At 39.2% G+C, this 118,127-nt stretch overlaps 2 protein-coding genes and 1 long non-coding RNA gene across 7 annotated transcripts; 2 read left to right on the forward strand and 1 right to left on the reverse strand.

Moving 5' to 3' along the window:
- Positions 1-2,958: 2,958 nt before the first annotated feature.
- Positions 2,959-37,562, forward strand: Cr1l (complement C3b/C4b receptor 1 like). 3 transcript variants are annotated; one of them, XR_015737817.1, is made up of 13 exons: positions 2,959-3,294; positions 12,423-12,602; positions 13,235-13,334; positions 16,595-16,680; positions 19,020-19,415; positions 21,067-21,169; positions 22,425-22,510; positions 27,392-27,574; positions 29,990-30,013; positions 31,218-31,293; positions 33,875-33,946; positions 34,705-34,809; positions 37,437-37,562. XR_015737817.1 is itself a non-coding variant. In XM_087906007.1 (12 exons), exons 1-12 carry the CDS (start codon positions 3,180-3,182, stop codon positions 37,459-37,461), a joined length of 1,479 nt encoding a protein of 492 aa, XP_087762133.1. In that variant the 5' UTR covers positions 2,961-3,179; the 3' UTR covers positions 37,462-37,562. The 3 variants fall into 3 exon arrangements, 2 of the variants coding, with proteins under 2 accessions (XP_087762134.1, XP_087762133.1); XM_087906007.1 differs by lacking the exon at positions 33,875-33,946 and having other exon boundaries at positions 2,961-3,294; XM_087906008.1 differs by lacking the exons at positions 33,875-33,946; positions 34,705-34,809; positions 37,437-37,562 and adding an exon at positions 33,328-33,382.
- A 6,202-nt stretch (positions 37,563-43,764) lies between these two features.
- Cd46 (CD46 molecule) lies at positions 43,765-79,074 on the forward strand. 3 transcript variants are annotated; one of them, XM_048439330.3, is made up of 12 exons: positions 43,769-43,979; positions 50,451-50,639; positions 51,319-51,421; positions 53,788-53,876; positions 54,667-54,864; positions 56,970-57,152; positions 60,637-60,684; positions 66,716-66,757; positions 68,757-68,792; positions 69,211-69,271; positions 77,021-77,143; positions 78,894-79,074. In XM_048439330.3, exons 1-12 carry the CDS (start codon positions 43,853-43,855, stop codon positions 78,913-78,915), a joined length of 1,221 nt encoding a protein of 406 aa, XP_048295287.1. In that variant the 5' UTR covers positions 43,769-43,852; the 3' UTR covers positions 78,916-79,074. The 3 variants fall into 3 exon arrangements, with proteins under 3 accessions (XP_085543620.1, XP_048295287.1, XP_085543619.1); XM_085687493.2 differs by lacking the exon at positions 43,769-43,979 and adding an exon at positions 44,510-44,654; XM_085687494.2 differs by lacking the exon at positions 54,667-54,864 and having other exon boundaries at positions 43,765-43,979.
- Positions 79,075-83,238: 4,164 nt separating this feature from the next.
- LOC148121964 (uncharacterized) lies at positions 83,239-95,324 on the reverse strand. The gene is made up of 2 exons (XR_015737819.1): positions 95,157-95,324; positions 83,239-94,586 (listed from the first exon to the last, which is right to left on the reverse strand). It is a non-coding gene; the product is annotated as an uncharacterized LOC148121964 (long non-coding RNA).
- Positions 95,325-118,127: the final 22,803 nt, after the last annotated feature.

Below are 118,127 nucleotides of genomic sequence, written 5' to 3' on the forward strand. Positions count from 1 at the left end.
CCAAGTGGAGTGTCTTTGGTGCTCAACATTCTCTCGGGAATAGATTGGTACTGTCAGGAGCAATCATGTCTCATGTTCTGTTGCATGGAGGCTACTTGTTGGTCCCAGCCACCCAAAACCAAAATAACCACACAGAAACTGTATTAATCACTGCTTGGCTCATTAGCTCCAGTTTCTTATTGGCCAACTCTTGCATCTTAATTTAACCCATTTCTATTAATCTGTTTATCACCATGAGGTTGTGGCCTACCCGCAAAGCTTCAGCAAATCTATCTTCAGCAGCAGATCCATGATGTCTCTTTTATTCTGCCCTTCTTTCTTCCAGCATTCCATCCAGTCCTCCCCACCTACCTAAGTTCTGCCCTATCAACAGGCCAAGGCAGTTTCTTTATTTATTAATGGTAATCACAGCACACAGAGGGGACTACCACATCAGTTATTTTTTTCTGTGTTTTTTAGAAGTCAGTGACTCACAAAGCAATATAACTATATTCTGCAAAAGACTACAGTATGGGGTGGAAATTTTGGAAAGAAAAGGCATGATATCTCATTAAAGTGATAATTATTCCACCTAACTCTTGCTTATGTTTCTAGAGGTAGTCTTCTGGCCAGGTGGTTGATTTTGCCCAGTTGGGCTATTAGGTATCCACTCAGGCCAGGTATTATATTTTCTTGACATTAAAGAGTTATCCTTTAATGGACTTTTGCTGTTACCCTAACACAAAGATTTAAATGAAATGAGTTGTCATTATAGTAAGACTAGTCACCATCAATTCCTTATTTTCCTCTAGTAACATTCAGTTTTATAGTAATGGAGGCAAAATAATAGAGAATTGAATTTTATGTTGTTTTGTCCAAAAAAATACTGTAAGTGAAAGTGGTATGGAAAATGGTGACTATTACAATGAAGCACAAATCTAACCTAGAGACTAGTTGTGGCAGGTCTATGAACTTGTAGAAACTGTGAGACAGAGATTGTGAGAGGCCAGATGCTGGAGGTGAACTAGAAAGGTGTGATTTGTGGTTAAAGGGGATATAGTTGAGCTTATGAAGAGGACACAGTTATAGTGACAGTTCCAGAATATTCTATGGGCATTGGTGGCATAGCAGAGTGGAGGACAAGATCACAGACAAAGAAAAGAAACTATGAGGCCATGTATGAAAACAAACAAACAACAACAAAAAAAAACTATGACCTTTTAAGTCCGTGAGTGCTAAGATAAGAGGAACATTGGTGGAAGTGAATATCAGCCAGGAGCTAAACCCATCAAGGACTGGAGGAAGAGAGTGGGTGCTAAGAGGTAAGCCCATAACAATGTGGGAATGATATACTCTGATAGCATTTGGTGTAAGAAAGTTGAGGGACTGAATCCACTTTACTGCAATATAGCTTCTTCCATACTCTTTTGAGAATAACTCAAATTTTAAATGACTCCTACAGTACTAAATTCAAAGAGCTGCCAGAACTGGTTCCATCTGAAAGCTCCAGAGGAGAATCTGTTTATTTCTTCTACCTTATAAAGGCTGCTGGCATTTACTCTCTGGAGGCAGCAATGGTTTCTGTTCTTACTTTCTCCCTCTCTGATCTAGTGCCATTTTCTTATAAGGATCCTTGGGATTATAAAGTCTATCTTGATAGTCAGAGTTACCTCCCCATTTCAACATTCTTGATTTAGTTTAATCAGTAAAGTCTTTCCTACCAAATAAAGTATCACAGGTTCTGAAAATAGAATGTGGATGTTTTTGTTCACATGGTCTATTTCTCTCTTGGAATCTTTGAATTTTTAATTCTGGTCCCTAAACTTGGTCCTCTATATTTGTTATTTCAATAAGCACTACCATCCATCTCTAAGTAAGGGGCTATTTCTTGATTCTTTCTTTCTTTACTTCCTTTCTCCCTCCCTCTCTCCCTCCCTCTCTCTCTCTCCCTTTCCCTCCCTACCTCCCTTCCTCCCTCCCTTTCTTCCTTCCTTTCCTTCCTTCTTTTCTTTCTTCCTTTTCTTTCTTTTTTCTTTTTTCTTTCTTTCTTTCGTTCTAATTTTCCTCTTCATCATCAATAAGAAAGGAACAAAAATCCAGTGCAAATCCTGTTTATTCCATCTCTGGGATCTTATTAATTGTTCACTTGTCATCAAATCTCACTTGGATGATGGCAAAACCTCCTAGCTGGTCTTCCCCATTCATTACTGCAGTGACCTAATCTAGGCTGAATAACATTAATGTTATATTTGTGAACAAAAACTTCTGAAAAGAAACTGCATCTGCCTGTGAAAGCAAACTCCTGAAAGGTATCTGTGTCTGCAGAGACGGGCTGATTAAAATTTCAGAACTATGGAGAGATTCCAATATTATAGGGCCACAGACTAATTTACCTTATCTTATTCTGGGCCTCTGAAACAGTCATTCCTTGTCTCCAGGGTCAGAACTAACATCTTGAAACAACAGATTAAACAAAACAAACAAACAAAAATTCCAAAGAAAGCAAGAAAACAACAAACAATCTTTTAGAATCTATTAATTTAGCAGAAAATTAGCTTCTACCAATGCAAAAGCTAAGAGTGCCATAGCAGCTTGATGCTCATAGAAAAAGTTACCCCACATTAATGTTCCAGGGCTATGGTCACTCAAAATGACTCCAGAATAAACTCTTATTCCTTTTAAGATGAGAGCTGTTGAGTTGACATTTATAAAATTTATGTCTGACTGCCTCATTGCTTTAATTTTTGTTTCCGTGGCACGTTACCTCTGAATTCACCACAAGGAGATAGGTTCTTAACTACACAGGACCTGCAACTGAAGGCTTTCCATTTAAAAGACACTGGCTGGTTGGCGTTAGGCTCCACCCTTGCGAATTTCGGCGGGGTGGGGGGAGTAAGGCGGGTTATATGCAAACCGAGTTCCCATAATGCCTTGCTTTCTTTGTAACTGAAAGAACTTAAAATTAGAAAACATCCTGGAACTGTCTTGCTAGGTTTTGATCATGTGTCTGCGTCCCTGAAGCGATCTCCCAGGAGATATTTCATAGAAGTCCCACGAATAAGTAATAAACAAGACCCCGCCCAACAACGGGAAGCGGTGTTGAATAGCTTTATTCCGGAACTCAGCGCCATTTCCTGTACCCTGGGCGTGGTTGCCTTCTCTTTGCCGCTAGATTGGGCTTGATACCAGTGTTGAAGAAAATGAAGGCTTCTCGGAGCTCAGAGCGTCCGGGCCCTGTGGGGCGCCTTGGAGCTTTCTGCTACGGCGGAGCCCAGCTGGCCATCCTGCTGCTGTTCCTTCCGCCATCAATTTTGGGTGAGCCGCAGGGAGGTGCGGGGAGGCACCGACGCGAGGTCACCGGGACCCGCGGTAAATGGGCGCAGCAGAGACTGCAGCACTGGTCTAGGTCCCTACGGTGCCCAGCGCCCCTTTTCCATGGGTGAGTGTGGCGCTCTCAACCCAGATTGTACTCAGTCGGTAGGTCTCCCACCGGCTTGTCTGTACTAAGTGTAGAGCCAATTGTAGTGAAAGGAAGCGGTGTGGTGGTTGGGGAAGTCATGAAAGTCTACGAGACTCAATTTCTAATCTTAGAATTTAGTTGTGAGGAAAGTTAATATGCCTGTGTGTTTCCTCATCTGTGAATCTGAGATATTGAGGTATTTCGTGACGTTGTTATTTAATTGGTGTTGACAAGTTGTCTGACCCGTGTTCTGCTGCTTAATTTACCTCTATCCTGGAGCCGTTATTTATGCATTGTTCTGAAGGCCTAGACAAACAGGTCTAAGGATTGTTTACTTTATCTCTTGCCCCAAATCCTCTTCAACTCAGTTGAGTCCCTACTTTAAGGGAGATCCTGCCACTCCCACCCTAGGTTAGGATTTGGAGAACAAGGAAGACCCAAGTTGCAGTGAAATATTTGCAAGTAAAAAGGACTGTAGAATTTGCATATTACACTTTAGTGATAGTTAAGCGCAAAATAGAGTGCCCTTTTTACCAACTATGGAAATTCTAAGTACCCTTTCTATGTCTTCAATAAGAATTTTCTCAGAGGAAGACTTCCTTGAAGACTTTTTGCATTGTTTAGACTCATTAACAGTTGAAATAAGTGTTTTTCTTCAACTCGGGGTTTAAACTTTTCCTCTAGACCGATTACATATATTAATTGAACCTTCTTTTCTGAGAGCAGAAAAAATGAAAACAAAATTTGTGCAAAATATTGTGTTTAAATATTTATCTCCCTAGGTACACATAGTAACTGGTCAGGTGACAATATATGATAAAATTTAAGTTTTTAGAAACGAAGGTTACCAAGAATGTTGGCAATCTTCTATCAGTGCTTAGGGATCTTTGTGGCTTTGTCATCATCTGGCTGAAATGGTGCTACAGTTTTGCCATAGTTATTAAGATACTGTTATGACCCCAGGCATTATCATGTACAAAGGAAATTTACCAAGGTGTGACTCAGGCTATGGAGTACTTTAGAGAGTTGAAATGAAGAGAATACTACTAGAATGTTTCCATTGGCCACAACACTTTGTGATTTAAACAACCTGTGGTGGAGAGCTTCACCTCAAAGGCACACTCATAGAGAAACTGGTTCTGGGGTTCCAGTCTCTACTACTTAACAGCTGAGGACCTTGAATCCAGCAAGTCACTTAACAAATGTCCACATGTGTGCCTCTGACAGCATTATCAAAATGTATGAAGGAAAAATGGGCAGACCTGTAAACAGCAATAAATGAATCTACTCTTAGAGTTGGAAGCTTCCATAACCCTCTACCAGAACTAGACAGATGGGGCAGGCAGAAAAACAGTAAGGACATAGCAGAACTCAGCAAGGCACAACAGTAGAATATACCTTCTTCCCAGGCTCATAGACCATTCACTAAAATAAACCACAATCAGGGCCATAAAATGGTACAGTAGTTAAGTGTTACTAGAATACTGTTGGAGTTGGTGGACTCTGGCATGCCCTAAGATGCTCTTGTAGGACCGTTTCTGTTAACTGCTGCGTGAAGACAAAGAAGGGGAGTTAGAGTTTGTTTCCTGTGCTTCATAATGCATCTCCGTTTCCATGTTCTCAGATGTGTGATTTGTAGTTTATATTATCTAATGATAGACAAAATAACCTTCTTATATGTCCTGCACTGAGAAATACTCACTAAAGATGATTATAGTAAGAGTAATTCCAGAAAACAAGGTGGCTGCACTGACTACCCCTTTATTTGCCTAAGGATACACACATATGTAAGTTGTATGTGAAAGACACTCAGAGGAGGAAGTGCTGATCATATAAGAACAAATAGCAACAACAAAAATCTAGAAAGTATCAAGAATAGTAGTTGAAATACAGCCTTATATACAATCATATTAACAAAATCTGTGATAATATTTTGTCACTTAAGTGTTAACTAATGATATTAGATCATTGTGTCTAGTAAAGTATTTAAAATGCTTATTCCAAGCCAGGCAACAGTGACACACATCTTTATTCCCAGCATTCAAAGGCAGAGGTAAGTGGATATATCTCTTGCGTTTGAGGCCAGCCTGGACCACAGAGTGTGTTTCAGGACAGCCAGGACTACACAGAGAAACCTCCTGAAAATAATAATAAAATAAAAATAATAACAAGAAAAAAATAGTAAAAATAATAAGATTTTATTTCATTTGTATAGCATTCCTTTAAATATTTATGCAGACCATAATTATAAATTTATTTTTTAAATTTTGTGTTCTCTATTTTAACTAATAAAATTACTTAAGCAATGTTTCTGAATCTCTCCACTAAAGGGTAAAGTATGTAGAATAGGAGCCGAGTATAGAGTGTAGCTCAGGTTGAGAGCTCCTATTTCAGCAGTCATGGAAGTGGTCATGAGTTCACAATTGTGATGGCTCAGGATGAATCAGTGTCTTAAATGGAACATTTGAATGTAGGTTACATCTTCCAGGACAAAAAAAAAAAAAAAAAACCAAAAAACAAACATAGTAAGATAACAGTGTACATGCATGGGTACAGGTACAGACTCAATGTACTGTATATTGTTAGCAAGAAGTAGTGAAAGTTGTCATGTGCTGTTCACTGGCAGATAAGGGACTGCTGTTGGAAAATGACTCGGCAGTGTCTCAAAAAAATCTTATCATTTACCTGGGCATTTTACTCCCAGGTTTTTACTTAAATAAAAATCTGTGTTCAACAGAGACATCTATGTTAGTTTGTGTAGCTGGGTGGTATTTTGTTTTGTTGTTTTTAGATTTTATTTATTTTTATTTTATCTTTATTAGTGTGTATTAGTGTTTGCTTGCATGTATGTCTGTGCACAATATGCATGTAGTGCCCACAGAGGCCAGAAGAGGGCAACAGGTTTCCTTAGACTGGAGTCGCATAAGTTTATGAGCTCTCATGTGGGTGCTGGAAATTAAACCTGGATCTTCCGGAAAATGAGAAAGAGCTCTTATCTGCTGAACCTTCTCTCCACCTCCATCATCCCTGCACTGTTGGTAATCACCAGTAAATAGAAAGAACCAAAATTTCCTTCAGTTAAATTATGGCATATTTATTTATATAACTGAATATTTCTCAGCAATGAAATACATATACCTTGGGTAAATCTCAAAGTAATTACTTTGAAAAACTAGACCAAAGAGAAAACAAAGACTAATACTTGTATGAAAATTTCTTTTAACTGGATGCTGCACTTGGGATTGATTCCCTTGTTGGGACTAATGGGGGAGACAATTATCAGCATCGTATTCATCCCACTTTTCAGCTAGAGAAAAGGTGAAGACAGGATATTTGAAATCACAGAAACTTTCACTCAGTGGTTTTGTTGATGTTCTTTCTCTTTTCTCCGTGTTTATCAGAGTGGTTTTCACAAGAATTGTTTCTTTTTTTCCCTTAATAGGTTTTGTTTTGTTTTGGTTTTGCTGTTATACAGTATTTTCAAAGTGGTAATAACTTTGAAACTTAGAAATATATGAACTCTAATCAAGACTGCAAATGAGGGCTTCTTGGGATGTAGTCTGTCTGGACTCTTGATGGTACTTATTTTATAGTATATTATTTATTTGCTTATGGCAACAAAATACACCTGTTGCTTATAATTGGGTGCTAAGCTCTGAACTTGGTATTTATATATCGGAACAAAGGTTATTTGGTCTATTACCTTCACATTATCTATCTCTGATAGCTATTGAAAGAAATTCTATCAAATGTATGCATATTTAAAATAAAAAATTATAATAATAAAATATTATTGATATAATAGGGGGAAAGACAATGGGTAAAGTAAGAACAGGTAGTTTAAGTTTGATATTTCTCAGGTCTGGAAAGTGGTATGTTAGCTGAGACCTGGAAGAAGAGTGGAAGCTAGAGAGAAATGAAAGGTTCCACATAAAATGTTTCAGAGATAGAGAATGAATGCATGTTTGGAGGAAACAGATGTGGAAAGAGCTGTAGTCTGATAGTACTAGTAGGTAGTCAGGTTGTAGTCAGGTTGTAGTCTAGTAGGAAGTCAGGTTGTAGTCTAGTAGGTAGTCAGGTTGTAGTCTAGCAGGAAGTCAGGTTGAACGTGATGAAATATGCAAGTGAAAACAGAGAACAGGACACCCATAATTCAGTGGAGTGTGTGGGGACAGCCACAGCCAGTCTAATATTCGAGGAAAATTAGGAATGTGAGCTTTTTTGAAGTGAATCCTCTACTTTAATAGTCAATGCAAAATTGGTCCCCAATTCTAACTCTAACCATTGTCAAGAGGAAAAAATATATAAGCTCTAGGAATTCTATGTCTATTGATTTGTGGTTAGGAACCATGATAAGAATTTATGAGGTATAAACCATAAGTCCTAGCTGAATGTGAAATGTATTGTTTAGGAGATCTCAGTAATCATCAGTTGCAAGGTCTTCCACGACTTTCCTGACAAAATAGGCTCATTTCCTACAAGTTTTGGCAAAAAAAATAAATAAACTCTTGGAAAAAATTCCATATGCCCACTTTAACTGCGTACTGTACACTGATAATAACAATTACAAATTACCAGCACCGCTCTGTGTGTGTGGTACTAGTAAATGTTTTATATAAGCTTCCTTTGATAATCCTAAGGAGCCTACTAAGTAAATAATGTCATCATCTTCAAGAAGATGAAACAGAGACTCTGACATATTAAGTAATTTGCACATGACATCAAAGCTCTAGGAATGAAGGACATTCAAAAGTTCAAAAGACCAAGTCTCTCTGAATCTATTGTTTTTAATACTATGTCTTTTCAATTTCATCTTGAAACAAATTTCCCCAAACTTTATGACCTTAGACAAAAGAAATGTATTCTCTAATAGTTAATTCTGGATTCCCAAGTCTGGAAAACTGTGTTGCTCTGTAGGCCACAGAAGAAAATGAGTTTCCTTATTCTTTCCTGCTTCCAGATGCCCACATCTCTTGACTCATGGCTGTTTCCTATTCTTCAAGGCCAGCAGCTTTGCATCTTTAAATGTCCTTCCACCTCCTGCAAACCTCTTACCTAAGAACTATTGTGAATACATTTAGTGTTTATGCAGGAAATCCAGGGTAACCTGTAGATCTTAAAATGTTTACTAATACCTATACAGCCACTTTACCCCAAAATGTCATCTTACATGCTCTAGGGATGAGAACATGGATATCTTTGGGAAGTACTTAGTGCATTACTTTTCTAGTCACTATGACAAAATAGCTAACATAAACAACGTAAAGGAGAATCAGCTTTTTTGAGAATTTTGGCTCATGTTTTCAAAGGGTTCAGTCCATGCTGGTTGAAAAGGCATGGCAAACGGAGCAGCTCTCTCTGCAGCAGTGGAAGACTGTCTGGCTTCTTGCTTGGTAACAGAACAAGAAATAGAGAACACTGGCTTGACCCCTAAGTGGATATGTCATTGAAAGTCATGCCCTTACTGTCCCACACTGTCAGACTGGCCCTGTGTCCCAACCTACCACCTCCAAAAACAGCTCCCACAACTGGAAAGCAAGAGTGACAGTAATGGATATTTATAGACAAACGATAGCATTTAGCCTATTATGCCTTTCTAGGTAGACTTTGTTGAGTTTAACTACACGAGGGAGTCCATTGCCATTAGCATCCAGTCTAGTAGCAAGTAACTGGCATTCAACAAACAGCATACAGTGTCTGTACTGAATATGATTAGCAGTGATTTAAAGTACATGTTGTATTTAAATGTTTGATAGTAATAGAACAAAGGTTGGAAATTAGCATTTTCTATAATTCTTGTTGGGGAAATTATATTGTTGTTAGTAGATGTTTATATGTTGAGATCATGTTATTTTTGAAACAAAAACAAAAGTACAATAAAAGTAAGTAATAGTAATAAATATAATCACTAATCAAAACAAAATGAAAGCACAAAGTTACAAAAGACAAAAACAGTAAGATAAGATTTCGTCTTAATCTTATTAACTATTAATAGTCAATTCCTATTTAAAGACTGAAATTGTCACATGACCAAATGTCTGAAGCTATGGGATAAGGGAGCATGAGAGCCATGGCAGACTCACAGGAGTTCTTTGAAAGTATTAAGTTTGCTTTCTGTTGCTATGATAAACAGTGACCAAAAGCATCATGGGGGGATGGAGGGAGGAGATAGGTTTATTTGGCTCACAGGTTATAGTTCATCACCTAGGGAAGGACGCCAAGGCAGAAACTCAAGAGCCTGGAAGCAGAAACCACAAAGAAGTGTTACTTACTAGCTTATTCCCCTACAGCTCAAGCCCACCTGCCCAGGAATGGCATCAAACACAGTGGGCAAGGCCCTCCTAAGTCAGCCATTAATCAGGAAAATGCCCCCACAGACATATACACAGGCAAGTCTTATAAAAGCAGTTTCTCAGTTGAGGTTCCCTTTTCCCAAATAACTCTAGTTTTGTCAAGTTGACAAAGACTTAACCAGCACAGGAAGATTTTTAAAATTTCAGTGAAAACAACAGCTATTCATATCTTTCAGGTACTATGCAGTACAAGCTACCAGTTCAGAGTAGCATCTGGCTCCAGAGATAGATTATATTAGACCAGAGCTTTGTAAATTTAGATTTCCGCAGTTGCTAGGGAAAGAGTATCACATGAAAATGAATGTGGAACAGGAAATGAAATGGGTGTTTTCAGTCCAAAGTTTGAGAAGTTGTATAAGGCCTCAAATCTCTTTGCATAATTATGATATAGACCAGAGACCTATACTTTTTGAACATACTTATTTAATAAATAGAACTATTATATATTCTTTTATACAAAGAATGCCGTTAAAAATTGGTGACTCTAAAGACATTGTAACCTAAGTTTGAAACATCTGTTATAATGACACAAAAGTAATAGAGTAACACATTCAAAATTAATAACGGCCGGTGAATATGAAAGGATGGAAAACACCATGTCAAAACAAACCAATGTAAAGCTAGCTTGAAAATGGCATTATGATAGTATGTGTTTAAATAAGTATTATGTGTTTATATTTAAAAGTATTGATACAGGGTAGGGGAGATAGTTCAGCAGATAAAGTTCTTGTTGTACAAGGATGAGAACTGATATTCAAATCCCCAGAAACTTATGTTGATTCTGGGTGAATGTGTCAGCCCACCTGTAATTCCAGCCTCTGAAGTACAGACAAGGGATCCCAGGGTAATTGGCCAGCAAGATTGGCCATATCAGCAAGGTCTGGGTTTCACTGAAAGACCCTGCTTCATTGAGAAAATTGCAAGAGTTGTTAGAGGATGATTTTCAACATCACCTCAGGCTTCCATGTGCACACACACATGCATATGCAACTGCAACCACACAATGCATATTTGCATACAAACCAGACACAGATATAACACACACACACACACACACACACAAACACACAAATCAAATAAAACAATTGAAATACTGGATATTAAATATGGTATCCTATTTAGTTTTATTTCACAAATAAAAATAGAACATGAAGCAAGATTTGTTGTGAAAATTAGAGATATTTTATTATGATAAAAGTTAATCTTTCATGAAATATAGCAATTTAAATTTGCATGTTCTAATAATACAGGATATAAAATGGTGGGTATAATGAAAAGAAATAGAAAAGTTTATTATAAAATAGAATATTTGAATATGACTCTTTAGTATCTAGTAGAACAAGCAGACCCATCAAAATCAGGAAGTATATAAAATGATTTTAAACTAGCATACATTTTGGAGTTACCAAAGCTGACCATATGCAAAACAAGGTGCAGTCAGTTTAAAAATTAACTAGAAATACATTGTTCAAAACTTTTTGTATGCCTTAATCTACCCCCTTAAAATTTGAATTAATTAATTGAGAGTTTTAGAAGGAAATGAAGTCATAGCAAAAATGTAATATTTTCAAAGTTAAAATGATTTTTTTCTAACAGATAATTCTTGATTACTTGTTATTTGACCCTAACTGTCAGTTAATTTAATTCTGCTAAGCCTTAAGGGAAGATAACTGAGGCTAGAAGTTAAATAAAAACATGTATTGAAAAATACATTCACAAAATGAAACACAGTTACAATTTTTGAATTTTATTATTCCCCCCACCCCCATCCCTTGGCCAAAGTGCCGATCCACTCCTGAATGCCTGAGAGGAAGATCGTGGGCCAGGAGAGCTGGTTGGTTGACTGAGACTGAGAGGAAGGATGCAATGCATGAGTCTGTTTTGGTACAGGAGAGAATCAAAAGTGAGGATGGGATGGATGAAATCTAAACGCAGGTACTCTCTGACTGGTTGAACTTTGAAACTATGTTGGAGTTTCCTTTCAGCGAAAGACTATTTGTCCTACCTACATTATACTAATATGTTATATGTGAATTAAGCTACATACACATTGCTTTAAAAAAAAAAAAGAGCAGAGGTAACCATAACTCCAGTTCCAGGGGATCCAACATTGTCTTCTGATCTCCAAAGGCACTACATGCATGGGGTGCACATATATTTATTTAAGCATAAGAGTCACAGAATAAAATGAATAAATCTTTTAAAAATTATTAAAGCAGGGGCATTTTTAAAGCAGAGACTTTCTTATAGATGCTAACTAAAATTATTTTAAAAGCTTACTGTAAAAATACCCATTTTAAAGGTACTGGAGAGATAGCTTAGAGGTTAAGGGCACTGCCTATTCTTCCAAAGGTCCTGAGGTCAATTCCCAGTCATCACACAGTGGTGCACAACCATTTGAATGAGATCTGGTGCCCTCTTCTGGCCTGCAGGTGTACATGTAGACAGAACACTGTACATAATAAATACATAAATCTTTAAAAAGAATATTAAAAGAATCATTCCTTTTACTACTATTAGAGTATTCTTTTTCTTCTTTGATCACATCTATGAAGTATATTGGAGAGAAAGAAAAGGTGGAATAAAAGTTTCTCCATTAAGTGTAATGTTGCTGTGGTCTCGTTCTCCAGGCCAGTGCAAAGCCCCATCATGGTTTCCATTTGCCAACCGTATAACTCAAACTGATGAATCCGAGTTTCCCATTGGAACATCTTTGATGTATGAATGTCGCCCAGGATATATCAAGAGGCAGTTCTCCATCGTATGTGAACAAAACTCAGACTGGACAAGTGCTGAAAATAAGTGTATACGTGAGTAACTGCAGAGGAAGATGACAGAGAGTAGATACTTTGTGGCAAATAGTAGAGTCTGTTTCAAGTTTGTCTCCATTTTAAAATTATGACACATGTCATTAATAATATTATCTAAGGCATATATAGTACATTGACTCATTCTTGTAAGTCATACCTTTACTCTCTGCTTCTGGCTTCTCAATTGTTGATAAATTTAGTAATAATGACCATCACAGAGCATGATTGATGAAAAATACCCTCAGGATATTTCACTTAGTGTATCCAACTTTGCACAAGTGTCACTAAGTAACTAGTGATTCCAAAGCAAAGAAATGTGTATTTAATAACTAAGAGATGGAAAAAATCCCAGACTTTGAGGCCTGTGAATTGGAGCACTTAAAAGAATGCCTTGGTTATAAATGAAGTATTCATGTTTTTGGAAGTCACCATGTGAAAATAAGAAAGAACTTGGATGGGAGTTCTTTTGGAAAGAAGTGTCTGGTGAGTTTCCTCAAAGTAGCAAAAATCTATGAAATGTTACAATTTTGTATGCTCTATATACAGTAAGTTACAGTCAGGTTAGAACTTCATAAACTAAGAAAAGTTCAGTTTACTTTACTTGGTTCAAAAATCCTATTTCTTTCTCACAGGTAAATCATGTGCAAATCCTAAAGATCCTCAGAATGGCATAGTGCATGTACTCACAGACATTAAATTTGGATCCAGTATTAATTATACTTGTAATACAGGGTGAGTTGGCAACAATAGCTCTTCATCAAGACTTCTGGAACAACAGTACCACCTTATATCCAGGACTCAGGAAAGACATCTAGTTTGTTACTTCCTGATTTGAGTTTTGGTTGTGTTTTGATTTGTTTGTGCTAGAGGTTGAACTCAAGGCTTTAAGCATGCTACACAAGGGCTCTACAGCAAGTCCACACCTTCAGAATGTTGCCTAGCCTTAAAAGGCTTGAATATAAGTGTTTAATTCTTGATTGAAATATACAAAAATATAACATGACTAGGTGAAAAAGATATGTTATCCCTGCTGAATAATCAAGACAGCACACATTAGTCAACTTTCCATTACTATAACAAAATATTTGAGATAGTTAAAAGGAAGAAAGGTATCTTTTGATTCAGTTATAGAAATCTCAGTTCAGTTCATGTTCACTTAACTCTCGTGGTTCGATCTAAGGTGGCATGGTCCATTACAGCAGGGACAAGGTAAACCATTCACCTCATGGTTGCCATGAAGAAAAGAAAGACTTTGAGGCTAAGATCTCAGTATCTTCTCCAAAGGCATATAGCTGGTGACCTAACTTTGTCCCTTAAGGCCCACCTCTTAAAGATTCTACAGCAGTCCAATAAATTCATAGCCTGGGAGACTAAGCCTTTAAACTATGAGCCTATGAGGATGTTCCTAACTATGGCAACATACATAGGAAGTAAAACACTCACTGGGTGGTATGGTACAGACTAAGCACACACTCTTTGCATTGATAAATCATGAACCAAACTGTGAGAAAGAAGTTGAAGAAACTGTGATGGCTGTGAGTTAGCATTACAGGTACATGTTCGAGAGCAAAGCCATATCGTTGAATGTTGCTGAAGAGGCAAAAGATAAATTCTTAGATAAGTTCCATTTACTTACTACAACCTTTCAACAAAGGAAGCATTAGGACCTAATGACTTCACCACTGAATTCTAATTTATTTTATGAAGCCAGTACTATGTTAATACCAAAGCCAGACATGACAACAGAAGAAAATTGCTGAACAATATCCTTAATAAACATCTTATAAACATTCTCTAAATTACTATCAGACAGACAGAATTTATAAGTGGTTACATGGGAGCTAATGAGATAAAGCTTCAACATCCATGTAAAAAGCCAGCCATGGCTCCATGTGCCTGTAATCCCAGCACTGGGAGAATGAGAGAGAGGCACATCCTAAGAGTTTGGTGGCCAGGAAGCCGAGCCAAAAGAGTGAGTTTTCAGACCAGTGAGATTTTTTTTCTCAAGGCAGTGGACTAAGAGTCATAGAGGAAGATGCCTGGCATCTTACTCTGAGTTCTTTGTGCACACATACGAGCACGCTATGTAGCACAATTAATAAAAACCCAGAGACAGAAATGGGAGTTCAACTTAAAAGTCAGAAAAGCAAAACAATCAGTCACTGGCTCTTACCTCTACCTCAGTCCAAAATGGCGATTCTACCTCCAGGAATCTCAGAATGAGACTGTAAGTGAGGCATGCACCACTATCACCCGGTTTCTATGGCAAACTAGTGTGACTGTTGGGATTAAAGGTGTGTGTCATGACTGTTTGATTTGTCAGGCTGATCATTGTGGCTGTTTTACTTTCTGAACTTCGACAGGCGTTGTTTATTAAAATACAAATAAATATTACCTCAGCACTATCACACAGACCCCATGTACACTCATACAACATACCCACTGTCATACATCATGATTAAGTGGGATTTATCCCTGAAATGAAAACTTAACAATGTACAAATAAAATGTGATATATCACACTAACAATGAGGTGTAAAAACATAGCCATTACCAGAAGAAAAGACATTTGAAAAAAATTCAAATTTTTCATTGTTAGAAAAGCTCTTTAAAAGTTAGTCATAAAAGGATTAGAGATTCTGCATATATTTTCCACATATAACAAGCCTACAACTAACATTGTTCTCAGTGGTGAAAGGCAGTCTTTTCTGTAAGATTAGGAGCACAAAAGCATTTTTTTCATTCTCAAAGGAAAGCTTCCCCTGTCCTATCTCTGTAAAACTACCCACTTCTCTCTATGGATCTCCCTGATTTTGGACTTACTTGAATATCCATCAGTAGGTAAGTGGTTAAGTGAATGGTGGTACATTCATGCCACGAGCTCTATAACAGAAAGAATTGCTTGATAAACCTCCAGTAATCATGCTGAGTAGAAAGCTAATCATATATGGTTACATTCTATATGATTCTTTATATAACTTTTTAAAAATTATATAATTATAGAAGTAGTCACCAGCAATAAGAATATGCTAGGAAAATCGGGACTGGGAAGATGAAAAGTGAGTGTCACAGTAACTAGACAGAACAAGAGATCTTGTGTCTATTTTAGTTCTTTCTGTGGTAGAAAATACACAAGCTTACATGTAAAATTGTATCCTCTTTCCCACTGGTTGCTGATGGCACATGACTTTTCCCCAGCATTCGGATCTCTGAGTTCAAGGCCAGCCTGGTCTACAGAATGAGTTCCAGAACAGTCAAAAAGAAACACAGAGAAATCCTGTCTCAAACAAACAAAAAGGAAAAAAAAAAGGAAAGAGGAAAAAAAATTTTAAAAAGTTTCTTTCATCGAGGAAAAGGAGCAAGTGAAATTTAAAAAACAATTCTTTACAGTTGCACTTCCCAAAATGACATGTTTTTTTAAAAATCTAACATAATAGTTATGAGTTAAGTTGCTGTGAAATAAGTGTCATGATTTGTTTTAATTTTATGACAGACAACTTACAGCATGTTAATTGAGTATTTCTGACTTTAATCAAGTATTGCTGTTTTTGTTCAACTTCGGTCAGATTTGAGTTCCTAGGTTCTACATCAATGAATCTTGCTGATAAGGCATACCCTTATCTAGGCTTTCACATTACTGTTTTCAAGGTATACATTAATTCATTCATGTTAGTATAATATATACATACACATGACATTTCTTTTGCCCTCAAGAAGCTTGTAATCTCTTTAAAATTAAGATTTATAGGAAACAACTATAATTTATTGCAGATTACATGATAACATAATAAAAAGAAAAATCTTATTTAGTTAGGGAGGCATTAAGAAGAAAATCAAAAAGTTCAAAGAAGGAGGTAAGATTTCAGAAGTCATGGTGTTTGACAAGAAAAGAAAAAATGTATTGAAGCTTTCAAGATAGTAATCTCTGGGAAGCAACAATTTAAGCAGGCAATTACTTATGAATTAATTAACATTCTTTATTCTGTGTATAGATACCGCCTCATTGGTTCCTCCACTGCTGTGTGTATAATCTCAGATAACGGTCTCATTTGGGATAATGAGGCACCTATTTGTGAGAGTAAGTTGAAATTTTTATTTCTATCACCTTTACTTATGTACTTTAAATTTTCTCTGGAATTATACAACTTTTGCAGATCTAAGATTGAACCCAGGACCTTATGCCTGTTAGGAAGTACTCTATCACAGATGTAAACCTAAAGCCTATAACGGATTTTAAAAATTGTTATTAAAATTCCTCTTATTTAATCTGTTCTTCAAGAAAATGAAGATGTTCTGGCTAGTTTTGTCTCAACTTGACATAAGCTAGAGTCATATTGAGAATAGGAATTCTTGGTTGAGAAAATGCCTCCATAAGCCTGTAAGGCATTTTCTTAATTAGTGATCTATGTGGGAGAGCCTAGTCCATGGTGGGTAGTGTCCGTCCTGGGCTAGTGGTCCTAGGTTCTATAAAAAAGCTGGCTGAGCAAGCCATGAGGAACGTAAGCTTCCATGGCCTCTGCATCAGCTTGTGCCTTCAGGTTTCTTCTTAATTAGAGTTCCTGCCTTTGTTTCTCTGAGTAGAATGTGTTTTAAAATGTAAGCCAAATAAGCTCTTTCCTCCTGAAGTTGCTTTTGGTCATGTTTTTTCATCACAGCAATAGTAACCGTAAGACAGAAGACAACTACAACATTCTTGAACTACAACATTCTTTAAGTTCTCCTTGGTCCTGGGATGTTCCTTTTCTAACTGTAGAATGTATAAATGTAAAAAGTCTTCCAATCTTACTTTTAACTCAGTTTACTTTAAGTTATGTTTGTTTTTCAATCTCTAATATAACTATCATCCTGCTTGGCCAATTAATAAAATTTTTGTCCATATTTTTCAAGGTTAGTGAAGCTGTGGGCTAACCTACACTTTCACATATTGTAAAGTTTCTGTCCTGCCCAGACCTACAGCCATTCAGTCCCAAAGAAACACACAGAGGCTTATAACAATTAAAGTCTGTTTGGCCTTTAGCCCAGGCTTATTATTAACTAGCTCTTACAACTTAAATTAACCCATAATTCTTGTCTGTGTTTAGCCACGTGGTGTGGTACTTTTTATCAGTGCAACATTCTCATTTGTTTCCTCTGCATCTGGGTGGTGACTGCATCTGGCCTTTCCTTTTCCCAGAATTCTCCTAGTCTGGTTGCCCCACCTATACTTTCTGCCTGGCTATTGGCCAATCAGTGTTTTATTGAACCAATACCATTAACAAATTTTTACAGTATACGAAAGCATTATCCCACAGCAACATATGGAACATTTAAACATATACATTTTATGTAAAAAAGAATCAAATTTCAAACTGCATGTATTCTCAGATTAAAACACAGTATAACTAGTTATAGCTGTGTCTATACTTTTATCTGTTTAATTATCTAAAATTCCTATAACTTAAGTCCACTAAATAGCTCTAAGTCTCTGGGGGAAAGCTAGAGGAAATTTTGGTATATTTGATAGTAGGCTATGTCCTGCAGAAGATCATTTCCTGTTATGTGAGTTTTTCTAGACCTATAAACCAATTCAATCTCTTTTACAATAATTCGCTGTAGATTTTTGTCCACCAGACCGAGATCTCATCTCACAAATAAGTCATATAACATTGTCCATAGTTACATGATGATGATCTTGATAGTCAGATCATTCTGTTGTTTCCATAGCATAATACTAATGATCAAAATGTCTAAAATTATTTTAATTTTTATTGATACTAACTCTCCATGTTTGTGGAGTGACTGTTCAAACCTTGTGTACATTATTTACTAGTTTATTTACTTGTTTTATAGAAATTCTTGTACATAGTTTCATATTTTCCAATAAATAAAACAAGTATGTTTTCTTTTAGTCTATGCCCAGTCTTTTTTTTCTTTTTGAAAATAGAAGTTCTTCATTTTAATATTGTTAACTTTCTAATATTCTCCTTCTAGTTACTGATTTTTCTGTTCAAGAAATCTTTGTGTATTATGATGACATTTTTTCCATCTTATGCTCTAAAAACTTTGTTGTTAATATAATTTTTAAAGTTTTCCTTTCAATTGACAACAGATTTGCAAATTAATAGACAAGTAGAAAAATCTGAAAGCTGATATAAACTCTGTAATATGATCAAAGAGCTTTTTCAAATGGAGAGATCAATTGTATTTGTAATTTCATGTGTTTATAAGAAAAAAGTAAAAAAAGTTTATAGGAAAAAGTAGGTGAACACGTTATATGCACCTAAATAACAACATTTTAAACCTCATCTACAAGTCAATAAATATTAAATGCTTTCAATGAACATTTATACTCATTTATAATGAGTGTAAATATCTTCAATTCAGTGATTCATTGGATTTCCCCAATTTATATAAACTTTAATCTGTTTTTTTGGCCAGGAATTCCTTGTGAAGCACCCCCAGCCATTACCAATGGAGAGTTCCGTGCTCCTGCAGAAGATTTTTATTATGGAATGGTGGTCACCTATCACTGCCAAACTGGTGATAGAGGGAAAAAGCTCTTTAATCTGGTGGGTGAGCCATCCTTACACTGTACCAGCAATGATGGTGAAGTTGGAGTCTGGAGTGGCCCTCCTCCTCAGTGCGTTGAACTTGGCAAATGTACACCTCCCCATGTTGAAAATGCAGTCATGGTGTCTGAAAGCAAAAGCTTGTTTTCCTTAAGAGATACTGTGGAGTTTAGATGTCAGCCTGGCTTTATCATGGAAGGAATCAGCAGTATACAGTGTCAAGACCTAAACAAATGGGAGCCAAAATTACCAAGCTGCTTCAAGGGTGAGTCTAATCAGTGCTTGGGAAGCCTGCATTCCATGGGGTGTGGAGGACCAGATAAGGGTTGGTTCTGGAAGAGGGTGTATGGTGAACAGGTTGGATGAATAAATTTTCTTGGGAGGGAATGTGAAATCAAGAAGGGTCATGTGTTGTGAGTGTTTGTGCCCCTTCACAACACATCCATTCAAATTGAGAATGAGATAAATAGGAACAAGTAATGTGATCCATTCTGGGAATTCTCATGCACAGAAGTTCTTTTCATGTATTGCCATCTCCAGCCCTCAAAAGTTATTCATATGCATAATATTTACCAATATAAATGAGTGATCCGTGGCTAGTCATATTAAATGCATGCATATTTAATTCCTAAAATGAAGCAATGGGGTAGTTATTATTTCTTTCATATTGAGGCTTAGGGGTTAGATAATTTTCCAAGATGATATAGATACTAACTTGCAGAGCAAAAATTAAAATCCAAGTCTTTCCATCTGGCAGATACTCCCAAGGAATGAAGACTTTCCTGTAGGTGATAATGGGTTATAAAGATATTAGACAAACAGGAAGAATAAAAGGAAAACAATGTTGCCAAAGATCAGGGAACTACTGTTACTACAGGAATAGAGCTGACACAGCTGGCCCTACCCTGGTTGACACTGTCAACCTCTGTCAAGGCTGACACAGCCAGACCCTGCTACTACTTCCAGGATAGAGCCAATCCTTGCTGTCATTAGTGTTGCTGACTGCTGGTCACTTGAAAGATCATCAAGTCTGCCTCAACTGATGCTGTCCCTGGATGCATAAAGGTGTCTACACATCTCTTGTCCTTTAGTTTGATATATATGTCCTCCAAGTGGCAGAACTTAATTAGAGCCACTAGAGCAGTGATTTTCTTTTTTTTTTTTAATTTATTTAGAGTAGTGGTTTTCTATCTATGTGTTGGGACCCATTTGGCAAACCTTATCTCCAAAAATATTTACATTATAATTCAGTAAAAGTAACAAAATTACAGTTATGAAGTAGCAACGAAAAAAATTTTCTGGGTGGAGGTCACCAGAACATGAGGAACTGCTATTCAAGGATCACAGCTTGGGGAAGGTTGAGAACCACTGTCCTAGAGAAAAGAAATTATAGTGTTCATGTTTTTACCCATAAGAATCAAAAGGCAATATATAGTATGAAACTGAGAATCAATAGAAATTTAACCAGCCTATTCTTTAACTATCACAGCTCATGTATTAGTCAAGGGAAACTCTTGAAAGACGAGCCCTCAAAGCAATTATTATAACATAAAAAATATTTGGAAATCCTTAAGAAAGTCATTTTTCTAGACCAATATTCTAAAGTTCAAGGCTAGCCTGGCCAACAGAGCTAGTTCAACAGCCAAAGCTACACAAAGAAACCCTGTCTTGAAAAACAAAACAGAAAAGAAATTGGGAATGTTTTAACCTTAGTGTACATCTTAGAGAAAAAACAATAAACACGCTTTATCAGATATAGTCACAGTGTCTGCTATAGCACTATGAACAGGCTATACGTTAGAGTCCTGTGGCTCCACATGTGCAGGTCTCTGGACTGTCATCTGCTTTGATATTCATGGCTTGTGTTTTTATTTTTCACACACTGCTATTATTTCTGTTTGACTCTTTTTCTCCAGTGAAATCCTGTGGTCCTTTCCTGGACCAGCTTCCTAATGGGAATGTACTATTTCCACTAAACCTTCAAATTGGGGCTAAAGTGTCCTTCGTTTGTAATAAAGGGTAAGTGTAAGCAGGCCCAGTCTGTCTGAGGTTTCTGAAGTATGGGAAGGTTGGTGTGGGGAAGACAGCTTCTGATATTGTTTATAGGAAAAACTGGTGACTTGTGGAATTCATAAAAGGAGATATGAAGGAAAAACTGGGGCGTTTATTAAATGACAGATTCAAAAACAAGTGTATCTACTGGTTTTAAATATATAGGTAATGCACTAAGTGAAAAAACTCATTTCCTACATAGAAAATAATGCTAGTAATTTTGAGGGAAATTATATGTTACAAAAGCATATACACATAACAATGTATTTAGCAATGTTTTAGGAAAAAATAATGCTTTATTAATAGAATTTATAAGAGAAACAAAAAATAAGGTGCAGTGTTTTAAAGCCCAGTCATGTGTCATTAGACCAGCAACAGGCTGTGGACTCTGATATGGGAGCATAGCATCCAATGTTATTATTTTAGGTTAGGTCATAAACATTCTTCACAGCAGACATGCCTCTGTCAAACTGCCAATCCTCAACAACAGAGAACTTGCTCTCCAGCGCTTCACAGAATCCTTGGCAACACCAAGTACCAGGACCAAATAAGACTTAGAAGGACATAAGAGTTTAAACATCCTTTGAGAATTTTGGATGGCTTTATACAAAAGTTGGCTCCTTTCCTCTTTCCATTTTTCTCTCCAGTCCCAGTGCTTTAAAAGGAAAGACCAAGAAACAGAAACAAAAACAAACAAAAGAAGACCTGTACTTAAAAGACGCCTGCTTCTCTGAATTACTGAGAAAAATAAGTGTAACTTATTCTTCAGTGGGCCAACATGCTGTAGTGAGCTTCCTAGACAATAATAGCAGAAACAGACATAAGAACAGTCTCTATTTCCTACCAGTTAACTCAGCTTTCCCAGTGCCCGAGTTGGCAAGGAGTTGCGTTAGCAGTCTGTGTTTGCAGCTGTGACAGTGAACAGTACTGGATTCCTTTGAGCATGATCAGTGCTGAGTAAGGGTCCAGGATCTGGCTGTGCCCTGACTGCTTTCTTTAGTTTACGCTAGGACTTCTTTATAAGACAAGTCTCTTTGCCTTGCAGTTCTGTTTTACACACCTGTTGGAAGCTGTGGTAGTTAAGTGACTTAGCATCTACACACCCTTTCCACCTCCTGGTTCCATTTCCTTAAAATCCTCAGATGCTTTTTTGACTAGACCTGGAAAATGAGTATTACTCTGGCCAAATCATTTTACAATACACTACCATTTTCTTCCTTAGGTTTAAATTAAAAGGCAATTCTGCTAGTTACTGTATTCTGGCCGGAAGGGACAGTATTTGGAATAGCAGTGTTCCTGTGTGTGAACGTGAGTATATACAGCAATACTTTAATGTAGTTGCTCTCCCTAACTTCTTGTATTTTAACCCATAATCCTCCTTTTCAGTATTTCTTCTATATGCTAGTCCGACTTACTGACAGAAGTTGATTACTTTAATAAAATTTTGTTTTTGTTTTCTCCTTGCTTTGGAAACTCTTTGATTAGCTTCCATCATTCTGAATTTTGTGTTGATGTGTGATATTTCCTGTGTAATTTGCTACTAGGACAAGAAAGACTTTGACAAGTTTCTCTTCTCTTTCCTCCCCTTCTTGCTTCCTTGTGTTTTTCTTTTATGTTCTGCCATCAATATGCAATCACTTATTCATATTTATTTGGTAATATGCATATATAAAACAAATGTCCACTTAATCAATTATTGAGCAAAAATTATGTGCTTTATTTTCACCTGCACTGGAATTATAATGCTGATCAAGATGAGCTAATTTTCTGACTCCATATTATATGTATTTAAGTAGGAAGATGAACAAGAAACAAATTAAATACTATGGAGTTAATACATGAGATAATAGGTAATAGATCAGAGGAAATGAGAATGAGGAAAATTAGGTAAACCACATCAGACTGAATAGGCAAGGTAACATTCATAAAGTCTACATGTCAGCATATAAAATATGCTGAAATATTAAGAAATAATATTAAAAAGAAAAGCTCTTGTACAAAATCACTGCTTATTTCTCCTACTTGTTACTTGTTCTATAAAAATTTTCCAAAGTTTTGCCAACACTTTTAAAATATTTATTTTATGTGTATGGGTGTTTTGCCCGCATGTATGTCTGTGCATTGTGTGTATGCCTGTTGCCATAGAGGCCAGAAAAGGGTATCAGATTCACTAAGGTTGGAATCACAGATGGTTTTAAGCCACTGCGTGAGTGTTGGGAATATAACCCAGGTCCCGTGGAAGAGTAGTCAGAGCTCATAACCACGGATCTGTTTTTCCAGTCCCAGTGGGTTTTGTTTTTAACAGTAAATTTTAAGTCTCTTATAGGCCATAGACGTACACTTCATAAGTTGTCTGCTTCTCTGAAATACTTGAAAAAGCATGACTTTTCTTCTTTTTCTTTCTATTGCTTTCCTAATTTTTTGTACTCATTTTGTGTGTAATTTCCCTCCTCGCCGTGAGACTGGAGTCTGTCTTGTGGCCGATTTTCATGCTTGCTTAACTCAGACAGCCTAAGGTGTTTTCTTTTTCATTCATTCTCCCCCCTTTGCATCTCCATCTTCTTCCATGCAGCTGCTGACATTTACAGCTTGCATGTTCTGGATTTTTTTTTTAAATCTAAAAAAATTGTCCTCGAGTTTTAAAAAAATGAATAAATCAACCAGTCTTTAGTAGCTAGAAATCTACTTGAGCATCTTATGATGCTTTCCACAACATACCATATTTGTACATATATATGTATATGAGTGTGTGTGTATGTGTGTGTGTGTGAGATCTTTGCTACCCAGGAAGCTGTCCATGGAAGCAGTATGACGAATGGCTCTTTTACCACCATGCACTAAAACTCTGACATATTTCCTGTTTTTTTCTACTCACTGTGAAACTACTGTAATAATGAGACTGATGGTTGACAGCAGTGAGTCATTAAGGAAAGATCTCATTCCTTTAAGATGTTTAGTATACATGGAATGCATTTTAGAAATATGCCCTAAGAATGTTAGCTCCTCTGAGGATAAAGATCTGCCAGCACTCTTCTCTACTGTTTCCCCCAGTTGCTGGTAAAGACTGAAACAAGGATGACTCCTAGCAATAGTGGATACTTAGCGTACTGGCCATCTCCTATGATCAGATTGTTGACTACCCCAGTTGTCACCAGAGAGCCTTCATCCAGTAACTGATGGGAACAGATGCAGAGATCCACAGACAAACATTAGGTTGAGCTTGGGGAATCCTGCTGAAGAGACAGAAGAACGATTGTAGGGTGCAGAGGGGTCAAGGGCATCACAAGAAATCCCACAGAAACAAGTGACCTGACTCAGGAATTCACAGAGTCTGAGCCAACAACCAGGGAGCCTGTATGAGTTAGACCAACCTAGGTTCTCTACAAATATGTGTCAGTTGTTTAGCTGGGTTTACTGCAACTCCTAATAATAAGAGCAGGGCTGTCTCTAATGCTTTGGCTGCCTCTTAGGAACCTATTCCTCATACTGGATTGCCTTGCCCAGCCAGATTACAAGGAGAGGTGCTTAGTAAGTCTTACCGCAATTTGATATGCCATGCTTTGTTGATACTCATGTGAGGCTTGCTCCTTTCTGAACAGAAATGGAGGAGAAGTTAGGGGCCAGGCAGGAGGGGAGACACATAGGAAGACTACAAAGGCAGCTTTACTGGTCACTGTGTCTTAGATCTAATGAACAGCAGTGTTCCTGTGTGTGGATGTGAGTAGAAAGAATACCTTAACCATGCAGCCTGGATTGCACTCCTGATTTTCTTTCCCAGTGTGTGTTTCTCTCATAGAATTCCCTGTTGCCCACAGATCTTTACTAAACTATTTATTTGTTGGAAGATTTTCAAGAAAAGCCTTATAAGTAGGTGTTTGTGGTTTATCAGCGTGTGGTATGTTGATGTTGAATTTTGTGGGGAATATGTAGGAAGAAACTAGGTGATATAAAAGTCCATGAAATTATACCTATTTGTTGTATTTATTAGTTTCGTCATTGGGAGTTGATCTCTCTTAAATTGTCATGCTCTTTTATCCCCTCATTAATGTATTTATTAGACCTATTGTCTACTCTGTGGCATTTGCTGACAAAGGCTTCTGTGTCAGGACTTTGTATGTATGGAAAGAGCAACAAATAGGTTAGAGTCATCCATATTTTCATGAAGTAAGTTTTCCAGTTGGGAAACAAATAAAGAACAGGAAAATAAATATTTTTTTAAAAAAATCATAGTATATAACTAGCATGATAGTGAAGTGTGATAAAATAAAAGTTTGTATAAGAATTTATTATGGTAAATGAAGTGGGAGTAGTAAGTCAATCTTTAACATGACGGAGTACCCTTTATTTCCAAACCATATGCTTACAAAAAACACCAAGGATTCGGAAATTTGTAAATAGATTAAAGTACATGTTTTCTGTCTAAAACATTACTTGTCTATCTTACTTATATGTCCTAAAGCAAAGCAAGCCAGTTTTTAAATTTTTAATTTTCCTTTTGATTAGAAAATGTCCATTTCAAGTAAGATTTATTAAAACACATTGCTAGCTACCTATTTGTATGTTTTATGGCAATAATTTATAGGAATATTCAATCCATAAGAAATTGTGGTATTGAACCAGTGCACTGACACATAAGACTGGCAGTAAATATGTCAGCTGTGAATTACTACAGTGAGATAAAATGTGTTTGTTTTTGGTTTTTAAACCAAATCTCATGCTCTAGAATAATCTGATCTGGCACAAAAACATCTTTGTAGTTATCTGATGACACCATAGTATATTTGTTTGGTATTGATATTGGCCTTGAATCACCAAGAAACATTTGCTTTGCTACAGTCCATATTTCAGACAGGTTTCCCTAGAATTTAGTGCTTGTGTGACCAAAGCTTCACCTATCCTCAAACTTGTAAATGGGACTCTTACTATCCCTGGTGTAAGGTAGGCAACTGAATAGTTGCTTTCAAAAAAAAAAAAGAAAAGAAACCTATTTCCAAATCTGTTTAAAAAAAAAATTAGCTTCCTAGGTGATCTATGACTACTGTTTTCTGGTCTTTTAGAACAAACTCTAGATTTGGTTAGCTCAGTTCCATCTTAGAAAAAACCTTACAGATCCAAAAGTACTAATGTCCCACTCACGGGTACTATCATCATATTAGTTGTTTTGGTTGAAATTAATAGAACCTAAAGTTTTTATCTCTTTCTAGGAAATTTTTGTCCATATTCTCCAGCTGTCATCAATGGGAAGCATACAGTTACTGTTCTGGGAGCTGTCTTTCTTTTCTTTGCTTGTCTTCTCTCTCTCTCTCTCTCTCTCTCTCTCTCTCTCTCTCTCTCTCTCTCTCTCCCTCTCTCTCTCCTTTGATACTATTAGTAAAATTCATTTTGTCTTAACCAGTAAAGCACACTTTCCACCAGTGTGTTTCCATCTGTCATAGTAGCAAAATCACCTGGATTGTTGCAAAGAAGATATTCCTGAGCTCCATTCCAGGACTCAGATTCTGTTTTGAGAAGGGTCAGAAAGCTACTTTTAACAAATTAATCAAAATATTCTAATATAGGAAAACCATACCTACTAGATGCCACTTTACCTTGTTGACACCTATGGAGAGAAACATATTTTGGGCAAATCTTAGTTACAACAGAAAAGGAAACTTTACTTGAAGTTTGAAGAAGGTATTGATGGCTGGACAGAAAAAGAAAGCAATTTCAAGGATGAGTTAAATGCAATGAAGGAAATTAAATAGAAAGATGATATTTAAAATTAGAATTGCAAGTTACTAACTTCTTGGTTCTTTATACAAAAACAGACCAGAAGTATTCACTTACTCCAGAGAAAAAATGTCAGCATATATTCTCCACTTAGAAGAATTTCATGTTAAGTCTCTAAGATGAGAACATATACTGGTTCCATGGAGCCAGGGCTAAAACATAGTTGTCCTAACTTTTGATCTTTCTAAATATTACCAACTACAGAGCTGATAATCAGAAGTGCCCCCATCTTACTGTATACAAGAAATGGAAGTCAGAAAAAAATTAAATCTTAAGTTTGGAGGGGTGGTAATAATTTTGTTATTGAAAATATGCCCCATTTTGTAGATGACAAAGTTTGGGGTTGCAGATGTTTTTATAATAGTAGTTTCATTTCAATTAACAACAAAATACATTTTTTTGTGATTTTTCTTATTGCAGGAGTGACATGTATCATCCCAGAGTATATGAGTGGAATCTGTGAGGAGCTGAAAATGAAAAAATATTACTATGAAGATAATGTAACCTTGGAATGTAAGGATGGGTATACTCTAGATGGCAGTTCTCAGAGCCAGTGCCAGTTAGATGCCACCTGGGATCCTCCTCTGGCCAACTGTGTATATCGTAAGTACAAGATACAGGGGTTGGAACCCCTACCCAGCATGGTCACTCGCTGACTGACCAGTCACCTGTCTATTCTGGTGCCCACTATGATGAGATGTTACATTGTGTAGAGGTTAGGGAGCTAAGAATGTGCTGTCTTAAAATACAAGATAGAATATTAGTAAAAATTGCTTGAAGTATGAATCTACAATAGAAAAAGCACAAAAAGCACGTACACACAGAGAGACACATACCCACACAGAAAACCCATAAAACCACAACATCAGAAACCATAATATATAAGCAAAAGTCCAGTAACGTTAAAACAAACAAACAAAAAAACCCTTCAATACCACTGAGTTCATTTTGAGTTGGCCACGTGCTATCCAGCACAGAGGTGGAGACAAAAGGGGCCAAATATCTACCAACTAGAAGGTCCTTGAAGTCAGATTCCAGGGTAAACTCCTCGTGAATTACGCTGCACCACTTGTGTACTTCTCTGGATTGAGATCTAGACTAAAGCAGCCTTGTTTGGGCTCTCATTCCTCTCGATACATCTCGTCTCAAACCTTGAAATCTTACTTCTTTGAGGGGAGAAGAGACAAATTAGAGCATAGAAGGGAAAAAAACAGTATTTGTCCCTATGTCTTAGGATAAATTGCACAAGATACCAGCCATTAGTCTTCCTAAAAAGGAAATTAGAAAGTACATTGTAGAGATGCTACAGCCTTAGAACAGCTCACTGTAGGAAATTTTGAGAGTAATTAAAATAGAATAGTTACCTTTGAGTACCAATACCAGAGCATGAATGTCCTGGTGGTCTTAGGTCTACCATATCACCAACTCAGTGGCCTGTTAGTAAGATCACAGCTACATCCTCCTTAGGCAAGAGCGAATCTTGTTACAACCCATGCAAGCTTGTCTTGATTTCAAGACAAGTAAGTTCACCTTCAGAGAAGGTGTGAAAACTCAGAGAAGATTTCATTGGAATTCTCAGTGAGGCTCAAAGTGTGGCAGGTAAAGCGTGTCCCGAAGTCCATTCTCATTAGGCCCCAGAATCCCTTTCTTTTGTGCAACTGCTTTTCTAGAATCCATTTTTTCTTTGTTTTTTAGAGTTTTTTTTTGTTTGTTTTGTTTTGCCCACCTATCTCTCAAAAGCACAAGTATCCTGCTGTCTTCTCACTTTATAGGTCTTCCTAGTTCACAAGTCCTGTGTCATTTCTGAGGTAAAAGACATTTATCCAGTTCAATATAACATGACCCTGCGACTGAAGCAAGTAGTGCAGAAAATATCTTAGAATACAGGATTTTGAGAATAGGTATAAATATTATTTTTACTCTGGTATATAAATATGTAGAAACTTTCACATCATTAGACAGGAAGAAAAATAGCCAAAAAAAACCCAACAAGGTAAATTTCTCCCATTATATTAACAGTGAAAAGGGTTTTTGGCAAATGGTGTTTAACAAACAAGAATGTAATGATATTGTTGTATATTGAAAGTGCTATTGAGTACTTGAAAAAACTTTTACAAAAACAAAAAACAGGAAAGAGACCTGTATAAGTTAATGAAGTAATGTATGAAAATACAAATTTTCTTAACAGTTTAAAAGCAAAAACTTGTAACAACTTAAATACATAAGTTACTGAGCACAGTAATATGTCTATAGGATAGATTGTATTTGCTGCCTCTATATTAATTTGCACTTCAGCTCACTGTGTAAAGACTTTAGATGTGTGGGAAATGTATGCAATGAAAATGTGCCAAAACATTTTTGAGTGATATTTTTCTTTTATATTGCTTTATAAATTTTCTTCTGTAGTAATATTATTTTTATAATAAAAAGATTAAAGAAATTTTCAGTGAGTGAAAATAATAAAATGAGATTGTAGGAGTGATACCAAAGGTGTTTTATATTAGAAAAGTAATAACTGACTCCTGTAACATGAGGGGGCCGGCTTGTTGGGGTTTCTGTCCCGCCCGGTACCCCACAGCCGGCAAATCCCAAAGAGAAATCACACACAGGACTCCATAAGGTTATAAACTGATTGGCCCATTAGGTCAGGCTACTTATTAGCTCTTATAACTTATGCTACCCCATTATTCTGATCTATGTTAGCCACGTGGCTTGGTACCTTTTTCAGCTGTCAGCTTACATGTTGCCTCTTCAGTGGTCTGCGCAGGAATGCCAGAGAAACCTCCCTGCTTCCCAGAATTCTCCTGTTCTCATTGCATCACCTCTACTTCCTGTCTGGTTTTCCCGCCTATACTGCCTGCCTGGCCAATCAGCGTTTTATTAAAATATGATTGACAGAATACAGACAATTCTCCCGCATCAGACTCCTAGATTAAAATCAGAATGAACCATACTAGCAAAAGCAGCTGTGTAGCCATATGTGCCAGTAACATTTCTGTGGCTTTGTTTCTCTTTCAGACTCAAACAGTGCTCTCATAGTTGGTAAGTCCTGTGATAGGTTTGCTTGAATAGTAAGTATCTACTTATAATAAGTGATATGTAAAAAGAAGTCAAAATACCTTTTAAGTTCAATGAAAATGTGAATTTATGGCAGCAGTTCTCAACCTGTGGGTCATGATCCCATTTCACAGGGTCACTTAAGAGCATCGAAAACATAGACGTTTACATCATGATTCATAACAGTAGCAAAATTACAGTTACATGAAATAGCAATGAAAATAATTTTATGGTTATTTAATACATGAGAAACTGTATTAAGGGGTCACAGCATTAGGAAGGGTGAGAAACACTGGTTTAGGGTGTCATGACATTGACATCCTCATGCACCTTGAGGGACCTTATCTTTGAATCATTTGAGTGAGTAAACATTCTTCACTGTCAACGATTCTTTATTTTAATGTTGCAGGAGAGACAACTCCCTCTTTGCTCTGTACAAGAAATTTGTTTCTGGGTAGTCATCCTGATAATTTGTATTGTTAAAATCATAAAACCATGATCTGAGTGAATCTTGTGTCTGGAGATAGAAGGATATTGTCTTCACCTTTATTTCTGTTGCTATGATAAGATACTATGACAAAAACAACTTAGAGGAGAAAGGAGCTTTCATTTTTAGCTAACAATTCCAGCATATTGTCCATTATTACGGGGAAGTCTGGGTGGCAGGAACTTTAAGCAGCTGCTCACATCCACGGTCAAGAACTTTTCTCCATCTTTGTAGAGCTCCTGTTCCCTTGCCTGAGAATGATGCCTTAATACATTTAACTTTCGGCCTGCCCGTAGGCCAACCCGAGCTGGATAATTGCTCACTGAGACAATCTTCTCAAGTGAATCTAAACTGTATCAAGTTGACCATTTACCCAGCACAAATGGATTCATACAAAGTTTGATACCAAGGGGATTTCTATCGCATAGACTGTCTCATGCCTTCCATTAAAGACCTGAGTAAGCTGTGTATGCTGAGCCAAGTAGCACAATTGGGAAGAAGCTTATAGGATGCTCTGGTCACCCATAACTATAGTACTGTGGTTATTGGTCTGATGTTCTAGATTAAAACCAGGGTAGAGTAGAACCTGGAGTAAAGACACATGTAATAAGTCATTAGTAACCAACAGTGGGATTAGCTATTAAGACAATTTAAAATTTCTGTATTGTGTTTTTCATTTAATTATTTTGTTTCCTTGTTCAGGCATTTTCATTGGGATAGTCTTCTTTATTTCACTCATCATTGGTTCCTATTGCCTGATTCAAAAATATAAAAAGGGGTGAGTATAGTCACATTCTCCAAAAAACTTTCAGAGGATGCTGTGGTCTGCACCTGTGCCCTAACATTCTGGTGACTTAGATAAAATAGTCACGAGTTTGAGGCCTGAGTCACAGAATAAAACCTTGGCTCAAACAAAGCAAAACAAAGATAGTGTGGGAAGGTGGCTTAGCCGTAAAAGCACTTGCATTGCAAGTGTGACAACTTAAGTTAGGATCCCCAGCACCCATGTAAATGCCAGCTGGACATGGTGGCCCTCCCATAATTCCAGTGCTCAGAAGGTAGAGACAATAAATCTTCTGGGACAAGTTGACTAGACAGACTTGCCATGTAAGTTTGCTCTGGGTTTTACTGGCCTTGTCTTGATGGAATAATGCAGAAAGCAATAGAGGAAGACTCCTGACACTTATGTCATATACATATATCCTCACACATGCAAATATGTATTTACAGAGAGAAAGAATATGAAGGAAAAAACTGAATCTGTAAATTCGATGTTCTTTGTCTTAGAAAACAAAGCAAATTAAAAGAACACAATAGAATATACCTTCATAAAGACAGATGTAGTAATTATTAGGAAAGTGGCCTTGGTTACACAAAATGTTATATTTACACCAAAAAAAATATATATGTTAACAGTCTCTGTATGTTTGTGTGTGTATGTATGTGTGTGTGTGCATGCATGTACTCACACCACAACAGCAACATGGTAGTCAGAGGATAACTTGTGGAAGTCAAGACCCAAGACCCAAACTCAGATCATCATGCTTGGCAACAAGCACCTTTACTCACTGAGCCATAATGCCAGCCCACCAGTACTTTAAAAAAAAAAAGGTAAAAAGAAACAACCTTTTAAGAAGAAGTTGAAGAAAGAAAACAGCCAGAAGGTGTTTCTTAAAGGTCTGAAGCTGCTGGCATCTTACTGTGACTGAGGTGCAGCACATGCTGATCTGTCAGCATAGAGTAACCGCAGCACCAGAAGCTGAATAGGGTGTTCTATGGCACACACATCATAGGCTACCAATTTTACCAATGTAAAAGCATTGAAAGCTGCCTCTGACATACAGGTGTACTTGAAATATTTACCAAGCGAATAAACATGTCAGCCATTATTAAGAGTGTTGCAAAAGAAAGCATGTTGGCTGTAATGCCTTACCAAATCAGAATACATTTTTACCTAGTCCTAAACCAAATTCACAGTTCATGTTTATTGTTCTAATGAATGAACCATCTTTAAATGTGGGTAACTATAGCAAAATACAAAATTGGGAAGCTTAGACAATAAGCATTGATTTTTCACAGTTCTGGGGACTGGAGAGCCTACTTGCTACCTAGTGAGAGTCAACTTTCCAATTAATAAATGCAGTCAGTCCTCTTACCTGTCTCCTAATAGTAGGAAAAATGTAGGAAAACTGGGCGCTCACAAAGGCACCAATCTTCAGCACAGTATTCTCTCTTCCTTCTCTTGTATTTTGTTGGTGATGCTTGTGTCTGTAGATCCTGTTTACTTATCCATATTTCTCATTTCCAGAATTCTTCCAGTCTGTGTCGTCTTAATTGTTTCTGTTTCCATTTTCAGGTCTTGAACAGTTTTATTCATTTCTTTCAACTGATTTTTCTTGGCTTTCTTTAGTGGATTTATTCATTTTCAATTTTTGTTTATGCTTTCCTAGATTTCTTTAAGGGATATTTTCATTTCTTCCTTAGTACTGTTTCGACTTCTCCATTCAGAGCTGTTGGCCTTGTTCTCTTGTTGTTTCTAAACATGCCTGGTCTATACAAAGCGGCCTTCCTGTCTAATCAGAGAAAATATTGACACCTTCCTTGGTGTAATATTTGAAGTAAGAAAACTCTTAGAGCCATTATCTAAAAAAGCACTTTCCTGTGTTTGTGTTACTACTAATAACCAACCAGAAAAGCATTCTTCCAGCAGGTCCTAGCTCCCCCACATATGCCCACTCTTCACATATGCATACTTTCCCACATGACTTGTCTCACTACTATATCACCACTCTCCACTCTTCTTTATCTTCAGTCTCACTGGCCTTCCATGTGCTAGAGAAAGTGGCCTGTGACTCATGGTCCCTCTGTGTCTTACGTGCTTCTCTCAGTCTAAGAGGGTAAAGAGGAGTTGAGTGGTGAGGAGTAGTGGTAAGTGAGCTAACTGCATTTTTCATTCTTAATTCTAATACTAATTCACAAATAATCTGTTATTCATGTTATATAAAGTACTTGCTAAGTAACCCCAGAAGACATGATGTCAAATTTCTGGTGAAAGCATGTGGCTTATAGTCAGACCTTAGTTCATTGTCAGTCACCAGCTATGAATCCCTGAGCAAAACACTGACCATCAGACTTCATCTTCCTTGCCTGTGAGATAGTAGCCCCTATCTTACTGAACACAGCACTATGCTTATAATGAATGCCAGAAAATGTTAGCTGTTATTTATATAGTTACTAATCTTTTTTGGACTTTTTTTTAACAATTCTATATCTCTTTTTATTTATTTATTTATTAAAAATTTCCACCTTCTCCCCACCTCCCTTTTCTCTCCGTTTCCCCCCCCCCCCTCCCTCTCCAGTCCTAAGAGCAGTCAGGATTCCCTGCCCTGTGGGAAGTCCAAGGTCCTCCCCCTTCATCCAGGTCTATAAAGGTGAGCATTCAAACAAACCAGGCTCCCACAAAGCCAGTTCATGCAGTAGAATCAAAACCCAGTGCCATTGTCCTTGGCTTTTCAGTCAGCCCCCATTGACAGAGAGCACATTCAGAGAGTCCGGTTTGATCACATGCTCCATCAGTCCCAGTCCAGCTGGCCTTTGTGAGCTCCCATTGGGGTGAGTGCGCACCCGCCCGGCCAGAGGGGAGTGCACAGCACCTCCAGCTCCTGCTATAGTTACTAATCTTAAAAGTAATTAAATAGTTTCTTTTTCCATACATTACTCCATCTAGTCATTCCTCACAATCTGAAGGCCCTTGGTTCTAGAATTCTCACAGATACCAAAATCTTTGGATGTTCAAACGCCTTACATAAAAAGAGGATGGTACTTTCCTATAACCTTCTATTATGTCTTGTCTCTAGATTACTTTTGATAATATAATATAATGAACTTCCCAACATCACTAATGATCACAGAGCACAAGGATGCTATATCAGGTTGCAATGAAAAGCTATTAGTATGTGAAGTTGTCAAAATTTGTGGTAAACCTATTTACTAACCAAAATTATTTCAGAAATATTAAGATATGTTGTTTAAGATGTGGATACACATATATAGACAAGCTAAAGTCTTCTGACATAATGAATTTAGTATTTCCTAATCCAAGTAACTTAAATCTCAAAGTGAAAGTTATTAATTACTTTCAAAACTGTAATGTGGTTCATACAGTTTTCCTTTTATTCCTACCAATTAGCAAAACCACAGAAGGAAAGTGTAAAGGAGTGAGTATCCACTTAAATTCTAAAGAAGACAGCTGTATTCACCCTGAAGCTCTGCTCGCAAGTCAAGAGAACAACAGGTACTTTTGCACATCCTAAGTTCAAAATGTTTGCAGCAACTAAAATTCAAAAATAGAATTAGTTCAAACAGGATATTACACACAGAAGTTAGAAACTACTGCTTAAGCTGGATTGTTGCCATTTTTATGATTTTGTTCGGTAACTGTCAAGGTGGTTAGAATAGTAGACTTTGCTTTTTCCTGTGGAAGTCAAGTGCTTGATCTCTAGGGGTACACACACTAATGTGGATCTCTTAAGGGTCCTTGGTGGTTCTCTTTACCTCTCCTGATTTCTAATTTTCACTGATTTCTGTACATCACTTAGCTTCCTGTGACTCCTCCCCTATAACATGAGGGCCTGCTTGTTGGGGTTTCTGTCCTGCCCGGTTCCCACAGTCCATGTGTCCCAAAGAAAATCACACAGAGGTCTCCATAAGTTATAAACTGATTGGCCCATTAGTTCAGGCTTCTTATTAACTCTTATAACTTATATAGCCCATTATTCTTATTTATGTTAGCCACATGGCTCAGTACCTTTGTCAGCAGGGCAGGTCACATCCCGCTTCTTCGGTGTCTGGACAGGACTGCAGAGGAATGGGCTTCTTCCTTCCCAGAATTCTCCTGTTCTCATTGGTCTGCCTCTACTGCCTGTCTGGTTGTCCTGCCTATACTTTCTGCTTGGCTACTGGCCAATCAACATTTATTTAAAACATAATTGACAGAATACAGAATTGTCCCACACCACTCCCCCTCCTCCCATTTTTTGTTTTGTTTTGTTTTGTTTTGTTTTTGTTTTTGTTTTTTTTAAGGCAGAGATTCTCTGTGTAGCTAGCCCTGGCTATTCTGGAACTCACTCTGTAGACCAGGCTGGCCTCAGATTCAGAGATCTGCCCATCTCTGCCTCTCAAGTAGTGGACTTAAAGGCTTGTTCCACCCCTGCCTAGCTTCGCTCTCTCTTCTTTCTGTCTTCCACTGCAGCTGTTTCCATCCCTAACTCACCAGTCACCTCTTCCGTGTGTCCTCACCACAAACCCTGATAGGGAAAATATTGGCCAAATGTTTAGGATTAAAAGGGAACTGATACCACAGCTTAATGCAACATGATGACGTTACTGAATATTGTGAATCACTGAACCAAATAATGATTTCAGGGATCCAATCACAATCTGGGCCAAATGCAGCTGGCCACTTGGGTTGCTTAAGCCATTCTCATTGCACATCTTCACCCAGTCATGTTCTCAGTGGCTGTTTTCCAACCCTAGTAGCAGGTGAGCCATGAATCAGGCCTACTAAGCCCCAGATACTTCCAAACTTGCCCCATTTTTAAAAACAATTTTGATTGGTAATTTCACGTACCAAAACTTTGCACTGTGACCTGACATAGCATTTTTGTGCCCTATGGTCACTTGTATATCAAAGATCTAACAGTGACGACAAATGTTTTACTGATGAGGCCCCTTAAGCCCTGAATTTCAACCCTCTACCCTTGCCTTATTCAGTAGATGTCCTACGGATTGCTCAGATCTTTACTGCTTGCTCAGATACCTCATTTAAGCCCTTTGGCCTCTCACAAATTCACAGCTCCATATTTCTGTATCACACAGAGCTATTCATTTGCTCACTGACTTCCCAGGAACCTAGAACATCCTGTCCATAGGTCCTTAGGACATTCTCAGAAATAATAGCACAATCTGTGCAGGTCTCCAGTCCTTATACTTGAAAGGTAGAAGCAAAAGGATCAAGAGTTCAAAGTCATTTTCAGTTATATATGGAGTTTGATTGATGTCTTTTGGGCTACCTGACATGCTATCTCAACAAACACACCACCAATACACACACACCAAAAATAATAGCAGCTTATGCTCTGGAAATGAATTGGGCTGCTCCTGCTCTCCTAATAAGCAAGCAGAAACATCACATCGTTTAATAAAATTCTTATTTGTCCTTCTTCTGACAGTAGTGTGTATTAATTGAAATTTGGCATTTTCTCCAATGCATATGTCTGAAATCCTTTATTCACTAAGGGACAGTAGAAGAGGACCTCAGGGGGAAAATAGACAGAGGAAAAGCATTTTATAGTCAATAGAATTGTAAATACAGGCAACTCAATTTTTTTAAACAAAAAAACTACAGTTCATATTTTCTTCTATAATAGAAGTGAATTTACAAAGCCCTCTGTTTATTATCTGGTTTCCTAGTCACTTCTTTCTTTTTGTCTTGAAGATTGTTTTTCCATATTATGTATAAAAGAAAATGAAATACTCATTTTTTAAAAAAAAAACTCAGAATTTATGTTACCCCCTAAGTTTAATGATGATCCAGTCCAGTTCTCCTCAAATGACTATTATCATCATGGCTAATTCACCAGGGAATTGGAAAGTGAGGTGACAGCAGTATGCATCCAAGATTCTTAGGCGTAGTTTTCCTTTACTGTTGGAATCTATGATGGAGTAGTTGTACAGCATCAGTTCCAGGCTAAACAATGTAATGATACTGTAAGAAGAAAATAACAGACTGGAAGCTGGGGTTGTTTTTATAGGAAATTGTTTTTAAAACATTCCATAAAATGCTCAAAATATCATTTATTTAGATTTGTATATTCATGATTACCCATATGAAACTCTTTCCCATTTTTCTTTTTGCCCAAGTTCCACTAGCCCAGCTCGGATTTGACTCGCCCAAGAAGCCTCCTAAATAGTCACATTACAAAATGATGTCACTTGTATCACTTTTAAAATAAACTAAAATAAATAAATAAACTCTTTGTTTTAAGAGCCAGATGTGTGGTTCATACATGTAATTTCAGCACTTGAGAGACTGATACAGAAGAATTGCCACAAGTTTAAGGCCACTCAGGACATTTTACCTGTCTCAGAAATAAAAATAAAAATCAAAATAAATAAATAAAAAAGTGGTATGAACTCATTTTTTAAAATGATAAATATACAGAATATTTTATATATATATATTGAGCCAGATGTGATGCCTGTCTCCTGTAATCACTCTGAATAACCCTGAGGCAAGAGGATCACCTTGAATCTGAAAAGAAAAACCAAAAATCATATCATAAACAGATCAAGGTCAGTCTTGACTACAGTCTTCCAAAGCATCAAGGTAAATTATTTTTTGCAACACTTTGTAGACAAGGAGTGAGAATCTATACTAAGGACAAGACCTGTGTGCCCGGGCCAAATGTGAAAGTGAGGGAGTGACAAGGTGGAGGCATATGTCAAAGGTGCAGCTGTGTGGTGAGGGAGTGTGGGTAGTGGGTGAGGCTGACCAGTCTTGAGAGACAAAGAGAATAGCGAGCAGTCAGATGGGCTGGTGGATCCCTCGGGTTTGTTCACTGGTTAAAGGACAACATTCAGGACAGAAAGAAAAGCCTTGTCAGGGAAAAACTCAGGTGCCCTGTACTGAATATGCCACCCTTGCTTATTCTTCATGGTGGAAACAGGAAATGACACACTTTCCAAAGCTAACTTTCTTCACAGAGGACTAGCCACCATTTACACCTCTGCTACGAGCATACTTCTAAAGAGACTCAAGAAAATGCTTTGTGCACTGAAGGTGACCTGTGTATTTTCCAAAACAAGTCTCTGTTTATTAACTGACAAAAGGAGAAGTGTGAAATGTACTCATTAATTTCTTCTTTCCACTTCACTTCCTCCTTTGCATCACACTTTCCTGTGCCCTGCATAAAAAAACACAAAAGTAGGTAATAAACACTTTTGATGAATCTAGATTTATATGTCATACCAGCATCCTGACTGTTAGCATATGAATTCTTGATAGTTCAGTTATCCATCTTGCTGTCATCTAAATGAAAATATCCTATAATTTTTAATGTCCCTTGTTGATAAAATGAACAAAACGACAACAAAAATCAGCAAAAAAAACCTGCAAAGTTAGAGGATATTCCATGTTAAGAAGCCAGTTCATTTCAGCGAAGTAAGATCTAAGATTCAAGCTTTTGACATTACTTCATAGAAATGCAGGAAATTTTATTAAGGGATAATGAAGCTTCAACAGCATCCAGCAAAGTTCTGCATTTAGTCTGCCTGTTTGGTGGTCACTCCCTTACCTTATGTTAAATCACAAACCATATAGTAAGAGGACAAGACTGAGTGGACAGAAAACTGAAGATGTAGTCTAAGAGTTCTGCTTTTTAAGTCCATAGTATTCCTTTCTTCTTTTAAAATGTTCATAATATGGAATGGGCTCATTAAAGAACATTAGGAAAAATACAAAAATATATGAAAACATTAATTATTTTGTGCAACAATGGCCGTTAATAATACATTTTTAAAATAGAACACACTCTGAACAGATTGGAGAAAACCATATGTAATACCAGTTATCACCTGCTCTGTGGAATAGAAGAAACTTGCTTATTTAGAAATATTTTAAATGGTGATGGAAAGTACTCAAGATGACTTGAGAGGACATCTAGAAAAGACTAAACACTGGGTTTCTTCTACTTTAAACGTTCTTTGTACCATGCAAATAAAAGAACAACTGTCATAAAGTAACTTACCTTTAAATAAATTCAGAATACATTAACTAAAAAAGTACAGCTCTTAAGAAGCATCAGTCAGCACATGCTAAGCTGGAGCCAGGTAGGAGAGGTAATGCTGAGGTGGACTGCTAAGCAGGGCTGCTATGGGAAACCTATGCCAACACTTTAAAAACAAAAACTAGAAGAATTGATTTACAAACTTTTCCCTGTAAAGAAGTTATAAATAATTGAGACTAATATGTTTAAATTTATTTGAATATTATGGTACAGAGTTGAGAACTAACGACTCAATCCAGATTATAAATAAAACTTTTCCTGAAGCTGCTTGCAGGTCAGCCTCCTTAAAGCTAAACAGAACATGTGCTGTCCAGAAGGGGCTAAGGAAAGGGTTTTTAAAGGTGGAGACCACAATTATCTTGTTCCTGTGGAATTTGTAGCTTTATGAGACTGTTTCACTCTCCTCAGCTACATGAGGATCTGTTTCTTCCCCCAGGCACATAGCAATAAAGGAGCTGTCTCATTCCCCTGTACACAGCAGTCAGTGCATTCACAGAAGTCAGAGCAAGCAGTTAATGATCTCACAGCAGTTACACCACTCTGGAGAGGGTGCAGGATGCTAGGAGCTCATCTTTCAGGAATTTAGGGCAGAGGATAACAGGTACTAGAAGGGCGCCTGGTATAGAATGGAGTTTCCTTAACCATCACGAGTATACAATGAGTATGAATTGTATGTTTTATAAACGTCAATGGTTTATAACCTATTACGTATTTATAGATTATATGTTAAGAACTTACCTAGTTAATAATCACATGTTCACACTTTTAAATAAATGACCCTGGATAAGGAGAGAGCTTAGCAGTTAAAGCCCTTACATACGAGCAAGAGGGCCAGCATTCAGGTTCCCAGTCTCAGAAGGTTGAGAAAACTGACTATCTGTACTCTCTGTAACAGTGAGCTCTGAATTTGCCTCAGAAGACAACGTGGGAGAGCAACTGAACAAGATTCCTGGGGCTGAATAGGTGGTTAAGAGCACTTGTTACTCTTTCATAGAACCTAGGGTTCAGTTCTTGGCATCCATGTGGTGCCTCCGCTCACAACCATCTGTCACTCCAGATGAAATTCCAGGGGATCCACCTTCATTCGGCCTCCAAGAACACTACATGCACTTGGCACACAGACGTATATTCAGACAAAATATTCATAGAATAAAAATAAATGCATTTTTTTAAAAAGATTCCCAATATCAACCTCAGGCCTCAAAGGTATGTTTGTGCATGTGTGCATATACATACACATACACAAAGATGTGTGCACACGTGCTCATAAGCACATACACATATGCATGCATGCTATATCTATACACATGAAGAAAAAAATAGAAACAAGTGACCACATATCTTTAGTGTGTGTATGTGTGTGTGTGAGAGATATTTTGAGCTATGCTCATGATCTCAAGAAAATGTCAGATTCCTAGATATTGAACAAAAAGTTTGCACATAATTTTTGCTAGTTTTTGGTTTTAATAGCTGGTTTAAGGGTGTGTTATACAATTGGTTTGACACTGTGCTGGCTAGTTTTATGTCAGTTTGACACAAGATAGTCTCACTGGAGAAGAGGGAGCCTCAATTAAGAAAATACCTCAATAAGATTGGACTGTAGGCAGACCTATAGATCATTTTCTTAATTAGTGATTGATGTGGGAGTGCAGCCCATTGTCTTTGGGGTCTCCTCTGGGTGTATAAAAAAGCAGGCTGAGCAAGCCATGAGAGCAAGTCAATAAGCAATGTTCCTCTGTGGCCTCTTCATCAACCACTGCCTCCTGGATCCTGACTGCTTGAGTTCCTGTCCTCATGTCCTTTGACGGTGAACTGTGATGTGAAAGTGTAAGCCAAATAAACCTTCCTTCCCCAACTTTTTGGTCATGGTATATTTTGTCTAAAACAAACACCTTAAGGAATAGCTAGACAAGAAAGATAGGGGAAGGAAAGACCTATGTAAAGACTATGTAAAGTGACTCCACATCCCCCACACCACCACCACAAAAATGCATCTTGTAGCACAAAGGGATATTATATATTAATTCTTGGAAGTTTGTAATTTAATATATTTACCTTTAAGTCCCACTGCATAAGCATGAGGACTTGAATTTAGATCCCTGGAATCTACATAAAAAGCCCCAAAGTGCCTATAAGACCAAGACGGGGAGAGACAAGAAACAGAAAGATTCCTAGAATTTACTGGCTCAATGAGTTTTAGATTCAGGAACTCTGTCTCACAAAATAAGTTGGAGAATGTGGTGGTATGAATACAAATGACCACTATAGATCAATAGGGAGGGACGACACTGATAGAGTAGTGATAGCTTTGTTGGAGGAAGTGAGTCATTGGGTGTAACATGAAGGGGGCTGCCTGCTTGATCTGTAACATGAGGGTGGCTTGTTGGGGTTTCTGTCCCACCGGATACCACACAGCTGGCAAGTCCCAAAGAAAATCTCACGGAGTCTACATTAGGTTATAAACTGATTGGCCCATTAGGTCAGGCTACTTATTAGCTCTTATAACTTTTGTTACTCCATTATCCTTATCTATGTTAGCCATATGGCTTGGTACCTTTTTCAGATGTCAGCTCACATATTGCTTCTTCAGTGATCTGGGCAGGAATGTTGGAGTGAGCTTCCTGCTTCCCAGAATTCTCCTGTTCTCATTGCATCACCTCTACTTCCTGTCTGGTTTTCCCGCCTATACTTCTTGCCTGGCCAATCAGCATTTATTTAAAATATGATTGACAGATTACAGACAATTCTCTCACACCAATTGGGGGCTGGGCTTTGAGGTCTCAGAAGCTCAAGCCAGGCCTAATGGTTCACAGTCTCTTCCTGCTGCCTGGGGATCCAGATATTAGAACTCTCAGCTCTTTCTCCAGCACCATGTCTGCCTGAGTGTCACAATGTTGCCCCATGACAATAATGGATTACACCTCTGAATTGTAAACCAGTCCCAATTGAATATTTTTCTTTATAAGAGTTGTCATAGTGATAAAATCTCTTCACAGCAATAAGATCCTAGCTAAGACAGGGTGACTGAGGAAGGTACCAGATGTTGACCACTGGTGTCCACAACCACATGCACAACATACTTACATGCACAGGTACATGTCCCCATACTAGTACATACACAACACCCTGCACTACACACACCCGAGGCACAGAAAAAGATACAAAGCCAAAAATGAACAAAATAAGTGTCCTTCTAAGAACAGTTCTTGTTTCTGTATTTGTTTTGTTTTGTTTGTTTGTTTTCTGAACTTTTAAGGGAGGAAGTTAGATCCTGCTCCACTGTGCAGGAAGGTTAGCTGGCCATACCCCACTCTGAAAAACATAATGTAAACATGACAACTCCTGAGGCACACACAAAAAGCACCTAACAACTGATTTCTATGTCAGTAAATGCCATTCCACTCCACTGTTTTACCACCCTACAAAAAGGTGTGGTAATTCACAAGAAATTGAGTCCTATTCTGATCTACAAGCCTTGTGTCCCCTTCTCTTTGACAGCTAAACGAAATATTTCCCGTTAATGGGAGAAACCAGTTTTATTTTGAATCTTCTCCTTCATCCAAAGGTTTAACTGTAGACTTCAGGCAGCTGTCAGGATCCTGGAACGTTCACTGTCAACACTGTCCCTAAAAACAGGGCTGAGATAGAGAATAGCTTCACTTCAAGAGTGGGCTTGCAATGCTCGCTACCCCCAGGACAGTACAATAATTTACAGCAGTGGGGTGGGTGGTGACCTTAGGGGCTGGGAAATCATTGGGCAAACCTTTGAGATTTGAGGATGCAACAACGAACAGGGAGACCAGTCTGAGGCAGCCTGGATAAGATGAGCACCAGGGGTGCTGGCTGTTTGATGGCCCACAGCTGTGCTCCAGGTCTCTGTCGGTCCCTGTGCTTTATTCTTCGAGCTCGAGTTCCGAGCAATGATCACAGGGTCAACTAGTCTTTCCACCCTTTCTGAGTAGAGTGTTGCCCTTGTTTATTTGAGCCAGGGTCAGCTCCTGCTGGTAAGCAGATTCTAGAGCAACTGTAAAGCAGTTGGGGGAGGAACAATGAGCAACATCTGTTTGGGGACAACCCATAGAGGAGCACAACCTTGACTGGGGAGGAGCTCCGCAGCCTGTGGAAGAGTACCACCCAAGCTGAGGAGTGCAGCAAAGCGTAAGAGGACTTGGGAGCAGTGCAACTTCCTACGGGTTGAGTTAAAGGTGTTATAGGATGGATGAGCACAGTAGATAAAGGTTAGCAGTTGACGATATTCCTGGGCAAGACTGCAACCCCAATGTTCCAACCCCTTGAACTGAGGCCCCGCCTCACTGCCAACCGATTGGCCTAGCAGCATCACCTTGAGTCACTGGCCTCCCGGGAGTGGCTTGGCCACGCCCACTTGTGTCGCCTGGCTCACTTTAGTTTCAGGATTGTTGCGTCTGTTCACTTAGCTCAAAAGCAGCTCCCTGGCGGCCTGGCGCTCAGTTTTCCCTTCATTCTGGTAACATGACGGCGGCGCCTCTCGCGCCGGACGCAAAGCCTCCCCGCCGCAGGAGGAAGACCTCCACTTTCTGGTGGTGCTTCCTGGGCCTCTGCGCAGAGGCCCTTTTGTTCCTGCTGTCTACTTTATCTGGTAGGATCCAGGAGTCTGTGTCTCGGGAGTGCTGGTACCTTGTCTGTAGAAGGAGCTCATAGCGAGGAGCTCATCCGAGGCTGGGTTGAGCAAGGTTGGGGTGGAGGACCTGGTAGAGTTCTCCTAGGGTTATGCAAATGTGTGATGTGGAGACCATGCAGTCCCCATCCCCAAAGTGCAGACTTGCTTAGTGGGAAGCACTTAAAGGATGGACAGCCTGAGTGGAGAGAGGAATAGATGTTCATTCAGAGTCTGACTGTGGCAGTAGCAGTTTGCACTGTTTTCAGTGTTTAGGATAGGCCCAGTCTTTGACTTTGGGAAAGGCAGGTCGCACAGCTTGTGCAGAGGGTGAGCAACTCTCTAGGTTTAGACGGGAGGGAAAGTCACACCTAGCTTGTTTTATCTTAAGTCATTTCCTTGTTGTCTGAGGCAGGGTGGGCTTGGTTTACAAGTGGCTTTTTTTGACTTTACATTTTTTATTTTTTTATGAGATTTTTTTCCTCGTAGAACATATTTGATCATATTCCTCAAACCCCTCCTCCAGACTTCAAGTTATCCTAGCCAATATAGACAGTGTATGATGGTTACCAAATGGCTTTGAGTCATTGTTCATCTTCCTTTGAAGACAAAGTCTTAGTAGAAAAAAATAGAAACATCAGTCCAAAGCCAAGAAGTGTAAGTAACACTCTGGTTTTCACCTCAGCTCATGAACTGAAACTTAAGGTTTCTCCCATCACATTTTGGTGGTGTTTCATTACATGGGATAAATATACTTACTGTATAAAATTTACACAAAGAAAAATGTTTCCTTCTGTTTTTCAACCCTCTGTGAATGTGTCCCTGATATATAGTCGTGCAAAATATTATTTTAAATATGTAAAGACATGTTACATTTGTTTATGCTGAGGAATATTACTTTAACTGTGTAAAGATGTGTTACATTTGTTTATGCTGCATTTGTTTAACAATGTAAGGATGTGTGTTTAAATATGTGAAGATGTGTTGCTTTTGGTTCACTTTGCCTGCTAAGACACCTGATTGGCCAAATAAAGAGCTGAATGGCCAATAGCTAGGCAGAGAAAGGATAGGTGGGTCTGGCAGGGAGAGAGAATAAATAGAAGAACCAGGAGACTAAGAGGAGCAAAGGAGGGATACACCCAGGGAAAAAAGCCAGGCAGCTGCCAGACAGAAGGCACAAGCAATGAAAGTAAGATATACAGAAAGAAAGTAAAAAGCCCTGAGGCAAAAGGTAGATGAAAAGAAACAGGTTAAGCAAAGCAAACAAACAAAAAAAAGATAGCCGGAGACGGACCCTAAGCTTGGCCGAACATTCAAAACTAATAAGTTTCCATGTCCTGATTTAGAAGCTGGTTGGTGGCCCAAAAGAAAAAGCCTCGTACACATACATAATCCTGCATATGTAGTCTATATGTATTTCTGTATCTCTCATTAGAGGCATCAATTCAGCAATATTTCCCTTCAATATGCCAGGCTCTGCTAGTCTAAGGATGGATATGCTGGGAGGCAGTCACAAACCAGTCTTGTTTTGTTTTTGTGATCCTCTTGCACTGGTTGTTCACACACGTATGTGTACAAATATATGCAGACATTTTATTATGCTAATAGATCCCTAGTGACAGATACATAGTAGATGGTCTATAGATATTTGCTCATATTTATTAGGAGTGGCAAATATTAACCAAAGCTTAATGTTAATTAACATACCACGCTCTGGAGTAAGGAGCATGCTTCTCTGACTGGATTAAAAATTGACTGTTGGCAGGACATACAGCAATCCAAACTCTGATATTTTAAACCGTTGGCTTGTTACTGTTTCCCCATACATGGAACCTTTCCCTGATACGATATATTTGACCATCTTCTCTTCAGACTTCACCAGTGAACTCAGTAGACACAACCCAGATTACCCCTCTCTCAACTTGGCAATCACATTTCTAAAACTGTCTTTTCTGTTTTCTACTTCTCCCATTGGAAAGCAGAGATCTTATCTTTTTTTCACACTTGATACTCCAAATGTCTGTTTTGGATTTATTTTGTTTTGTTTTTAAGAATACTGTTTGAAACAGACTTCAAGCTAAATGTTTAAGGATACTCTGAAGCTATTTGTAATAGATGAAAACAGATTAAATGTTGACAGAGGTTTCTGTCCTGCCTGGTCCCGCAGCCATTCAGTCCCAAAGAAACACACAGAGGTTTACATTAATCATAAACTGATTGGCCTATTAGCTCAGGCTTCTTATTAACTCTTTCTTACATCTTAAATTAGCCCAAATTCTTGTTTGTGTTAGTCGTGTGGCTTGGTACCTTTCATCAGCAAGGCATTTTCTTCTTGCTTCCTCTGCAGCTGGGTTACGACTGTAGACTCACCATTTCTTCTTCCTAGAATTCTCCTGTTATTGTCACACTGCCTCTACTTCCTGCCTGGTCACCCCACCTATACTTCCTGCCTGGCTACTGGCCAATCAGCATTTTATTAATACAAGATCATTGTCCCACAGTACTCCCCCCCTTTTTTCCAAACAAGAATTCTGAATATAATCTCCTTTGTTTAGCTTTTTACCTGACTATTGTCCTTAACAATTTATAACCAACACTTTAAACAAAGATAAATATCCATAATCCATTTTGGAGGACTGCTTGCATAGGTTTCCAGGCTGCTTCCTGCTGGTTGGGGACACTGATAATCTTATGGGGACCTAAAGAAGATTTAGCAATATGATCAAGTCCCGACTGGAGTATTCAGTGAGGCTTGATCATCTCAGCTAGCAGTCTTGAAGCTGTTCTGGATATAGAACTCAGAGGAAACTCCAACAGAGATCCTCTGAAATGTTGAGTCTTTTGGACCACCTGCTCCTATCAGAGATTCTTCAGGAGGTCTCCTTGATCAAATCTGATTTTTCTTAACCCAGAATGAATCCATAGCCTCTCATTTCCTGTGGAAACAAAAAACGAAACCTCTTCTCCAAAGTAACTTATCTTTTGACTTAAATTTTGATGTCAAAGCATTTTCAAAATATATATGTTGTATTAATTCAGCAGCATTTGTAATCAAATGTCTTTTAGCAGTTTTTGCTCCTTCCTCAGCCATCAAGCAATTCAAAGACAACACAATAACATACAGTGTTCAGACTCTCTGTGTATTTTCCATCTTTACATGGCTTTATTTTAAACTCTATTTCTTTTTTATTTTTAATTTTTGTTTTTTTGAGACTAGATTTCTCTGTGTATCTTTGGCTTTCCTGGCACTCACTCTATGGACCAGGTTGTCCTTGAACTCACAGAGATTTGCTTGCCTCTGCCTCCCAAATGTTGGGATTAAAGGTGTATGCCACCACACCCAACTACTGTCTTTCTTTCTTTTTTGAGGACTTTATTCTTTTTCTTTTTCTTCAAAGCCTATATATTTTTAAACACATGGTAAACCATTTACAGGTTTCCTTCATCTGGATTTATCTTTACTATATATCTCTCTTTTTCTGACCACATGAGTCTTTGATTTGCTAAGCAGTGTAACTAGGATTAAAATCGTGACCTTGATGTCTGGATCCATCCCATTCCTTGGTTTTCTGAGAGTCTAGCCTCATGGCAGAGGTACTGGCCAGAGCCATGTTTATTGTACTGGGTTTCAAGGCTCCTGCTACCACCAAGAAGCATGCTGTCAGCTATTCATAAACATCATTTAATTGTTTGTTGGCAGGTCCTCTTAAAACAGCTACAAGGCTTTTGCAGCTAAAGCTGAGTCAGGAAGCCTCTCTTAAATGAAACACACCTCTAGCAAACACAGCCCACCTGAGAAAATGCTGCTACAAAGAAGCCATGCTTAACTCTGTTCTTTTGTGTCTAGAATTACTTCCCAAACTCAGGTTTTAAGTGGATTTAGTTGTCCACATTGGTGCCATTTGTTGACAGAGGTTTCTGTCCTACTGTTCCCGAAGCTGTTCAGTCCCAAAGAAACACACAGAGGTCTACATTAATCATAAACTGGTTGGCCTATTAGCTCAGGCACTTATAATTTCTTTCTTACATATTAAATTAGCCCATAATTCTCATCTGTGTTAACCATGTGGCTTGGTTTCTCTTTCAGTGAGGTATTCTCATCTTGCTTCTTCTGCAGCTGGATGGCTACTGGCCAATCGGTGTTTTATTAATACAAGACCAGATAAATAAAATAAATAGAATATAACATAAATGGAGGGGAAAATGAAGAGGGAAAACAAGATAAAATCTGAAAACTAAAAGATAGATTAAAAAACCTGGAAAACATAAAAGAAAGCTTATTGTGCTAGTCAAGAAGGATAGAATAGGGTCTCATTTTTGGAACAATTCAACTTGTGAGGAAAGGGATTTACAAGTGTCTAGCATAGGAAGCCTGTCATCAGGATCTGTTAGATTTTGAGGTTGGTCTCCTTCCTTCAGAAGAACGACTGCTTCTTTAATCGAAGCTACAGTCTCCTGTTGTGTCTGTTCTTATATACCTATTTTAGGTCTTCCTAAGATCAGTAAATGCTTACACTCTAGTGTCTCAGTCCTTACTCTGTGTGTTACAGTGTAACAGAGTTGTCTTTATGTGGTCAGCTGCTGAGTTATACAATACTAGCAGACTGGAGACATGGCTCAGCCATTAAGAGCACTGTCTGCTCTTCCAAAGGTCCTGAGTTCAATTCTCAGCAACCACATGGTGGCTCACAACCATCTATAATGACCTCTGGTTTCCTCTTGAGGAAGAGACCTGGTCAGTTGTCCTCATCGACTTAGACCTTGAAACCCAATATGGACCAGTTCAACAGAACCCCCATATACAGGCTGCCCGTGCATGCTTCAGCATTGCCAGGGCATAAATTTCATTTCAAATTCATTTTTCAACACACTGAGCAAAAAACAACAACAAAAAAATAGATGGCTCTCCTTTCTTAGAAATCTCTCCTTTCTCCAATGAATAAATCTTTCAAATGACTGTTGTCATTATTATAATTATGACAATGTAATTCTTGCAAGTGCTTTATTGTACTCTAATGCCACTGTGACAAGCCAATGCTGAATAATATAGCCATATTGATGACTACATTTCATCTTAGCTATTGAACACAGCCATCATGTGACCTATCTGAGATACTCTAATAGGGGACAGTCCAAAGGAAGGGAACAAAGTACTGTTTCCAGAGTCGAGGCATTAGATGTTCCCTCCAGGTGTCTACAAAAAGGGGAGAGCTACCAGTGTACATAGCTAGGAACTGGAATGTGGAGCAATGAAAGCAAATATATCCAAGATGGGACACAGCTGACCAGCATCTACTACTTAGTTTGACACAAAAGAGATAAGAGAAAAGTAGAGTACTAAATAATTATGAGAAGTGAGGGGGCTAGTTTGGAATAGTACAGGCTCTGATGGTTTACCTGACGTGTGGAACACCTTTTATTCCTTACTTTACTTAGTACAACTTGAGTCTAAACTACAGCTACTATGATGTCCCCAAGCAATATAAAAGGCAATCTTTTTTGAGGACTAAAACAGGATAAGGTGGCATCTGCCTTGGGGAGTTCCAGATGAGGAATGCCAAGGGTCATAGCATTGGCAGTGGTGCCCAGTGTAACCTGGACACAGTCTGCCTTGCTTGACACCTAGCTTGACACATACTTGGAATGCATTCCTGAACAGGTTTATCCACCTTGTGATACTTCAGTTTTCTCATTTTACAGAAGGAGAACTGTTTTAAATAATTAGTATGAAGATATGTTAAAGAACACTATATGCTTCGCACAATGTGTTGAGTCTTTGCTATTTGTAGTTTTTTAAAATCCTCATCACTATTGTTATAAGTTCTGATATCTGATATTACTGTACTTCCAGGAAAATACAACCCACAGTATTTGGAATTTGTTTTCTAATTTTAGCAGTAATGCAGAAGGAGTCCATAATTAACCTGTAAAGTGTAAATATTTTGACATGAAAGAAGAATTAACATAGAGAAATATTTATAGCTAAAATAATAAAAATTTGTTAAGACTGTCTGAAAAACAGCAAAGAAACAAATTCTCTAAGTAGTAAAAAATTTGAATTTTGATTTATAGAGGATAAAGATTCAATCACAGCACTCACTCAACTTTGGTACTGGGTACTAGAGGAGTAATAGTGAATGAGACATAATCCTTAAGAACAGGATAGTCTCATATCTTTCTTTTTTAAAAAACCAAAACCATTTATCATGTCTCCTTGTTTTGATTTTGAATAAAGGTTAATTCATTCTTAAATAACCCAAAAGTTAATGTTATTTTAAACCAGTCAGGAATATTCTTGTATTACTGCCACTAATTGAGTAAAGAAAGGCATGTTTAGAATCTTGCTTTTAAAAAAATTCTTTTTTCTGTCCTTCCTGCCACAAAATAGCCTTTCTTAGTTTATAAAAGTGGTATTCACACTTCATCTTCATGTTCTTGCCTCCTTATCCCTAGATGCTTGTGAACTACCACCACCATTTGAAGCTATGGAAGTCAAGGGTGTGCCTAAACCCTATTATGAGGTTGGAGAGACAATAGAATACAAGTGTAAAAAGGGGTACCTGTATATGCTTCCATACATCATGTTTTCTACCTGTGAACCAAATCACACATGGGTCCCTATTACAGATCACGGTTGTCTTAGTAAGTAAACTCAACTTTATTTTTTCTTGATCTTCAGACATTTTAGGATTGGGGTGCTTATATCCCTATTGCAGTGATGCTTTTCCTATGAAGAAAAGTTTTGATTGAAATGTGAGGGGTTTTTTATTCAGGCTTTGGGAAAATTATAGGGAATCTTATTTTTCTTGGAAAATTAGTTGATTTCATAATTGTTAATCTTGTGCTTGTCCTTTGCATTAGTTACTTTTCTGATGTGGTGAAACACCATGACCAGGACAACTTATAAAAGAAAGGGTTTAATTGGGCTTGTGGTCTCAGAGGGTTAGAGTCCATGATGGTAGATCAAAGGTATTGTGGCAGGAACAGCTGAGATTCACATCTCAGAATGGCAAATAGGTTCAGAGAGTGTACTGGAAATGGCACAAATCTTTTGAAACCTCGAAGCACACCTCCACCCTAGTGATATCCTTTCTCCAGCAAGGCTATACTTCCTAATCTTCCTCAAACAGCCACCAACTAGACACCCAATTTTCAAATGCCCTTATGGAGAACATCTTATTCAAATCACCACACCCTTATAATGTAACCATTAAAGAAAATAATCTACAAACTCGAAAGAACCATGTATGATTTTTTTACTTTGATTCAAGTGTAACTGGCTTTGGAGTTGAATTAAATTTTTATTGTTATTTTCTTCTAGAAGTAGAATGTGCAGCATTAAAGAACCCTTCATTTGGCAGTGTACACTACATGGATGGCAGACCTTCATGGGGCAATCGAGCTCAATTCTCTTGTATGGAGGGGTAAGTTGCTCCTTATGGGAAATAAGGTAAATGTTCCTGATTCAATTGTTCTACATCTCTTTTTTAAGCATTCAAGTAAATTTGCTTATGATATGAGGGTCGTGCTCCTAGCCACACAACATTTGCGTGCTTTATGGAGATAGGAGAGGTGCTTAATCAATAAAAAAGTTGAAGGAAAACTAATCTGTATCATTCTTGTATCTAAAATAAGTCTATGATAAATATTAAGAATGGAGTAATCTGCCAAGGATGGTGGTTCAATTTGTAATTCCAGCACTCAGGAGGATGAGGCAGGTGAATCTCCCTGAGTTTGAGGGCACTCTGACTACACAGTGAGTTCCAGGCCAGTCTGGGCTACATATCTAAAGGGTGAGCATGGTGACCTTACTATTCACAGTCAAGTGTACCTCCTACCAGCTCAAGGATAAAGTGGGGCTCTCATGAAATTAAGGCAGAACTGCTAACCAAAGAAGAATTCTTTTTTGCAATTTTTAAATTTAATTATTTATTTATTAAAAAATTCCACCTCCTTCCCACCTCACATTTCCCTCCCACTCCCCACTTCCCCCTCCTTCTCTAGTACTAAGAGCAGTCAGGGTTCCCTGCCCCGTGGGAAGTCCAAGGTCCTCCCCCCTCCATCCAGGTATATAAAGGTGAGCACCCAAACAAACCAGGCTCCCACAAAGTCAGTCCATGCAGTAGAATCAAAACCCAGTGCCATTGTCCTTGGCTTCTCAGTCAGCCTTCATTGCCAGCCACATTAAGAGTGTCCATTTTGATCACATACTCCATCACTCCCAGTCCAGCTGGCCTTGGTGAGCTCCCATTAGATCAGTCCCACCATCTCAGTGGGTAGACACACCCCTCGTGGTCCTGACTTCCAAAGGAGAATTCTTGAAGGCATTAACAAGTTAAAATGTAACCTAACTCATCTTTACCACGTGATAGGATATTTGGTTGGAAAACCTTATTTTTCAGACTTCTACATAACCTGAATTGTCTCCAAAAGAAGTGTTAGTCACTGAGTAAGTCTTTATTCTCTAGAGCTCTTAGAAGTAATTGTGACTCTTGGGCAAAATTGGCTGGCTGTCATCAGAGAGTTTCATTGATTTTTTTGTTTTGTTTTGGTTTTTCGAGACAAGATTTTCTATGTAACAGCCCTGACTGTCCTGGAACATGTGTTGTAGACCAGGCTGGCCTCAAACTCACAGAGATCTGCCTGCTGGAATTAAAGGAATGCACCACCATGCATGGCAATAAATTTTTAACTTAATCAAGTAAAAGTACATTTAGGTAAAGGAAATTTAAGTTGAAGAAATTTCCTAGATACTTTGAGGGAACCAAAAGTTTAGGCTATAAATATTTTTCAAAGACTAATCTTGTTGAGAAACCCAGTAGATACAGAAGCTATCAGAGCAAAATTATAAAAAAAAAATACCAGATAAGAATTTTTGTGGTGATGGAATGAGTCCAGAATAATAATCTGTGAATTAGCATAATTGGGAGACTTGACAGGATTAATCATGAGCTGTTCCTAGAAAGACATTATAAATCATTATATTGGTAAGAAATAACATATTCTTTCTACTGGCTGTGTGCCAGACTCTTGTTGATCTAATTTTCTTGAACAATCTTATAAGATATCTAATTTACTATTGTTTGTTTTTTGGTGTGTGTGTGTGTGTGTGTGTGTGTGTGTCTGTGTCTGTGTCTGTGTAGGTGAGAGAGAGAGAGAGAGAGAGAGAGAGAGAGAGAGAGAGAGAGAGAGAGAGAGAGAGAGAGAGAGAGGAGAGACTGACTCACTATATAACCCTGGTTGGCCTGGAGCTTGCTGTGTAGACAAAACTGGCCTTTAATTCACAGAAATATACATTTTACCTCCTGGGTTCTGGGGTTAAAGTTATGTGCCAGCACACCTAGCTATTTGCATGTTTTTAATTCAGGAACAAGAGAAACTTAAAATGGTTTGTCCAAGCTTGAGTAGCCTGTCAGTCATGGAAGTAGAACTAGAACCCAGGCAGTCCTTTCCTAAGGAAACTTCTCTCCTCTGTCCATTCTCCCAGAGCAGAATGGATGGGCAAAGACAAGCAGAGTAGTATGATTGATTGTAGGAGATGGCAAAGATGCCAGGTCACATCAGATATGCCTAGATATCACAGCTCTTGGATGGTGTGCTCACAGACAGAAACTCTTTATCTAATTAAAGTTTAGTTAGATTTGTTTAGTACTTTCATTATGCCTTGCTTAAGAAACCTATCCTTCAAACTACTATAGCATAGGAAAAAACTATCTGAAAATGTATTTCATTATTATGTGTATTTTATCAGCTGCCAAAGAAAACAGTAACTTTTTCTTTGCTCATTCAGTTATTACTTAATTGGTATGTCAGTTCTACACTGTGTGCTTAAAGGTGATGCTGATGCACACTGGGATGGTCTTCCCCCACGTTGTGAAAGTAAGTAAATTCTCTTTTTAAAATTTACACTATCACTTCTCAAACATTTTGGCCTCAGGACCCTATTATGATTTTAGATTAATAAGTATCCAAAAACATTTTCTCCATGGTTATATCTATTGATATTAATCATGTTGGGATTAGAATGAAAATATTTTTGAATAATTATTTTAAGGACAATAAACTCTACATATTAATATATCTCACATATTTTTATTGAAATTTTAAAAGTAAGAATAGGGACACTGCTTTGTGTTTTCAAATCTCTTCAATATTTGACTTGGAGGAAGACATTGGGAATTAGCCTGTTCAATTATCAAAGTTTGTTACTTCTGCAAAAACATTGTACTGTAAGGATGAAAATGATACATGATAGTATGTTAGTACGATTTTAAGCCACCATTCTATTGAATGAATGTACCTGCACCTTCAAACACATTTCTCAATCAGCATTCAACTTGATGTTTTTCATCACAAAGGTTTTCACCAAATGATCAGCATCTTTTCTGTTGACTAGAACAAAACTTGACATGACCTCACAAATAAGGTCATTCTTTCCCTTAGGAAAATGAGTGTTGTCCTCAAAGTTCATTTCTGTGTTAGTGGTTTAGATTTAAGGTGATGGATTTTTCTCATGGAAACCCTCTTCTAGATGAAAATTGGGTTCATAAATAACTTATAGAAACCTTGTACTGATGAATTTGTTAATAATTTATAGAGTTTCCTAATAGTGTCTTGAATAGGTACACTGCCTTTATTATAACTTTATTTCCCTTTTTTTTTTATAAAGAAATCTCTTGTTTGCCACCTCCAAAAATAAAAAACGGGACACACACCTTTATTGATATCAATGTATTCAGATACCGTGAAGCAGTGATTTACAGTTGTGATCCTATCCCAGGGCCAGATAAGTTTTCCCTTATTGGAATGAGCATGCTGATCTGTACTGGCCATAACACCTGGAGTAGCCAGGCTCCAGAGTGTAAAGGTAATCATCTTTCCTTCATTTGCAAATAGTTTTACCTAAAAGTAAACACAGTGAGCATATGGCCTTTATGCTCTTTTAAAACTGTTTTTTAATTTAAGTTCATAGCTTGTTAAATTAAATCCAAAAATAATTCTAGTTATGGAGTTCCATTCTCATTTCCTAGAATGTGAGCCATGAGGTGGGGTATTTTTGTTTTAAAGAACCAAAACATTTAACATACACTGGCTGAAAAATACGGAAGTTATCTTGTGTTACAAGAAGACAGAGCAGTCTAGCTACAAGTAATGGCAAAGCAGATTATGATTAGCAGCCCCCTCATCGAAAGAATAGTAAAAATCTAGACAAAAAAAGTTTGCTTTTTGTATTTTTTTTATCCCAAATTGTTTCCGCCGTGGAAGCATTTCCAAAAACATGGAGCCACTGGAAGGTTTTACCCTTGAAAGAGAACTACCACTGACTCCCAGCAAATGCTTATCTTTCCAAGTGTACATGGAACGGCTGCAAGGTAGAAAACAATCCAGGTGCTTAGATGTTTTTGTTTTGTTTTGCTTGTTTTTGCTGTTTGTTATTTTGACATAAGGTCTCACAATGTAAACCTGGCTAGCCTAGAACTTACAGAAATCCCCCAGGTTCTGCCTCTTGAGTGTTAGAATTAAAAGTGTATGTCACCAGGACTGGTGACTAATACATTTTTAACAAATATCAAAAAACAGTAATTTAAAGTGCATCACCTAATCTTAAGAAATGAAAGTAGAAATCCACAAAATTTGAAAATTATGCAAGATACTTCTAAGTAATCTATAAGTAAAGAAGTTAGCAGGAAAATTGGGAAGTGTGTGAAATGTGTAAAATGAAAACCTCATCTCAGAATGTCAGGACTTGCCAGAGTTCACCTGAAGTACACTTTCTATCACAAAATATTTGCGTTAGAAAAATAAAAATTGTAAATTAGAGACCAAAGGACCTAGTCCTAGCCTTCCACTGTAATAATCTAAAGAGCAAATTAAACTAGCAAGAAAGTATAGCAAGAAAGTGTAGCAGACATCAGTGAAACAGAAAAAAGAGAAGAGAACAAGAGAAATAACTGAAACCAACAGCTGTGCTTTGGGAGAAGATGGATAAAACTCTAGCCAGAAGTGTGTGTGTGGGTGGGGGACCAACATTAAGAATGAGAAGGAGCAGATGGTAGTGATGCACACCTTTAATCCCAGCACTCAGGAGGCAGGGGCAGGCAGATTTCGGTGAGTTCAAGGCCAGCCTGTTCTACAAGAGCTAGTTCCAGGAGAAGCTCCAAAGCTACCGAGAAACCCTGTCTCAAAAAAATAAAAATAAATAAGTAAATAGAAAGAAAAGACAATGATATAATTAACCAACCTACAGGTTTTTAATCAAGAAAAAAATCTTCAAGACAGAAGCATTAAAAGTAACCAGACCACTTCTATATAAACCAAAGCTGAGACCTTCAGCAGCCAGCCTATGAGAATTGTCCACGTGGGGCTGGAGTGATGACTCAGCAGTTAAAAGCACTGGACGCTCTTGCAAAGGACACAGGTTCAATTCCCAGCACCCACACGGCGAGTCCCAGCTGTCTCTAACTTTGAATCCAGGGGATTTGGCATCTTCCTGCAGACAAAAGCCCAATGTACATTAAAAAAAAAATACAGAAAGCTTAAAATTGCTAAAGAAAGCTCTGGACTGAAAAACAAAAACAAAAACAAAAACATGGTACCAGACAGGAGCTCAGGTCTCCAGGAATGGGAAGAGCACTTGAGTTTAACAAGCTGAACGTGATCTGGTCTCAGCTGCTGTTCAGTTTATACCTCACAGTATAGGATAACATCCATAGTGCCTAAACTAGCAATTTTTGTCCCTCTCCCCCAATTCTTCTAGTAGACTATGAGTCAGTCTAATAGATTATGACTAATTTTACTTAAAGAATGGGGAAGGTGAGTATTACTGTGATTTTTAAGGGATCTATATGCTCATATTTGGGACACAAAATATGTTTCTTTAACTCTGAGTTGTAATCTTAAAAGTTTCAGAAAATTGATATGAAAAAATAAATCAGATTTTTATTAAATTCTGGTCGTTTCTCCTCTTTTCAGTGGTAAAATGTCCATTTCCACTACTACAAAATGGAAGACAGATAGCAGGATTTGAAAAGAAATTTTCCTATGAAGCAACAGTGACATTTGAATGTGAGGAGGGTTTCTACATGAAGGGCAGGGACACGGTGGTCTGCAGTGCTAACAGCACGTGGGAGCCTCCAATCCCAATATGCGTGAAAGGTACAAACGATGTCTCATTTTCCTTCTTTAATTTTCTGGTAGTTTTTGTCTGCTTGCTTGTTTTGAAATTTATTTCATTGTTGTTAAATATTATGAAACCTGAAAAGCAATAATTTCGGTACATAGCTCAGGCTTATAATCATTCCTGTGCCATATATATGACATAAAATTCTGCTGTTGTGATTTTTGTTGTTTTGGGGGGGATTTTAGTTTGTTAGAGCATGGCAATATTCTTTTAAGAGTATTTCTATATAAAAAGTGGATTGTAACATTTTTCAGAGTAAATTGAAGCCTGATTATTGCTATATAATTAAGCCAAGAATCAAAGGTATGACTCGTGATAGTGAAAAGTTGGTCTAAATTACATTATTTTGTTTTCCAGTGTTATCTATCCTAGTAAATCTCTAACTTTTGAGTTATTCAGGTTTATTAACGTTCTGCATAAATTTTTCTGACAATCTTTTAAATTCCTAGTGGAAGTGCCAGCAATAACTCTTGTTTGACACAATTGACATTGTTCTTTTATTTTCTGGTGTCAACTCCCAGTTCAAAATCCCCAGTTTTTATTCTCATATTTAATAATTTCCTTCTTATACTTTGTAAAAAAAATACTAAGTTCCTGGTGAATTTTTCAGATATTCTTTAAATTTCTGCATGTCTATTTACTCATCATTTTTAGTACATTTAATAGTGCAGAAAGAATGAATATATTTGCAGCCATTTCATTTGTCAGATGTAGTAACTCTTATTTTATTTGCTATAGTCCCACACATGAATAAGAATGTGAATTTAGAAAAGTTATGTCCATTTTAAACGTGTATTTCCATGTGTCAAATGATCTAGTACCTTTCTTATTGTGTTCAGGATGTAAGCTTAAAGGACTTACCATAATACCTGGTATATGGGATGCCCTTAAAGGACTTACCACAATACCTAGTATATGGGATGCTCTTAAAGTTAGCTCCATATCTTCTCTACTTGCATAAATCTTAATAAAAAGGAAGGCCCTTGGCTTCTGTTTGTTGCTGTTTTCTGTATTCAATTTTGCTATTTAATTCTTTTTTTTAACCAAAATGATTTGCTTACACTTTTGCTGCTTTTTATGTTAGACACAGTTCATTTCCTGAACTGTGGTCAGTTTGGGGTGAACGTCTCATTAGTCATTTTGTTTAGGATCTTGTATATACCCAAACTGGCCTCAGTCACAATACTCCTGCTTCAGTTTCTTTAGTGCTGGAATTACAAGCATGCGCTATACCCAGCTTTTCAGGTTTTTTTTTAAGTAGTGCATATAAATAGAAATTTGTGCTGCCTCAAGAATGAAACCTGTGTTTTCCATTTCCTCCCCCATTCTCCTCACCTATTTAAAACATTTGTTTGTTATTTTTGTCTTTACCAGGCAACACTGACAACAGAAACTAGATTTCTTAACAACTGAGAGCTAGTAAGCCTCTCCAACTGAAGTGACATTGGTTTTTTAGAGACTCCCAATCAGCTGCTGTTAAGCATAGAAAGTTTCTTTGATGGAGGAACCACCATTCCCACTTCAGAGCTCCTTGCTGTGGTTCCAGCTGATGCTCTGGAAGCCACCCAGGGTGGTGGAAGGAGTATCAGACAGGACTGACTGTGCGCAGTCCTCTCCTGACTCTGCCTGACCAAACTGACTTCATTTCTATGAACTTTGGATTCCATGTTGTTGCTTTAACAAGGATATTGAACTCAAGTAAATCTCAATTACTGGTTACAACTTGTTTAAAAAATATTTCCTGTCTTCTTAATATTTTAAAGGTTTGAGAGACATGAGAATTGTACATGCTTACTTGCTCACCCAGTGATTAGAGTGCCTTTTTTCTTTTTCTCATTTTTTCTTTTGAGACAAGATTTTCACTATATACTAGAACAATCTGTGTAGACGAGGTTGGCCTAGAACTCACAGAGATCTTCCTGCCTCCCAGGTGCTGGGATTAGAGGCCTGTACCACCATGCCCAATTTCTGGAGAACATTTTGATGTTTTCTACAAGAACCTCACATCTCCAGTAGCTTTCTTTTATATCTTAGATGAGTTTCTGTTGAAAGGAATTTTTGAAAGAATTGACAGATTTTATATGTTGAACCAGCTCTGTCTGCATCTCTGGGATGAAGACTACTTGATCATAATGGATAATTTTTTTGATGTGTTCTTGGATTCTGTTTGCCAGAATTTTATTGAGAATTTTTGCATCGATGTTCATGATTGAGATTGGTCTGTAATTCTCTTTCTTGGTTGGGTCTTTGTGTGGTTTTGGAATCAGGGTGACTGTAGCTTCATAAAAAGAGTTTGAAAATGACTCATCTGTTTCTATTATGTGAAACACATTAAGGAGTATAGGTATCAGCTCTTCTTGGAAGTCCTGATAAAATTCTGCATTAAAGCCATCTGGTCTTGTGCTTTTTTTGGTTGGGAAGTTTTTTATGACAGCTTCTATTTCCTCACAACTTACATTTCTTCACTTGTTCACCTGGTCTTAATTTAATTTTGGTAAATGGTATTTATCTAAAAACAAGTCCATTTATTTTACATTTTCCAAATCCAGCTGGACCGGGTCTGAATGAGCATGTGATCAAACCGGACTCTCTGATTGTGGCTGACAATGGGGGCCGACTGTGATGCCATTGATAAAGGCACTGGGACTTGTTTTTATGGCATGTTCTGGCTTTTTGGGACCCTAGTCTATATGGATGCACAGCTCCCTAGGCCTGGATGTAGTGGGGAGGGCCTTGGACTTCCCACAGGGCAGGGTTCCCTGCCCTCTCTCAAGCAGGGTGGGAGAGGAAGGAGGGGGTGTGGGGGAGCAAGAGGGAATTGGGAGGAGGGAAGGAAGTATAAATAATTGAATGGAAAAACAAAAATATAAAAAAAGAATTGACAGTAAGTACTTGATAAAATATTTATGAAACACTAATTCAGTTTGCTATTTGAAAGACAAGATATATGAGAAAAGGCACATAAAGAAGTAAAACTAAGAGGAATCTGTCTGTTAAAAAAAAAATCTTGGTAGAATTGTCAGTCATTTTTTATTGCCCATAGGGAAGAACTTGCATTGAAAGCGGGAGCAGCAGTAGCCTGTACTAGTGGTATGGTAGGTCTGATGGTGTGTGAAAAGTGGAGAGATTACGATGCCCATTGTATAGTATCTTATTTTTTAGGGTGCATATGTTTACCTTGAACACATTCTCTTTATGATTTATTTTTAGTTACCTTCTAGGATTTGTATTTGTAAAATGCAAAGCTGTAGTGAACATTCTTGTACACAGGTCTGTGCAATTATATATGTAGATTAAACATATCCATAGGCTAGGTCCCTAGTAGAACTATAAAGTACAGAAAGTATGTGTACTTTTTACTTTCATAGGTAATCTTTTTAAAAAATTAATATTATAATTAAATTTATAATTTTATATTATAAGCTTAATGAATTGATAGACTCTATTTCTTTTTTTTAGGTCCTAAGCCTACTTATCCCACCAAGCCTCCAGTTTACAATTACCCAGGTTTGATAGTTCTTTATCCTACTGACAGAGTTAAGAGTTCCATGAGATATAGATGAGAAATGGTGCCTTGTTTTGTCATTTTTTCATTTTTTAATAAGGTTGAACTTTTTAAAATTACATTTTTAAAGCATCCTTTTAGGTGGGGGTGTCACTATTGATGCTCAGGCTTCAATTCTCATCTCAAATCATATTTGCCTTTAAGTTCTTGCCACTGGACCCAATGGTCATTTATTCATATCCTCTTCCCTTTTTTTCCTAAACTATTTTAATTTATATACATCTAGATATAGATTTACTTTTATAGATTAAAATTATATAAATGATGTTGTGAAAGTTAATTGCTACTAATGTTTTAGGGTTGTTTTTTATTTATTTTTGTACATCAACATTCTCTTATTTTTCCTTTTTCCTCATTATTTTATGTGTGTGTGTGTGTGTGTGTGTGTGTGTGTGTGTGTGTTTGCATATACGTGGATTCACGTTTGTGGTATATGCATGTGTTTGTGGAAATCTGAGGTTAATGTTAGGAATCATTCTCAATCTCTGTTCCTTATTCCCTGTGGCAGAATGTCTTCATCAAATCCAGAGCTCACAGAGATAGCGAGTCTCTCCAATATCTAGGAATACTAGCTCCACCTTCCAAGGCAGGTAGACTGTCTAAGTAGGTGTCTGGGGATCCAAACTCAGATCATTACTTTTATGTGGCAAGTGCTTGATTTCTGAGCTATTTTCCCCACCAATATTTTCTTTTTTTTCAGCAAAAATCATATCAAACTTCACATGTTTTTCATTGATTTGTTCTTTCACTTAATGTCTTAGATTGGAATTTAGTTAGATTTATTTCCATAATAGTTTCTTTTGGAGGCCTTAAAAGTTTTTGTCTTTAAGACTCCTTTTCAGGGTTCAATTAAAGACATTATGAATAGCTAAAGGTAAAGAAGTTTACTCACAACAGGAATCGTCTGACCATGTTTCTTTATTCTCTCTTCGATCCATCATCTCTCATTGTTCCACCCATTACTTGTTCTCCTTGTTCTACATTGTTCTTCCTTGTCCCTAGTTCTATCGATTACCTGGGTTCCCAGTCATATATATCCTTAAAACCAGCAATTCCCCAGCCCTAGGAGGTTGGGGAGCCAGCATTTTTTTCCCCATAGAAAATTAGATAAGCGTTTTCACATACACACACAGATCCATGGGAGTGGCTAGTACACATTCAGTGAACTCCTTAATGGAAAAAGTTAGTTAAGAAAGGAATTAAATCATCAGGGATTCTTAGGGAGGAGGTTAGTACACTACATTATTAGATGATAGATAAAAGGTTAAAAGGTTTATTTTCAGTAGAATTATGAATATGGCACAGAATGTATTTTAAATCGGTGTGCCACTTCTTCTGGTATGCATAGAGGCTGTGACGTAACTAAGCAACCCAGGGTAAGCTGATGGCTCTTGATCCGATAGCACAGACACAAGACACCACAATTTCTACGGGCCTAGGTCTGGAGTTAAACTTACTACTATAACCAAAGAAGAGACCCAGGCCTCTAAATTATCAGTTCTGGGCTATGCTGTTACCAACCGTTCTGTTCGTGGGGTAAAACCAGAGCAGCATCTTGAGCAGGTAGTAACTCTAAATCCTTGGAGATCCATGAATATCTTAGATGGGATGCTCTTTGCCTGGACCCTAAACTCTGACCAAATACCTGCTGATAAAGATAATTGGAGGAAGGCAGATCTTTGTGCTTACCTAGGAGAGAGGAACAAGGCCTGGCCAGTGGGAGACTGGTTTCACTAAACTGTTCTGAACTGTGAGAATTCCCAAATATGTAACAGAAAAAGAGTTAACTACAGCAAAAAATTTACCATAAAGGACAGCCACTGTATTCATGAAGCAATAATGCCAAAAAGCCTTGCCTTTTGGTTTAGCCTTTACCAGATCCCTTGGTTCTGATAAGTTGCTCACGAAAAGATGTCTGAGCAATTACTGTATAATGTTGTGACTTGTAGTAAGTTGCATACTATATATCTCACTTTACCAATCTCCTAGTGGTCATGTGTGTCCAGAAGTTTTACATAAATGGGTGATGAGATATTTCAATTATTCCATCAATTGCTGTGAGTTGTATGTCATATAAAAAGCTTTAGGTAAGAATGGGAGTGGAGAGATAATTCAGTAGCTAAGAGCAAGTCCTGCTCTTGTTCAGTACCGCCATTTGATTCTCAGCATCCATGTGGAGTGGCTCACAGCCTACTGTAAGTCCAACTTCAGAGGATCTGACACTTTTCTGGCCTCCTCAAGTACCTGCATATACATGGCGCGAGCGCGCGCGCGCACACACACACACACACACACACACACACACACGAATTTAAAAAAAATAAAAATAAATCTTTAAATAAAAACAGGCTTTTAGTGTTCTCCTGGTGAGAATTACATTATTTTATTCATATATTTGAAGTCTTTATTTCAAATTGTTGGTACACTTGAAACAATGGTGATATTTGTGGGGAGGGGTAACAGGCTCCTCCTTCCCTCATCTCCACTTAGAGGCTAAAAAGGGCTAGTGGACAAGTGGAACTATAAGCAGAGCTTTGTCATCTGGGAAGAAGACAGCTTACCCAACTTTTCATTGTACATAAAATCACAGGTATTCCAGCCTTCTTTCTCATTTGCACCCTACCCATTCCTGCACCAGAGTTGTCTTTTTTTTTAAACTACAGTAATCTTTTTTTTAAATATTTGACTTTTTTTAAAATTTCTAGACCATTCATGTTAATCTTGCAATTCAATCAGACAATTCTTTGGCATTACACACACAGACATTCTAGTGCAACCAATTCTCTTTCATCATCCCTAACTGAAACCTCCACTGTTAAATGATGACTTCCTGTTCCTCCCTCTCCCAGCACCTGCTGCACACTGTTTTCCTTGCTTCCCCATATAACTTTGTCTGTTCTAAGTATTTCCTATACCTAGATCATACAGAATTTATTCTTTTGTGCCTTGATAACTTCATATAACTCTTGATCTATGTAACTTTCATCTTGTTCTAGGATGCTTATGTCTGAATAATACTCCATTACTTGTATTGCCTCATTTTGCTTATTTGTTCATTTTGGTTGCTTTATGTACACCTCCTAGCTATTCTGTACAGTGCTGTATTGAGTATGGAGTTAGACACCTGTTCAAAGTTTCCACTTTCAATTTTTCTGGTTACAACGAGGAATAGAACTTCTTGGTCATAAGGTGATTCAATTTCTTTTCTTTCTTTTTTCTTTCTTCCCCCCTCTCTCTTCCTCTTTTTTTGAGGAAATTATTGATTTCCACAACAGCTACATGATTTTATAGTCTTCACCACATTTCTTGCATCTCCATTCTCAGTAGTTCTGGTCTTTGTTTCATATCGTTTGTCTGTTTTGTGTTGCTGTAACAGAATACCACAGATGACATGATTTATAAAGGACAGAACTTATATCTCTCATGGTTCTGGATTTAGGGAGGTATGTAATGTCAAAGTGCTACTGTTAGGCAAATGCCTTCTTGCTGCATCATAACAAGCCAGAAGGAAGAGAGAGAGAGGAGAGAAAGTATATGCCGCATGGGCAGACTCAGTCCTGCAATAATGAACCCAGTCCCTAGATAATGGCATGCCAGACACACTTGTGCCCTCATCATCTCAAAACCCTTATGTCAGCAAGAATTTCTACATAAATTTTGGAGAATGCAATTATTCAAGCCATAGTACTAAGTTAGTATATGATTATATATGATTGGTTTTATTTCCATTTTCCTAATATTAGTGAAGTGTTGAGCATCTTTTTATGAGTTTGTTGATTATCTATACATCTTATTTGGAAAAATATCTATTCAAGTCCTTGGACTTTTTAAATTGAGTATATTGCTACTGGGTTTTAAGAGTAATTTGGATATTCTATAATAGCTAATCAAATATAAAATTCACAAATATTTCCTCACATTCTGTTTATTGCTTTTTCACTCTACTAGTGTCCTTTAGTGCAAAACTTTTCATTTTGATGAAATTCTATTAATCTTCTTCACTGTTATTGTGGCGTATACTTTGTGTCACATTCAAGAAATCCCTTGTAATCATGAAGTGTTTCCCCATGTTTTCTTCTATAAGTTTTATAGTTTTAGACATTATCTTCAATAATTTTATCCATCTAAGTTTTATACACACACACACACACACACACACACACACACACACACACACACACACACACATATATATATATATATATATATATATATATATATAAAGGCTCTAACCTCATTCTTTTTGGTAAAAATATCAAAATTTCCAGCACTAGTTGGTTGAAGAGGCTACTCTTTCCCAATGACTGTTTCTATTCATCATTGTTTAAAAACTCACCTTAAAATGTGTATGTGTATTTATTTCTGAGTTCTATTCCATTCCATAGGTCTGTATGCCTATCTTTTTTATCAATAATACTCTGTTTTAATATATATATCTTAGAGATTTTAGAGTCAAGAAGTATGAGTTCTCTCAACTTTGTGTTCTTCAGATTTCAGGACCATAGGATAGATTTTTCTACCTCTGCAGACAGGGGTTGCATTAAGTCTGTAAAGTTCTTTGAGTATTAATAAACAACTTGAAATAATCTTTTGTCTAACAAACACAGGAGTTTATAGTTTGTTTGTATTTGAGTTTGTTGTTATGACAAAACACTATGAGAAATAATTTAAAATGAAAAAAGATATATTTTCATTAACTTTTTCAGACATTTTGTTCTTTATTCTGCTGACAACACTGCTGATGACCTAGGGTGAGACAGAACAGCATGTAGGTGGGAGTGTGAGGGAGAAGAATCTTCTCGTCTTCTAATAGCTAGAGACCAGAGAGAAACAGACCGTGTATAACCTTCAGAGGCATGCCCACATCCTCCATCAGGGTCCACTTCCTAGTTGATACCACTTACTAATACTGCCGTCAAGTTTCATGTCTATCAATGGATTATATTAATTTAATCAGAGTCCTTAAAATTCCACCATTTTTCAGTGACTGGGTCTATCAGTTGAGTATCACACCTTCAACACATGAGCTTTTGGGGGATGCTTTGTATGCATACCACAACCATGTGTTTCCATGTATTTATCTCTTGAATCATTTACAGGAAAGTTTTGTAGACTTCTCTGTGTAAGTCTTTTAAGGCCTTGGGGTTATTCTTTGTTTTACCTTTTCTATGCTATTACAACTAGAGTTATCATAATTTTCTTTATAAAGTATTCATTGTTCTTTGCGTGTGGATTTTGTATCCTGCAACTCTGCTGAACTCATTAGACTGTCTACATAAAAAGCACATGTCATCTTGTGAGGCTGTAGCAAAGTGGTGGTGGTAGGGTGACAACTGAGCATGTTTAGATTTGGGTTCAACCCCCAACAGCACAAGAAAACAAAGGTCACTCCATTTTCAAACATATATTTTTCTAACTTTTATTCATTTTCTGCTTTTCTTACCTAATTGCTTTGGTTAGATTCTAATACCATATTGAATATAAGTGGCAAACCTGGGTACCCAATCTTGTTCCTGATTTTGGAGGGAAATTTTCTAATCTTTCATTATTGATAATACTAACTGTGGGTTATTTTTATATGGGATTTATTTTGTTGAGAAAGTTTCCTTCCATTTCAGATTGATAATTGAATTATTTATTGATCCAATTCAATATCATTAATTTTAACTAGAATCTCATAAAACTGACAGACTAATTTTGAGAATAAGGAAATTTGTATGCTACTATATATTATTACTATAGGGAATATTAGTAGACAGGAAAAAGCTAATAATAAAAACATAAAACTGTAGAATTTTATAACAATACTCAAAAAAAGAAATATTAATGGGACTTATAAGAAAAATGAAAGCTTAGAAGTTTTTATACATTGGTGAAGAATAAACCTGAGAATTTACAAGGATTTTTATTTTTATTCTTTTATTTCTCTGTTTTATTTTACTTAACCCATTTTTCTTTCTTTTTTCTCCCTAGGATATCCTAATCCCCGTGAAGGAATATTTGGCCAAGAATTAGGTTATTATTTCAGTTATTTATACCTGTGAAGTATGAAACATTAATCGTTTATATGGAAATATCATGCATTTAAGTTACTGCCAGTTAAAAAAAAGCATATCTTGTCAGTAGTAATAGTTGACATTTAGGATTGCTTACTTGGGGCTGACACCATGACAAATGTAACTAGATAGAGTGATATGTCAGTAAGTGCAGTTTCATAGAAGGGCCTCAAAATAGGAAAATCAGTTGGTTGAGGTTAAAGTATATAAATCACAACTTGCCTTCCATGTGATTCTCTTCCTATCTGTGCCTGATCTACATAGACCTTAAAGTACTATAAGTTGGATTAATATTTTTTGTGTGAAAGATTTATTTAGCATAATTTATGTAGGCCTCAATTTATACAATGTACATTAAACTAAGCCAAGTATAGTTACAACAGGTAAAATTCAGTGAAATGTAAAGACATGATGAGCAAGACAAAAATCTGCTATGTTTTATTTATTAGACTAGATTAGTAATGATTTTTTTCCTTAAATCACGTTTGGCTTATTTTTTATACATTTGTGTCTCTATATGCATGGGAGATTGGGTCTGATAAACCCACGGTAAACTGAAAGTGTGCTTAGCGTATTTACCTAAAGATTATCAGAGATGGTCACTTGGTCAAAGTTTGGGTTTTACTCATGTGATCCTGGTTCTGTAGGAGCTGTGACTTTCCACCGCTGCCCAAGATCTAAGATAAAGTTCCGTGTCATATTGCTAACCCAGGCAAAGGTCAAAATTTAATTTCAACATTGGTTTCTGCTGAATATGCATCAGTGTCTTCCCAATGTAAAGTGAAAATGATTCAGTCAAACCATCAGTTTGTGAACTGTCTTAAGTATGGAACTTTAGAAGAAAATACATTAGACATAAATACCCCCAAAATATAAGATTTTTGTAGAATTTAATGTTCTCTGGTGACCTAGTTAACATTAACTGTTAATTTGATACATCCTGGAGTCAGTCACCTGAGAAGGCAGTGTCAATTTAGGGATTGCCCAGATCAGATTGGCCTGTAGGCATGGGGGGAAGGGGGATTGTCTTGATTGTTGACTTATGTAGGAGAGTTCAGCCTACTGGAAAGCACCATTGCCTGGGCAGGTAGTTCTGCACTGTGTTAAGAAAATTAGCTAAGCATGAACCTTACTATCAATCTAGCAATAGCTTTCCTTCATGGTTTCTTCTGTACTCGCCGAGTGGTGAGTGATTTCCCTGCTTAAAGATAATGTTGCATGTATACCTGGCAGGCCTGCCATCAAGTTCTGCCTTGAGTTCCTGTCCTGACTTTCCCTCAGTGAAGTATAAACTGGATAAATTATTTCCTCCACTATGTGCTTTTGGCTGGAGTATTTTATCTCATCAATAGAAAGAAAACCAGAACACCCAGTTAGTCACTATGCTTGTTATACTGAACTATATCTCCACCTCTTAGGTTACACTTCCAGAAGGGAAGGTCTTTGGTACTTAAGATTATATCTTAGTTATGGAGGTGACTGTGAGGGTGTAAGGAAGACAGGAAGGGCCTGATAAGATAAAGTATTTGTATGAACTGAAAATAGTATTTATTTAATTAATTTATTAAAACTTATGACATTCTACAGATCTATTTTTCAGGGGAATGGGTTTCTTTTAAACATTGCAACAAATTGTAGGAAGCATACTGGACAAAATCAAATAGAAGATAGTATATTGTGTAATGATTTTCCTCTATTTGGTGAATTCTAATCATTCTGTAATAACCTTTACTAAATAACATGATGGGGTAAGAAAAAATAAACCACACACTAAAAAGTGAAGTTCACAAGTTGGACCCCAAACCTGGAAATGGGCTTACAAGTGTTCTGTGATCAAAATGACTTGAGTATTGATGATTGTGTTCAAAGTAGATAAATAAACATTTATTATTCTCTTAAGTGTAGATTATCTGAGCTAATCTAGAGACTTCTAAATGCTTGACTTCTTTTTTTCTTAGATGCATGGATTATTGCTCTGATTGTTATTACTTCAAGTAAGTAGCCCATATTTTTCACTGCTTAAATCCAATTGTTACAGTAAAGCAGTGTATTTTTAAAAGTTTTTAAACTTGAGATAAACAAACTTAGGAAACATGGTCTTTTATGTATTACCCTTTGCTAATTGATATTATTTCATATTCTATGTCTACTTAGAAGTAGCCTGTAAGCAATGATTGTGAATGTTCATCCTAAATATGCTTTGAATAATTTTTAAAATTCAGATAGAACTCTACTCTGACTTTCTGTGGACTATGATTCCAGGGAGTTGGATTTAAAGAGTAAAGAGTGCAGATGAAATCTAAACGCCTAACTGGTCATCACTGAAAAGTAACTGATTTATTTCTTCTGCTTAGGTTTTGAATCTTGGCAATCATTCTCAGTGTTACATGCTATTTATTTCCTTTTCTTTAGTTGTTGGACTTGTTGTAATTTGTCTCATCATACTCAGATATCTTGAGTACAGGAATAAAGTGTAAGTATTCTAACTTAATCATCGTCTTCCTCATGCCTCTGTGCCACTGGTTTGTCCTCTGTCCTGAGCACCATCCTTTTTAAAGTATGCTTGCAGTAATGGGCCCTACAAATTCCGTTTCTTTGCTAAAACATGGTCAGCTACTTTTAACATCATTGCAGCAAAGGATCTATCCAAGGTTGCTTTTTTTTTTAGCAGCTGTTGTGACTACAAAAATGTTTCCTATGGAACCTGAAGTTTAAGTTACTTAGTGAAGCAAGGTCATCAAGTTTTCCCTACCCTAGGTAAATCCTATTTCCTAAGTTCGAAAGTGACCAAAATTAAATTTTAAATATTTCAGTGTGATATTCACTTTAAAGTCACTGAAATTTTTATGATAAAAGTTTACATTTGTCTAACTTGGCTAGTGGTAAAAAGCAATATAAGGGTCTGATTTCTTTAGAGAGTTGTTTATTGTTAGCCACCGTGATTGAGACCATCACCATTTGATTTCTCTCTTTTGTTCTCCTGAATTTTTTTCACTATAGACTAATGAATGAGCTAGAAGTAGCTGAAGGGCTAAAATTCACAGGGCACTGTATTATCTTTTATCTGTGTTCTGCCTCTATAACAATTTAAACAAAGGTGGATTAAAACAGGAAAAAATACAAATACATAAATTTAAAAGGAATAAGGATTTAGAAGAGACGGGGTATTCAGGGTATGTACATAGGTGAAAATAGGGATTCAAAGTATCAAAATTAAATGTAGAAAATTTACATATAATGTAAGATTTGGAATAAAACTTATGACATAGATCAGATTAGTGCTTTGAAGTTTCTGATAGAATTTAGATAATTTCATTTTTTTCTTCTCATTTTAAAAAAGCTCTGAGGCATATCTGAGTATGTGAATGTGGTCAGGAGCAGGATGATGTGGGTGGTTTCATTGTCACCCAGGGCCTGGGCTGCTGCACATAAAGATATATGGATAAAAGGGTTTGCTACGTGATTCACTCTCAAACTACAGCATCCATGATGAGATTTTTCTTTTTCTCTCTCTTAAATTTATTTTATTTTATTTTGGGGGAAGATTGCAAGGACAGAGGGTGGCTACAAAGGAAATGAATGGGATTGATATGCATGATGTGAAAGCCGCAAAAAAAAGTTTAGTAATAAAAATTAAAGAGCTCTAAAATCAACCCTAATAAATATAAGGTCTTTGTTTCTTGTTTCCTTTTAAATTAATCATCAGGTTTGAGCTATTAAATAGAAGTATATTCTTGTAAAAACTCAATCTTTTTATTTATATTTTAAAAATAAAGTCATTTTAAATAACTCAAATAAAAACATCATAGGGCTAGACTGAGAAAGTAACACTTGCCCAGTCCCAAGCCCTATACATTTTAAATGATCTTATATCCATTAGTATAGTCATTTTGAAGTAAGAGATTTCCTTAGGGTTTTGCATTTTCTTTGTATGTCACGTTTTTATTCATTTACCTACCAGCAAAAAAAAAGGAGGGGGCAGAGGACTAAAACAGTTAAAACTAGAAAAGCAAAACAAATAAATTTTAAACTTTTAAATATTACTCAATTATCTGTTTTATATGCCTGCAATTCCTTTATCTGAATATCAAATATCATATTTATAGGATATCTAATAATAACATTTGACTTATCTATTGGTTACATGTCTTTAAACTAGATTTATAGACAGTGTTCATGGGGAATGGTATCAGTGGTTTTATTAATATGCAAGGTTCATGTAGAAATAACTTCCAAAGAAAGTAAACAAAGTAACTTTTCATTGCCTTTTTTTGTTATTGTTTATAACATCACTCCATAATCATGATGGAACCTTAGAAATATTAATATACTATACAGACTGTATAGCTACTCTTTAAAGTATCTTTTAAAGCTAAACAATTGCCTGGTCTTTGTCCTCAGAAATAATAGTGACTTGAAAATCTAAAAATAATTTGTTTTGTCATTCTTCTTGTTCATATGTAACACTACAGTGGTCTAATAGAAAATTCAATTTAAAAAATATTTTGGTAAAATTATTTGCTTTTAAACAGTGCAATGCCCAGAGTAGGGCCATTTCCAAGAATAGTATAGGAGGAATAACTCTTAATTACTTTTGGGCTAAAATATAAAATGTATTGATAGTCTTTCAGGATATACTTTGCCTTTTTTAATTACAAAAACCCAATATAATATATGATGGTTAAGTTAAAAATTAGGTTCTTCCCATGCTTTTCACGCACAAGGCATTGGATCAATCTCCAGCAAACAAAAAAGTAATTTATTTTCAGAATGCCTGGCTTCAGAACTCTGAAGCCCGTATATGGATGTGTGTGTGGTTTTCTGTTTTTCATTTCAGGGAATTTATCTCACTATGTATCTCTGGTTAGCCTCAAGCTCGTGATGATCCTACTGCCTTGCCTCCCTAGTGATACTATTTTATCCCTAAATTTACTCTCCCAAGAGGTGAGATACATTTCTTCTTTACCACAGCAAACGATACTTCTTTGTAAGCCCATGAATTACTTGAAGATCTGGGGTAGGTCTGAGACCTACTGTCTAATGCACTTCCAAGAGTGCTGTATGGTCTACTGCAATTATCCTTAGTCAATGCTGAAATTTTTAAAAACATTGTCAAGTTCATTGTCTTTTTATTTTCTTTTCTGGTATTTAAGGTCATTAAATGCACCCCTCCCCCATAGTGAGAAACACACTATGCAGAATAGGCTGGCCTCCAACTCAGAGTTGCCTGCCTCTGTCTCCCAAATGCTGGAATTAAAGACATGCACTACTATGCCCAGTTGTTATATTTTTTAAAGATTTTTTTATTTTATGTGTAGAAGTGTTTTGTCAACATGCATGTAAATGTATGTTCTTTTATTTAAATTATTGTGCTATCTTCTTAATAGTGTTTAATCCATAACCTTTCTACCTCAAAGTGGCTTTCATTGTTTCTGAATTAACAAGAATAAATGCACTTCTTTTACCCTTACTTGACAATCAACACAGAAGACTTTTGTGAAAAAATGTTGATTTTCCACACACAGAAATCTGTCAGATCTGCAGCAGAGACACCAGTTGGTGTCTTCTATTTAGTTCAATTCAGATCTCCTATGTAGATCCCCACAACTCTCTGTTTTCAATGTCAGTACCAAGCTCAGTCATTTTACCTGTGCTTTTGACTCACCAACTATAAACCATGGTCCCCACACCTCTTACTCGATTAATTTGCTAGAGTGACTCACAGAACTCAACCAGTGGGAGCTGCAGAGGAGAAGGTATGTGTCAGAGAAGGAAGGCTCTGCAACTCCTGGGGGAACTGCTCCCAGAAACGTTTTGTCCCATCTGGAATCTCCAAACCTAATTCTTTCTGCCTTTTAAAAAAAAATCACGATTAATTAGATCATTAAGCCTCCCTCTCTTCTCCACGTTGGGAGGCTGGACAGCAGGGCTGAGTTTCAGTTCTTTCGTACTGAGTAGATCTTTTCTGAAGCTTCTGAGAAGTTCCAGCCATGAGGTTATTAGCACACAAAATTCTAAGGATATTAAGTTGTTAGCTACAGAACGGCAGTAAAGACCAAAAATATGTATTTCACAATATCACATTGCCACTGTAACTTCTTATATAAGACTATGAAATGTGTAGCTGCTTTTCTATTTTTAGGGGAAAACTGAAAGAAGTCATAGATGTCCCCAAAATTCTGTTTTTTGTAAACAAATATCTGTGATGACTTGAGAGCACAATGAACCTTCTCTAGCCCTCATCACAGTACAAACAAAATAATACTTTTAAGAGCATTAGTATCTTTTAAGTTTGTGAAAAATAGCCAAAAAGTTAAAAGTATTCTATAGTTTTGTTTATTGACTCTCAGGTATAAGAAAAGATAAAATTTTGGGCTGGGATGGTAGCTTACAAGTCATACAAGCATGAAGACCTGAGTTTAATCCCCAGGACCTACATAAAAAGCATGGTGGCACATGCTTGCAATCCCAGCACTGGGGATGCAGACATAGATAAATTCCAGGGGCTTGCTATTCAGTCAGCCTAGCCTGTCACATACACAAAAGAATAGGTCAGGATCGACATAGGTCTCAAATAAGTCCATTTCCCTCACCAGTCTCCTTTCTTAACTAATTCTCTCCTCTTGGAAGTAAGCAAACTGCTTGACTCTCGTCTTACAAGTACTTCTAAACCACAGTTGTTTTTTGTTTAAATGTTTTCACTTGTGACTTCCTCTCCCCCATATATGCATGATTTTCTTAACTTTCATCCCTGGAGAGGTGAGAGTTATCCCATTAATAAAAATTATTTGAATAACCATATTTTATTATCCATGACAATAATTGTCATTGTTTTTCATTAGTGATATTTATTACCTGGCATAACTTAAATATTGACTGAATCTGTCTGTTAAGTTGTTTGGGCTTAAATAAGACAGCTTAAAAAACTGTGATCAGTACAGACAGCTGAGGAGTACAACATGGTTCAGAAAAGTCAAGGATTCAATTAATTTCTACATTTTTTCTACTTGACTCTCAAACATCTGAGTATTCAAAATTTTCTACAATGTTTTGTTTGGTTTTTGAAGTTTTTTTTTTTTTTTGAGACAAGGTTTCTCTGTGTAGCCCTGGCTATCCTGGAACTCACTATGTAGACCAGACTGGCCTCAAACGCAAGAGATCTACCTATCTCTGTCTCCCAACTGCTGGTACTATTAAAGGCCAGTCTGGTCTAGAGCTAGTTCCAGGGTAGGCTCCAAAGCTACACAGAGAAACCCTAGCTTGCCCCCTCCTCCCCCAAAAAGTATGTACCACCACTGCCTGGACTCTACAATTTTTATACCAAAGAATACATAGGAAAATATTGTATAATTATTTAGAATGCATATAACAAAATTACAATCACTAAATTTAAGAGGCCATGTTGTAAATTATTTAGGATTAATCATCCTGCACATGCCTTTAATCCCAGCACTCAAGAGGCAGAGGCAAATCACACCTGAGCTTGAGGCCATCCTAAATGAGTTCTAGTCAAGGCTATATAGTGAGGCTCCCCCCTTCCCCCCCAAAAGGAAGGAAATAAAGAGAAAATTGCATGGAAAAAATTCATACCATAGAAAGAAATTATACCCAATGTAAAGTCAAGATGCATCAGAAAACACTTGTCATGAAATTGATTTCATAAGCGATTTAATATATATTGTGTTCCTCCAATATTAAAATTATATAAACCCAAACTTGAGTTTTTACAGTATTTGTTCTGAACAGAGTGATTCAAAGGTGAACACGAGCAGCACTGTCCAATATGCTCATCTGCTAGGTGGTTCTGTGACTTCAGAGTTAGTGTTACACTTGAGTGGGAATCCTGAAATCTTAGTTGGTAAACCTGGAGATCACCTTCATTTGTAACCCCATACTATTCAACTCTTCCTTTGAAGTGACTTTATTTAGCCCCCTTCCCTTCCTTTGTTTAACATATACCTAACTAATGAAAGTACAGGGAAGAAAAATTTACAACTAAGAATAGAGGTTTCGTTTTCTCTTTAATGTAAAATGTTGTTTTGAAAAGCAGCTAGTGGATATTAAGATACCAGTCCTATCAGTTCATATATATTGGCCAGAAAAATAAAATAGGAAGTTTAGATTCCTGTTCTCTTCACCAAATTATGGATGTTTTTATATTATTTTTCCAAGTTTAAACAATGTGCACAGATGGGACTCTGTTGTGAAGTAGTCTTAAGCAGTTATGACACAGGTCCCTCCTAGCAGTCCAATTGCCTCTCCTTCTGAAACAGCTGGAACCCTAAACATAAAGGTGTTCTTGAGCCTGAAGGGAAGTAGTCGACAGAAACAGCTCATTTCAAGTGCAAGCAGGGGAAGGAAATTCCCCTTTCTAGAAACCAAAGTATAGTTTACATTTTACAAATGTACTCAACTCCAACTTAAAACTAATTCCATAAAGGTATTTACCTGTTTCTTTGAACCAAAATATATTCGGCATATTATGGAAAAATAATATAGGCTCGGCTTTGAAAACATTATAGTTGTATTGGGCGACGGTGGTGCACACCTTTAATCCTAGCACTGGGGAGGCAGAGGCAAGGCCAAACTGTTCTACAGAGAAAGTTCCAGAACAACCAGGGATACACAGAGAAACCATCTCAAAATGTGTTGAAAAACATAGTTGTTTTACTTTAAGCTTTTTGACTCCATTGACCAGTCTATCTTTGGAGTAAAATGAATTAGGTGTTCTTTTAAATGCCAGGTATGGTGGTACACACCTGTAATACTAGTACACAGGAAGCTGAGGCAGGAGTATCCTGAAATAGAGCTCAGGCAGTTAGCTCCTAAGTAGTTTTAGCCTCAGCTGCCCCAGGAGGCTAGAAGGTGTTACTGTCATAACTGGACAAACCAGCAACCTCTCTTAGTTGGCATGTTTTGTCTTTCCTCTATTCTGTGATCAGAGATACAAGCTTTGTTCAAGAAAATATCCTTCCCATGAGCCAAGATTTCATGGACTAGCAAAAGGTCTCATAGAACCTACCCCGACTCCTAACCATGTAGATATACATTGTGGCACAAACAGAATTTTTTTGTTTTTGTTTTTAGGCATCCTTACTAGGTGGCCCCGGCTGAGCCACATCTCAGTTCCATTTTTTTCTCATTAAAATAGCTTTTAAAAATTAAATAAAATGCAATTCCAAACTTACAATTGCTTTGAAAGAAAGATTTGTTTTATCTTTATGGGTCTGTGTCTGAGGAACAAGCTCTGTGCATGTGAATACAGGTGCCTGTGGAATCTACATGTGGAATTCCATGGAGCTGAAGTTGCAGGTGGCTATGAGCTACTTCATATGGGGGCTAGGATCCAAACTCTGCCTATGCAAGATCATTGGGTTTTTGTTTTGTTTAGTTTTTTACCTTTTTTGAATGTTGGATTTCTTTTTTAATTTTGAGTTAAGGAAAAACATTCCACTATATAAAATTGACTACAAAAATACAGCATTCTTCAGATAATTCAGTGATAAACTAAGTCACCGACCACAGCGACCTTAAGAAATTGCTGTTATGAGTATAGTGACAGGACCATAATGATGGCCTACCTCACAGAGATGAACGGGTAGTCGTTGCTGGCTTTTGCACTGGGTGGTCATCCCTAAATAATGCACACACACAGGTAAATAACTGGTTGCTCTAAGTTTTGTGTTAAATTGTTGCAGTCAGTTTCCTAAGGCAGGACGTGGGGTGCAGCCATCTCACTCAGAAGTGAATGGCCACAACATGGACTTTTAGAGTCACGATTTCTCTCATACTTCACCAGGTGCAAAGCTCTGAGACTAGAGAAGCCTGTATACTTCCCTGAAATATTTACCAAGCACTGTGTACATACCAGCTTTACTTCTTGTTTTAGAAGCAATCAAAAACATAAGAATTTTTCTTCCTTCCTTCCTTTCTTTCTTTCTTGAACATTTGAACATTTTTTTCTTTAACATTTGAATATTTGAACATTTGAAATATCTTCTAGTTCACAGACAATACAATAAAAACTATTTTTTTTGTGTGTGTGTGTATCTTAGGGCTGGGAAAATATAGCTCAGTGGTAGAGTACTTAACTAGTACGTATAAGGAACTGTATTCTATTCCCACAAGGGAAAAATGTCTATTTTCAAAGTAAGTTTATGGAACTTAATTTCTGCATGTAGTTAAATTTATTTTGATGCTGTCCTTATACCTGGTCTTGCAGGAAAGCAGAGGTGAAAGCTCAGCATGCCACTCACCATAAAAAGTCAGCTTCAACCATACAATCGGAGAAAACTTCATCAATGCCACAAACCCCAAGGAGCAATTTGTCTGTTGCCTCTAATATGTAAGTCGCTGCTTTCACTGTCATGCACAGTGATTGGGTCACAGTGCTCACATTTTAACGTGGCCTGGATGTGGCTGCCTGCCACTGACACACCTTTAAAATGTGTATGAATTTTGTATAGAAAAAGTGTCTGGTTTCCTTTAACTGTCATTTATATTTCAAAGCATGTCAATACCATATCCTAACTGACTTGAGGTTGGTAAATTAATTTCATAATAATGTGTAACTCAGAGAAATATAATTTATAATGAGATTACATTTCAGCCTAACATGGTGGCACACACCTATAGTCCAACTATAGGAGAATGGTGAGTTTGAATCAGCCTGGCTATGTAACAAGACCTTGTTTTTAAAAACATTACATTTTGTTTGAAAAAGTGGGTGATTTTGAAGTCTTTTAAATGTTAATTCTTAAGATTTCTCTTTTTGATAATTCTAAAATGTATTTTCTATATGGTTTATTATAAAAAGCCTTCACAAATGCACGTACCCCCTTCAGCTCTGATCCATTAAAAGGACACTAAAAATTCAGATTATAAACCATTTAGAAATCCTTAACTAAGACTATTAATAGCAAAACTATATAAATGTTAGTAGGGTAAAATTCTACTTTTCCCTGACAACTTCAGTGATTTAAATAAATTACAACTCTGATGTGTGGCAATTGTTAACTTTTTTGAACATCAATAAACCAGCCAAAGAAACACTACTAAGATTTCACAGCTATTTGTATGCTTCTGTAAAAGGCCATATGACTGTGACATCCATAACAAGAATCTACAATGTGAACACTGTAGCCTTTTAAAGTAACGCTCCACTCTGGAAGTTCTGGCTAATCATGACTTTCATTAAATATGTAAGTCTTTAACCAAGCCACCTACGTTGTTTGTAAGGAATAAATTCATCAAATAACTTCAAGCATGTGGAAAACAGACCCTGCATATTGCCTTCATCAGAGGAAGCCCTTTCCTTAGCCCCTCTCCTGAAGGCATTCCTGCTGTCAGTACTGAATGAGCTCCGGAGCAAGTCATACTCAAGTAGAGCAGATCTTGGCCCCAAGCCAGTGGCTCTGGGGAACTGAGAGAAGAAACTGCCATGCCCAATTAGCTGTCCTTCCTAAGGTGTGTTTTACATTTAGTAGCACAGAGTGACCAAAGAAGCTCTGCCCTGGGAAGACTGTGAATACAAACTGAAACTGGGTGAAGGTGAATCCTGTTTTGAGTATAAATACCTGCAGTCACTCTGAGTAACCCCCACCTCTTATGCCCTCCTTATACTTTGGGAAGATAATATTTGAACACACAAACACATAAAAACAAACAAACAAACAAACAAAATCACCCAGAAACTCTGGATTAAGAAAAGCTGAAGTCTGTAATCATTTTCACACATTTTAAAAATGCAGGCCTGTACCTAGGCCTGGTGGTATACTTATAATCTCAGCATTAAAAATAGACAAAAAGATAGGTTAAAAACAAATTTACTAATTGTTTAAAAACAAGAAATGGCTTTATTATTTTTAAACTTAAACTATTTTTAATCAAGTATTTTATTTTTTAATAAACTTACTTTTATAGCATGCTCTGCTTCAGATTTAACCTTCAAATTTGTATTTATATGAGATGTATAAATCTATATTTTTATCAAATAATTTGTTATATAAATATATGAGGAAAAGTGTATTTTGTTTTTAAGATTGCCTAAATGATAAAGAGGCATAATTGAACTTAAAATGTTCCTTTAATTTCAGGACTGCAGCTGCAGGAAAATGAGAAGCCCCATGTGTGGAAGTCACTACTGTTCCATCTTTAAAAATTGGCTCTTCAAGTCTGGCAAAAGTAAAATGATATATTTGCAGGAACTTCATTTATGGTAATGTGTGTGTGTATGTGTGTGTTTCTAGTGTAAATAAAATCGGGTCCTAACTGCCATCTGTGTGTAACCTCTCTATCATTTCCTCACATCCCAGCCCCTCCAGCTTACCAAGGGTTCAACACAGCCTTGAGTGCCCATGTCCAGAGCAAAATGTTCAGTGACATGTTTCCTGTTGGAAGAAGGCCATATTTCCAAGCATGACACCAGACCTTCTATGATTCCAACTCTTTTCTCTATATTTCACACTTTCATTGCACATAATGGCTGTGCATTAAGCACACATCTGTGCCTTCTACACTCTCGTTACCTGAAATGCTTAACATCCTCTCCAGATCCATGTATCTCCAAGGCCAATGCATGTCCTACTTGTCCTGTGAAGCTCTGACTCCTCAGGCTCTTAATCTTTTATTGCCTGGCCTTGTTTTGCCACATTTCAAACTCTATATACACATATCTAATAGATGTAACTTTCATATCACTTTATGCATTCAGAGGGCTCAAAAATCAAAGTCTAGCAATTAAAAACCTGACCTGTGTAACTAATAGGATTTGGTTTTTCTTTATGCAAAAATAGTTCTTGCTGCCTTTGCAAATATGAAGTAAGCCAGACTAAGGACAGGCCAGGTTTCTCATCTGGGGCTGTCCACTGGCTTCCCCCAAATTTTACTGACACTTGAGCATTACCCCAGTGTGCTCTCTTATTACTGATTTGAGATGAGGCCTGAACACAGGAAGTCTTAATTTCTCTGATTTTAATTTGCCAGGTGAGGATGAGAACCTGTATTAGCAATTTTCCGGTCTGACAGTCAACTCTCCATATAAACTTATAAAGAGGGTAAAACCTTAAAGAAAATCACAGTTTAATTTTGCCTATTAAAAATTTTCAGTCTTGAATTTAATGTTCATGGGTTGGGGATGTAGCTCAGCAGGAAGGTCGCTCAGCATACACAAGACCCTGGATTCACTCCTCAGCACTGGAAAAAAAAAGTCATTACCAGATTATTAACATAATCTTGTTTGCTTAGAAGTCCTGATGTCTGTCAAAATAAGCAATGATAAACTGCAATTTTAAAATGATAGTAGTATTTATGAATAATATCAACACAGAATGAACACTGGATTGACTAAAGCATTTTAAACCATTAACGTGAGACTCTAGCATATTTTAATTAGTATAAAATATAGAGAGAACTTTTACAGTAACCAACAACAAATTTTCTGAATTATGCTAGAAAGACCTGGGGGCAAAAGGAATTTGGAACTGCCCTTTAAAGTAATTTTAAGGTTTTAGGAACATGAGCAATTCTAGTGTTCCAAAGCTTGTGAAACCAGACAGCTAACATTTTAACCAAGACTAGATTTTTACATATTTTAATAATTTGCCTTAAGAGAATTTAACAGCCCATTAACTTTTAAAAGTGATTCAGAACTGATTGAATCTGATACACGAGTAGGTGTCTCTATGTTCTGGCTCTCTAGACTCATCCAGAGGTTACACTAGATAAACTGTCAACCTTTGAGAACCATAGTACCGCTGCCCTCCTATGGACTGTAGAGTATCTGACAGTTCTCTGCCTTTCTCTGTGAAGTTGTCATTGCTGGAACTCCAGAGTCATTAATTTTATTTTAGAACAGGTAGAACACTAGCTCTCTTCTGCTTTTGGGAAAGTAACAATTTCTTTCTTCTTAATATAGGAAAAATATACTGGGAGAACTGATGTGAACACACAATTTCCCTTCTAGCTTACATACAGCAGGTAAACACACTGCCACACAGATTAATGCTGGAAAACTACCAACCTTGATTCCTGACATGACTGGACAAACGCAGTAAAACTTGAGACAGGTAGTAAGACTGATATGAGGAATAAGACATGATTTTAGCTCTGAATATTGTTATACACTGCAATGCTAAGCCCTGTGTTGAACTACTAGAAACAGGAGCTCTGATGTCCTGATACCCGATGGTATTTGGAGCTTGTGGCTTCACTGGGAATTCAGGGACTATCTAATGCTTAGACAAACACATTAAGTATGGTGATTGGAAAAATTAAGCCTCTGATTACCTATCTCCACCTGCTACATCTCAAAAAATATTAGATTTGTACCTGAGGTGAGCTTCAACCGTGAGAATTCCTTCTGTAGGTTCCCAAAGCAATATGCTTCTCAAAATCTGATGTACAGGTTAATCACATCGTGATCTTGTTAAAAGGTGAACACTAATCAGCGAAGACAGTGCAACCAACGAAGCAAAATGTGACCCTGCTGACCTCTGAAGCTTGAAGAGAATAAGCCAAACAATGCAGCATATTTATAGACAAAGGAAGGCAAGAAACCTATTTTTCCTTCATATTTCTTGATTTCAGTACAATAAAAACATCAGATTTCTGCTATATAGAACTGTTAAGATGTGCATGTTAAGACATCACTTTTGTGCTAATTTGTTAAGAGCAGTTACAGGAAATTTATGCACCAACCATAATAACCGGAAGCAAAGAACTAGAACCAAAATAGTATGGCCTTTTCAGAAATAGGGAAATGGCTCTCACCCCTGGCTGTACAGCAGAATCATCTGAGCCCCATTCTGAGACCAACTAAAATAGTACTTCCTTACAGGGATAGGATCCAAGGATCACGCTTTCAGTGACCAAAGCTATAGCAACATGCTACTGGGTTAGAATGTGCCCCAGATATAATATATTAAAGGGACTATCTTAGGCTTCCCTAAAAACTATGTACATATTAGTGTGCTAGCTATTCCTGAAACTATATGCCAGTTTCCAATAGAAGACCTGGGCCAACTTCTTTTAAGACGCTCGGGTTCAGACTTAATTCATTTGCTCTACTAAACTGGTTGCAAATATTTCTTCCTCTGGTTAACAAAAGTATATTATATTCACTTCTAAAAAGTCTGGTAAAGAAAGACTTTCTACCTGGGTTGACAGCATTGACAGCATGGTTTTATAAGCCTGGTTGAGGAGGGTATTGCCAAAAGAAAAACAAAAAACAAAAAACAAAAAAAAAAACCCAAAAGTATTCTGCATTACCAGTCAATTATGAAAAACTACCCCAGAGTGACAATTTTATGTAAGCATTCAGATAACAAAATAAGTTTTGAGAGGTGTTCTGGTTTCATTTTGCTCCTCAGAACTTCAGGATATGAACCTGCTCATAAGCATTTGTCTTTACACTTTGATATCAAACTCACTTAAGAACTAGAATCATGACCCGGGTGTATTTTAATTTTCCAATATGAATTAATTAGGAACTCTGGACAGGGCAGCTAAGTTTTTTTTGTTTGTTTTGTTTTTTTAAAGGGCTTAATGTTTAGTTAATACCATGACACAAATTGTCATATTTACAGGAGCTACGGTCTCCTAGTTTCATGGAGCAAATTAAACAATACAGCTGAGGGACTTAGCCATTCCCACCACCACATCCTGAGACTTAGAACATGGATTCTTCAATCAAAAGCTTGAAATAGCTCTGCAGCTGCAGGATGTATCGTAGTCACTGGGAAGTCTTTCCAACAAATGCTCCTCCATTCACCTTCCAATTCCAGCACAATAGGCAAGCAGCCATCTGGGGTAAGACTACTGGGATGTGGCCTCAGAAAAAGCTTCCCGGGCAGCTGATTTGCCACCAGTTATTGAAACCCACTGGCTTGAAATGATTATACTGCAGATAGCTTCATAGTTAGCTCTGCAACTTCTATGGAAGGGGCCACCTGCTTTCTTCCTCAAGGTTCTCCAAACATAGACCCTGCCCCTCTCCCCATGCTGTCAAATCTCTGAACAGTTTTACAAAATTGTCTCACCGCCTATTCAAGGGTTGAAATAAACTATCAGCCGAAAGTAGAACTCCATCTGCTACAAGTGCAACTGAAATCAGCCTGCTCCCCTTTAAGGGCCACATGACAGTTTAGTTAACTACGTTCCCTGCAGCAACACTGACAGGAGGAGGGTCAGAGTCCACAGTTCCCTTGGAACCAAGAATAGTCTTCCCATTTAGTAACATCCCCCAGTCAGGAGCTCCCTCTGTCTCTGATCATCTTTCACCTTTAGAATTTCATGCCTTAATGGCCTTCATTTTTAATGTTTGTCTACAGCAACCTACTTCTAATTCTTTATGACTGGCACAGCAAATTAACTTTCCAGGGCCCACTTCTCATTGCCACAGAATTATGAATGGAAAATAATAGATTAAAAACACAGACATGGTAAATTGAATATAGCAAATAATTTATTAAAGCCAGGATGCATGAACATACTCTTAACACAAACACGGTTCAGCAGCAACCAGTTTATACAATTCATAACAGTACTACATGTCAGAAATTACAACTGTGGATATCAGATAAATTACACAAATTTAATTTTAAAACCCTGTTAAGTTATCGCTAACTCCTGCTACCACATACATATGCATTAAAGAAGTTAGAAAACTGTGATCTTCCTTTTCTGCTCTGCCTGTGTAGGAAACGACAGGCTGCTGCTGACCAGACACCACGAGGCTCTGAGGCTGGTGCTTTTCCCCCTACATCATAACCGATTTCAAATGGTGCTAGACAAAAACAGACTCTGAACACCAGGAGAAATCGGTCAGCCTGTGTAAGAGATGGGCCAGTGGTGGTCTTCAGGTCTGAACCTCACGGCAGACAAGTGACAAGTCTGAAGTCAGCTGTGCTGCAACCATGACTGAGTACTCCAGGCGTCTTCCAGGTACAGGCAGGAACTGATGTGGGTGAAGCAGTCCTCCAGGTATGGAGCACTCTCCCCTTCCCTGATACAATCAACACCCGAAACATCACTGGATGATGAGCAGTGCAGGTCAGGTCCAAGCCACCCTCCCCCTCCCATGAAATGATGGATAAATTAGATCACTCCCTGCCCCTGATCCATGCCCTTGCATTTATTTTAAACAACTTTCCCACTATCACTGCCTCTAAACCAAACAAGCTCAAGAGCAAATTTCACTATTCCAAATCTTCCCTTGACTTCTTGAAGGAAAGAGCCAGTCCTGTGTGCAGCTGCGCCCCTGTAGTCCAACTTCTGCTGTGCTGCAATTCTTACTCCTAAAACACTGATTTCAAATGGTGCTAGATACAAAGATGGAAAAATCTAAGCCACCATGTGAAACCAGCTTCCAGAAGAAGAGGATCTCGCTGAAGAAGGCGGGGAAGTGAAGTCAGAAGATCCAGTCTCAGCTCTGAGAATCATCTTGCCTGTCAGAGGCAGAGGACAGCCATACAATGCTGCTTGTAGCAGCGTCAGAGTCACAGACAACATTTTGAGAAGACAAGACCAATGTAAAGCTTATTCCCTGTATTAATTCACATTAGTTGTTAAAAATTATTATACACAATGAGCTAAAAGAACCAAGTCCATTACACACATGTACATCTACAAGACATTACTGTCTTGAATTTATGGAGTATTTCCCCAGATGCATAGTGGCATACATTGTATCACTCCCCTAGGACAGTTACCTATGAGATGTCAACTACTGAACACAAGTTTAGCCCCTAAGTCAGGACAACTATTCCATGAGTATTATTCAAAAAGAGCACATGTTCCTCCTTTCCATCTCATGACCCCATAGGCTGACAAATTGAATTAACCCAGAGTAACTTTAAAAGCTGGTATCTTATTGTATTATAGATAATCCTCTAACACAAAAATAAGGTAAGCTTTTAAAATTTATCTGAAAATAAGATTCACAAACTATGTTCCAAATTGGACTGCCTCTTTGCGATGTGTTTCCTCTGATGTCACAACACAGAGAAGAAAGACAATGAACCATATGTTTCAGTCTCTCCAGCAACTCTTTTTGTCCTCCAGATATAAGCTTATCTCTTTCTACAGCTTCCGACTGCTATAGGGTAATTTTTGAGCAAATATAATGTGAACATCCAGTGTCACAATACTTAGTCGTTCTAAGAGTCCAATGAAGCAGGTATTGTTCTGATGTTTGCACAAGAAACTGTAGACAGAACCAGATGGACTAATGTCTGTATTCCTGTTCCATTGCTGTTGCTCGGTCTGTACTGTGTGACTGTGATCTCCTTTCCCTTGAACTGAACTCTTACCTAGGCTGGGGAGGGGAATTTACTTCAGGCAATCCAGATAAAGTGGAAGAAACTCACTGTAACGCATACTATGTCTGGGTAAAGATGAGGGCACATGATGTTGTTACTGCAAGGGGTCAGGTAGTCTAGGAGAACCTACTTTTGCTCTGTTGTACCACGGTGCCTCTGTCCTGTCTAGCAATAGGGAAATTGATGGGAATGAAGCCTAACAATAACATTGATAGGCTTAGCTTCTAAGAAACTGAGCCAGCCAGAGGAGAAACAGAAGGCTCAGGAGCCTCCCTAGGATTCTCCAGGGTCTCAGCTACAGAAGAGTGCAGGCAAATCTATATGAGTTCCAGAGTGACAGTGATACTGGTTGCCAAAATTAGGGCCTTGTGAACAAGATGATAGGTTGCATATATATTACATGGCAGTTATTGACAAGGATCAAAACCCTGTAAATGAAGGGGACAGATGAGATTTACCTGTGATAATACTCAGCTTTTCTGATTTTCATTTCAGTCAAATTTTCTTAGCAACCTCTTATTGCTACAATTCTCAGTCTTCCTTCCTCTATGTAAAGGAAAGATATCCTGCAGGGATCCTGGGCACACCCTTCCTCCCAGAAGTCTCTGCCTCTGCTGTTACCTCCTTGGCAACTCTCCACCTACTCCTTCAGCTGCCACCCCACTTGTCCTGTCTCAGCTCTAGAAAGCTTTCTCCTAGGTTAGCCCAGTTTACCATCATTTAGAAAACAAAAATTTGTTTTGGTCCTCAGCATGGCATGAAGCTAATGTCTTTCTTCCTACCCAGTAAGTGAAATGCTGCCCAGGCCCAGGGGAGATGCTATGCTTGGCAAGGGGAAAGTACCAGTGAAGGAAAAGGTAAGGTCTAGGGTTCCACCCTTGGACTGCAAACCCTGTTTTCTGGTAGATAAGAACCACTGACAGTATGGTGACTTAAACACTAAGCTAAAGAAGAGGGAAAGAAAAGTAGTCCTAGCATTCAGACCCTTTCTCCATCCAACTCCACTCAGGCCTCAGCACCCCATAAAAGCAGGATCCATAGTCGGCTGGGCAATGTCTCTTTTCTGAAACAAGGTGATGATTCTTCACTAGTTTGGAATAGCTAGATGATTTGATGAAGGCTCTAGTTTTCTGGCACCAGGCCTGAGAGTCACCTGGATGTCCATGGCAGTGAGAGCAATGGGATCTCCCTCCTCAAATAGCTTCAAGTAAACTTCAAGCTACAGGGTTTGATGGGGCTGTCTAGAAAAGAAACCACCCTTCCTCATTTAGCAGTAATGAAAAGGTCACTGAGTAGGAAAAAAGTCTGGGACACCACTCTCCAGCCTCCATCTGTTCCTGTACCTATTTCTCTCTGGAGGTCATTCTACCCATCCATGACAGGACACTTCTTGGGCAAGGCAGGGGCCAGAGGGGCAAAGGCAAAGTCACTCCTTGTTAAATTAGAACACCAACTTGCCTACATGCTGAGAACAGGCCACTGCCGTCATCCTGAATGACTTTAGTGTATTCATCTGGAAAGAATAAGTTGGAAACTGGTCCTCTCTCTCTCTCTCTCTCTCTCTCTTTCTCTCTCTCTCTCTCTCTCTCTCTCTCACACACACACACACACACGCCAAGAGTTTTTAGGAAGGAAATAGCCAGAGGCAGCAACAGCATGCAAGAGAGGTACTGTAATCTGGAAAATTCATATTCTGTCCAGAGATATACAAAATTCACACAGAGAAAAAACAACCCCATACAGGTCAACAGTACAACTAAATGTTATAAACACTCTTCATGGGCCACTGGTTAAAAACAAAGATTTAAAAGTGACTAAAAACAAAGATTAAAAAGTGGTCTATGACCAGTTATGATCTTTAGAATCCTAGGCCCAGAACAGAACCCAAAAGAATGTGGGAAGAAAATTGGTGGGAGGGGGAAGATACTTGCCCCAGGAACCTCACCCTGTTGGCCCAGCCTGTGCTGTCTGATGTGCTCACATGCAGAACGTGGGAAGGTTCCAGCCAGGCAATAGCTTCTCCTTCCTGACCCAGCACTGGGTGCTGAGTCACAGTTATATGCATGAGAATTCCAGCCAGCGTGGGGGAGGGTGCCAGAAGCCAGCCATCCATTTCTTGCCTGCCTCTGAAGACTGATTCAGGGCTTCCCACCAGTGAGAAGAACTCATCTTTGGGAGGGGAGGCTAGGGGAGGTCTGAAGGTCTTTTTGAAAGAAAAGGGAACATCTTACCTCCAAGAGAGACTGCATATGTGAAATGAACAGGCTGCCTGGCTTCCTGTCACTCTCAGCAGTAGCCTAGGCCCAGCATCCAGGACATTTTGTCTTTGGCTGTCAGGGTAGGTAGGGAATGCTGCCAACAAGCTGTGGTTAATGAATCAGAGGAAAGGGTGATAAAATGAGGAATATATGTTGAAGATACATGGATAAAGAGGAATTTGGAGCTTGTTGGCCTAACATCCCTGACTACTGATTCCCAAAGTGGGCATAATATTCTTGAGACCCAGTGTGTTCCACACATGCCTGCTTGGGTAACCAAGGGAGAAGCAAGAACTTCAGAAGCCAACTAAGTTAGAGATATGGAGACCAACCACACTCTAAGACAGGGCATGGTACTACGGCTGCCTTTTAGGATGAAATACATATGGTAGGGAAGGGGAAAAGCAGGTACAAAGTGATGGCTAAAGCGCAATGTGCCCTCCTAGTGGCAGAGGGCTTTGCTCTCATAGGGAGGAGAAACACAGCCCAGAAGCATTGTTTACGGAAGCTGAAATGTGCACAAGAGGAAAGGTAAGCCTGCCTGTGATCTCCCAATGCCCACCATAAAGTTCATAGCCCCAGTCCTACATAGTCCACTCCCTTAACACTGAGAAATGGCCTGTATGGCTTCGTGGAGAAGGATTCGATAAGGACAGGTCAGGGAAGAGACAGCCAAGTCTAACTTCCCTATCTCATCCAGTCAGGACTGGTCAACTCCTCCTCCTCCTGCCAAGAAACAAGAGAAGGATAGACATAACATCCTATTTGGTGCCATCCTCACTGGATCATGTGTCTACTCTGGGTTCCCACGAATTCTCTGCAACAAGCCTCACTCTTCCTGTGGAGAGCAAAACACTCACAGAAGAAAGCATTTGTTAGCCATTCTTAGCACAGCCTTAGGCAGGCACCAGAAAGCCAGGGAGGATCCACTGATTTCCTAGTGGTAGTTCTGCCCAGTACCTGGGCACACACTTGGCAGTACATAGGCTGGAGCACACTACTGTGATGTATATATGGGTGCACTGCCCCAGGTCAGGGAGGGAGGCTGGGTTTAGAGAGATATGTTTAAGCCTGTAGGCAATACAAGCCCCAAACCCTATTTCACCTTTGGCAGTCCCAGCTAGTAGCAGCACCTATACTGCTATTTTAACCCTTTTCTGTTACAGCCTCTGTCTGCTAGTCTCAAGAACAATGAGAAGGAGGGAGGTGGGAGGAAAAGGGAAGGGGTGAGAGTTAGAAGAGGCAGAGAAGGAAGTTTCACAGTCTAGTGCATTCCCATCAGATCAGAGGGGAACATACACAACTTCCCCTTTACAAGCCCTTTTCTGTCCCCTTTCTGGACTGGGGGGATAGCTTAGCACTGGGCAGGGCAGGCACTCAGGTACCCAGCCAACTGGGCTCTCACAGGCTAAACCTCGAGCCTGGCATGTTCCCTGGGGTTATTACCCAGCATGCCCTTTTCCTCATTGGGGAGGCCGCACCCTCTTGTTTTCAAAGTTTTATAACTGTATTGTTTGTTGTCCAGCAGATTAAATTCTTTGGTGGCTGAGGAGGCAACAAGGGTGGGGGTGAAGAGAAAGGAGGAGAAAAAGGGAGAGAAAATACAAGTAACTTCTATTAAAACCAAAAGATTAAATGCATTCCTTTCGAACACAAAGTTCACCTGTTTTGGATAGCAGCCAGTGGCCAGAGGCAGTGTCCCCTCCCTCTCTGTGCCTATCCATTCTGGCCTTTTTCATCGAGTAGACTGGTATGTGGTCTCAGACATCCAAGACTGTCAAGATTAGAGCTAAAAAGAAGTAACAGCTAATCAGGTTCAGGATGCATACCTAAGCAACCACCCCACCTTAGGTACCTACTATAGGGTAAATGGATCTCTCCCAGGGTCTATAGGCAGCTAAATTCTGAAGACAGAAAGGTCCCTACAGTGAGCAGCCTGTTTATTTATACTACAAATCAAAGTCACTTATTCACTGATACCAGAAGACATGTATGTACTTCAAGAAAGCAGCAATGTAACCACACAGACTATTGCTGTGGGAAATGGTCTTATATCCTGTAAAGAGTTGTATTTGTACTGATTTCATAAAATGCTGATTGGCCAGTAGCCAGGCAGGAAGTATAGGTAGGGCAACAAGAACAGGAGAATTCTGGGAAGAGGAAAGGCTCAGTCTGTAGTCATCACCCAGACAGAGAGGAAGTTAGATGAGAATGCCTTGCTGACAAAAGGTACCAAGCCATGCAGCTAACACAGACAAGAAAAATGGGTTAATGTACAATTTAAGAGTTAGTTAATAAGAAAGTCTGAGCTATTAGGCCAACCAGTTTATAATTAATGTAGGCCTCTGTGTGTTTCTTTGGGACTGAATGACTGTGGGACCAGAAGGGAGAGAAACCACTGTCAACAGACTATAGTCAGCCTTCCACATCCCCAGGTTCTGTCTCCCTGCACTCCAGTTATTATGCATAAATATATATATATACATATATATATGAACTACATATTTATATGCACAGATTTTTTTGCTACTATCTTCTAAAGAATTCTTAAAACAATTATTTGACAGCATTTGCTTTGAGTTAGGTATTATAGAAATCTGGGCATGGTTTAAAGTTCATGAGAGGATATGTATAAAATTAAGTTAAAAAAACTCATTTCACAGAAGGACTTCAGCATCTGTGGATCCAATCCTCCACAGATAGGAAATGACTATATTCAGAAATGGCTAAGGAATGTAAAAGAGTAGGAAACAAAAGAAAGGAGGAAGAAAGTCAATACAGGCCTGTCTTATTGAGTCTCCTGATACAAAGTCTACAGCTAGCAATAACTCAAATGGACATAGGATTTTCCATACTTAATATAACTTTCATTGAGCCATTAACTAATTATTTCACACTCTGGGTTTCCTCTAAGTAGTATGTCCACTTGAACATACACCTAAGCCTTTAGCACCAAAAACAATGCCTATGACTTTTAGAGCTGAGTCTACGCTGAAACTCTACTCTTACCTTCTTTCTAGAATACATCACCTGATCTTACTTTCTCTATTACCTTTCCCCGCAACCACAATGATTGTCAAGAGTCCCCTTCATTGGGAGTAATAGCCCAGGGTAAGAGCAGTAATGATACAAATACAGAAATAGAACAGATCTTCCTTAGGAGATATAAGAGACAGCATATACTTTCTCTACTTTTTATATAAGAATTAAGAATAGTTCCTATAAGCTCAGTGGCAGAAATTCTCTCTGCAAAGGAAAACAGATTATTGCTCCAGATCTGTGCCGACATTGTCTCTGCTACTCTCCCAGCTTGAGGATGCCACAAAGGCAGCCAGGGTTGATTAAAGGTAGAACCAAGGAACCACTTTATATCCTGATATCTAACTATGTAACACATTAGCCAATGCTTCCAGTGGGTGATTTATGTTAGTCAGCAAACAGATAACACAGACACAACACACATGCTGGGAAAGCTCCAGGCATCCCTCACAAATAGAATGGGAAAACCTGAGTTGCCACAGTGAGACTTCCTTTACTAGTGAGCAACACACAGCAGAAACATGCCCAGATTCAGAGAAAATATTCTGAAGATGTCAAAAAGGCTCAACAAGAACTCTTTTCAGGATCATGGGCAACGCCTGGCATTTTAGCCAAATGCAAGTCAGCTCTCACAAGAGCTCTAAGCAATCAGAGAAACAGAAGGAGAGTAAAGATATTCTTGGTTCTCCTCTCTAATGTGTAAAGAAAGAAGTGAAGGCCTCAGAGATCCAGAATACTGCCAAGGACCTCAGTGCTCCACTCCCTAGTCTAGCTGGAGTAGAAGACCTGGGTTGGAAATCCAAAGCTGGGAACAAGCCATTAGGCCCTGAGAGGGCTCTTTATGGCTCAGTTAAGTCATGACAAGGCCAATATTATCCCTCTGCTCAGTGCTGTGAAACCCAGTGAACCAGCTAATGTGAAGAGATCTAAGTGTGTAACACTCCTGAGAATCCTTAAGACTTCTCCACATGTTCCTAAGCCCAGGGGCTCCTACCCAGGCAGCTTTGGAGATTTGTAGACAGACTAGAGTTCCAACCACAAAAGAAAAGAAGGCTAAATAAATGCAAAGTAAGTCCTCTTGGCACAGGGGCAGGCCTTAAACAGAATACCTTCCTTGAACATACAGGGTCTTTCAATCTAAGTCCTGCACCACAGCCAGCTCCCATGTGTGTGCACATCTCCCACATCACTAAGAGGAAACAGTGTCCTATCCTGTCACCTGGTAGGTCCTCACCAAGTTCTTTCATTCACTTAATTCCTTCTCTTCACAGTCACCCACCCAAAAATCCATTCCTACTACCTACGCAAAATCCATCACCAACCCTCATTTACACTAGAACTAGGGTGTCTCCATGGAACAAAACTTGGCTGCTCTTAGGCCTCCAAGATCCTTCCTTTCTCCCTCTCAGCAACTTAGGTTCATTTTCCTGGCCTTGAGTTTCTAGCTAAGCAAAATCTCCACGAACAACGATGGCACTATGGGGCTCCCTTCATCTTATCCCTGTACTCTACCCACAAAGTCATGGCTCTGCAGCATCAGGCTCTGTACAGACCATGGGGCCTCAAGAGTATTTTCTTGCTTATTAGCCCATAAGCAGTTGGAAAGAGCCAGCAAGGAACCAAACCCAGTGTATGCTTTCCTCATAACCACTGACCAGGAAAATGAAGGAAAGCAAGGCCCTTCTACAGATTGAAGGCTGATTAGAAGGACAGTATCTCTTACTTATCCCAGAGGCAGGCCATAAATATAAAAAAGTGACCTGTGAGAATTCATATCCTCCTCTAAAGCTGCAGTCTTGGGGACAAACCCAAGCCAGAGGATAAAGCCAAGATATCCACTGAACAATTTATAGCCCTAGTAAGAAAAGGATACAGTGGAATCCAGATGGTGTGGACCAATCAAGTCCCTGGGTAGGGAACCTTGCATTTTACTATATTGCCAGCCATGCCAATTCAGCTTCAGTATCACAGCTGTCTTCCAGAACTCACAGACCCAGAGGCCAAGGAAAAAGTGTCAGGCATGCTTAGATCCTTCAAGGCATGCTAACTGTCCTTCCGGCTTGGCTGGCAACACACAGCAGAAGCTAGGTCTGAAAGAGGGAAATGGGCAGGGTGGCACACCCCTAATTCACAGAGACAGCTGTGTGACAAAAGGCAAAGCCAAGATCCTTTCTGCTCTGTACCCACGTTCCCAATCAGGCAAAGGAAGGGCTGTGAATGGCAGCAGAGGTCACCAGAGTTGGGCACAAGACACACAGTTCTCAATCACGGCCATCAGCATGTCTGGTTTCAGGTCTCCAGTGGGGCTCATCTTGAAGAACCCAGAATTGATTCCTTTCCACTTCCCAGCTATAGAGCTGACTGAAATCACCTCTTTGTTTAAAGTTCGGCCCCTCAGCCCCTTCGATATCCTCACAGACCACTGATGCAGTGACTGAACTTGTCTAGCTCCTTGAAATAACAGATAACTCATCCAAATTGACCTTTCTTGGCGGGGATCTCAAAGGCTTGTCTCAAAGGGAGAGACAAGACAATTAAACATGTGAGGTGGGATTCATTAATCTTCCGTGGGCAGCAGTGAGAGAGCAAGGAAGGTGAAACACAATGCCAGCAGAGTAACTGCACGAGCTGGCTGGGACTGAGATTCCACAGGTACCTAGTAGGATTATCCGGGATTATTTCTTTTCTCCTTAGACCCTAGACACCTGGCTGTGTTAGTTCCCACTAACTCTAGGGGCCAAGAACACTGCCAGCAATGATACACAGGGATTTCTGACTATCACAGCAAGCACCAGCTGTCTGTTTTCCGGTTTGTGTCTACAATGGAGCTGCCTTCCCAGTTTTGAGGGAGATCATCACTTTAACTCAATAGTGCTGTTGTTGTAAGGCAGAGGAAAAGTGTTTCCCTGTCAAGTGCCTGGAAATATTTTGAAGACAACTGAAGACCTAAAGAATAAAATGATCCATTCAAAGGAAAACCCCATGCAGAGAAAAATCCAGAATCCAGTCACTGCTCAGCCTAGTCTAAACTTTAGACCCCAGACCTAGCCTAACTCCCTTATAGGCTAAGTGTATCCAGAGTAAGGCAAACACCCATTCTGCACAGGAAAGAACATGTTTGAGCCCTGGGCAGCTCCCAGAACCTTAGGGGTTCCAACGGGAATTGAACCCAGAATTGATTCCTTTCCACTTCCCAGCTATAGAGCTGACTGAAATCACCTCTTTGTTTAAAGTTCTGCCCCTCCACCGCCTCGATATTCTCACAGACCACTGATGCAGTGACTGAACTTGTCTAGCTCCTTGAAATAACAGATAACTCATCCAAATTGACCTCAGATTAGATGTCAGCAGCCAGGAAGCTTTCTTTCCCTCACCATGGGAAGTAAAGGTGCCTTGGTACTGCCATACCCTGTCTACAGTGCTGCCCAGATATCTACAAGTTGAGCAGGATGACCTTACCCCAGCACCCTGCCAGTTACCCCATTCATAGAAAAGCCAGGAATGGAAGAATGGAGAGAAAAGAACAACTGTAGGAGATTCTGAATGGTAAAGTTTGAGGGAACAGATCCAGGGAGCAGCCACACTCCAGCTGCCTGGGAGGCAGACTCAGGCCTTTCATTTGTTGCTTCTAGTTTTTAATCAACAGCTGGATATTTAGTCTACCAGCAAGACTAGGTCGCTGTTACATCAGACCACACCTGAAGTCAAGGAACCATACAAATTGGTGGCTCTGGAGTACCTACAAGAAGAAAAAGACTACCTAACCTACCATGATCCATCACCCAACACTATGGGTTTACTCACTACCCACCTTCCTTCCCATGACAATTTCCTTTCCCTGTCTTGCTATAGGGGATGAAGATTAAAAAAAAAAAAAAGATATGGCTCTTGGACCAGTAGCTGAGAATGCCCTCATTCATCCTAAAGAAAAAAAAAATCAAAGGGAAGAGGAAGGGGTGTGGGAAAGCACAGAGTCAGAGGTCCGGAAGAGTGAAGAAAGGTCAAAAGATATTCGTGAGCAGGGCAAGTCAAGCAGGAAACAGAGGAGACTCTGGAAACTGGTATTTAAGGAAGGGCATAACCACCTTTGACAATATTGAGTGTCCCAGTCTTTCCTTCTCTAAACATGGCGTCCTACTGGCCCTCATCCCACCTCAGCAACTTCATTCAGCACCTGAAACAGGAAAAGGAAGAGTAAGTATGGCAGATCCAAGCCAGATATGGACATATACAACTTCCAGCCTTGGAGATAACTCACGCTCCACATTGTGGTTATGATAGAAGTACTCTTCTCCCACAGGGAAGGGTAGACATGCCTGATAAGAACTGCTTAGCTCAGGGCTATATATAGTTGAGGTTCCTACCAGCCTGGAGATTTGGAACTAGAACTTGGCAGATCTATGCTAAGTGCTGGCAAGGACCATTCCCATGCAGCTAGCCAGTGAGGAGTCTTAACAGCACAGGCTGGGCATAGTGAGTGCAGCAGGGTCCTTCATGAGGGTATTAGAACTCCTCACCAAGGACATGGTTACTGGATCCATTTTAGAGAAAATTGGTTTTTAAAGTGTGAGCCTAAGGGAGATATGTGGTGGCTGAACAATAAGTTCCAGCCTTTGCTTCTGAAGGACAAAGGGAGGACACATAGGAGAGGAAGAAGGTATAGCAGCCCAGAATTATAAATACCTATTCATTTTGCATATCTGAAAGCAGAAAAAAACATACAAGAATGAAGACGAACACTTACCTACTGAAAGCAGAGTGGTCAAGCAGCTCCTCTTTTCTGTTCCATAACAATGCAAGCAAACTGTTCTAGCCAGCAGAATTATGACTTAGATGCACAAACATCATCCTCAGCTGAGCCTGAGTTGCCAAGAGGTTGTCAACTACTTACAGATAGAGCAGTACTCTGTCACGTTCTCTGTTGGGAAGAGAAAGAAAGGTAGATCAGCTGGGCTCTGCTCACAAAACCAATCAAGCAATGATCTGCAATTAGATTTTATATGTAGCCCCTGGGACAATAGTCCTCAGCTGTGACAGATGCAAACTAACCCTGGGCAGAGCAATGTGGAGAAGGATCAGTACTGGTGGGTACAACATCTGACTGAGTACCTATCTACCATCCTGCTGTCAGGGACACACACACAACAGAGTTCTCTGAAACATGGCATTAAGGGTTTCATCATATGCATAGCTCAGAACCAATAAGTATGACCCCCAAGTTCCCAATTCCTACACTTATACAAACTTTCTAGTCAAGATGTTCTCTACTCAGACACAAATGCTAGAGGCTTCAAATACCTTTAAGAGCACTGTGAGTACAGACAGCTCGTTCATACGCCTGTTGTGCCCCACTGTGCTGTGATCTCAGTCATAGCTTCCTGCCCCCATTTGGTTCTCAGGCTCAGGAGATGTACCTCCTAAAGATCCCAAATGAGTCATTCTAGGTGGTCTTTGGGTAGAAAAAGCAAATGTCTACACTAAAATCAATGGCTAAAAAATTAAAAGTGGTACCTGGAAAAAGCTGGATGAAGTTCAGGGTCAGGATGTCCCTCATTTCCAAACTTAAATTGTTTGTTACTCACCCTAGGCTGTGTCAAGGAAACCAGAGAGAAAACCTAATAATTTGACCAGGATGCAATTGCAACAGAGGCACGATGGGTGGGGCAGGGCATCATGTGCCTTTAGCACAATGCTGCAGGAAAAGCCTAGAACTCTGAGCTTCCACAATGATGTGCTAACGGGGGCAGAAGGAAGATGGGGAAAAAATTCATGTCAGAGGAAGTGAGGAAGATGTAAGGAAAAAAGTAAGCTCTGTCACACCACCTCAAGGAAAGAGAAAGCTGACATACTGCAGAGGAGATCCCTTCAGGTTAGGGCAAGTGAGGAGGACCACCACCCACACAAATCTCAGAAGATAAAGAGTATTCCGACATCTTGCCTCCACTGGAGCATCTACTCCAGGGAATTATAGTACACTCTCATGGAGGATCTCCTTGCCCAGTCTTGAGAAGGAGTCACCTTCTACCCTCAACAAGACCAGCACACCCATCTCATAGAGACCCACTGAGAAATCCCAAAGGAGTATCCAGCTCCAGAAATATGTCTAACATTTGGGACCAGTGAAAATAATTTTTTTTAAGAAGAAAAAAGGAGAAGGAAGAGAGGAAAGGAGGGAGGGAGGAGAGAAGAAAGGAGGCGCGGGCAAAAGGTACTGTTTTCTGAGCTCGCTGACTAACACAATCATCTATCTCTCCTCTGAATTTAAAATCCAAAGGTCTCAGAACACTTGTGAGCGGTCTGGTTCTCCCAACCCCTGAAGCCTAGCAGTGGTCTTCTTAATACTCAGCCCTCCCTAAAAATGACCCAAGGCTGAGAATTGGTCTAGAGCCCCAATGAGCTGTTTTTGCTGCTTTCATATTGTCAGAACATTCTGGCTGTTCGGCTGAGAGCTCCATCTCCAGGCTCCCAATACACTGAGTCATCTTCCAACGAGGAAAAAAAAGGAAACACACACACACACACACACACACACACACACACACAACAAAGCAGCCGTCACTAGGGCCTAGACTGCTGTTGACAGGATTCTCAGCTACATAGCCCAGAATTGGTGATGAGGGGCATCAGGGTGCTCAGAGCATCAGCCACTGTAGAGATTCAGCAAGAAGAGAAACAAACCTAGGATCAAAAGGCTATCAAGAACATTCCCTGCTTAAACCCCGTTCTGCTACCACCCCTTTGTTTCCTGCTTCAGAAACAAGGGGGCAACCATCCCTGGGAGAACACCACCACCTTGCAGGCCTGAGGTCCAAACTACCAAGACACTCTCCTTTATGTTTGCTGTGACAGCATGGGAGTATATAATTCTCCCCTAATTTGCTAGTCACCTGTTATTCTCTCATTTTACATGCCCAGTAAGTCCCCAGGCAGGGAAAGAGGGCTTCCGGCAAATCTACAAAGAACAGACAATACAACAGACATGCCTATAGAACACGCTTCTTCTAGGGCTCTACTTCATAAACTAAGGTCACATATATGGGTGAGAAATAGAATGACCTGTCTAAAGTCACCCAACTGAGACTGGAGTACAGACCAAGTATGTGCAGCCCAATGTGTACACCTGAATCAACAGGGCTTACTCTCCTCTGAAGGTGTGCCTACCTACCCACCTCTGGCTGATCTTCCATGGGGAAGACAAGCAAAACAACTGAGGTCTGTTCATTTCAGGACAAAAAATATATCACCTTGACTGAATCTGGCCGAGAAGGAAGAGAGGAGAATGTTATAAAGTAGGTATAGGTATGGACCAGCTGAATGACCTGACACAGTGTTAAGAGGAGTGTGTCACTTTCTAACATCTAGAAAACATGGATTACACAGGAAAAAGACTTTGGAAACTGGGGCTCTTGTCAGCCACAGAACTCTCCTCAAAGGGTTGTGATAAAAAATAAACACGTAACTGTTCTTGAAGTGTCTAACATGGCATCTGGCAACAGAAGCTCAGAATATTCCTCCCCCTTCACCAGGCTTCTTGTTAAATTACAAACTCTGATAGAAAACACATGGAATAACACACAACGAAATACCATGAAAGAAAGGAGACTTGTAACAGCGGTTTTTTCCTTAGAGGGTGCTCAGGGAGAGGTCCATGAAGACAATGGGACTGCAACAGGTAGAAAGCAGGCAGGGAAAACACCAGTATTGAAAAAGCAGAGAAATATGAGTTGGTCGGTTTTTACCTGAGGAAGGCTTCTTTGGAAAGCTAAGGCCACTTTCAGAGAGTCCTGAATATCCTACTGATTGGGAGGAATTTCAACTTGACAATGATAGGAAACCATTTTAAATCTCTGAGCAGGAAGACAAGATGGCCGCTATCCGCAGCAGGGCCTAGAAAGGGTTGGGCAGCAGGGAGCCTCACTAGAAGACAGCAGTTAGAACGGTAGTCCTGTAGCCCTGGCAGGGGACATGGAGGAAAGGCAAGGCCATCTGACCAAAAGCTGCTGCCTGCTGTGTCTCTCACCCCCATCCCCACCCCCATGTGGAGGCTGCCAGAGACAGAGCCCATTTGCAGAGCACAAACCACAGGTCTGCCACATCTGAGATGAGCTGCTGGGTCTGCCTCTACTCTCCTCAAACACTAGGCTCTTCATAGCACATCTCTGAGTTTTAGGCTAACTAGGGCATGGAAGCCAAGTGCCCACACTTTAAAGATGGGACCCCAGGCCATAGGACCCTGACCCAGGTTTCCATTTCGACCCCCCACCCAGTGCTGTGACCCAGGGTGGGATCAGGCAGTTCTGCTTCCAGACCACCTTCACTCAATGCAGCAATCATTGCTATATCCATCTATATAGCACCTGCACCCCTCTACCACAGACCCTGACTCCCACCCACTTCTCCGAATAGGCAGAGCTGGGCCAGTAAAAGCAACAGCACCAGCCACCATGTGGAAGACCAGCAGAGATGCCTTCAAAATGGCAGCCTCAAAGGAATCTGGAACCCAGGGAAAGGAAAGCTAGAGACGTGGAAGGGGAACTGCCAACCCCTCCCAATAGGGTTTCACACCTTCCCTCATACTAATACTGTGTCAGATCTTCCTCACAAAGTCCCTGCCCCCAAACCAGATAGGATAAAAGGGAAAGGAGGACACTACCCCCACCTCCAAGCCCCAGGGACCATACATGACACAGGGTACTCAGAAGAACATTCTGGAGCCCATGTCCCCAGATGAGATAGCAGACCACTTCTGTACTGAAATTTGGTAACTAAGTGGACAAAGGCTAGCCAGCCCATACATGTTCCCTAGCAGACCCTCAGCTGTGAGCTCCACGTAGTGAGGAGGTAGGGCTGCAAAGCAGGCTTGAGAAGGCACAGGCCACCCTGAGTTATATAACAATCAGGGAGGTGTTTGTCCCAGGCCAGAGACCCAGGGCGCACTGCGCTCTGGATGCGCAGTCATGGGTGGGGCCACTGTACATGGCACAGGGCCCAGCAAACCCCCTCCCACAAATGAGACCCACCACAAGGACAACACAGGATGCTAGCATTCTGATTTTCCAGCTTCCCTCCCCCAATACCAGACAGTTGCCGCTGCCCCAGTTTTATTCTCCATCTCTTAGTTCCCTAGACTGACAAATCATTCTAACAGGAGTCCTTCGAACCTCCACCCACTCACTTTTCGGGAAACCTTACAACAGCCAGTTTCCAAGCAATGTCCTGAGGTTAGTCCCACGGCTCACCTTTCCAAACACAAGATAGCAGCAGCTTCCAAAAGGCAGGTTCTTCCAAGAGTCTGAGGCCCTTTGGATGACCAGAGCATCAGTGTAGATCCCTTCACCTGGGAGCAGACCACTCAGTGGGAAGCCCAGGGTAGTAGTGACAGCAACAGCAACTCTGCCCTACCTTGCCCCATCGTTTCCAGGGGAGCCAAGAATTATTTTTGCCGCAACACTGAGGTGTGGCAGATTGGAAAATTCCCTTTTCTGACACCAAAGCAGAGGACAAATATTTTCTTCCAATTTGGTCAGTCCTCTTCAAACCAGTCTCCCCAATCTCTTCCCTCAAAAAAATAAAAAATAAAAAAGTTTGGGGCACTCTAAGCTCTTCTTCCTTATAGTGACTGAAATTTTACAAAGGTAAAGGAAGAAGCAGCGACTGGGCAGTCTGAAGCAGGCAGACACAGGCACCTACGCACACCCCTAAAAGAGATTTTAGAAGCTGCTGGGCTTCTCCTCCCTCCCCTTTAAGCAAGTGAAATGCAAATTCAGATTTGATACCCTGTCCTCAACCAATCAAAAAGAGCTTTTCACCTGCCATTGGCCCTCCTACCAATGAGAGGAAGTGTCTGAAGCAAGAGCCCTCCCCTGGCCAATGGAAGACCAGCTCAGTCACTTAGTTAATGATGCAGCAGTACAGGGAAGGCCATCACATGTGAACTGGAAGGGAGCCAACATGGAGACACAGAGAACGCAAGGTAAACAACTTTCCAACGCCAAAAGGATGACATTTAATCTCTAAATGCTAGCTTCCCACCTAGGCTCATCCTTAACCCTTCTGCTGGCCTCACAGGTCCCAGGAGCAGCACTACCTGTCCCCACAGAGCTCCTAACGAGATGCAACAGTGACTGCGTCACCATTCTCCACTTTTCTCAACTACGCAGTGACAACCTCCCAGCTTCACCCCACTTCTCCCAGCCCACACCCCACCCCATGCTTATGCTCTCTACCGCCCCAGATGCCCAGGACTAGACATTTTAAAAAGGGAATGCCTGGGAAAACAGTACCTCCTGACTGCTTCTTGACACTTCTCACCCTCTTCCTTTCCCAAACAACCTGGAAAACTAGCCTCTCTGTCCACCAGAAGAAAACAGGGTAAAGGGTGGGAGCTTAAGTGAGAATCAGGGGCTGGTTCACTCCTCCCCTCTACCCTGGTCAGGCCTGAGTAGCTGACATCAAGGGAGAGGAAATTAGAGTGGAAAACAACAACAACAACAACAAAACCCTCCAAGGAGGAAGGGGGAACAACAGCAAAAAGAAAGGGAGAAGGTGATAAAAACCAGAGCACCCACCTACCCCAGACATGCCCTCATCACATGGAATACATACATGGGTGAAGAAGTAGGTAACGCCATCAAGTCCTTAAGCCCCTCTGGACCAGCAGCTGTCTCCTGCGCAGACCCAAATTCCTATCCAGATACAAGGTGCCGCAGTCCAGAATGTTCCAGAATCCACTCTGATTAAGTCTTTCCCTGCCACCCCACTAACTCTTGTATCTACTCCTGCCCCTCACCTCACCTCCTCCCCATGGGAACCGCCCATGCCACCTTGCCTGACATCTTAGCCTAGGCTACCCAGAGGCCTCTGGCCCCCGACAGATTTCTGAACGCTTGGCAGAATCTGGTGCCCAGTGTTGCTATGACTTGTTTCTTGATTTCTCTTTCTGCTGCAGCACGGCTGCTGCTAGCAGACCTATCGACAGCTTGTGTGTCCGTGCTGGCTCCCTTGCTCTCTCTCTCTCCTCTCTCTGTCTCCCTTTCTCGTCTCCTCCTCCTCTCTCTCCCTCTCTCCCTCTCCCTCTCTCTCTCTCTTTCTGCTCTGAGCTCTGTGACGCAGATCTAAATTCTCCAGTCTGCTCCTTGTGTTGCAGAAGCAGAACTGCAGCTTTTCCCCTGGAGAGGCAGCGGGCAGTGCCAAGGCTGGTCAAACAAGGGAGAAAAAAAAAAAGTTGGACCTTCATTCTGTTTTCTTGGCCACATTTTCAGCCCTTTTTCCTTTTTCATACCTAACAGCTCTGAAACACACAGGTCTCTATCCCTGCAACCTCTCCTCTTCCTTTGGAGCTCCATGGCAATAAGATTAGCTTTAACTCTTTGAGTGGCAGCTTCCCGGCCCAGCCAGGGCTGTCCTGTACTACTAAATGTTGCGTCATCTTTTCTTGAGCCATATGGGCTTCTCCTAGCCATAGGCTAAAATAGACCTCACCGTGAGACTACTATCCCATTAACCCTTTCTGTTACAGACAAGTCCAAAATTATAGCCACAGCTGTTTTCTGGAATTATTTTTGCCTTTTTCTTTCTCCTTTTTTAAAATTTTGTTTTATTTTATTTTGTTTTTAGCCATGGAATCATGACTTTTATATCCTGACTTTCCTAAAGATAAAAAGCATAATTAAAACACTGTCTGCTTAACCCGCAAATGAGATCCTTTTATCAAGTCAGGTATTTCAAAAACAAACCAAACAGCAGCCTGAAGAAATCCAGAGTAATGTACCTCTATTCATTCAGTGTTCAAAATTTTAGAACCTAGATAGGTATGTCAATAACTTCCCAAGAGGCACATAGGCCACACAGTCTATGATTCATTGCTGAGTCATTTGTTCCCAAGAAAAGCCTTCTAACAACAAAAAAGGCAACAAACGGAGGGATGTCCAAGCCTGGACCCGAGATGGCCAATACCTGATTCTTCCCTCAGGATTGGTGACCAACAAAGATAAATATACACCGGCCCAACCATCAATCATTGGGCAAAAGTTTAGTGTACCCACAAACCCAGAAACTCTTACGAGGAAGGTGTTCCACTGATGCTTCAGAGGCAGGTGGAAGTTACTTTAGGATAGTGACAGCTCTCAACAGCAGCAAAACACAGAACTTCTAACACACCCCTTCCTTGACAATGCTTCCAAGAAGAGCTCAGACACCAACCCAATGAACTCTACATATCCAGACACATTCAACAAGGCTCACGTTCCAATCGTGTGTGTGTGTGTGTGTGTGTGTCTCACACCAGCCTCTAACCAGATGTTTCAGATGTCTTCAGGTTCTAGGGCATCACATCATGATCGATCTTGCACTTTTCAGGAAGAACAGGAACAAAAGGCCAGGAAACCACCTCTTCTATACCTACTATCCTTCACAGCCTTTACACAAGCACTCTGGCAAACATTTTAGCCAGAAAAGAGAAGGACCTCTTGGAAGACAACCTGGTAATCCCTGGTTTTAAAAGAAGCCTGGGGCATCTGTGCCAGGCTCCCAGCAGAGGGGAAAGTGCTTCAAATTTACACCTTCTGGGAAGCAAGGTAGAGTATGCCAATAAAGAAGTTACCTACTGATCTGATGGCCAAAGGCATATGGCTTTGATATCACTGAAAGCAAGTCCCCCAGAATGATCCTCTGCTCACCCAAGTCCCTATTTGCCAGTTTCGTTCTCCACAGGGAAACACACACACACACACACACACACACACATACACACACACACACACGCCTAAGTTCATGTCAGGACATTCCTGATTTATCCATGAGCCCAGGATCAAATAAACAAAGAGCTCTGCCAGAGAGCCTTCTCTTTCAGAAGAGGGAACTAGAGGGAAGTAGGCTCAGCACAGAGTTAGCTCATAGCTCCACAAACTTGGTGAATGAGGTGACTTCTCAGCCCCAATGCAATAAGAATGTTATGGGTGGGTGGAAATGAGAAGAGGTAAATCATGAGCAACAGTCAAGAGGTGCACCAAACCAGAGTAGGGACACACAAGGCTATAGGGCATTAGGAGTGAGGCCACTGTGGTCTACAACAAGACTGTGCTAAGTCTTCACAGAGAAATGTCCATGATAGAAAAAATGGCTTGCAAAATTTGGCACTGTGTAGGAAGATTTGTTTCAGTTTTCTTCCTACAAGCCCATTTACCCTCAGAATTTTACTAAGATTAAAACAGTCATTTTAGGTGCCACTGACTAATTCTAGGTCTTTCTTCTATTAACCTGATTCTATGGAGCACCGAGAACAGAAAAATACAAAAGGGATGACCAGGAAGCAGAGATGAATTCAGTTCCAAAAACATGGGCGGATGTTTACTTAGCAAGCATGGTGAAACCTACAAGGAAACAGTTTTACAGGGTGCTACGTGTAGTATTTGATTTGGGGGGATAAGGTTAACTCCTGAGCAGGGGCAGGATACTGCCTTCTGCCATGTATAAAAAGGCCTGTCTGGGAACCTGAAAAGGCAGGGTGTCAGCTCCTGTCCAATAGCTCCAAGTTTCTTAGTTTCTCAACTGCTACAGGCTTTGGGAACTAAACAAGTTCTCCAGACACAGTTAGCTCTCCTTGGCCTCCAAAAGATATGGGTCAAAATTTCAAAATGCCAAAAACAATGTCTCTTTTTTTCTTTGAAAGGACAGAGCTAAACTTTGACCCATCCTTGTCCAGGGTGTGAACTGCATGCACTCTATACTGGCCACGAACTCCATTAGCCACATCAGTGGGTAAAAGTAGGGTTCCTGCTGGCCTGCTGTCTTTTTTTTTTTCTCCCATGAGGTTCAGTTCTTAGTGGAAGCAGGGGAGCTGTGCAAGAAGCTAACACACACTTGGAACATTTTGGGGCCCAAGTGTTCATCTCAGATAAACTAAATATAAATCTGGTCCCCAATGGAAGTAGCCAGCTAAATAAATACTGTGGTACACTAGATGTGGTGGGTGGGTATTTTTGCTAAAAACCTGGGAGTAGACAAATAGCTGGGGCTTGGTGACCTCAGGAGGTAAAACATTTACAAAGTACCTAGTAAATGCTATGCTAATACATAGTACCAATGTGCAGGAAATGGGCCAACATCTCAGACAAATTTGCCAGCTTAGTATCCTAGAAGCATTCTCAAATTCACATTACAGATTCAAACAAAAATTCTACTCTTTAACTCTTTAAAAGTTTGAATTTGCTTTTTCAAAGAATTAATAGTAAACATACTGATCAATTCCTAGGATGGCTCATAGAGGCCCAGTTTCTCCCTTTTTGAAGTAACGAACTACAACATTTCTCAGCCAGACAAGTAATAAAGAAGAGAAGCAGTTCAGGAAAGACTGTCCCAAGAAGGAATATGCCATGCCGATCCTTGCAGGCTGCCCCTCCATCTCTGTCCTCAGGGATATTTGAGAATGGAGATCACAGAATTCAGACAGTCCAATTTTTCAGAGCAAAAGCTTTATGTTAAACTTCAAGATTTTAAACACTGCCAAAAAAATCTGTAAAGTCCCCATACACCTACAAAACTTCCAGGGTGCTCAGGGGTCCAATAACAAATGTGTGATGCCAGGGAGAACAAGCGCTGTCAGAGAGGAATGCAACAAGAAGAAAAAGCCCCAAAAGAAAACCAACAAACAAATGTTGCCTTTTGAAGAAAACAAAGGTAATCAAAGCATTCAGATCAAGCCCTGATGGATGCTGGTGGATGCTGTGTCAAAAATAATTGTTGTTGGGCTGTGGTGGCACACACCTTTAATCCCAGCACTTGGGAGGCAGAGGCAGGTGAATCTCTGTGAGTTTGAGGCCAGCCTGATCTACAAGAGCTAGTTCCAGGGCAGGCTCCAAAGCTACAGAGAAACCCTGTCTCGAAAAACCAAAAAAAAAAAAAGTTAAGTAGACATGATTTCCATTAAAGTACCAGCATTTGTAGCCCTCCTTGACCAGCTAGCAGTGCAGAGAAATCATATTAGTACACTGGCTCTCTTTCCCACTGAGGGCTACTCCCGTGGATGTCTGTAGAAGGTCTGATTAGGACTTTTAAGATAAGACTGGAAGAGATTATCATAATCTAACACCATCCAAGGCATAGGGCCTCCACAGAAAACACTGCAACCAAGACGCTGTTTTGCCTCTTTGACTCAGTAACTCTGATCATTCTTTCGAAAACTTGAACAGCTAACGCACAGCAAAGAACAAACCTCTCTATAGGTAAATATGAGCCTTTTGTCTTTGTTGTCGCTGTAGCCCCACAGAACAAGCTGGCTCTCCCCAAGTCTTTTAGATATTCTGCGGTAGTTTTTACAACTTAAGATAAAAGACTCAACAAGAAGGTTCAGAGAACAAAAGGGAAATGAAAAACAAACAGGGGAAAAAGAAACTAGAGAGAAAAATTCTTAGTTGATCAAAATTTGTAAGACAAAGAAGAGTTAAAGTCACAGAGGTGGCATTCATAAGAAAAGAGATACAACTGAATGAAGCAGCATGGGAAATGAAAGACTTGGTGCCCTTACTGAAAGAAAATGCAGGCTAGGGCCAGCCACCAGGCTTGCAGTAATCCAAGAACCAGACGTTAAAACCTGGAAATGGGAGAAGGTTCCTAAGTGCAGAACATTCTTCTTCTCACTGTGGGTAGAATGGGGAGTTTTCTTCCTTAGGATCTGTTGGAGGACCACATATTCAAGATGTGACTCACCTTCCATCCTCTGGGGCTACATGGATATCTTCACATTTCTCTCTCTCTCTCTCTCTCTCTCTCTCTCTCTCTCTCTCTCTCTCTGTCTGTCTTTCTTTCACTTTTTAGTGAGGTCATTAAAATATAAAAGTTTCTCATTTTAATACCATTCAATTTATCAGGCCTTTATAGTGAGGGGCTTCCTGTGCCATCTTTAAGAACTATATGCCTATCCCAAGGTCATGAAGATATTATTAGCGTACACATGAAGCTTTATTTTAACATTCACATTTAGATCAGTGATCTTGCTGAAATTTATTTTTTATATGGTCCAGATCTATTTCTTTCCTCAATCTTATCCCACTGAACTAGCAGTGTTTATCAAAATGACTACCTATTCCCTACTATCAGCAACACATAAATCTTTGTTATAAATCAGGGGTCTCAAGATGTGTATCTACTTCTGGGCTTCCTATTCCTTTCCTTTAACCAAAAATAAAACAGAACTAGCATGATAGCATAAACCTGTAACCCAGAGGGATAGTAAGTTTGAGATCTGCCTATATGCTATTACATAGCACTATGCTCAAAACAGGGAGGGGGCTTTTAATGTTGACCAGTGATAGAGCGCTTGCCTGGCATATGTAAAAAGGCTTAGGTTCAACCCCCAGCACTTCAAAGACAGAAGAAAAGGGGGAGAGGGAGAGACATAAGTAGGAGCCATTATAAAGCTTAAGCAAGCACATTATATGAAGTAAGCTTCACATGAACAGTCATAATCTAAAAAGGAAAATAGGAAGAGCAGGAACGGACTTTGAAAAGCACCATAAGATATAGAAGGAAGCAAGAAGAAAGGCAGAGGAAGAAAATGAGCCTTACTTAATGTGGGCAACAACAGAACGATTTAGAGTACAGAGAGTTCCAGCGATGATTTGCACCCAAACCCCAATTTACACTACTTAGCTGTGCAACCTAAAGCTCATGGTCTTTCCAAGTCTGGGCTTCCTAATCAACAAAATAGAAATTTCCATCTAGTTATAGTTCCCACAGAACTATAAAGCATGGTATTATAAGTATTTAAAAAGTGCTTTGACTGGGCTGGAGAGATGGCTCAGAGGTTAAGAGCACTGACTGCTCTTCCAGAGGTCCTGAGTTCAATTCCCAGCCACCACATGGTGGCTCACAGCCATCTATGATGAGATCTGGTGCTCTCTTCTGGCATGCAAGCATACATGAAAGGAATGTTGTGTACATAATAAATAAAAATGAAATCTTAAAAAAAAGTGCTTTGAATTATTAATAGTGATACCATAATAATGATACTGCAAGCCTACTGAAGAATTCCTGACTTTACCCAAACACTTATTAAATATATAATATTAAGTACACAGACTGGTTAAAAACTCCTGACTCTCAAATAAAACAGATTTAAATCTGAATTCTTGTGCAGTGTCTTTACTAGATATATAAACTTGAACAACTCAATTAACTTCCTGCACTTCTGGCTTCAATTTCACCTGTAGATCAGTGGTTTTTCTTGGAAACAATACAAAATCACTCATCCCAAAGCCCAGTCCAAAGAAAGCAGTTCAACTGATCCCAGCTAACACTGTAGCAAGGAAAATAACAATGAAGATGGTGATTTTGCACATCTTACAACAAAAGCTACTCACTAGTCCTGCAATGCCTAGCATTCTCAGGTCTTCCATCCAAGTACTGACTATTTCTTATTTATGAGACTAACAAGACAAGAACAAGTGTGTTCACGTCCAAGACAGGTGAGATTTGAAGACAAAAGGCAAAAGAAGGATGACTAATATGCATGGTAGACATGACCAGTTCTTGAATTCACAACAAAAATGGAGATAAACTTAGCACAGCCAGAGCCCCTTGCAGAATGCGGAAAGGGTTCTATCACAAAGGGGCATGTTTGGGGTAAGGGCAGGACTGGAACAGCAGACACTGTGATCAGTGTGCTCCACTTTTATGTTTGCACTTTCTTCTAGACAGGCTGAGTCACTCTGCCTCTCAGGCCAGAAATCCAGACTCCAAGACGTCCTGCCTAGGCTGCTTCCCAGCACTTCAGTGAAGGAAGTCAAGGATCTATGAAACCTCTGAACACTAAGCTCCTGCCCTACCCATCGCTCCTGTCTTGGCAAGGTGGCCTATACCTGCTATCCTGATAATGTCTGGGGGCCACTGGGCACAAGAGACAAGGGTGCAAATTCTTGAGACTCCCTATGGGCCTTTTGGCTGGCTGCTCTTAAAGTCCTGGTCCTGTCAATAGAGGGAAATAATCTGCAGGCATTGAGCATGGCTGGGCCATGTGAATCAGAACTAGAGATCTGTAATCCTTTCTTCAACTGTGGACTACAGCCTGTGCCACAGAACAGACCAGACTGTTGATATGAGGATCTTGGCCTATATGAGTACAGGTTGATGTCTCAAGGGCATGTAAAACCCGGACAAGTGAACATTCTCCAACCTATGCTGACCTATGTGACTACTGAAGCTTAGTGACATGTGCTTTTAAAAGGGAGTCTCTTCCCTATTAAAAAACAAATCCTGCTTTATTTCACTGAGTCATATCTAGACATCAAGACTCATGAATACACAGGGCCCTCACTTCAGTTTTCATTTCCATACTGCTTTAGCCTTAATGCAGTACATCAGGTAAAGACCCACAGTCTAAGACAGAGTAGGAGAAAACACAGTTATCACATATGGTCAGGGCATAAGACCCCGCTTTCAGCAACCAAGTGCCAGCTTGAAGAGCTAGATCAGAGAAAAGAATTTCAGGGCCAAGGCTATCATTTGGACAGGGGAGAGACTGTAAACCACCTAAAACATGATAGCACAACCATTTAGAATAGTATCCAGGGTAGAGTTACATAGTGGTACTCATAATGTAAAATCTTATCAAAAGTACAGTTCCACAAAATGTATGACAATGTGAAGTATCTTCTAAAGTTTGGGGGAGAGAGCTGTTGACCACAGTAAGGAAATGTTAAGATTACAAGCAGAAGGAAGACAGAGCAATACCCTTCTAGAGAGCTGCACTCTCTAACGTCCTCTGAGATGCCATTCTCAAGCTAGGCTCTAGTATAACCCTATAAGGTCAATGTTCTCTCCCCAAAGGCAGAGCAGCAATGTCCACTGTATTTTAAAGTCAAATCATCTCACTTTAAATTTTCCCAACACCTTGCAAAGTGAGAGACAAGTAACATTCACCAACCTCCCTTTGAAAACTTCAACTCTTCTGGAGGCCAGGGTGAGCACTTAGAAAGCAAGCAGGATCTACAGAATGAAATGAACTGTTAGCATAAAGCACTGTGAGGAACTCTAGTGTGGTTAACAGGACCCACATCAGCAGAGGCAGATGATATGGGAAGTCAAGTCTAGTCAGTCAGCTCATTGGGCTCATCTGACCTCAAAATAAGATGGTTCAAGTTTTTCTGCCTCTTCATGTGAGCACCTGGATTCTACTGGCTTACACCTTTCTGGGGAGGCAGCACTAGAGAAGAAGCTGAGAAGTTTCCAAGGGGTCTGACAGGATGCAAGCACCTCTGGAGCTTCTATGAGTCCAAAGTCATGAGTCAGGGCTGGAAAAAGGAAAGCAGAAGGTATTGAGATGCTACGCCTGGGATTCAACAGCCTTCTTACCCAGAGAAGCCTTTAAGGATTCTAAGAGCCACAGAATTGTCTTGCTCATAAAATCTTCCTAATCAAAACCTTCACAAAGACTTCATAGCCACAAACAGTAACCACAGTGAAGTCCCCAAGAGCAGCAACTACCATTCCTGCACTAAAGCACAAGGATCTCCCATTCCCTTCCAAATGACCTTTCAGCAAGAGCCTTCAGAATTGTAGGGTTTATTGCTAAAGATAAAACTTCATAGAGTACCTGGCTAGCAAACCTGAGGCCCTGGGTTCAGTTACAAGATCATCTCCGCCACCCCACCCTCAAAAGAGAATTTAGGGGTTTTAAAGGAATCCTCAACATCATCTGCCCTTACCTGGTACCTAGGCAAGAAGAACTCTTCAATTTGTATCCAAGGTGGGAAATCTTGAGAAGGTTACTAGTCTCTTGATCTAACAAGCTCAGCACACCCTTCGCAGTGCTGTGATGAGTCTATGTAAGTAAAAGACTTGGGGTATTTGCTAAATGATGTTTACCCAAAGTGTTACCATTGCTATAGCAAAACTGTAAGGAAGCCATTTGCTCATATGTGAACACTGTAGAATCTGCAAAAGGAATGGCTACTTGACTCCCCATTCATGGCTTTCACAACTCCAAAAGCAGTGTTCTTCAAAATACACAGTAATGTGTTAGAACTCTCCTCACATCAGGTTTTCCAGCATTCTTAGCTAATCAGCAGCCTTCCTCAACATGTCATTTGACTTTTTCTCTCCTAACTGGGATTAACACAATAGGACAAAATTCAGAAATGGCTCAGGCACCTAGTCTCACAGATTCTGATCTTCAGCAGAGCTACTCTGTGGCTGCCTTGACTCTCCATTCTGACTCTGCAACTCTACCTTTGCCTCCACTCCATCTCCCACTCAGTGGCAGTGTTTGAGTAGCATACACAAGGCCCTGAGTTCAATCCGAAGGAAGGGAGGGAGGGGGAAAAAAGCCATTATTTAAGTCTTCATATATGCAATGCACTCTTACGTTACAAGCTTGTCAGAATGGTTGTTCTCTCTTCTCTAAATGCCAACAACACATGAAATCCATAATTTGATAGTATACTATGACATCTCATGTCCCATGGGGCTCAGCTGATGCCTCTAGAGAGTGGGAGCTTTGCAAAGACAGCACCAGGAAAGTTTTAAAATTCTCAGTCTTTACAAAGCTATCTACTATAGGTCCCATGAGCACTTGCTAGATGAGACCTCCTCGTCAAAAGAACAACTCCTATACTCTGCAACCCACATGGAATAGCTAAATAGCCAGAGCCCCTTCCAGATCATACTGGTCCTCTGAGGTTTCTTCTCTTGTCCCCTTCCTCTGATCTGAACCTCCTTATCTTCCAACTCTTGCTTTTATAAAGGGTTCCCAAACAGTAGCAGAGGGACTAATCTATAATGCTACAAATCCCAACACTCAGCTCACCCTCTAGCAGATTCTACTAAAATCAGCTTTTTCTCCATAAGAATAGCACAACCCTAAATCATCTCTAGGAGGTGTTTTATTTGACTTCCTTTCCTTTGCACCAACTTGAGGCACAGGCACAGAAATCAAATGCCCCACTGTCACACGGATGAAAGGCCAGGGTCAAAGCAACCTTACCCAACAAATCAAACCCTAGAGATCCCAGTAGTAGCTCCGTGTGGCTACATGCTATAGATTTCTATTTCTGCTAAGGAGACAGTATAATGCTGATCTTACCTCATAAGGTAGTAGAAGGGAAAGGAGCAAAGGAAAGCCATTAGTGTCAGAAAACAAACAAACAGGTGGGAAAACGGAGCTTTATAAGCGTACATAGCCGGGTAGGGTAAAAGTCTATTACAAGCACACACAGACCCAAGATCAAAAGGCAGAAAAACTCTCTACTTTGTTGCCTCAGTCCTAGCATTTCAGAGCCTCAGATGGAAGCTCAGGTCCTTCTGACATTTAGAAGGTGCAGTGACCACCCAGGACAACATCCAAGGTCGTCCCTCAGAGATGACTGTAGGTGCCAGGTCTGATGAACTGGTGAGCTCTAAGTCCCTCCAATACCTAAGACAAATTCAGGCACAGATTGTTTGTTAGTGCTGCTACTGAATCCAGGACAGGAGGAAAAAGAGAATCAAAATTAAATATAAGATATGGTTCATAACCAAAGGCATTCCTAAAATAGCTTCCACAGCTAACATGATTTAGGAACAGTTATAAAACAGTTTCACTGCTGGGATGCTTCTCATGAACCTGAACTGTGTCTTGTAGCCCCCAATGCTACCAAGTAGGCCACATCTATCTCCAGCAACCATCTGCTGTGTAAATGGACCAATGAACACAGGAATGGGAATACAAGACAGTTTCTTTGGGGCTTACTTATAAATATTATTTTCAGAATTATAAAATGCCAAGATACTACTAACTAACCGTTTCCAGCCTATAAGCTAAACCCTTATATGAAAAATGTATTCCAGCAAACTGCTCCAGCATTTCACTGACTCAAGACTGAGCATCTTGTCTCTTTTTTCTCTCACACTGAACCAAATAAAAATTTAAAATAGAATGGCAAGGACCCTCAGTAAGCCTTGGCCTGAACAAGAATATGACGGAAAATTTCTCCACGGTGATTTGGAGCCCACTTAGGCCCAGATTGATCTCTCAGACACAGTTAGGCCCCTGAGGCCTATAGAAGGAACATGGGCAGAGGCTGTCTTCCTCATAATCCTCCTTGCTGGCCCACAACCCTGTATCTCATTGATACCAGTACTAGGAATGTAGACTAATAGAAGTCTACTGGTCTAGAGACCTTTCTAGGGATTCACCTCTATCCCAGGGCCCTTGGACATGGATTCTGTCCTTGCCCCTCTCCTAACAGAGCCTTCAAATAAGGCTGAGACCCTAAACTTGCTTCCCCACGCTTTTCAACTACCCAAACAGCAACCTCCTCATCATGAGCATGACTTATGACTCAGTCCACATTGGGCCGGCTGCAAACCCTTGCCACCTCATTCATACAGCTAGTCCTATTAAATAGGTCAGAACTGAGAACTTTTAATGGCGACACAGTGAGCAATCAATAGACAGTCACTTCACAGGGCTGCACACACAAGCTCTCCTTGCCTCTCAGGAGAGTTCCCCATGCCTGCCCCCCATCTACATATCTTACAACCTATGTTGTGCATCAATACAACACACACACACAGTAAAACCAATGCCTCTGAACCTTTCTTTTATTATATTATAATTTTTAGTAATTCTTCTTTGCTATTAACTTATTTAAACTAGTATATAAAATACTTTCGTGGCAAATTACCTAATTTACTCTCTTAAAGATGTCTTGTGAAATATATAAATATTAAATTTGCCAGTTTACAAATAAGCAAGTGAGAAAAACAAGATCAGCCAAAATAGTTTAAGTTCCATGATAAACTTAATCCGAGACTTCCGAAGCTAAATCCTCCTCTCTGACACCCATGGTATGAGAAGAAGCATGGACAGAGGTGGGAAGTTGGCTCAGAGATCAGGACACTCACACTGGTTGAGGGACATGAAGCCATCCATGAGATCTTTATCCATGAAGCAGCATTAGTAAGGTCTGTGGCATGCAGCCACTGTGAAAGGCTAATATGTAGGTGAGAAAACTACGCATAGTGCTTGGCATGGTGCCCAGCCCATAATAAACATTTAATAAATGTCTGTTCTCATCACACACCACTGCTTAAGCAGGAGCAATGGTGTTCTCAAACTCTGTGTGCCAATTATAGCAGGTTCCTGTATGTGGGAGGTGCTAACTGAAAACTAACAGAAACTTTTTATATTTCAATATATCCTTTTAAGATATAGCCTATTTTTCTGTTTACCTCCAAACAACTGTGGCCAGAGCCACAGCATGTGAGAACAGAATCCAATGCCACAGGTAAGAGGTATAATCACTATGCAGTGTCACAGAAGCTAGTAGAAGCTGGGACCAGGCTGTAGAATGTCTCCTGAATTTAATGCATTTCAGAACTAGTGAGACAAGCAAAAGTTGGGAGCTCTGTGGCCAGACAGAAACAAAATGGCCACCCAGGCAGAAGTGGCTTCCAAGCAGTGTCTCGGCAGGATGATTCTTCTCCAGTACTGCCTCATACCACCCTCCTCAGGGCTCTAGGGTACTGCTCCTGAGGCTTGGGAACAGGCCTGTCCTTGGTGAGAATAACAAACAAAAGCACATGGCTTACTTCCAGATGTCTCACTGTGTCTCACTTAAGATGAAAATAATAAAACACAGAAAGGCTGGAGAGTGAGAGGGACTAAAGCAGCATTGGATCCACGATACAAGGACGTATAAGGTGAGGAAACCTGGAACCATAGGCAAGGGTGGTATGTCCGAGGAGTAGGACACAAGCAGACAAGTATCAGGCCTGGGTACAGTCAGGGCTGGATATGGGAAGGCCACAATTTGATGACTGGCTTCCTCTAGCACTGAGTTAAGGAACAAGGAGAGAAAAAGCAAGCAGAATGCTTCTGCCCACACAACTCGTGACTTGCAGCCATGTGTCCCAGAACCCTCCCAACCATCTTGTTATGGCCAGGTTCTCTCCTCCAATCCAGTCTAGAAATTTCTATCAGCATCTTCTCTAAAATTGTGACCCTTCATCTTTCCTGTACTCTAAAATGGTGCATGGTTCCCTAGTGACAAACCTAACTGCTATCATTTGGTCCTAATCTGCCCCTTGAACATTTTCCCACAGACTGTCTCCTCTGATGCCACCTCATAAGAGGCTAGAGCTGATGGGCCAAGCAGTAATTTAATTAATACAGCTTCTGTGTGGTTATTTTGGGGCTAAGCAAGCCGGGTGTCCAGGACGAACAAGTGAGCCCTCCTCCACGTTGGAGCACGAACAAGTGCTCCAATGTGGTCGACTATATCCACAAAAAACCTAAAAGCTTAAAAAGGAATTCTAGATTAAAAAACAACAACAACAATAGAATTTGACATGGCTTTTTGCTGTTGCCTGGCGGCTTGCTGCAACTCCTTTGAGAGAGATTTTCCTGACTCAGTCACAGCAGAAAAAAGCGGCGATTTTAAAATGCCAGCTTTCTGGGCTATGCTGCTAGCGTGACCTCTGTCTCTTGTGACAGACAGAGCATTTGGATGGGGTTTGTGAGTAAAGTGCTACAGCTTGCTTGATGGCAATGTGGACTTGCTGTGTGCCTAGAACTGGGGCAGTGCAAGCGGCTCAGAGATTCAAGCAGCTCTGCCATGCTGGACTGTGCAGAGCTAACAGGAACTACCAAATTTATCATAATAGTAGCACAGTTTAAGTTTTAGACTGGGCAGGCAAACAGGTGGTACCATATCACCCCTACTAAGAGCTTAAGTTTTTAAGAAGTGCTTAGCATTTCAAGAAGTGCGCCTGGACAGTAAAGAATTATAGAGTCACAATAGGACAGATTCAGACATAAACGACCTCTAAATGGGTCACAGTGTTGAATAAATTTACGTAGGCTTAAGAGAGAGAAGAAAAAGAGGATAGTCATAAAGTTAATGCTTAAAAAAGGATAAAGTCTTTAAAGAGACAGAGTACAGATAGTCATAGATTAAAAGGAGTAAAAAAAATAAGCCACATAAAAATGAAAAATTCAGAGAGTCTGGATTATGTATACTACTATGTTTTCTTTGAATATTTTGACTGTGAAGGAGATAAGTACAGAAAGACATTTCATTGTAAAGGCTGCTAAGCTAAACCAGCATGCATATTATAAAGGTATCTTGACTTCAGAACTTGGGTCTAAGGAAATGTTGCTTTGGAAAAGAGGTTTCTCTTTTGTTTTCACAGAAGATGAGAACCTGTGGATTGCTTCTAGACCAATATGGTTTGATAGACCATGTGCCCCTGAAAGGTTGCCATGAGCACTCTCAAAAAATTACTTCGTCCAACTGCTGACTGAGATGAACCTAGACAAGGATACACCATGAAAGACCTGATTAACAGCAGGAAGAAGTATGGACAAAACTACACCCATATTCCCAAATATTGTTTATAATTGTTTGTTTACATTTAAAGGGGGATATGCTATAGAGATGAATAATTTGCTTTGGTATAGATCTTGGTTTATTGATACAAATTTAAGGACAATTTTGTTATATGTATATGCATTTCTGATCTTGATTAAGTTATTGTGATTGTGTAAAAATGCAATGTATATAGATTAATAGATTATAGGTTAATAGAAATATAGGTTAATAGATAATCATCTATTATTAAATATAGGTTAATAGATATAAACATAGGTTAATAGATGATCATCTATAATAGTCAAGCTTGTAGTCATGTTAGTTAGATTTTTCTAGATGTATAGAGATATATTTCAGCTAGTTAGGTGTTCTTCAGATCTTTCAGAGACCTTCAGAATATGGCATTTAAGTGTTTTAAAATTTTAGAACTTTTCATGACAGTGAGACACATCTGCTTCTGGCAGCACCAATCTACTTCAAGAGGAAGATGGGCATCGAAGAGGCTCCTTATGGGATGGGTTAGCCATTTGGGCAAGAAACTGCTCTTGCCTGGACTACTTTACTGGACATGCAGGATCCACAGAGAATGACTACTGAACTTGCCTAAAGGTGAGATGATCCTTCGGGGTTCCTGCTTCATGAAAGAGACTGCTAAACATTCTACAGGACACAGAAGAAAGTGACTGGCAAACTGCCAATACAGACAGACCTGTCTTTGAAATTTCCTGATTCATGGAAAAATCTGCTGGATACTATGGGCCTAGAGGATGAATATGGATGCCCCAACGATACAGAAGAACTTTGGGTGACTGTCCAGGCAGAGAGAGTCTCTGTCAATTCTTCAGCTTTGGAAGTTGCTTACAATGCACTTCCAGTTTACATAGGGAATATTATATCCTTCTGGAGTCTTTGATGCAGTTGAAGAATTTATAGTTGTAGTTTTTCTTAGTTATGATAAAAGATAAAGTAGATATCAATATTGTAACTATAATTCTTGCTAGAATTTTACTATGTTAAAGCCTTTTTGTTTAAACAGAAAAGGGGAAATGGTGTAGGAGTTCCTTCTGTTTGTGTGTTGCTTTCATTAGTTGGTAAATAAAGGCACTGCATTGGCCTAGTTGATAGGGCAGAACTTAGGTAGGCGGGGAAGACAGAATTGAATACTGGGAGGAAAACAGCAGAGGGAGAGCCACCATGGAGCCACCAGAGTCAGACATGCTGAATCTTTTCCTGTAAGTCACTGCCATGTGACTATATATAGATTAATAGAAATGGGTTAAATCAAGATGTAAGAGTTAGCCAGTAAGAGGCTAGAAGTAATGGGTCAAGCAGTAATTTAATTAATACAGTTTCTGTGTGGTTATTTCGGGGCTTAGCAAGCCAGGGGGCCAGGATGAACAAGAGGGCCCTCCTCCCTACAACAACCTTGAACCCTCCCACTAGTGTCAGCCTACATCCTAAGGTCACAATTCCTTCAAAACATCTTTAAGAATGTCCACTAGGCAACAAGCATTGAGATAAGTATAGGGAATAAGAAATTTAAGACATCCTGTCAACAAACAAATCAGACCACAGACAAATCAGACAAGCCCAACAATGCTACACAAATGGAAATAACAATAAGAATTACTGATACAGAGTACTTAGGATTACAAAGCATTGGTTTAAGCCCTTCTATACAAATTTAGTCCTTTCCATGGCCCTATGTAATATGTATAATTAATATCATCATTTTGTAGATGAGGGAGTTGAAGCATAGGAAAGGTCAACTTCAACTCAACTCAAAATCACCCTCAGTAAGCCAGGCGGTGGTGGCACACGCCTCTAATCCCAGCACTTGGGAGGCAGAAGCAGGCGAATCTCTGTGAGTTTAAGGCCAGCCTGGTCTACAAAAGCTAGTTCCAGGACAGGCTCCAAAGCTAGAGAGAACCCCTGTCTCAAAAAACCAAAAATTACCCTCAGTAGAGATGCTCACAGTTCCTATGTTCGTTGTAGCATTATTCACAATAACAAAGACTGTCAATCAACCTAGATGCCCACTGACAGAGAAACAGATAAACAAATGTGGTATTTATATATGATAGAACACTATTTACTCTTAAAAATTATTTGATACTATCATTTTTTTAAAAAATGGATGAACAGACATCATAATTTTACATGTAAAATAAGCCAGCAACAGAAAGACAAGTAGCATGCACTCTCATTCATATGTAAAAGCTTAAAAATTGATAGAAGTAGAGAGTAAAGGTGATTTTTAGATCTGAGAAAGGAAGAGGGAGAGGAATGGAAAAAGGACAATAAACAGAGTGGTGTGGTTGAATGGAAAGATAACTTCTACCACTCTATTACACAGTAGGGTAACTATA

The sequence above is a fragment of the Myodes glareolus genome, chromosome 5 (assembly GCF_982192425.1).
Source record: "Myodes glareolus chromosome 5, mMyoGla1.1, whole genome shotgun sequence".
In the NCBI taxonomy this organism is placed as follows: domain Eukaryota; kingdom Metazoa; phylum Chordata; class Mammalia; order Rodentia; family Cricetidae; genus Myodes; species Myodes glareolus.

Coding starts and splice junctions, on each gene's coding strand:
- Cr1l (XM_087906007.1), top strand. CDS start 3,180: ATGAAGGCTTCTCGGAGCTCAGAGCGTCCGGGCCCTGTGGGGCGCCTT. Junction 22,511..27,391: donor CAGTGTTCCTGTGTGTGAAC/GTGAGTATATAC, acceptor TTCTTATTGCAG/GAGTGACATGTATCATCCCA. Junction 30,014..31,217: donor AAACAGTGCTCTCATAGTTG/GTAAGTCCTGTG, acceptor TTCCTTGTTCAG/GCATTTTCATTGGGATAGTC.
- Cd46 (XM_048439330.3), top strand. CDS start 43,853: ATGACGGCGGCGCCTCTCGCGCCGGACGCAAAGCCTCCCCGCCGCAGG. Junction 60,685..66,715: donor TCCAGTTTACAATTACCCAG/GTTTGATAGTTC, acceptor TTTTCTCCCTAG/GATATCCTAATCCCCGTGAA. Junction 66,758..68,756: donor AATATTTGGCCAAGAATTAG/GTTATTATTTCA, acceptor TTTTTTTCTTAG/ATGCATGGATTATTGCTCTG.